The sequence below is a fragment of the Capricornis sumatraensis genome, chromosome 5 (genome assembly GCF_032405125.1).
Source record: "Capricornis sumatraensis isolate serow.1 chromosome 5, serow.2, whole genome shotgun sequence".
NCBI classification, from domain to species: Eukaryota; Metazoa; Chordata; class Mammalia; order Artiodactyla; family Bovidae; genus Capricornis; species Capricornis sumatraensis.
This window is the reverse complement of record NC_091073.1, coordinates 75,715,465-75,859,643: the sequence shown is the minus strand read 5'-3', so window position 1 is coordinate 75,859,643 and position 144,179 is coordinate 75,715,465. Positions and strand designations below refer to the sequence as shown.

The 144,179-nt window shown below is 41.7% G+C and overlaps 1 protein-coding gene and 1 non-coding gene across 5 annotated transcripts; both read right to left on the bottom strand.

Annotated features, from left to right (window-relative positions):
* Positions 1-23,661: 23,661 nt before the first annotated feature.
* On the bottom strand, positions 23,662-119,521 carry OSBPL3 (oxysterol binding protein like 3). 4 transcript variants are annotated; one of them, XM_068972624.1, is made up of 22 exons: positions 119,429-119,521; positions 98,767-98,883; positions 98,557-98,610; positions 96,631-96,744; positions 93,308-93,475; positions 92,610-92,733; positions 91,182-91,285; positions 90,885-90,977; positions 89,676-89,832; positions 77,243-77,373; positions 73,973-74,080; positions 66,390-66,524; positions 63,442-63,535; positions 59,038-59,285; positions 55,008-55,145; positions 44,822-44,885; positions 41,029-41,107; positions 39,325-39,469; positions 36,160-36,304; positions 32,123-32,249; positions 30,342-30,464; positions 23,662-23,806 (listed from the first exon to the last, which is right to left on the bottom strand). In XM_068972624.1, exons 1-22 carry the CDS (start codon positions 119,519-119,521, stop codon positions 23,710-23,712), a joined length of 2,658 nt encoding a protein of 885 aa, XP_068828725.1. In that variant the 3' UTR covers positions 23,662-23,709. The 4 variants fall into 4 exon arrangements, with proteins under 4 accessions (XP_068828725.1, XP_068828727.1, XP_068828728.1 ...); XM_068972626.1 differs by lacking the exon at positions 73,973-74,080; XM_068972627.1 differs by lacking the exon at positions 90,885-90,977.
* LOC138080495 (U6atac minor spliceosomal RNA) lies at positions 98,381-98,506 on the bottom strand. Its single transcript, XR_011144959.1, has one exon. It is a non-coding gene; the product is annotated as a U6atac minor spliceosomal RNA (small nuclear RNA).
* Positions 119,522-144,179: the final 24,658 nt, after the last annotated feature.

The following is a 144,179-nucleotide window of genomic DNA, read 5'->3' as shown; positions in this document are numbered from 1 at the left end:
AAGAGAAGGGGGTGCCAGAGGATGAGATGGTTAGATAGCATCACTGACTCAATGTACATGAGTTTGAGCAGACTCAAGCCTGGCATGCTTGAGTTCATGGGGTTGCAAAAAGTTGGACCTGACTTAGCAACTGAACAGCAATTAGAATTCATGGTGGACACATTAATAATGCCTTTCTTTATCTGGAGTGTGAAACAGGCCCCTTGGTGCAGTAGAAAAGGTTTAAATAGGATGGCATTCTTTTCTGACCCCCACTGGCTGTGTGAGCACAGGCAGGTTACCTGTCTGGGCCTCTGTTTCATCTCTACAGCTGAGCTTCTTCCTAAAGGACTTAGATCTGCAAGGACCACCCTATCCCCAGCTGCTCCTGTGGTGGCCTCTGGCTTATCTTCAGGTCTCAGCTTCAACTTCACTTTCTCCTGGCAGCATTCCCCAACCCACAGATTTAATAAGGTCTCTCTTAGTCTCCTATCTTCCTTCATAATAATTTTCTCAATTCTAATTAATTAGTCGATTGTATAACTATCTAATGTCTGTTTTTCCTGCTGGGGTGCAAGCTCTGTAAGAAGGAAAGTTGTGGCTGTCTTTGTTGCTGCCTCCTGAGCACTTCTCACAATGTCTAGCACAGAGTAGGCACTCCAGAAGTATCTTTCAGATGCACAGATGAATAAATGAACAGTCAAGTGGTTATGAATTAGAGATTAAGTAATTGGCACAGTGCCTGGCATATATTTGGTGCCTAGTAAATGATAGCTGTTGAGTTCATGGACATAATTTTCGTCAGATTGCTAGTAGTTTCCATGACTAACTTGGTTTAATGTCTTTGCAAAGGTTATTGGGATTTTAAGAATGAGTTTCATATAGTCCAGTAATTTTTCAGAAATCCAATTACTAGAACTTAGAGAAAAGATTGTATGTGTATGATGATGATGATGATGATTCCCTGGAGAAGGGAATGGCAACCCACTCCAGTATTCTTGTCCAGAGAATCCCATGGACAGAAGAACCTGGCAGGCTACAGTCCATGCATTTATGCATCTTCAGTCGCTTTAGTTGTGTCTGACTCTTTGCAACCCCATAGACTGTAGCCCACCAGGATCCTTGGGCTTCCCTGGTGGCTCAGAAGAATCCACCTTCTGTGTGAGAAACCTGGGTTTGATCTCTGGGTTGGGAAGATCCTCTGGAGGAAGGCATGGCAACCCACTCCAGTATTCTTGCCTGGAGAATAACCATGGACAGAGGAGCCTGATGGGCTGCAGTCTATGGGGTGGCAAAGAGTCAGACATGACTGAGCAACCAAGCACAGCACAGGCTCCTCAGTCCATGGGATTCTTCCAGCAAGAATACTGGGATTGGTTGACATGCCCTCTTTGAGGGGATCTTCCCAACCCAGGGATTGACCCCGCATCTCCAGCATCTCCTGCATTGTAGGTGGATTCTTTACCCCTGAGCTACTGGGAAGCGTGGACTGAGATCCATGGGGTCACAAAAAATTCAACAGAACTGAGCATGCACATACATTTGTTCTTTGGGTTTTTTTTTTCTTGGCCAGTTGCCTCTCCTTCTATGTGCTAATGTCTCCTTTACCTATAAAAGAGACCATTCAATGAGACTAGATGAAGAATCTAATTGCTTGGAACTTGGGTTATTTCAAACAATGAAACACTCAATAGCTTTTAAGGACTTGTTGGGATGGGGAGAGGCAGAGCTAACAGGTGCTGGTTAGGTCATGGGATTACATTTTCAAGGAATGCCACACTCTTGACCTGAACTGCCTTCCTGGTCTGAGAGGCTGTAGGTACAGATGGTATACAAGTCTGCACTCAGCAACAGCATATGCTTTTCTTTCACCCAGCTTCACTCCTTAAGAATCTGTCCTTGGTCTCCTAGAAACTCATCAGTGATAAAAATTTTTTTCATTCTACAGGTATACCTGGGAGATACTGTAAGTTTAGTTCCAGATCACATAATAAAGTAAATATTGCAATAAAGCTAGTGACACAAGCTTGTTTCCCAACTTGCATAAAAGTTGTATTTATACTACACTGTAGTATATTAAGTCTTCAATAGCACATCTAAAAAATGTACATAAGTTAATTTAAAAGTTGCTAACCACCATCTAACCTTCAAGGAGTCCTAATCTTTTTTGGTGGTGGAGGGTCCTGGCTTAATGGCTGCTGACTGACCAGGATAGTGGTTGCTAAAGGCTGGGGCAATTATAACAATTTCTTAAAATAGGATAACAATTATGTTAGCTGAATTTACTCTTCCTTTCATGAACAGTTTCTCTGTAGTATGCAGTGCTGCCTGATGGCATTTTACCTACAGTAGAACTTTTCTTCGCAATTGGAGTCAGTCCTTTTCAAACTCTGCCACTGTTTTATAACCTACGTTTATGCACTATTCTAAATTCTTTGTTGTTATTTCAACAACAGTCACAGTATTTTCACAGGCATAAATTCCTTCTTAAGAGACCACCATTGTTTTGTTTTTTTCTGCTCGTGCATAAGAGCTTCTCTTCTGTTTGAGCTGTATCACAAGATTTCAGCAATTCACCATCTCCAGGTTCCAGTTATGATTCTATTCAATAGTTCTCACGCTATTTCCATCATATCTGCAGTTACTTCTTCCACTGAAGTCTTCAACCTCTAAAAGTTATCCATGAGGTTTGCAATTAACGTCTTCCAAACAATGGCACCCCACTCCAGTACTCTTGCCTGGAGAATCTCAGGGATGGCAGGAGCCTGGTGGGCTGCCGTCTATGGGTTCACACAGAGTCGGATACGACTGAAGCGACTTAGCAGCAGCAGCAGCAAACTCTTGTTAATGTTGATATTTTGGCTTCTCCCATGAATCAAAAATGTTCTTAAATGGCACCTAGAATGATACATTCTTTCCATGGGGTTTCAATTTACTTTGCCCCAAATCAGAGGAATTATTACCTATTGCAGCTATAGCCTTATAAGATGTATTTATTTTTATTATTTTAAGATACAGCCCCTTCTTTACAAGTCTTTATTGAATTTGTTACATTGCTTCTGTTTTATGGTTTTTTTCTTTTTTTGGCCACGAGGCATGTGGGATCTTAGCTTGCCAACCAGGGATCAAACCCCACCACCTGCACTGGAAAGTGTAGCTTTCCAGGGAAGCCCTGAAATGTACTTCTTAATAAGACTCTAAAGTTGAAAACATTCCTTGATCCATGGGCTACAGAATGGATGTTGTGTTAGCCAGGCATGAAAACAATATTAATCAGAGCTCTTGGATGACCAGGTGTATTGTCAATAGGCAGTAATATTTTGAAAGGGGTCTTTTTTTCCTGAGCAATTGGTCTCCATACTAGGCTGAAAATATTCAGTAAACCATGTTGTAAACAGATGTGCTGTAATCCATGCTTTGTTGTTTCATTTACAGAGCACAGGCAGAGTAGATTGAGCATGACTCTTAACTGCCCTAGGACTTTTGAAATAATAAATGAGTACAGGCTTCAGCTTAAAGTCAGCAGCTACATGATCCTCGAATATGAGCATCAACCTATCCTTTGAAGATTTGAAGCCAGGTACTGACTTTTCCTCTCCACCTATGAAAGTACTAGATGATATCTTCCTCCAATAGAAGGCATTTTTATCTACATTGAAGACCTGTTGAGTGTAGCCACCTTCATTAATTACCTTAAGTAAATAAATAAGTGTTAGTCGCTCAGTCGTGCCTGACTCTTTGCGACCCTGTGGACGGTTCCCCACCAGGCTCCTCTGTCCATGAGATTTTCCAGGCAAGAATACTGGAGTGGGTTGCCATTTCCTTCTCCAGGGGATCTTCCCAGCCCAGGGATCAAACCCAGGTCTCCTGTACTGCAGGCAGATTCTTTACCGACCGAACTACAAGGGAAGCCCTAATTACCTTAGATCGTCTAAATAATCTGCTGCAATTCTACATCAGCTCTTGCTGCTTCGCCTTGCTCGTTTATGTTATGGAGATGGCTTTTTTCCCCTTAAACTTCATAAACATCCTCTGCTATCTTCAACCTTTTATTCTGCTGCTTTCTCACCTCTTTCAATCTTCATAGAATTGAAGAGAGCTAGGACCTTGCTCTGGACTAGGCTTTGGCTTATGGGAATGTTGTGGCTGCTCTGATCTATCCGGAGCACCAAAACTTTCTTTATATCAGCATAAGGCTGTTCTACTTAATATTCATGCATTCACTGGAGTTGCAGTTTTAATTTCCTCCAAGTTTTCCTTTGCATTCACAACTTGTTGTTTGGTGCAAGAGGCCTACTTTCAGCTTGTCTTGACTTTCAACATGCCTTCCTCACTAAACTTCATGATTTTTAGATTTTAATATAAAGTGAGAGACATGTGACTCTTTCACTTAAACACTTAGAGGCCATTGTAGAGTAATTAGCTGGCCTAATTTCACTGCAAGGAGATCCAACCAGTCCATTCTAAAGGAAATAGTCCTGAATATTCACTGAAAAGACTGATGCTGAAGCTGAAACTCCAGTACTTTGGCCATCTGATGCGAAGAACTGACATTTGAAAAGACCCTGATGCTGGGAAAGGCTGAAGGTGGGAGGAGAAGGGGACAATAGAGGATGAGATGGTTAGATGGCATCACCAACTCAATGGACAAGAGTTTGAGTAAAGTCCAGGAGTTGATGATGGACAGGGAGGCCTGGAGTGCTGTAGTCCATGGGTTCGTAGAATCGGACATGACTGAGTGACTAAACTGAACTGAATTTCAATATTGTTGTGTCTCAAGGAAAAGGGAGATCTAAGGAGAGGGAGAGAGATAAGGAAATGGTTAGTTGGTGGAGCAGTCAAAATACATTTATCAAGTTTACCATCTTATGTGGGTGCAATTTGTGGCACCCCAAAATTATAATAGTAACGGCAAAGATCACTGATCACAGATGAGCATAACAAATACAATCATGAAAAAATTTGAAATGCTGTCAGAATTACCAAAATGTAACACAGAGACACAAAGTGAACAAATCTGGTTGGAACAATGGTGTCAGTAGACCTGCTGGAGGCAGGGTTGCCACAAACCTTCAGTTTGTAAATAGCACAGTATCTGTGAAGTGCAGCAAAGCAAAACACAACACAGCGAGGTGTGCCTGTATTTTTTTCTTAAACTCAATTCCATTCAGGCACTTATATGCTCTTGGGTATAAACAAATTTAGCATTTAGTCTTAGCTGCTGCTTAAATCATTTTGGCTATAATTCTATTTTATGATTTAGACATCTCAAGTTTTATAGCCAGTACCTGAAGCACAATGAAAAAAAATGAAGTTGGATAGCTTAAGATAAAGTGCCATTATTATTCTTTCATATTTTAGGGCAAATCATAAATCCACAGATCTGTGGCCTTCATTTTAATCTAGTTTATGACTAATTCATTTTGATTGTTCATAGTTGATGGCAATGCATATTGTTCTTCCATTTGCTGATTTGGCATCGGTTCTTATTTTCATGTTTTATGGAGAGTCTTAGCTTTAGTTATATTATGCAGATCTAAAGAATTTTTAAGACCAGTTAACAGTCATAATTATGTTGTCATTTATCAACATAGCTCCCTCTCTTGCCCACCTTTATAAGAGCCCGTGTCTTCTAAAATAGTGATGGCAAGGTCCCTTGGGTTTTGCAGAGATAGAGATTAGCATATACATAGGTGAAAATATCCCTTGAAAGAAACTCTTTCTGGAAGCAAGCATTCTCCATCCCTTTGTCAGCTATGGAAAGCTCTGTGGGTATCTACTTCCTGGAGTACCAGAAGGCTCAGATGCCATAACCACATCAACTTCTCTTGTTCCCAGTACACAACCACATCCTTGCTCTTTTTCGTGGCTTCTGATCCTGTTTTTGTCTTTAACTCCTCCCTGTTTATATAGATGTGTGTCCCTCGGATCCACAAATCCTTTGGAAAGTGTGTGGGGTCCAGGTTATAAAAAAAAGTACCCCACTTTCTTTCAGTTCAGTCGCTCAGTCGTGTCCGACTCTGTGCGACCCCATGAATCGCAGCACGCGATTCCCTGTCCATCACCAACTCCCAGAGTTCACTCAGACTCACGTCCATCGAGTCAGTGATGGCATCCAGCCATCTCATCCTCTGTCGTCCCCTTCTCCTCCTGCCCCCAATCCCTCCCAGCATCAGAGTCTTTTCCAATGAGTTAACTCTTTGCATGAGGTGGCCAAAGTACTAGAGTTTCAGATTTAGCATCAGTCCTTCCAATGAACACCCAGGACAGATCTCCTTTAGAATGGACTGGTTGGATCTCCTTGCAGTCCAAGGGACTCTCAAGAGTTTTCTCCAACACCACAGTTCAAAAGCCTTAATTCTTCGGTGCTCAGCTTTCTTCACAGTCCAACTTTCACATCCATACATGACCACTGGAAAAACCATAGCCTTGACTAGATGGACCTTTGTTGGCAAAGTAATGTCTCTGCTTTTGAATATGCTATCTAGTTTGGTCATAACTTTCCTTTCAAGGAGTAAGCGTCTTTTAAAATCTGTCTTTCTGAGATACTCTTGTCTGGTATTAGTCTGAGTTATGAGGGACTGACAGGCCCTGCTCATCCTCCATCTCCTCCATAACTCCTCCATCTCTCCATGCTATTTCTTGGTGGCAGCACTCATTTGTACTTAAAACAAACAGGTCATGGTTACCTGCTTGACATTAAAAAACAACAACAACAATGTGTATCTCCCCCTGAGTCCTCAAACTAGAATCAGGACTACCCCCAAAGATTTCAACCATTTCCCAGGACTTAAATGTTTTGCTCACTTCTATCTTTAAGACCCCAGGTCTGCAAACTCACTAGGCTCATCTAGTCTATCCTCCCTTTAGAGGTGATACAGCTATGGAATCCACCCTCTACTTCTCATTTATACAAATACCACCCACACAAGGCATATGTATGCGGAAGATGTTCCTGAATGCTTGGGGAAACAGAAAGTATAGGAAAGCAAAGCAAGCAACTAAAATCTATGTAATAGGTGGTCCATCTCTGTGGTTTTTCTTCTGCCAAGCGACACTCTTAGAGTGTCATTTTTCACCCACAGTGTTTTAACAAATCAGTTTTCTCAGTGAAGACAGTTCCTTTCCTAAGTGGAATTCCAATACTAGGTTTTATGGTGGTTTTTTCTCATGCTGTTACAAAATATGACATGGATACAATGTCTTTATAACTCTATTGTAAGTCTAAGAAGGCAAAGACCTCCTTTCAGATTTCTTGATAACTCAAGAGAAGGAAGGAGGATGAATGTGGACCATCTGTTGTGTGTCAGGTTGAGAAGAAATAATTTGCCTAAAAACCACATTGTTAAAAAAAGAAAAAAAAAAAAACACCACATTGTTTAGATTGCGAAATCAACACAAATTTGTGAAATGACTAGAATTCCCTGATATTTCAAACTCGCAAAGCTCCTAGGGACTCTTTGACGTTGCTGCCTCTACTTGCTGCCTACCTGCTCCAGCCTGTCTCTAGCAATCTTTGCTAAGGATGCATGGTGGTAAGGGGGAGTGGCCATGGTGGTCACTGTGATTAACTTCATGTGACTAAGACAGTGTGCATGATGGTGGTACTTCCGAGAAAAGTGATGTCTCAAAAATGGAAAGGCTTAAGTCAGACTAATGAGCCATGAGTCAGTTGCTGAGTTTACTTGTTGCTTAACTTTTTGTTATCAAAGATATCAAAAATCTATACCAAAGAAAATAGAGTAATATAATAAACTTCGCTGTATCTATCATCCAGCTTCAATAATTATCAACTATGGGCCATCCTGTTTCATCTATATCCACTCCTTCCTCCACAACCACTACCATTTTATTTTAAAGCTAATCATAGGGGTTTTTTTCTTTTTTTTCAGGCTCCCTGGTGGCTTAGCTGGTAAAGAATCTGCCTGCAATGTGGGAGACCTGGGTTCAGTCCCTGGGTCGGGAAGGGAATGGCTACCCACTCCAATATTCTGGCCAGGAGAATTCTACAGACTGTATAGTCCATGCAGTCGCAAAGAGTTGGACCTAGGTGAGCAACTCTCACTCACTTTCAATCACGGGTTTTATTTTATAACCAGGTCTTCGCCATCTCACTAGGATTTGCTTTTATTTCAGTTAAAATTTAAACATAAATAAGTCACTTAATTGAAACCTTTTAGAGCCAATATTAACTGCTACTACACAAATGTACCTGATGAGATGCCTCACTTTATCTTTTCTCAGGTCGCTATTCTCACCTTCTGCCCCAAAGATAGTTTATTTTTCAAACCAATCTGATGCAAATCATGTCCCTGTAGCTCTGAAAAGACCAGAGATTCATTTATGTGTATAATACAGAAATGTATATAATAGAAATAAGGCTTAAAAATTTAAGATTATATGCCAAAATATTAGCATGAATTTTGGGGGGGTGGTATGAAATCAGGAAAGTTCCATTTTATTCTTCCCTTTTAGTTTATAATTACTTACATTTTTCTATTGGTAAAAGTATTGGTTAAATGTATTACTTTTATAATTAAAAAATGAACATAAACATCCACCATGAATAGAAATTAAAAAAAAAAAACTTTTCTGGAAAATAACACAGTTGGCTTCCCTACACAAGTTGAACTCTTCAGGATAAATGGGAAAATGAAAAAAAATTTTTTTTAACTAATCAGCAAAATTTGGACCCCCTGAAAGTGCCCGCATAGTCAGGACTTCAAACTGTGGTCTTGCCTATCAGCTGAACAAAACCCATACCCATGGCCTGACCCAGGCTTTTAGGGTTGCTTCAGGGAGCAGAAAGCAGTATAGGAAAAGGAGCTAGGAACTGAATTACTGAAAGTCTGGTGTCAGATGGCTCTTAGGGACAGAAGGTAGGATATTTGAAACTAAGGCTCTCCTGGAAAAAACAGACACAGAGAGAGTCACTGACTCTTGGTGGGGCCATTGTTGCAGGTGACTTCCTGAAGAAGCAAGGCCATATTTTGCCAATGAGCCTGAAGGCCTCTGCTTCCAAGAAACTCCCCCTCCCTCTCCTGCACCTTCCCCTCTCTGCCCGCTCTAGAGGAGCTCTAGACCTCGGCATCAGACGTTAGGCTGAGCAAGAGCAAAACCATGGTCAACAAGGTTCTTTAGACCAAATGTGTCTGTATGAATTAGAAGACAGGATAGGGTGATGCAAACCAAGAAAATGGTTTGGGTTTTTTTTCTGGTTGGTTTTTTCTAACAAGAATTTAAGTAGATGGTCCAGAGTTGGTGTAGAAGTTTGACTGTGTGGGGTGACTAACCATCCAGTTTGTCTAGGATTGGTCCTTGGTTTGTGGAATTTCCAATGCTAAAACCCAAACTATCCTGGGCAAACTAAGACAAACTGGTGACTCTAAGTGTTGGGTCCCAGTGTCCATAGATCTTGCTGGTTTGCCAGACATGCTATTTCTGTCTGGAGGTGTAAGGAAGCTGCTCCTGTTTTCATCCTTCTTTCCATGTGTAGCCAACAGGAAGGGAGACCAGGAGGGGGATGACGTGTACCTTTCATTCTAAAGGCACATCCCAGAAACTGCACAAAACACTTCTACTTACAGTATTTGAATCAGAATATAGTCACTTGGCCATACCTAGCAGGAGTCTGGGAAGTGTCATTAGCTGGGTAAACACACATCCGGTCAAAACTTCTATGATTTTGGAATAACAGGAGAATTAGTATAGGCAGGACATCTGGCAAGCTGCCCTAGTACTGAACAGATAACACTTCATGATGCTCCCTGCTCTCCACAATTGCTTTCTACATGGTTCTTACTGCATAAATTGGCACATTGTACCATGTGACCATCCACCCAGGGCACCACCAGGTAGAATCAGGCTGGACCTAGGACCCAAGTGCAGTCAACTTATAGTGTTGTCAGCAATCGATGAGGCTGAGACCAAGCTGAATCCTAGCTCTAACCTGGTCCCTCTCCTGATATGACTGGGCTGTGACCCTTTTCTAGAAAAATTGAAATGCAGATATATTAAGTTGTCTGTTGCAGAAGCTGAAAGATATCCAGAGAAAAATCAGGCAGCAGAAACTATGAGCAAACAGAAGCCATGAGAGAGAAAAGGTCACCCAATAACAAAGTTGTTGGTAACTGCAGAGTGGCAGAGGTAGCAACAGAGAGGGGCACAGGAGGAGGATTAACCTGTCCCTGTGCAGGAAAAGATTATCAACAGAAGTAGGTGGGATTCCGAATCATCTTCTAGTTGCATAAATATATCTCAGTTTGTACAGGCTCAGCAGTAAGGCTGCTGCAATGTTCCCTGTGACACCTAATTTCAGTTCCCAGGTTAGGGGAGTGATTAAGTATGGAATTGGCCAGTAAGTTTGTTTGGGTTTTTCCACAGAACATGAACAAACTTTTTGGCCAAACCTCTAGTATGTTGTGTCTGAGTGTCTGTGTCAGTGGGGTGCCATTAGTGTACATTCAGCTGGAAAAAAAAAAAAACCCTAAAATAACCTCACAAATAAGGACATTTGTCATCTCATATGTTAAGGTGTACACAAGTAGAGAGGTTTCAGGGTGGCCAACTCAGCGACACAGTGATGTCATCTATAGGGCAGACTGCCTTTTCTCACTGCCATCCTCAGCCCCCTGGTATTGGCCTCAGACTTGCCTCTTCCTGGTTTCAGGTTGACTACAGAAACAATTCACACAGCTAGTCAGGGATGGAGAGGAAATGACCCTCTCTTTAGTCCCTTTGTGAGACTGGAAGACATGTCTCAAGCTGCCAGAAGATTTTTTTCCCCCGTCTCATCATCCCAAGCCCATTCCTAAGTCAGTCATTGGGAAGAGGAGGACCTGGCACATAGGGTTAGTCTGACAGAGACACTACGGCCAGGGACAGGGCTTGGTTTCCCTTCAAATACAAGGTTGTCCATATCCGAACAGAATCAAAGTGCTCCTTATCAGCAGGAAGGAGGACAAAATAGCAGGTTTGGAAAGTATACTATAGTGTCCACTACAAGATGCTATGAGGTCAGCTGGCTCTTCTCTGGCTGACCTCCAAGGGTACCTCTCACATTTAAGGCCTCAGTGTTACAGATTAAAAACTGTATTAGAAAACAAAATTAGAATTTTGCCACCTGACACATTCTGGGGTGTTAAGTACTTAGTTGCTCAGTCGTGTCTGACTTTTTGTGACCCCATGGACTATAGCCCGCTAGGCTCCTCTGTCCATGAAATTTCCCAGATAAGAATACTGAAATGGGTTGCCATTTTCTTCTCCAGGGAAATCTTCCCAACCCAGGGATGAAACCTGGGTCTCCTGCATTGTAGGTAGATTCTTTACCATCTGAGCCACCAGGGAAACCCCTGGGGTATTGATTCACCTTAATCAAAAGGTCAGTTTACAAATCAGGAAATCAGTTGATTGATTTGTAGTCCAAAATGCACAAATCTCTCTCTCATGGCTGGGAAGCTCATGCTTATCACCCAGCACATAGCAGTTAAATAGCCAAATTAATATCCCCAAAGTTTCTTGGTTGTACATAACATCAAAGAAACGATACAGATGGTTTTGTGTCTTTCTCTGTCTTTGCCACCCAATTTTGGGCTTCTTTTCCATTACACATGACATTCTCCTTGCCTGGAATAGCTTTGCTGCGTTTCTCTACCTAAAAATGCCCATTCAAACCAAGTCCAACGTCACCTGCATGATAAATATTCACTGTAACTTATTTCCTTTCTCACTGTAGTAAAATTCTTAGTCATCATTATCTCCCTAATGGATGGCACTGCAGTTCAGTTCAGTCACTCAGTCGTGTCTGACTCCTTGCGACCCCATGGACTCCAGCACGCCAGGCCTCCTTGTCCATCACCAACTGCCAGAGTTGACTCAGACTCACAATTCTCAGACTTTGTACATGTAAGAATCACCAAATCAAAATAAGACTTTGTTATTAAAAAAATCATATTTTCTATTGACAGAGGAATGGATAGGAAGATGTGGTACATATATATATTTAATAGAATATTTACTCAACCATAAAAAAGAATGAAATAATGACATTTGCAGCAACATGGATGGTGCCAGAGATTATCATACTAAGTGAAGTTAAAGACAAATATCATATGATATTACTCATATCTAATTTTTAAAATGATACACATGAACTTATTTATGAAACAGAAATAGACTCATAGATTAAAAAAAACCTTATGGTTACCAAAGGGGAAATGTGGTGGGGTGTGGAGAATAAATTAGGAGCTTGGTGTTAGCATGTACACAGTACCATATATACCAACAGGAACCCAGTGTATAGCATAGGGAAGTATACTCAATATTCTGTAATAACCTATGTGGGTAAAGAATCTGAAAATGAATGAATATATGTATAACAGAATCACTTTGCCATATACCTGAAACTATCGACATTATAAATCAACTATACTCCAATAAAATTTTAAAACAAATACAGAGAAAGAAAAAAAGTTTAACAAAAAATCGTATTCTCAGGGAGTGTGATTCAGTAGGTCATGGATGGGGGAAGGAATCTGCATGTTAATATGCACCTCAGCAGGGGATTTAGGCCACGTTTGGGGAAGCATTGGCCTAGGCCATGATCTTTGCGATTATCGTTCTGGTGATGGGAAATGGCTATGTTCCAGGAAGAAGGCCTCTTCCTCAACTGCAGTGAATGGGCAGTAACAAAAATCTTCCTCTTCCAAGGAAATCAGCAAAGTGCCCATGACTTTCTGCTCTAGTCAGTATGTATATCGAAAGGTCCTGGACTGAGAGTTAGGGGTGTAGAACCCAGCTCTAGAACCCAGCTCCAGGCACTTTCTAAAAGGTAGAGATGCCTAAGCTGAGGTTTGAAAGGGAGAAGGTGAGTTTGGTAGATGTGGTGGGAGAGATCCTTCTCAAAGAGGGATAGATTGTGCAAAGCTTGGGAATCTGAGAATATAGGCAATTCAATAAAACAGGGGAGAGGAATGCATGAGGGGAAGTGAAGCACAGAGTAGTCCTGGGCCAGTACACATATTATTCATTTACAGCACCATATAAAATAGTAAAAACAACTTATTGAGCCCTCATTCTCCATCAGTCACTATAATTTATATATATTATGTACAGCATACTACTGTGTTCCTTACACTATTCGGTCGCAGGTTTAAATATCCTCTTAAAGACTGTATGCTCTTAAAAGACCTTCATGCTCTTAAAAATTAGAGAGAACCCGAGAGCTTTTATTTATGTAGGTTATATATATATCTATTGATATTTACAGTATTAGTAGTTCAAACTTAGAAACTGAGAAATATTAATTCTGAAAACTATGGATAATATACCATTATATGTTAACATAAAAACATACTTTTAAATACAACCAGAATCTCTAGCACAAAAAATATTAGAGGGAAGAATAGCATTGTTTTATATTTTTCCAGATATCCTGACTGTCTGGCTTAAAAGAAGACAGCTGACTTCTCATCTGCTTCTGCATTAACCTTGCACATTCACATGTCATATAGCCTCTGGAAAATCCCTCTGTACATTCAAGAGGGAAAGTGGAAAGGGAAGATAGTGTCTTAAGGGGATTATGAAAATATTTTAGCCCTTGTGCACCTTGAATGGGTACTGAGAGGTTGCAGGGGCGCCAGATCACTTTCTGGGAACTGCTGTTTTAGAGGCTGAGAACACTTGAATCATGGCTTTTTCAAGTCTGAGACTGCGACTGTAAGCAAGCTCCTCAGCCTAGGTCTCCATTTCCTCCTTAGTGACATGGGGACACTTAGGGAACCTTAAGGGTGGTGATTGGCCTGGTGTAAGCCATCAGTAAATGGTGGCAGCAGGTGATCCTTGTAACACCCCTTGGGGGTGAGCTCCAGGGCAGAACAGAGGAAACAGGAGAGCCAGGGGACAAACCCAAGTCTCTGACTTCAAAGGCTGGACTTGTGACCACTGTGTTACACACATGCCATGTTGAGATGTTCTGAGCAAAGATGTACTTTAAAGAGATTAATGTTGTGACCAGACCTTAGGAAAACCACTCTGGTTGTGGCTTAGAGGATGGGGAGGTGGCGCTGGGACTGCAGACAGGGGCTCCATTAGGCCAGGCAGGAACCATCAAGTTTCCTTTGGGCCATGCTGTATCAGTTTGACCTCTGGGAGGGCTGGCCAGAGACAGTGCTGTCAGTAAGGAAGAGGAACTTCTCAGGTGGTGGACTGGGTAGGACTCAGGCCCATGAATGTGGGCGTGAGGGAGGTGGAGGAGTCTTAAATCTCCCTGGTATTTCTCACTTGAGCAATGCTATCAAAAATGTGTGACCACATATTCAGAGTATCGTCAACCAGGGAAGCCTTGGTGTCCAGGACCAGTCACTTTGGCATGGAGCACCAATGTGGCTGATGATAGTTTCCAGCTCTTCCAGAGGTCAGACTGATACAGTGTGGCCCAAAGTCCCCACCATAACCCCATTTTACCACAAACTATTTAGCATGGTCCAAAGTCCCAGGGATATTCCAAGGGCTTAGAGGGTATCTCACAAGAGATGGTTGAGGTCCAGTCTTTTGTCAAATGTACAGGGTGTCAACAACTCAAGCCTGATGCATTACCCTTTACCGCACTTGTATCCAGCTGCCTACTTAAAAGGACTCTCGAAAAAAGTTACCACCTAATTTTTTCATCAGAGCACCCAAATCTGCTCTGCTCATAGTCTTCCTTATCTCAGTTCACAGAAACTTCATCCTTCTAGTGGCTCAGGCCACAGACCTTGGAGTCATCCTTGACTTCTTTCCTCCCACATCCCAAACTTAACTCTGGCCAATCCTGTTGATTCCATCTTCAGAGCATTTCGTTTCTTTCTGCTTCCCTCCCCCTCCACTACTTTCACCCTGGTCCAAACCTTCACTATTTCTCTCTGAATGAGCCCAACAACCTCCAAACTGGCTCCTGTGTTCACCTATGGCCCCTGCAATCTCCACCACGCAGCCAGATGACCCTTTAAAATTATAAGTCAAATCGTATCATTCCTCTTCTCAAAACCCTTTATTGACTTTTAATCCCACTTGGCAGAAAACAAAATCTTCTGACCCCAAGTACCTCCCTGCCCTAATTTGGATTTGCATCCTCTCCCCAACTCACACTGCTCCACCTGCACTGGCTTCCTTCCTCTCACCAGACACATCCCTGCTTTAGACTTGTATTTGCACTGAAATATTCATCTTCCTTCTTGACTCTTTTTGAGTATTTTCCTCCATAGCACTTTTACATCCGTCACACCACTCATCTGCCTGTTTATGAGCTCAGTGTCTCCACCTCCAGCCACCACTCTCTGCCCCCACCAGACTGACTCTATGCTCCACAAGAACAGAAAACTTAATTTTCAAAATCTCTCCTGTATTCCCTGTATTGTTGACTGGATGAATGTGTAGGCAAAGGACCATATCAATAGACTTTGTAGCCCATTATTCACTCTTGGATTATTTTGATTCTACAAAAGTTTGACGATTCAGAATCTGACAGTTTTCTAAATAAGCAATGTAATTCTTCCACGTGGCCAAATACTTTCCATTTTTAGGATAAAATAGAAAAGAGTAATTTAGGGCAGATTCTCCAATGTGTAGGTAAGTTCCATGGGGGCAGGGGTTATGTCAGGCATGTGTTTGGTGCTCGTGAATATTTATTGATTGACCAAGAACATTCCTACCTATTCTTAAGATCACTATCTGGCAGCACAGAGAGAAATTTAGTAATAATTTGTCCATTTGACGTTGGGGCCATGTGAGATTTGTGGATAAGTGACCTACTCAAGTTTTACCATTAACTAGAATTAAGTTCCCAAGTCTCATCCCAGAGTTCTTTTCCTGTTCAACGAGCTCCCTATGTCAGCTTCAAAGACCTTTGGGACTAAAATTAGAGAATAATGACTTGGAAGGGAAAAGGGTGTTGGGATCTCCCTGTTTCCCTCTTTCTGTAGCAAGAGGAGCTGGATTTTGAAACATGCCAGACAGGCACTCATATCCCCTCACTGCTATTAAGAAGTTGGGAGAGTTTGGTCAAATTGCTTAACTTCTGGTTCTCAATAAACACTTCCATTAAATGCGGATTGCCTAAATAGGGCTGTGGTAATGCTTCCATTGGAGAAGGCAATGGCACCCCACTCCAGTACTCTTGCCTGGAAAATCCCATGGACTGAGGAGGAGCCTGGTGGGCTGCAGTCCATGGGGTTGCTAAGAGTCAGACACGACTGAGCGACTTCCCTTTCACTTTTCACTTTCATGCATTGGAGAAGGAAATGGTAACCCACTCCAGTGTTCTTGCCTGGAGAATCCCAGGGACGGGGGAGCCTGGTGGGCTGCTGTCTATGGGGTCGCACAGAGTCGGACACGACTGAAGCGACTTAGCAGCAGCAGCTGCAGCAGCAGCAATGCTTCCATAGTGAGTCTGCAAAACTGCAACACTATAACTCAGAAGTCAGAAAAATTAATTCTTTCACCTTGTGGGTAACTGATGTGGTCTTCCTCATGAGCCCCTCACCTATTGGTTAGCAAGAAAAACAAGGTTTAATTTTGTTTAGTCTAGATAGATACAGAATCTCAGTAGGAGATGATGAAAAAGATTCTGGAGATGGAGAATGGTGATGGTCACACAACAGCGTGAATGCACTTAATGCCACTGACTTTTACACTTAAAAATGTACAAACTTTGAGCTGTAACTACTGGAAGTGTAATATCTAACATGACTAGAGCCAGCTCTGCTGTACGGTAAACTTGCAAGTTTTTGAGAGAGTAGATCCCAAGAGTTATCTATCATAAGGAAAAAAACATTTTTTTTTTTTTTGGTCTTTTTTTGTACCTATATGAGAAGATGGATGCCAACTAAACTTATGGTAATGATCATGTCACAAGATATGTAAGTCAAGCCATTATGCTCTATACCTTAAACTTACAAGGTGCCACACATCTAACAAAGCTCAATAAAACTGGGGGAAAATGGTGAAAATGTTAAAACATTATGTATCAATATGTGTGTGTGCACGTGTGCTGGTCACTCAGCCGTGTCTGACCCTCTGTGACTCCATGAACTGTAGCCAGCCAGGTTTCTCTGTCCACAGGATTCTCCAGGCGAAAATACAGGGATGGGGCACCATTCCCTTCTCCAGGGGATCTTACCGACCCAGGGATTGAACCCAGGTCTCCCGCATTTCAACTGGATTCTTTATCATCTGAACCACCAGGGAAGCCCACGTATCAGTATATTTTACCACAGTAAAAAATTACGGAAAGAAATTAGTCTGATAATTTGGATAGTCTTTTCTGGCAATTCTCAGTCACTTCTGGAAAGATGGTGAAACTCTCAGGTTTCCCAGGCTTGGCCTCCCTTTTCTTCACTAAACTGTGTTTGGATATATGGCGAGGGGGACATGGAGGCTTATGTGGAAATCCTCTGGGGGGATTTCCTTGGCCCGCTCGGGCGCCTAAGCACGGCCTGCCACCTTCCAACCCTTGTCCCATGGCTCCAGGCTGAGGAAACACCACGTACTGTGACACCTCAAAAATTTCACTGTGACGCTGGTTGGGGAGCGGCGCTGCAGTTTAGCTGGCAGGGAGAGCAGCCGTGAGTCACTCGCGGTGCCTCATCCCCCTGCCCGTGACTTCCGGGCCACCAAGCCCACTCCTTCCTTCACCGGCTCTGAGGTCCGCCCTCCTCTCCATCCACCGCACCACTCCCCTCATTTGGGCGTCTTCTTACCACACCCGGGGGCGTGCTTAAACTCTGTGATTAATCACTGACCACTGGCCTCCCAGCAGACTGGAAGCTTCTCAAGGAGGAAGGCTGTGTATTACCAGTGTCTGGGGCCATTCCTGGATTAGAAAATGTTTTTCAGAGAAAACATCCATCTCAGTGGCTGCCCGCTCCCTGTCTGCAGGCCTTTGTTATAGTACCTGGGAGGTGTCAGGGCCCCTACCTTTACACCCCAAAGACAGTACAAAAGGAGTGCATGAAATGCTGTGAAAAGAAACACACAGTTCTTACCAACGTGCCATTTTCTAAGTCCTGGAACAGTCATGACATTAGAAAGTGATGTTCCTGCTTTGTGGTGAGCAAATGCTGGTCAACAGACTATGTGAGGTCTGAACCCTCAGAGGAAGAGGAAGAAAAAGAGAAAGAGTGTGTGTGTGTGTGTGTGTGTGTGTGTAAAGTTCCCAACATAGAAGCCAATTAAAGAAATCACTGCTTTAGCTGACACGTCTTTCCCAGGTTGCTGTTTAAACTATGGCATTTAATAAAGAAGAGAGGCTGCCCTTAACTCATTTTAAGTGTGACAACAACAATAATATCATGGAGAACCAGTTTTTAAAAAGCACAGTTAATCATAATTCATCATTGGAAGATAACTGGGAGCCACAACAAATTATATTTTTTAAAAAAAGAAAGGCTCCAAAGCCTACTTACTTACTGAAAATTCCTCCAAAATCTCATATGAGAAGATGGCGGTAAACATAAGGTCCAGGTGCTTGTTTTTTGTTGGTCCAGGGCCACCTCCCGTCCTGGGCCTGAGCACTGCACTCTGGGGCTCCCTGTCCTGTTGGGTTCAGCCACCAGGGAGAACGGCGGCCGAAGACCAAGGTTGGGAGGGTTCTTCCCGACTCTCAGCTGGATTTTCTGGCAGAGACAGAATGCCCCTCCACTACAGCTCCCCCTCTCCTCAGAGCTCCAACTTCTGCAGGGGCGGCTACAACTCTCCAATGTTGCTAATATGCTTTAATCCTGCAGTCGGACACGACTGAGCGACTGCACTTTCTCTTTTCACTTTCATGCATTGAAGGAAATGGCAACCCACTCCAGTGTTCTTGCCTGGAGAATCCCAGGGATGGGAGAGCCTGGTGGGCTGCCGTCTATGGGGTCGCACAGAGTCGGACACGACTGAAGCGACTTAGCAGCAGCAGCAGCAGCAGCAAACCCTTCATTAAAATCTCCTGAGCTACAGAATTGGCTTCTCTTTCCTGAAGGAACGCCAACTAATTAGCCTGTAATAAGAAACTCCTGACTGGCACCAGCTAGGGCCCTGATGTCCTGATTTGCCCGTCACTGAAGGAAATGGCAACCCACTCCAGTATTCTTGCCTGGAGAATCCCAGGGACAGGGGAGCCTGGTGGGCTGCTGTCCATTGGGTCGCACAGAGTCAGACACGACTGAAGCGACTTAGCAGCAGCAGCAGTAGCAGATGGACATTAATTATGTTAATGCAGATATTTCATCAGTTCTACTAGATAATACAGCTGAGTTCATAAACTAAAGGCCAAGAACTTGTACCTTCAAATTTCATTGCCTTCTTCAAGTTGAAAACTTAGGACGCTTTCATGTCTACTCCAACAATGGCCAATGTTAAAATAGTCTAAAGCTGCCTTTTAAGATTTCCTTTAGTGTTGTTATTTGGAATAATGTTGATCCTTCTTTAATGGCAGGTTTGATACAGATCAACAGGCAAATGCCATATACATATATGAAAGTTAGCAATAATTTCATGATGCTTAGATGCAAATGTCACTTACTGTCCTCAAAATGTATTTGACAGCTTATTTTTCCTTTAAGCCAGGATCCAATCAAGGTTCACGAGTGGCTTCTGGTTGTCTCTTTAGTGTTTTGGGGGAGGCAAAGACTTTATGTGTGTAACTCTGCGATCCAGTGTATGTGTGACACGGTAAACGTGAACTAAATCAAATGGAACTTCAGGGAAAGCTAAGTGTTCAGGGTATTGCAGAGGACACAACTTGGGTGTAGGAGGGGATGAGTCAGCCATTCATCAGGGCCATTAAACTAGTGTGGGTAGTCAGCATTTTCCTTTTTCATGTTAGGACACACAAAAAATAATATTTCCATAACATGCTGGGTTGAACAGAGGGGGCTTCTTGGGGGCTGTCTGGAGCTCCAGCTGCCCCCCTCAGGTTCTTGTCCCAGTGGTGGGGGACCTACATTTGCAGTATATCTTGGAAATGTTCAGACCAAAAATATGGCAACTTTTGCCAAAGTTTCCAGGCTTCTTTGGGTCCTGGGGTATTTGTTTATTTCCAACCCCATCACTTTAGTGAATCTTGTGTGTTTCTCCCTCAAGAGTCTCAGCAAGAGTCTTGCTCTGTCCCATCAGCAGCCACATATGCCCATTAACCTGGAAACACAACGACAGGGGCAGCCTTTTTCCATGTTATTTATTCAGTCAACTAGCTACACGTGGGGGAAAAGCAAATTAGTCCAAGCTTTTGGGGGAGGCCTGGGTGGATGGGTGGAAGGCTGGAATTTTAAACAGAAAATAATCTTATAAACAGTTAGATGAAAGATTTATAAAATCCATTAAAAAAAATAGTATCCTCTGAGGGTAAGAGACAAAGATAAAATCATCACAAATAAATTAACAACCTCTGATCACTGCATTCCTCAAAACCAAAGTTCCTGAAAATGGTTTGCATTTCAGACTGCTGCAATTTGCAGATACTTATATGGTCTATATTTCCAAAAAAGAAAAATGGAGACAAACACCAAGCAACAGATTAATACAATGTAGGGAAAATTGAGCACATGAAAATAGCTATCATTTGGTAGCAAAAATAGAGTTATGCCAATGTTAATATCAAAATTAAAGACATTTAAATAAATTATGTCAATACAACTGCTTATTGCTCCTATTCATAACTAAAAGGTCTGAGGAAATTCTATGATAGCTGGAAGGCATAATATAACTTACAGAATAAGTATTAGACCTATAACAAGGCTCAACAACCAAACAGAACCTTTATCATTTTTCTTTTAGTGTTGCCATTATTAATGGTAGGACAAGGTCACTCATCATAAATCTGGAAAACACAGGACAGTGCTTGAAGCCCAAGTCAATGATTTACTGGAAGTAATTAAAAATAGTATGTGAGAAAAGCAGCAGCCCAAATGAAGTAAATATTTTTTTAATAAATGGTTTGTCTATTTTATTCTCCCATAGAATCCATAGGAAGCACATGAGGCCGTGGGGGCTGTCTGGGCATTCTGTGGGGATAATGACAGTTGTCCTAAGGTGAACTCCGTCTGTTTAGTTAATACCAGAACCAGCCTGGCTTCTAGGAGGTGAATGGCATGGAGAAAGAATCTGCATTGAGACTTTGATTATTACATTTGACTCCAGGAAATACCATCATAGGCTTTGGGACCTGGGGAGGGAGTGATCTGCCTGGCTACACAGGAGACTGTGGCCCTTTCCTGAAAAGCATCTCTTGCAGCTTGGGACGACCAGCAGCACCACATTACCTGCGGTGTAATGTGGGAAACTGGACTGCACACGGTCCCGTTTCCAAGAACAGCTGTGTGGTTCACCATACATTTGGGATGGGACGACCAGGAATAAAACAGAGGTTATAATGAGTACCTTCAGTGATGAAGTGACTGGCATTATGTAATTGGGAGATTCAAAATCCAAAGAGTCAGTTCTGTCTCAGTTCTCAAAACAATGCCATGTTTCTGCTTCCTTCATCTTAAGAATATAAAATGTTTGAGATACAAACTAGTTTGAGAAGGTGCTTTTGAGAGTAGAGACTGAAGGAAAAAAGAAGCTGTTTCCCCCTCAAGAGAATTTGAGGATTATAATAGGATGTATCACCAAGCCATTTAAATGTCAGAAAAACCCTTTATAGAGGTGGGTACTAATAGGTTTTAAAATTGGCATACATATTCAAATTCATCCACACTCCCACCTCAAATGACTACAAAGGTGATGTTTGGTCTCTTGATCCTTGTGATTATAAAATGAAACATAAGATCAATAGAAATAGCAACTGGGACAATTAAAGACTTGCCAAAGACCTCAAGACAAAGCTACATCCATTCAGGCTGCAAGTTTTGTTCTTGTTTTGAGCCACCCTCTGCCACAGTCAGTATTACCCAAGTTCTACATTTACCTACACACTGTGAAAATGAGATTTGTACCCTTAAAATCCACAGGCTTCTTCTTCCTGTCTGTGAGCAGAATGCAGATAAAAGCTTGAAAAGAAAAGAACAAAGCCCATACCAAAGAATTTGATCATTTTCATTAGAAATGGAAATGATATTCTCACTGTATTCATCTTGACGTCCTGATAAAATGGAATGGATGAAAGCAATATTTAATGAATCACATATTATTTTAAAATGCTAGTCACTTGCAGATTCCACAAGGCTACCGATCCACTTTAACTCTATTTTGAAAATGGAACACTCTCTAACTAGTTGTGTCACACTGAAAAACAGTGCATCCTTTTTTTGTTACTTATTTGATTTTTCACTCATAGCATTCTTTGATGTTATTTAAATATATAAAAATGTTTTCTGGAGAAATTTTTTTTTTTACCACATCATTTTACTTGATATCCCATAGGATTGTTATGGACTTTAGAGGAAAATGCTTAAAACTCAAGCTTTGGTTTTAAAGTAATATGGGCAGAAATTGGAACTGCTTTGATCACAGAATTCAACTAGTGCACATATTCTATTATTGTAATCAGCACTAACACATTTAAAAAGGCAAAGTTTCTCCTTTTGGTAGTTATAATCTGTATCATTCAAGACTGCTGCAAAACTCACAAATGAGTGATATGAGTTAAGAAGAAAGTGTAGGAAGGGGATAAGAAGACATTTAAAGCTTTATCAGAACACAGCACAAAGGAAGAACTCAATTCTCTACATTTTTCTATAAGGCAGATGGTCAAAATTTTTAATACAAGATCTAATATACATTGCTTATTAAGAGGTAGAAAATACCAAAACAGTATTTAAGGAAAATGTGTTGAGTTACTTAAAGCAATCAGCTACTTTATTAAACTTCTGGAAAGTCAAACTGCCATGTGGAATGCCCTGTGTATTTTAACACTAAATTGGGTCATTCCACACTCAACAGAGATGTGGGCAAATAGTGGGGGAGGCTGGGGTAGAGTAGGAAGAGAAAACAGTTTTTTTTAACTTGCAATGAATTTAACTCTAAGGAGAAATTTCCTACTGTCTGCCTGGGAATTCATTATGATATTTAATAAATAGGGATTTCTCAGATTATCAGCACTTTCTCTGTATGATTTTGCACACAGGCAATGAAACTTTAGGGAGGGATGACTTCAAATGTTTCCCTCTTCGAGAAGGTACCACACCCATCTTATACAAAAACATATCTTACTAATCTTATACCATTCTCTCCAGTCACTGAAATGCAAATACGACTATTCTTCAGACTCCAGCACCAGCAGAATTGTTCTGTGTGAGCAATTTGAAAGCTGTCTGAGGCAAAAAGATACCTGAGCTACCAAAATAAACCTGGGTAGCTTATGCATGGGTGAGTAACCCTAGGTATTCTTTTTTCTTAATGCACCTGGGAGAGATGGATTTTCTTTACAACCTAATTTTATAAGGCATAAATTTAATTAGAATTTTCCTAACCTTTGGAAAATTAAAGTTTCTTTTTTAACCCACACATTAACATTCAATCTTTTATTTTTATTAAATAGTTTATATACAAAAAGAAATATCAAGGTGTTCTACATTCATATAAACAATCATGATAACATTTGAAATTGTAAAGAAACCTACTGAAGAAAATATATACTTAAATACTTACAACGCTAAGCTAAGAAACACAAGTGATCATTTTAGATAAGATTGTTTAAATATACAGACACAAGATGGTGGCTTCAGAAAGCAAATGTGGGAGAAGCACAAAGATGTCTTGCTCTTTCCTCTTTCACCACAAGACAGGATGGTCCAGTTTGGAAAAACCAAAATCTTTCCTAAGTTCCAAATAGGTGCCGTTGCTCACCCAAGAGTCATCAATGGATTTCCTGTGGAAATGAAAGAATTTCTTGAAGGCTCCTGCCGAGATTGTCAGAGTCTCTATTTCCCTTTTCAGTTCCTCTCTGCCCCGCCCAGCCCTCCACCCCTCCCCCGCTGCTGCCCGTCCAGATCATCATTTGCATCTGCACACCCTGCCCCTATGGCACAGAACTGGACTGTTCAGCTACTTCTGACTTCGGCTTCTTGAACTTAGGGGCTGTGAGAAATGGTATTTCTGAGACAAATGGGTGAGGGAAGAGTCTGTGGTACAGAAAATATGGCTGGGATGACAGTTACCACCTTGAGTATGACTATGTAAATGCTGCAAATTAATCAGGTTGTTCAAATCAAGTAATAAATTAACAGTGAAAAGGAAAGGAATTGGAAATCATCACAGTCTAGAGTTAACAGCCTTGGTTCACTATTTGACTAGATGTTCAGTTCAGTTCAATTGCTCAGTCATGTCCGACCTTTTGCAACTGCAAAAGGACTGCAGCATGCCAGGCCTCCCTGTCCATCACCAACTCCCAGAGCTTGCTCAAACTCATGTCCATAGAGTCAATGATGCCATCCAACCATCTCATCCTCTGTCGTTCCCTTCTCCTCCTGCCTTCAATCCTTGCCCAACATCAGCGTCTCTTCTAATAAGGTAGTTCTTCACATCAGGTGGCCAGAGTATTGGAGTTTCAGCCTCAACATCAGTCCTTCCAAAGAATGTTCAGGACTGATCTCCTTTCAGATGGACTGGTTGGATCTCCTTGCAGTCCAAGGGACTCTCAACAGTCTTCTCCAACACCACGGTTCAAAAGCATCAACTCTTCTGCACTCAGCTTTCTTTATAGTCCAACTCACATCCATACATGACCACTGGAAAAACCATAGCCTCGACTAGACGGACCTTTGTTGACAAAATAATGTCTCTGCCTTTTAATATTCTGTCTAGGTTGGTCATAACTTTTCTTCCAAGGAGTAAGTGTCTTTTAATTTCATGGCTGCAATCACCATCTGCAGTGATTTTGAAGCCCAGAAAAATAAAGTCAGCCACTGTTTCCCCATCTATTTGCCATGAAGTGATGGGACCAGATGCCATGATCTTCGTTTTCTGAATGTTGAGCTTTAAGCCAACTTTTTCACTCTCCTCTTTCACTTTCATCAAGAAGCACTTTAGTTCTTCTTTACTTTCTGCCATAAGGGTGGTGTCATCTGCATTTCTGAGGATATCGATATTTCTCCCAGTAATCTTGATTCCAGCTTGTGCTTCATCCAGACCAGCATTTCTCATGATGTACTCTGCATATAAGTTAAATAAGCAGGGTGACAATAGACAGCCTTGACGTACTCCTTTCTCGATTTGGAACCAGTCTGTTGTTCCATGTCCAGTTCTAACTGTTGCTTCCTGACCTGCATACAGATTTCTCAAGAGGCAGGTCAGGTGGTCTGGTATTCCCATCTCTTTAAGAACTTTCTACAGTTTATTGTGATCCACACAGTTAAAGGCTTTGATATAGTCAACAAAGCAGAAGTAGATGTTTTTCTGGAATTCTCTTGCTTTTTCCATGATCCAATGGATGTTGGCGTTTTGATCTCTGGTTCCTCTGCCTTTTCTAAATCTAGCTTGAGCATCTGGAAGTTCTTGGTTCACATACTGCTAAAGTCTGGCTTGGAGAATTTTGAGAATTACTTTGCTAGTTATGAAATGAATACAATTGTACAAATGCACTAGTTTGAACGTTCTTTGGCATTGCCTTTCTTTGGGATTGGAGTGAAAACTGACCTTTTCCAGTCCTGTGGCCACTGCTGAGTTTTCCACATTGGCTAACATATTGAGTGCAGCACTTTCACAGCATCATCTTTTAGGATTTGAAATAGTTCAACTGGAATTCTATCACCTCCGCTAGTTTTGTTCGTAGTGATGCTTTCTAAGGTCCATTTGACTTCTCATTCCAGGATATCTGGCTCTAAGCGAGTGATCACTCCTTCATGGTTATCTGAGTCATGAAGATCTTTTTTTGTATAGGTCTTCTGAGTATTGTTGCACCTCTTAATATATTCTGCTTCTGTTAGGTCCATATTGTTTTTGTCCTTTATTGGGCCCATCTTTGCATGAAATGTTCCCTTGGTGTCTCTAATTTTATTGAAGAGATTTCTAGTCTTTCCCATTCTACTGTTTTCTTTGCACTGATTTCTTTTATTTCTTTGCCCTGACCACTAGGGAAGTCTCTCTTATCTCTTCTTGCTATTCTTTGGAACTCTGCATTCAGATGGATATATATTTCCTTTTCTCCTTTGCCTTTTGACTCTTTTTTTTCCTCAGATATTTGTAAGGCCTCCTCAGACAACCATTTTGCCTTTTTTTGTATTTCTTTTTCTTGGGGATGGTCCTGATCACTGCCTCCTGTACAATGTCACAAACCTCTGCCCACAGTTCTTTAGACACTCTCTCAAATCTAATTCCTTTGACTCTATTTGTCACTTTCACTGTATAATCATATAATACCAGATATTACATAGACCCAAATTCAAAAGGTTCAAAAGAGTGGAGAGCTGAATTTTCCCACCCTACTCCCAGTCTCCTGGTTCTCCTCAGAGACAATAAACTTAGCAGCTTCACTCCTCCAGAGAAATTCCATGTGGGTGAGCTTCCGTGCATGCACATGCGTGCTCCACTCCTTTCCTTTTTTTCATACAGTGGTAGCCCTGGACGGTGTCCTACCCCTGAAGTTTTTGCATAACATATACACTTGTAATCCTTTTCCATTGTCAAAATAAGGTCAGCAAACTATAGCTTAATAGCCAAATCCAGCAGTTGGCTTATCTTTGCAATTCCATTTAATCGGAACATACCATGCCTGTTCATTCAAGTATTGACTATTGCTGCTTTTGCATTGCACAGCAGGGTTGAGTCATCACCTGCTCACACCCTGCAAAGTTAATATTCACCATTTGTCTTCTGCAGGGAAAGTTTGGTTTCTCTGGCAAAAAGGAATTCCTCATTTCCTTTTTAAACAGTTGCATGATGTTCCATTGTGGGGATGGACCACAATTTAACAGGTACTTGACTGGTGGACACTGTGTTGTCAACCTCTAGCTATTATAAACAAAACATATGTTATTTTGTATGTGTGGGAGATTTATTGTATTAAAAATTCCTGTAAATTAAAACATCTGGGTTAAAGAGTATGTGCGCTTGTAATGTTGTCACATGTTTTAGAAAAAGTGAGGAGTGCATATTTATCCACATTCTTAGGAACACAGTTTCTGTTGTTTTTTTTTAAATTTTGTATTGGGGTATAGCCAATTAACAATGTTGTGATAGTTTCAGGTGGACAGCTAATGGACTCAGGTGACTGAGTCCATTATACACCTATAATCGATTATAGGTGTATAATGGAGCCATATACATCTATCCATTTTCTCTCAAACTCCCCTCCCATCCCATCCAGGCTGCCACAAAACATTGAGCAGAGTTCCCTGTGTTATACAGTAGGTCCTTATTGGTTACCCATTTTAAATATATGTCGATCCCAAACCCCCTAACTATCTCTTTCCCCCAGTCTTATCCCGGCAACCATAAGAGGAACATGGATTTTTATCACAATTGTTTCCCTATTCCAATCAAGGGATGTGTTTAAAATTAGTCAATCTGCATATCAGATATTTTTCTTTGAAACAAAGATGACTAATGCTGCCAGAGCTGTAGTTTCCACTTAGAATTTCCACTGATACTTTGGTGACTCAGTGTCAACAGAAACTTCTAAGTCCCCATACCCCTCCTCTCTGTCATTTCTGCCTGCTTCTAACTGGAACAGTTCCAGGACTGCTACTGCTGAACAATTCCCACCTTTTCTCACATTTTCACCTGCCACATCCAATACTCTGATAATTTTATAGACAATCAAAAAGAAAAAAAGCTGCCACTGTGTTTGGTCCTTCTCTGTTCCAGACAGAATTCTTACATGGTTGAAGCGACAGCCTAGGTAGCATATTATATTTTGCATTTAAATGTTAGTTCATTTCCCATAGAGCTCCATAGACTGCATGAAGATTTTTCAGGTTTTCATATCAGGTCAAGTTGATCAATCTCCTTACCTAGTTCTTGAGACAGTTTGGTTACCCATAATATTTAATGATCTTAAAAATGCTGTAACAAACCTCTTTAACAAATATTAGTAAAATCAATTGCTCAGTCTGTTAAGTCTATCCATTTACCTATCCATTGCCTTTCTGAAAAAAATAAGGAAACTTGAGCCGGCCCGCAGCCGCCTGCGCTTAGGGAGCCGGCCCGCAGCCGCCCGCGCTTAGGGAGCCGGCCCGCAGCCGCCCGCGCTTAGGGAGCCGGCCCGCAGCCGCCCGCGCTTAGGGAGCCGGCCCGCAGCCGCCCGCGCTTAGGGAGCCGGCCCGCAGCCGCCCGCGCTTAGGGAGCCGGCCCGCAGCCGCCTGCATTTAGGGAGCTGGCCCGCAGCCGCCTTCACTTCATGGGAAATAGATGGGGTAACAGTAGAAACAGCGTCAGACTTTATTTTTGGGGGGCTCCAAAATCACTGCAGATGGTGACTACAGCCATGAAATTAAAAAACGCTTACTCCTTGGAAGAAAAGTTATGACCAACCTAGATAGTATATTCAAAAGCAGAGACATTACTTTACCGACTAAGGTCCGTCTAGTCAAGGCTATGGTTTTTCCTGTGGTCATGTATGGATGTGAGAGTTGGACTGTGAAGAAGGCTGAGTGCCGAAGAATTGATGCATTTGAACTGTGGTGTTGGAGAAGACTCTTGAGGGTCCCTTGGACTTCAAGGAGATCCAACCAGTCCATTCTGAAGGAGATCAACCCTGGGATTTCTTTGGAAGGAATGAGGCTAAAGCTGAAGCTCCAGTACTTCGGCCACCTCATGCGAAGAATTGACTCATTGGAGAAGACTCTGATGCTGGGAGGGATTGGGGGCAGGAGGAGAAGGGGACGACCCAGGATGAGATGGCTGGATGGCATCACAGACTCGATGGACGTGAGTTTGAGTGAACTCCGGGAGATGGTGATAAACAGGGAGGACTGGCATGCTGCGATTCATGGGGTTGCAAAGAGTCGGACACGACTGAGCGACTGAACTGAACTGATTCATTACATGTTTAAACTCTACTATCCTGATCTTCAATCACTCATATCCTTAGTGTGTGATCAAAATCCACACCAACTTGAGGGAAAAGAGCATTATATTGGGGGGATAAAACATAACTTGTTGCTATTTTCCGGTTTTGGAAATATATTATTTTATTGCTGCAGCTGATAGATTAGTTGCTAAATCCTAACAGTGTTTCTGTTGCCCATTAGAAAATCATAACAACAAAAAATTCCTGTGAACAACAACAAAATCAAGACTGAAATGAAAAATGAAAATGAAACCAAGACTGGGGGTAATAGGCAGGGCAGAAATGGCTGCTTTGCTATATGTGCTTGTTTTAATGTTGATATTTAAATAAATTAAAAAATCAAAAAACCCCAGAACCATATTGAGCCCTAGCCTGTAGTCAAGAGAGCCAGACTCCTGTCTGGGACAGTCCACTGGGTCCTTCCACAGATCACCTCAGTCCCCTGGTCCTTCACCTCTTCTCAGTTAAAATAAAAAAAGAGGTGAAGGGTGGATGATCTTGGATGTCCCTTCTAAACTTTCAGCCTGTTTTTAATAAGAGCCTTCTAGCCAGTTATTTTTAAAATGATAGTAAATGTTCCAAATCTAAGCCCTAGGATATTGGAACTTCTGCAGTTCAAGAATTAGTTCTTAGAATTTCTAGTTTGATGATGACTAATTATCTCCATCACTGTATAGAATATACTTATAACAAAGTGAAAGTCGCTCAGTCGTGTCTGAGTCTTTGCGACCCCAAGGATTATACAGTCCATGGAATTCTCTAGGTCAGAAGAATTCTCTAGGTCGAGTGGAGAGCTGTTCCTTCTCCAGGGCATCTTTCCAACCCAGGGGTCGAACCCAGATCTCCCGCATTGCAGGCGGATTCTTTACCAACTGAGCCACAAGGGAAGCCCACGAATACTGGAGTGGGTAGCCTATCCTTTCTCCAGGGGATCTTCCCAACCCAGGAGATTGAACTGAGGTCTCCTGCATTGCAGTGGATTCTTTACCAACTGAGCTATCAGGGAAGCCCTATACTCATGAGAGGGGATGCAGAGAAACCAATCTTAGACCCAGTCTGAACAAACTTGCCTGGTATTGGGAGCTGGGTTTGGTTGGTCTCTTTGCTTCTCCCATAAACTCTTACTGAGCACCTCTCTGCAAAGTCCTGTGGGAGGTGCTGAGAGGCATAGGGAAAGAGCAAGGGATGCAAAAAAAGCAGGACGACTGAGGGTGGAGGCAGTGTCCACACAAAGACCGGCCCTTGCAAAGGAGAGACGTCACCACTGTGAAACAGGGAAAGTGCTGAGAACACTCTCATGGGGAGGGGATACCCCATCCACTCTCCTCAGTCTAGAAGCAAGAAGTGTCGCCAGTACCTGCCATCAGTAACCCATAGGAGCCCACCACTCACACACCTGAAAAACCTCGGCTGGTGTTCCACCTTATTTTCTTCTAAGACCCGCCGCCTTTCTCTCTGCAGCTGTTCAATCCTCTGCTTTTGTATTTCAGCTTCTTCTACGTTCCCTTCTTCTAGAAACCTGAGACATTAAGGGAAAAGATGAAGGAATACAAATGCCAAGGAAATGGAACCATCATTACTACCAGAACTGCACATGGGCAGACCAGATATTCAGAATACCCTCCTATAAAATAAGATGCCTCCCAACCCTTAAACATCACTTGGAAGTAGTGAGGGATGGCATTGTATTATGAACTGGTGATACAGACATGGTTCAAAAAATTATATCTATAAAAAGGAATTTGGGGCAAAATCTCCCTCTCATTCCTGTCTTCAATTCTGTTTCCTTCCTACCCCACCCACCATGGGTAACCCACCATGACTAGTTTCTTGTGCATCCTTCCAGAGATTTCTTATTCATATATAAACAAACATTAACATATATTTTCACCTCCCTTTTAGAATATAAATGGAAGCAGGCTACACATACTGTACATACTTTCTGGGTTTGGTTTCTTTTTTCTTGCATTGTTTTACTTAACAATATATCTTGGAGCTCTTTCTTGGTAGTACATAGATCTCTTCATTTTTTAATAGATATATAATATTCAGTTATGTGGATATACCTGAATTTATTTAAACAGTTCTCCATTGATAGATATTTGAGGTGGTCTCAATCTTTTTTACGTTATAATTAATGCTGCAGTGAAGGACTATGTACAATTGCCATTTTGCACATATGTTAGTTTATCTATAAGGAGATGATTCTAGAATTGGAATTGCTGGGTAAAGAGGTGAGTTTGCAATATGTCTATTACTAACTGCCCTTTCCAGGGATTCTAGCAATTTACATTCCCACCAGCAGTGGTACTGGAATGCCTCTTCCCTGTACCCTCAAGAGTGCATCAAACCTTTGAGTCTTTGCCATCTGATGGGTAAAGAAATGGTATAACGGCAAGGTTTTTAAATTTTTGCATTTCTCTGAGCAAGAATGAGCATCATTTCGTTTTATAGTTAGGAGATATCTGCACTTCCTAGTTTGTAAAGTGTTCATTTTCCTATGTCTATTTTTTTTCCCCCCAAATGGATTGATCTTGATTTCTAGAACCAAATCATGAAGTAAACTGCTCAGTCATAAATCTGTTGATTCTGGGTATACATTTTATTTATTTTACCATGAAGAAGGGTGCTGGGTTTTTTAAAAATAAAGTGAAATGTTATCTTTTTTCCCCTTGGTTTTGAGTCTTAAAGAGATAGGCCTTAGGGGAGACATTATGCTTTCCAGTTTACAGAATTGGAAACTGAGACTGAGAAAGGTTAAAAGCCTTAGCATATGTCATACAGCTTGTCAGCCTCAAACCTAGGATCAGAAGTTAGATTTCAATGCACCAAAATAGTTTGAATTCAAGGGCCAAGGAAGTGAATGCTTTTATTCTTTCAAGTACAGAGTAAGTGTATTTTTTATTACTATATGTAATAAAACTCTTTAAAAAAAACTTTTTAAAAATGTATTTCAATAGAAATGGGAATCTACTGGTGAATAAAGGTCATGCCACACACTGCTCTAAGCTGGGCTCTGCTCCTTCCACAAGGTTGCTTACAGTCCCCCTAGACTTCTACTCTTGACGACAGAATCTCTCTCTTTTAGGCTCCATCGGTGGCCCAGAAGATGTTACTAAGCCTTTTTATAAAGAGTTTCACACCTCTGGAGGATAAAGACCTGAAAAATATCCTTACCTTTGATCTGGCCTGAATCGAGTGTCGGTAGGTGGTAATAAAGACTTTAACAATGGATCCATTTCATTTAATTCTAGTGCAAACTGTGTGAAGCCGTAATATTGCTCATAGCCTTTTGGCATGGGATCTAAAAGAAAGAGAGATTGTTCATCTCTAACTTGAATTGCATTCACATCACATCTTAATTCTTTCACCTTTTTCATCTCAGACCTGCTACAATTTTTCTCTCTCAGCTCTAAACTCTTCCATTTCTGTTAAAACATTCTGGCTTACAAAGAGGTTCTGAATTTTCCTCTATAAATTTTCTTTTCTGTAAGTTTCCTTCTGCCTACAAGGCTAAGGCCTTCTTTGTGCAATCCAAATTTGTTAAATATCAAAATGTTTCTATAGAATTTTAAGTTATAAAAAAATTTGTTACAAAAATAAGCATGCTGCAAAGAACTCCAGGTCCATTTTTACTAACAAGACTCTTACTCTAGATAATCCATGTTTCATTTAAGAGAGGTCAAATTCTTCGGAAACTGTCTAGTACCTGGAATAGTGTTGGATCCACAGCAAGAGGTCAATAAATGTTATACTTTACTTTCATCTCTGCTCCTCCTTTCCTCAATGCGGGGCCTCTCCAAATCTTACATATTTTAATTTTAAATCATCTCAGGAGAAGCCAGGAATAGACATGGGATTACACCAGCAGAAACACTGTCAGCTGGAACCAAAGGGGACAGAGAAAATGGGACTAAATGAAGCAAGGCTGTTGGACTATTGTTATTTTACAGATGGAACCAGAGAGCTGCCCAGCTGCAAACATGCACCACCTTCAAGCAAAGGGAGGAATGACTCTGAAGGTGATTCAGAGACATTAGGCTGCCCCTCCCTCCACAGGCCCAGACTACACAGGCCCAGGGCACAAGGCTGCTTCCGCTTCTCAAAGGGCTGGGCCACTATGCAGCTTCAACATGCCCAGCTGCCACTACCCAGAACCCTGGGGGTCTTGGGAGCTGGGCACTGTCCCAGTGCGCCCAGAGGGTGGGGCTTCAAGCCAAAGAGGAGGTTCCCCAGTATTAAGACCTAATGGCATTTGCCCTGCTAGGTCTTGGACTAACTTAAAACCCATCATCCCTTTCTTCTTTCTTCTATGCCCCTTTGGAATGGGAATGTCTATCCTATGCTCATCCTGTCACTGTATTTTGGAAGCATATTTTGGTTTCACAGGTTCATAGCTGGAGAGGATGAATCACACCTCCAATCTCACCCATGCCTGATTTAGATGATATTTAAATGAGCCTCTAGAGTTGATGCAGGAATGAGTTAAAATTTTGGGGGCTGTTGAGGTGGAAAACATACATTTTGCACCTAAGAAGGATATGATTTTGGGGGCCAGAATGTTAGACTTGATGTTTACATTCTCTCAAAATTCGTATGTTAAAGTGCCACCTCCAACATGGCTATATTTGGAAATGAGATCTCTAAGAAACTGATGAAGGTAAAATGAGGTCAGATGGGTGGGCCCTCACCTGCAGTCAAGCCACAAGACTCTGATCAGAGCCCAAATTTGCCTGTACCCAGCCTTCAGAACTGTGAGAAAATGAATTTCCACTGTTTAAACCACCCAGTCTGTGGTGTTTTGTTATAGCAGCCAAAGCAGATTAATGCAGTCATGCTGCCCTAATTTTAATTCCAGCTAAGAATCAAGCTAAATATACCTAAATTTATGTCTTGGATAAATCAAATATAGACTAATCAAATAAAGTCTACTCCGAGCCTTAGCTCTAGTTATCCACACATACAAATGCTTTCCGTGAACTTTTCTGCAGATCCATTTTTTGAGGCTTCAGAAGTCCATTTTGTCTAATTCTAGTTCTCTGGATCCTAAGCATAAAAATAATAGCAAAGCTTCCTACTGTGCCTTAAAAAACCCATCCTAGTCTCCAGAGTGGAGACAGTGGGTTTGTTTTCTTGCAGACAGGCCAGGGATGCTCACAACCATAAACAGAGACATAAAGTCAATAAATAACAAGAATACCAGCTCACACAGTGTTCTTTTGTCAAGGTACTGCTTTAACACCTGAACCAGGTGGTAACTCTCATCTGTAATACATTCTTTAAGCAAAGGAGAATGAATGTTTCACTCATAAAATGTCATGTGTGCCTCTGAACCTTTGAAGCCAGGGAGGTGGCGAGTGGTGCCAATTCATTCTAGCTTCATGGCAATCTCTCTAACGGTGGAAGGTGTGGATACTACCCATTGAAAGAGACATTGTTGGCTGCCCACTCTACAGTCATCTCTTTTTCTTGCTAATGGCTAACTCATCTGTTCAGGTGTCCTTGTGCCCTTTCTAGGGGATTAATCTAAGGTCATCGGAATCTCTCCTGCTGACCCAGTTGCACAGGATCAGTTAAGGGATGAATCTGGTTCCATTTCAGGTTGACAAGTTATAAACATACATTTGGGGACTTCCCTGGTGGCACAGCGGATAAGAATCCGCCTGCCAATGCAGGGCCTGATCCCGGAAGATCCCACCTGCCTCGGAGCAACTAAGCCCGTGCTCCACAACTACTGAGACTGTGCTCTAGAGCCGACGGGCTGCGACTGCTGAAGCCTGCGGGCCCTAGAACCCATGCTCTGCAACAAGGGAAGCCGCCATGATGAGGAGCTGGCCCACCACAATGAACAGTCCCCGCTTGCCACGACTAGAGCAAGCCCACGCAAAGCAGCGAAGACCCAGTGCAGCCAAAAATGAATAACATAATAAATAAATAAATAATTTTTAAAAAAGAGCAGAGCCTTGCGGGAAACTCTGAATCCAGAAGAGTAAGATGGAGTAACAAGGACCACATCTGGCCTCCCACGTAAACCACCACCAACAGAAAGGAGACATACAAAGTAGAAAGATACATTTGCTGGGGGATACTAGGAAATTCTTCATTCCTGAGAAGAAAAGAGTCACTGCAGAAGAAAGCTCTTCCATCCTGACTTCTCTGCTAACATGAGAACATGATATTGAGCTGAAACAATCATATCGCATCCAGGAGAAGAAATATCACCGCCATATAGGGAGTGGCAGGTGGTGTTATTGGTAAAGAACTCACCTGCCAATGCAGGAGACGTAAGAGATGCAGGTTCAATCCCTGGGTTGGGAAGATACCCTGGAGAAGGGCATGGCAACCCACTCCAGTATTCTTGCCTGGAGAATCCCATGGACAGAGGAGCCTGATGGGCTATGGTCCATAGGGTCGTAGAGTCAGATACGACTGAATCGGCTTAGCATGCACAATGTGTTCTCAATGACCTACGTTCTTGAGACAGGTAAGTTGCCTATGTAACAAGCCTGGGGCCACCCCCTCCACACTTGTTAAGTAATAGTACATATCCTAATGGTTTAAGCCACTATTAGAATGGCTTTCCTTTTTAGATTTTCTTTTTATTTTGATCAGCCTAAAGCATCTTTAGGGTACTCTCTAAGAGCAATGGTTCTAGAGTATAACCATGCCTCGGGAAGATATTTATCAGATGAAAAGATGGGTAAACTCTTAAAATGTTTTAGGGGACGTGTTATGAAGTTTTGGCTTCCTTACCCTTTCTCCCCCCATTTGCTTAATGCACTTAGCATCTTTCTAGAATTATCGGAGAGATTAGAGTGGCTTATGGTATTGGGAAAATCTAGGGGACCCCCTAACTCTTGTAGGTCACTCTGCTTTTCCAGTAAGGTTTCCCTATCTCTAGAATGACTTCTTGAACTTCACTAATATTATTTTTTGTGTGCCTGGTATAGGCCCGGGAATGATGTGCGACCATGGATAAGCAATGGCTTTGTTCTGGGATTAAGAACCCAGGACTTGACCAGCCCAACAGAGGTACTGTTGATAAGCATGAGGATGAGTCTGAGATATAACTAGGTGAATGACAGAAGAGCCAGTAGCTCTCGCATAGTTCAAAGAGAGGCTGGATATATTAAACGGACGCTGACGTTCACCCGCAGCGGGGTTCTTCTGGCCACGCCCTCCCTTTGCTCCGCCTGGCGAACCCAGATACTAACTTGCTCTCCAGATGCAAGCGGATGAGGAGGAGCCGCCGCAGTAGATGCTCTCGTGCCATTTCCCAAAGAGCCGATGTACTGCTTTTCCACTCTGGTCAAACACTGTACCTTCAATCTCATGGGCGTTAGTGCTCCAGTATTTCGCCTAGGATTAAAAGGAGAGTCATCTGTTAGTGTTTGGGGGTCAATTTATTATGAACGTTAAGAGAAAAAAGGAAGAGGAAAGAAACCCGCAAGAATGATTCTATGCTGCATATGGTTTCTTGGTTCTGGCTTTTTTAAAACCATACTTTTAATTATTTAATAAAAATTAGAAGCTAGTAAGCTAGCCCTTTATTTATAGTTTGTAACTCAGCCGTCAACATTCGTGTAAGACATAATTGTCTATCTACTTTCATATCATGCACTGCAGGAAGGAAGGGCTCATCCACCAGGTGGGGGTTGACCCTTAAGCCCCCTCCGGAACAGCTGTTCCCTGCCTGTCACTGTGGCTTTATTGCAATTAAAAAGAAATGTAACTCATATAACTTATTCTCTCAAGGAACTAGACAATCCTTTGTAAACAACCAATTTTTTTTTTACCAAGTTTGTAAACCAATCAACTTTCGGTTTCTACTATTAATTTTTTTTTTTCCCCCAAACCAGACCTGCTCATCTAACTTATAGGGAACCTTATGCAATCCACATTCCCACTGAGTTGGTCCTGGACTGGGAACAGCTCAGCTAGGCTCAGCCTTGTGGATTTTACATATACAGTACCACACTGCAGTCAGCAGAGGGAGCGCTAAGTCCCTAGAGTTGAGTTTTTCAATTTGCCTTGCCTGCCCTAAAAATCTGCAAAAGACCAGAAGTCATTACTCCGTAAATCAAAAAATTCTACTACTATTTTCAGCCAAAACAGAATCCATATTTGGAAACCAATAAAATAGAGTGAAATTTCCAGGCCATATCTGATGGGCTGGCTTCCCCATTCCAAGTCCAAAGTAGAAATGGGAGGAAGGGCAGAGTATAGCAGTACCTCAAAGATTAATCAGAAATGTAACAGTGAGTTCTCTAGTCAGGTAAAAAGGAAAGCAAACACTGTCCAGACTTTTAAGTTTATTCTAAAACAGGAGTCATATTTTCTCTGTAGAGATATTTGTCAGTAAGTTCAATTTCTTACTAGGAAGCCACAGAAAGGGGCAGTCATGCCCCACACATAACTGCTGCTTTCAAATTCTTTTTCAACATCAGAGGCACATCCAGTGTTCTAATTCTTTTCATCTCTCATAGCTATGAAAATACGTTCCCTGGTCCTCAGTAGATGAATACCACATGGATGGTATAAACGGGAGTGAAGGACATTTCTTTGGGGAAATTTCTGAGAGCAGGGTTACTTGCACCTGGATCAATCAATCAATCAATCTACTATCTGTCAGTCTCCCAGGTATATATATCCCTTACTCAAGCTTCCTTTGCTTCTGTTTGGAAAGACCTTAGATGAAGCTTTTAAGGCAGGGTCATCTTTGCATGCTGCGTTGCTTCAGTCATGTCCAACTCTTTTCAACTCCATGGACTATAGCTTGCCAGGCTCCTCTGTCCATGGGATTCTCCAGGCAAGAATACTGGAATGGGTTGCCACGTCCTCCTCCAGGGGATCTTCCCAACCCAGGGATCAAACCTGCATCTGTTACATCTCCTCCATTCGCAGGCTGATTCTTTACCACCAGCGCCAGCTTATTTTATGCCAAATCACTACTAATTCTATCTACAACCCAGTTTGACCTACAGATTAATAATAAAGCTTCCAAGCCATCTCTCCATAATGCCCCTCAGTTGCTACAGGTGGTACAGAGAGGTACTGTGCAAAATTCCACAGTTAGAACCTAATCTCTTGGCTTATGATTTTGACCTTAATTAGATGCAAATACTCCTTGAGGAGGGTAATCCTTTAAGGCCACTTGGTATATGTGAGATTTTTACAGGCAAGAGGGAATTTCAGGAGGGAGAGAAGGTGGGGAAACGGACTCAAATCAAGGCAGATGGAAAGTTGGATAGGTAAGCAGATGATTCTAGGCTCTTTGCCTGAGGAAAAGCTGTTCATTTATCCTTGAATGTGCACGAGACTGCTGTGTGCTAGGCAAAACTGCCAGGCCATTGGCCACAGCAGTGGGCAAGACAGATCCGGCTTCTGCTTTGCTGGAGTCAGGAATAGCAAGGAGGGTGTGGGGAGCAGAAAATAAGCAAGTAAAGCAACAGCGAGCAAGCTACCTGCAGGTGTTAATAAACACTCTGAAGAAAACAGGATATGAAAGAGGGTGACTAACAAGGCTGATGGAAGGATCTAGAGAAAGGATCCCAAGCAGAAGGAAATGGAGAGAGAGAAAGAAGGACAGTGCAGCTAGAGGACGGTGAGGAAGGAAGGGGATGAGGGGTGGCAGGAGTCGAGGTGGGAGAGGAAAGGGGTGTGTGTGTGTGAGTGTGTGTGTGAGTGTGTGTGATGGGGGTGGGGAATGCAGACTCTACTAGGTCTCATGGGCCATTGTAAGGATGTAAGTGTTTGTTCTGAAAAAGATGGGACTTGTCAGAGGATTTTGGTCAAATATGATGTGACTTTCACTTTTTAAACTGTGCTAAAACATACATAATATTTACTGTTTCAACCATTTTTAAATGTAAAATTGAGTGGCACTATGTACATTCAAAGTTGCATAATGATTGCCTTATATATCTCCAGAACTTTTCATTTCCCAAACAGAAACTCTGTGCCCATTAAATAATGACTCCCTATTCCTTCCTCTTCACAGTCCCTGGAAATCACCGTCCTACTTTCTGTCTTTATGAATCTGGCTGCTGCTCCAGGTATCTCATATAAATGGAATCATTTTTATCCTTTTGTGTCTGGCTTATTTCACTTAGCATAATGCCTTCCAGGCTCATCCATACTGTATCATGATGACTTGTTTCAACAGGGTCCCTCTGGCAGACTCACTGGAGAGAGACCATAGAGGGGTAAAGGAAGGAAGGAGGCTAGGAGGGACTGTGACCCTGGTCCAAGTGAGACAGGTAAGGCTGAGACCAGGGGGCCCTGGCACAAAAGTGAAGGTGAAAAGTTCCCCAAGACACCCTGTGCCCTGAGGCCCAGTTCTGCCAAGGCCTGTCTGGGGCCACAGGCACCGAGGTTACCTTTATAAAGTTCACTTTGCAGTGGCAGGAATCGTCATTCAGGTTCTTGATGACAATCTCTCCATAGTGCTCGATCCACCTCTGCCCACTTAAGATGTTGTGGATGCAAGAGGTCACTTTGTTCCACTCAAAATGATCTCCAAAACTAAAGGAAGAGAAAGGGAAAGTTACAGCTCCCAGAGGAGTCAGCAGCAAAAGCAAACAAGCATTTCAAAAACAAGTCCTGTGATGAATTTCTTATTCCTTCATTTACAGACCTAACACCAAGAAAGCCATGCTAGGTGGTCTTAAGAGCCTTTACTCTCCTCCCCATGGGTGCCTCGGGGGTGGCAGCAGTCAGATCCTGGAACTGCAGAGGCTCCACTGGAAGTGGGGGGCCTCCTGAAACAACCCACTCCGTCCTTTGACAGAGGAAGAAACTGAACCAGAGGAGGTGTGTCTAAAATCATCAAACTATGAAAGGAGAGTAACAAGTGGAGGGTGGAGAGGTTGTCCACAGTGTGCCCCATCTACACACACACACACACACACACACACACACACACACATGCATATGTACACACAGGCAGACACATGCACTATATATTTATGTATATACATGTGTGGGTACATATATGTAGGCACATATGTATACAGGAAAGACTTTGATCTATTGTAGTTTTTACAGGCTGAAGGTTTGGGGCAATCCTGTGTAGAGCAAGACTATTGGCATTTTTCCAACAGCATTTCCTCACTTCATGTCTCTGAAGTATATAAAAAGTAACTTTCATAAGCAATAGGAAGCCCCAAAATTCATATTGTAATATTTACTTTATTGCATGGTCTAAAACCATATCTGCAATGTCTCTGAGATGTGCCTGTACACACACACACATATATATATTTTATTTATTTATTTTTTAAATATATTTTATATATAAATCTTAAGATACAAATATCTTAAATCTTTTACAATGAGAAAGTATTCCAGGTATGACTTACAGAATGAAATAATAATTATGAGGATAATGATATTAAGACCCAAACCAAACACTTCATGGCACATACTATGTGCCGAGTATTATTATTTTTAATTAATTTATTTTAATTGGAGGCTAATTACTTTAGAACATTGTCGTGGTTTTTCCCATACATTGACATGAATGTGACTATTTTAAGTGTTATTTCAAGTGCTTTCCATATCTGTTTAATCATCACAACAGTCTTATGAAGTAGATGGTTTATTATCCCTATTTCACAGATGAGGGAACTGGTGATCAGAAAGGTTAAGTACCTGCCCAAGGATTTGCAATTAGTAAGTAGCAGTGTGAGCATATGAGTTCCAGCACCAGAGACCATAACCATTACCACTTTGCTTTATGAATAAGTATCAATCATCCCTGAAAGATCAAAGTCATGGCTTTCTTTAAAAAAAGTTTTGACAGTGAGGCACGACAACAATGTTAAAGAAAACTTATCATTCCTAATTGTGTTAGAAAGTAGAAATGAAACTTCTAAAAACTCTATTCAGGGAACTTTGGTGTCCAGGAAGCATTTCCATTAGAGAGAATGAAAATGTGAGACTGTCCAAATGAGGAACATTTGAAGCCACTGTCAAACGTAGAAAAACACACACTCTCAGCACCACGGGGGACAGTGGGCATCCTGTTTCCAAACCCTGGCCCTAAATTCTATAAAGTTCCTAACCACAGAAGGGGAACTTACACTGGCAGAGTCACATGGGTTGTGCCAATGGGAACGATTTCCATGGATTTGCCCCAGAATTTGTTTTTCCATCTCACATCTGAAATGAAATAATACTGAATATTACATATTTAGCGGGAGAGCTAGGTAGATCAAAGGTTTCTTAGGCTGGATAAATGATTAATCACAATATAGGATAGTCTCTTCACAATAAAATTTATCATTATTCAATATAAACAGCAAATGAGTACCTGGAACAGAATTAGAGAAACCCTAAAACTACAAAGTATATCACTGCCCCCCAACCCCCTGGAAGAACTCCCAGCATGAAAGGCATATAGAAGTAAGGCCCCCATGAGAGGCTATCATTGAATAAGTGGAAATAAGGTGAAATGGAACCAGAGAAGAAGGAATGAGCACCATGCTTGGGGAAGGCATCAGAAGAGGCTTGTCTGAAAGGGCCACTTAAATTGGGCTTGGAAGAGTAAGTAGGAGTTCACCTGGCAGAGAAAAGGCAGTTTAAGGCAGAAGACATGAGCGATGTGAGAGAACAGGGTGTGGTTCTGCTCTATGCGTCTCAGGTTGTTTAGAGAGAAGAGCAGAAACGCAGCTTGAGTACAACAAACAGCAGGCTTGATAAGCTTGGCTAAGAATCTGATTTGGGTGCACTGGGGGAAACAAGGTGTTTGTTCAGACAGAGAATTGATGTGATTAGATACAGACTTTGCCAAGGTAATTGGCAGCAATGTGGAAAATGGAACAAAAGCAGGTGAGATGAGAAGCAGGTGATCTGTATTTACTCAAAGGATCAATGAGGATGAAGTGAACCAAGACAGTAGTAGTGGATGCAAGGGAAGAGAGTGGTCCCAGAACCATTAAGGAAACAAAAATAGAACTTGGTGACATTATTAGATGCAGGCTGTGACAGACAGGGAGAATCTGTGGATGATTTCAGATTTCTACAGCAGGCACGAGCGGTGGTGCCATCAGGGAAACAGGGAATAGAAAAAGAAGAGCAGGGACAGATGATCCCTCTGGCTGCCAGGTGACAATACACAGACCATGGGGGAGCAAAGGTGAATGCATGGAGGCCAGCAGCGGGGCAAGGCCTGGTCTAGGAGAGAGATGGGCTGGGACCAGGAAGGCCCTGAGCACATCCTGCAGGATTCTATTTATAGGACATGTCCAGAACAGGCATACCTATAGGGACAGAAAGAAGATCAGTGCTCGCATAAGGATGCAAGAGGCTGACAGAAATTGGCAGGTAGGGGGACGGGGGCAGGAGGGTGTGGTGGTGGGGAGCCATTAGAAGGTGGGTACTGGCTGAAGAAGTTTCTTTTCGGAGTGCTGAAAATGTTCTAAAGTTCCTGTAGTGATGATTGTACAACTATGTGAATAAATTAAAAACCACTGACTTGTACCTTTAATTAGGTAAGTTGCACAGTATATATCTCGGCTTCCCTGGTGGTCCAGATGGCAAAGTGTCTGCCTGCAATGCAGGAGACCCAGGTTCGATCCCTGGGTGGGGAAGATCCCCTGGAGAAGGAAATGGCAACCCACTCCAGTATTCTTGCCTAGAGAATTCCATGGACATAGGAGCCTGGTAGGCTTTAGTCCATGGGATCACAAAGAGTCGGACATGACTGAGTGACTTCACTTCACATCACTTCACAGTATATATCTTAGCAAGTTGTTATCCCCCAAAACATAATTGGTTGTATAAAGCAAAGTACTAATAATGTATGACAGGGTTTATGACATATATACGTAAAATGTTTGTCCACAATAGGAAAGGTTGGGGAAGGGAAAATAGAAGTACACTTTTTAAAGTTTCTTTTGCTATAGGTTAAGTAGCAAAATATCACTTGAAAAGAGACTGTGATATGTTAAAGATATATGAACCCTAAAGCAACAACTAAAAAACGGAACAAAGACATATAGCTAATAAAGCAACAAAAAATACACAATGGAATCACATGTAACAATACAAAAGAAAGTTAAAAAAGAGAGAGAGAGAGAAAAGGGGAACAAAAAACTGATGCAACAGGCAGAAAACAAACAAGAGACCAGATCTAAACCCAACTATGTCGATGATCACAAGATCCCCTGGAGAAGAGCATGGCAAACCACTCCAGTATTCTTGCCTGGAGAATCCCATGGACAGAAGAGCCTAGCGGGTCATAGTCCATGGGGTCACAAAGAGTCGGACACGACTGAAGTGACCTAGCAGGCATGCATGCACATGTCAATAATCATAATAAGTGTAAGTGATCTAAAAAATCTAATTAAGAGGTAGAAAAATGTCAAAATGGATTTTTTTAAAAAAAGCAAGATTTGGACTTATGGAGAGGTGGAATTGCCCAGGAAGAAGCTAATGAGGAAGAAGAAAATGGAGCTGAAGAGAAAACTGTGATTGATTTAAGACCCCTCCCATTAAATAACATATAACTAAAGTAATAATGTGAGAGTTGGACTATGAAGAAAGCTGAGCACCGAAGAATTGATGCTTCTGAACTGTGGTGCTGGAGAAGACTGTTGAGAGTCCCTTGGACTGCAAGGAGATCCAACCAGTCCATCCTAAAGGAGATCAGTCCTGGGTGTTCTTTGGGAGGACTGATGTTAAAGCGGAAACTCCAATACTTTGGCCACCTCATGGGAAGAGCTGACTCATTGGAAAAGACCCTGATGCTGGGAAAGATTGAGGGCAGGAGGAGAAGGAGACAAGAGAGGATGAGATGGTTGGATGACATCACTGACTCGATGGACATGGGTTTGGGTGGACTCTGGGAGTTGGTGATGGACAGGGAGGCCTGGCATGCTGTGGTTCATGGGGTCGCAAAGAGTCGGACATGACTGAGCGACTGAACTGAACTGAAAGTAATAATAACAATATAGTCCTTACAAGGTCAATGACACTGCAATTAGGAGGTTAGAGACATTATGGGAAATTTTTCCAAAGTATTTTAATGAAAAAGAAGTCTCCAGTCAAGCTTTAATTCTAAATTTTAGTAGCAAAGATTCAAAAAGGAAACCATAGTAGTTGTAATCTAAACTAGCAATACTGCCTCCAGAGAGAGAAACTGGATGGCTAGGAACTGGGATGGGGGAGGGAAATTTTTCACAAAATACTCTTATCTTTTAAATTATAGATACATTAAAAAAAAAAAAAAGGCCATGTGGCAAATCAGGTGTTAACCAGCTAGAATAATCTTTTAAAAAACTGACATGTGCTCATGGTTCAAAACACTGGGATGCTCAAATTTTCTTTTTTATAGCACACTGACTATGGAATAAATAAGTTAACAAAATTAATTAATCCACTTAGGAAATATTAGCAGCAATATTTTGTCTTCAGAGCAACCATCCCTCCCAAATTAAAAGCATAATAAACTGAACATAGGAATAACCACCCCAAACTGAAAAAAAATTGGCAATGTAAAATGTCAGAGATAAAATTTAAAGTTTTCAAAAGCAAAAGAACCCTCTGCAGTCTAGAGTCTAATAACTGTAAATATTTAATGTCTCTTGAAATACACGAGGCATTTCAAATGGATGCAGAATAAGATACAGGGAAAAGTTACAGGAATAAACAACGGTGATGGGCCAGACAAAGACTGAGAATTTTTAAAGAAGGAGACAATCAAATTATCCTCCAGAAACTTTAATTATGAAGTCAACAAATGGCAGTTATTGTTCAATGATGAGAGGAAAGAACATCAAATGGTACAGATTGTTCCAGTGAGATCCAAGTCCAGGGCCCACTTAACATTTACAGTAAATGATAATGTTACACAAAATGATAGAGGCACATTACCTTGCCAGAAAACAAAATTTGCAGACTCAGCGTGACATGCAGAGATAGGTGGATGGTGGCTGACCTGATGGAAACAAAGGTGAAAAAAACACAAAAAATTAACTTTTGTGTCTCACAAAATCCTTTCTCCCTTGCACTGAGATGGAACACAATTGCAGTGTCTAAATGAATGGAAACTTGTTAAGTTTCCCTTCAACTAGTCTGTCCTCAAGAGGGAGCTCCTGACACAGTCAGCTCTGTCTTGTCAGGAAAGAACCTGTGAATGGAAGCCTCCAGAAGCCTGGGGAAAAAGCAGCCAAGTGGTGAGTGATGAGGGTGGAGATATGTTTTGAAAGATGTGGAAATAAAAGCAGAGACACAGGGCTGCCCACTTACAAATCAGCTAACCTGACATTAGCTTCCAAGGTCAAAATCAATGCTATTCTGAAAGTACCTGCAAATGTTTTAATTAAGACATCAAATAGTACATATTTTAAATGTTAAGTATTTCTAAGCAATACAAAAAAAACTCTGGTTCAGCAGATTTTAATCTGCTGAGCCCACTCAGTGAAACAATGCAAGGTATCTTTTTGAAAACTCTGCATCACAAATGTCCAGCTACTTTTTAGATCACTGACAAGAAGACCAATTAACGGCTGAGAAAAAGTTTTTGTTCATTTTTTGTTCATAAAAATATCTTGAGTAAATATGCAATTACATTACAGAAAAGAGAGTCCCCTGTAACAGGGACTGTAGATCATTTCCCTGCCTTTTGTCACTGGGGTCATTAACTTCTGTTTTGCACACTAATGAAGAAGCTAAAGAGAAAATGGCTCCTCAGTTAGATTTCTTCATTATCTCAGTAACATTCAAGGCACAGGAGCAGTACGTGTGCTGTTATCATGATAGTGCTATCATGCAATACTAGTAAATGAGTAATAAGCCTGGCATGCTTGCTTGGGATTGCAGAGTCGGACACAACTTAGCAACTGAACAGCTACAATAAAAGAGTAATGCTGCTGTGATGTTTCCAGAAATTTCTATGACATAGCTGGTTCTTGACTTCCCTGGGGGTTTAGGTGGTAAAGCGTCTGCCTACAGTGCAGGAGACCCAGGTTCAATCCCTGGATGGTAAGCTGGTTCTTAACAAACATTATCTTACATTTAAGACATTTACAGATGAGAAAACTGAAACCAGAAAGATTATCTAACAATAACATTTCCCAAACACACCGAGAGGAGTGGAAGTAAAACCCAGCATTTTTGGTTTACAAGTGGCTTTCAAAGTTTCAAAAAAAAAAAAAAAGTCCTTTAAGTAGACACACCCTGTTTTCAAACATATCAAGAACTCAGAATACTCAGGGGCCTGCTTGAGGTGAACAGGTGTGGCGGGAAGTTGGGGTGACCAATCTATAACCAGTGGCCTTGCTCTGAACCCTGGACTGCAGAGAGGAACATGTTTGAGAACCTCTTCTGTGGCCCTCTTCCAGGTGGAAAACAGCCGGGATAGGACGGGAGTGCAATGGTATCCACTTGGCTTGAAGAAAAGTAGGGACAAAGATGTCAACAGCATAGCTATCTTTCAGGTCTCAATGAACATATAAATCCCAGATCCACTATGAGGTGGGAGGTGCACACATGCTGTCCCTTGGAGGGTTTTAATTCTCACTGCCCTCTTGAGAATGTGACCTCCTCTCCATGCTTATGTGCATTTCACCTCAAACACTAAGAAACCTAACTTCTAAAATGCTTTGCTTCACTGTCTTTTCTTTCAACCCAACCCCCTGAAGATACATTATATCACACAAACTGCTCAATTCTTGCCTTCTCTTCTTTCCCCATTAGGAGAACAGTGGAGTTACTTTTTAAACCTTGGGATCATACAGAAGGGGGCTTCCCTGGTGGCTCAGTGGTAAAGAATTTGCTCGCCAATGCAGGAGACGCAGGTTCTGTCCCTGGACTGGGAAGATTCCCCTGGAGGAGGGCAACCCACTCCAGTATTCTTGCCTGGGGAATCCCATGGACAGAGAGGAGCTTGGCAGGCTACAGTCCATAGGGGTGCAAAGCGTCGGATATGATGTAGCAACTAAACAACAGCATCATATAAAACTAAACCAGGGCAAGACAATACTGACCCCTCACTTCTCCACTCCACTTGCCTCATCCACCCTGCAGTGGAGTGGACAGGAGCTATGGAATAGCCCTGTGCCCCATACCCTAGGCAGATTTTAAGTAGATTATTACAAAGCAGATCATAGTCATTCCCACAGAAATAATGCAGTAAAAAATGTGAAGATCACAGTCTTGGTCAAGAATTTGGCATTTTATAAGTCTGGCAAGTATAAGCATCACAGCAAAATACAACACATAAAAACTATAAACTCTTCTGTAATAATTTAAAATCCTATGAAACAAGGATATAAATATACTGTCCATATGAATTATAAAAGCAACTCTATCATATCATAAAGTATACATATGTCCCATAAAATGCAAAGTTGACCTTTTTAAAATAGTTGTGTCAGATTAATGAATCACTGCTTAGCAAAGTGCCTTTAGATGGAGTTGAAGGGCTGTTTTCTGAATGCATAAATCCCATCACTGACATATCAATGATTTGGTTTCTTTCTTTCTGGCTTAAAAACACCTTTGGGAGTGATTTATTTGATGTACATGACTTTTAAGAAGTTTACAAAGCTTTCCAGGGAAACTAAATTCATGCCTTATTTTTGTTTGATATGTTTCCTTCCTACAGGCATTTATTCATGAAACGTATCTGAAGCCTCTGCCATGTGCTGCATGAGTGTCAGGGAATGAGAGATTGCTCCTGGAGAACCCCAGATCTAGAAGCTAACTGTGCAATATCATCAATATCATCTACTGGCTGAGTGACCCTGAGGGTGTTTTTAAACCCTCTGGGCCTCCATTACTTCATCTGTAAAACAGGACTAGTACCACTGACTCTGCAAACTGAAAAAAGATAGCCCATGGAAAGTGCCAGGATCATCTGCTAGTACAGAGTCAGCAGAGATTATATTTTAATTTTTTGTCATGAGTGGTATTTCCACTTAGCTCTCATGGTAACCTTGTGTCTTCATTACCCTTATCTTATGAATTAGGAAACGGGTTTTTTCCCCAGTCAAGAGCCTGCCCAGTGCTACACAGTTCATCACTGACGAGGGCAGCCCTCTAAATTCATGAGGGCAGCCCTCTAAATTCATGAGGGCAGCACTCTAAATTCAGGTCTTCTGACTTCAAATCTAACACTGTTTCCTGAGATGCCCTAGCTGCTCCTTGATGGTTGCTCTCAAAGCTGGGCCCTGGCTCCTGCCCAAAGCCTCAGCACACTGTTAAGTTCCCATCATGGATATTTAGAAAAGGAACCTTCTGAGTCTGACCTTTCCAACACCTCTGAGTCTCATTTACTTCTTTGTAAAATGAGGTCTGAGAATCCCTCTGGCTTCAAGATACTATTATTCTAACATCTGTTTTCTTTGAATCTCAGTATCAGAGGCAGCAGCAGATGCCAGGCAATTGGAAAAGATTCTATTAAGGCTTTGATTAATTTAAAAACCCATGGTGAGGTGAAGTCTCTCAGTCATGTCCAACTCTTTGCAACCCCATGTACTGTAGCCTACCAGGCTCTTCCATCCATGGGATTTTCCAGGCAAGAGTACTGGAGTGTGTTGCCATTTCCTTCTCCAGAGGATTTTCCAGACCCAGGGATTGAACCCAGGTCTCCCAGATTGTAGGCAGATGCTTTACCATCTGAGCCACCAGGGAAGTCTAAAACCCATGAAAAGGGGGTAATTCCCAGTTAATCGTTTAATTTTTGTTGATGGTAATCTCTCTACTATCTACTGGAGTAAATAATAATGGGCACCATCTAACCTGTCTTTGCTAGTACAGGATTTAGCTGAGTTTCTCTTTTTATTACACCTTAACCCAGGCACAGAAAGGTATTAGATTTTGAGTTTGAGTCTGAACTGATTTAGCCTCAAAGCAAACACTGTTAACCTGCTGGCTAAACCCACTCTGGACTGTTATTAGTATCTCTCTCCATCACTTCCTCTCCCCCTTGATCAAATAGGAGCGACTTTTTACTGGTAAGGACCAAACGTTCAGGAAATTAGTATATATGGTTTTTTATTGTGCAAGTATTTATATGTATCTTTCTTTCTACAATCTCAAAGTCAATGAGTTTCTCTGGCAGTTAAGAATTCTTGTGATTTATTTGTATAGCTGAGGTCTTTCTTCACCATGACCTGATGATTTTTGATTTATGCTTTCAGAACGCACTTTATATAAGAGGTGGGTGGTAAGGAGACAAGAATATGAGTGTTTCAATATTTGTGTATTATGTAGGTTTTTCTTCTTCATATTGAGAAAAATAAAACCTTAAATACATCAGTCCTGCAGCTGTCCAGACCTGTAAAGAGTCCTCCTAGTCTGGACGCATCTCCCACCACGAAGGGATGCTTGTGGAAAAGAGAACAAGTGACCAGTCAAAAATCACCCAGGGAGGGGACCAAGGCATTCATCAAACATTTCCCGATTGTCTGTGATGTGTCAGGCACTGTCTTAGTCACTGTGGATACAATGAGAAACAAAAGAGACAAAAATCTTTACCCTCCTGGAATTTACATTTTAGTGCAGAAATGCAATGGGTGGGACAGATATAAGCACATAATTTGCCAGCGGTAACATGGGAAGGAGAATAAGCAAGAATGAAAATGGGAGATGGTGAGTGGGAATGCCATCCTGGACAGGGTGGTTGGGGCAGGACTCTGTGATGGAAATCCCTGAGGCTAAGAGAAGTAAGACAGCCAATCACATAGATAGCCAGGGGAAGTATGTCCAGGTCAGAGGACGCAGCCACCGCACAGGGCTGACAGATGCTCAGGATGTTTTAGGAGGAGCGAAAAGGTCAGTGTGGCTGAAGCTGAATGAGTCAAAAGTGGGAAGAGGCATGATATCTAGGGGTGCCATCTTAGAGGGCTCTGTGGGCCACAGCCAGAACTTGGGGTTTGATTCCAAGTGACCGCAGAAGTCATTAGAGACATCACTGGTTGCTGAGCGCAGAACTGGCTGTGGGAACAAGGGACCAGATAGTGAGTCAATTGCAACAAGCCCAGTCATTGATGCCGATGGCTTGGGCTTGGCGACCAGCACCAGTGGGGTGGCAGTGAAAACGGCTTTAGAAGGAAGACCCTGGGATTTGCTGATGAACAGGATGTGGATTATAAAAGAAAGCTACTAAGGAGGCGGCCACGAATATTGGTCTGATTTGGGGGGTGGGGAACAGTTGCCAATTATTTTCTCTTCCCCTGAGTTCAGAGTTAAGTACTTATTTGATAAACACACGGTTTCTTTAAAAAAGAAAAATACAGTAAGTAATAACCTAGAAATGCAGAAGCACTGGTTTGGTCACCTTACAGTTGATTTATTGCTTGTTTTACCTGAACAACTTTGAATTTACCCTGATAATGACTTTAAATAAGATGCCATTTTAATCAGAAGTAAATAACCCTGCCTACGAGTAGATAAAAGAACCACTCAGATGGGTGATGTGAGTGTGCACAGTGGGAAGTGATAGGTATGGTATTTTTAAAGTCCAGCCAAGAATGGTTTTTTTTCAGAATCTGACGAGTAATAGAAAAGGAAGAAGAGCTGTGTCTGTGAAGCAAAGGAAAAAAGACTCCATCTGAATCTCTTACAGTTTAGTAACTTTCAATAACTCTGCTCAGCTCTTCAATCAAAAATTCAACAGTCATGTCTGGATGTGTAAATCCTGAAAATGACTTGACCTGACAGCTGAAGTTCCTGGTAATCAGGAAAAGCCACATTCAGACAATAGCTTAACTGCATATCCTTTATGGACACCAAATTGTTTCCAAAGGTACAGAAAAAAGAAGCAAAGTGAACTGAAATGACTTTCCTGACCAGTCTAGTCCCTGATGAAACTCCACCCAGGCTGCCCGAGAACCAATGAGGAAGAACCTGCTGGCCGGACCCTTAGTCCCTGAGAAGGGAAAGGAAGTCCTTTCCTCCTGGATTCTCCCTTTTCTGGGCTTATTTAGAAAACCAAAGCTGAATCAGATTTCTTGGCAGAAAGGAAACCGCTCCCCTGAGAAGGTGGAACAGTCAGAGGTTAGCACATGTGACAGGAATGTTTATGACTGATTCCTGAATGTTCCTTGTTCACAAAGGCCACTGCCCAGCCCGCAGTGGGAGTTGACAACACACTCCTATGTGAGTTTGCAGGATGAAAGGTTTACTTGACAATGACAGGCAAATCTGACAGTCTGAACAGAGTACAAAAGGCTGTTTTCACATGGGCAACTGATGACTCTGGCAGCTCTGAGCACAGTCACTAAACTTACACAAGGCATACCAAAAAAAGGTCAGGGAGAGAGGATGCTGGAATAGACACAGAGGGTGTCAGCTGAGAACCACTGAAAGGCTCTGATGGGCCAGGCCTTGGTTTTCTCATCTGTAATTGATCCTTGCCTCACTGGCCACACAGGGTTATTGTGAAGATCAAACAAGATCCTGATCAAGTCTGAAAAGCATAAAGTACTTTGCAAGCACCATACTAGTTAATTGTTAGGAGGAAAATTTGAACAGCAAGTGCTTTCTCTCATTTCTGACTGCATGAGTCATTTTGATACTGCATTTTTGGGCCTTTTACATGAGAGACGATATAAAGAGGGCAAGCTTCCATGTAGCTGAACTCTGTGAAATAGCACTTACTTCAACTTCCTTAGCCACCGACAGCTCCAAACACTTCCCCATCCCCACCAAAACCACAAGCAAATGAAATCCCGGGGCTTGGAGGAAATGGATAAAAATCACTTTCCAAATCACCCAACTCTGTTGTCTAGAAAACTCAGTAGAAAAGCTGAGTGATCTGTTTTTTTCTAGGTCCTTTCACCTGGAGATATCTCCATCAGTGTCCTCCTTAGACTAGAGTTCCATCCCAAAATATTAATTCAGGGGTTCTGTTCAGTTTATTACATCAGTCATTCAGCACCTCTACTCATTGTAGAGAAGTACAAGAAAGCAAAGAAGCCCCCAAACTCTGAAAGCTGCAGTCCATCACCTACAGATACAGACACGGGTGGAGTCATGCTGTCTCCAAAACAGAGCGTCTTCTGGGCTAGAAGCAGAAGGAGCCAGACTGGCAGGTACCAGCATAAAACAGTATAAATGCTCGGGCACTCTCTTTAGATGTGTTAAATTAGAAAGCCTTCACACACAACAGTAGGCTGGTCAATGTAACCAACAAGGGCAAGAGAGGGAATAGAGGAGGCTGAATTGACATATTGCCTGCTGGCTGGGAAAGGAGGACCCTGGTCAAAACCCTTTCCACTCCTGGGGCAGCAGACAGCCTGGCACATTGAATTAATCAGTTATCTCTCCATCTCACTGTACACTTATGTGATGACCACAATTTTGTCTTCCTTAAGAAATCTGTCTATGGGAAAACATCCCTGGTCAGGCTGACCAAAGCCATCTGGTCCCCATGGCAAGTCTATTTTATATTCCAAAGGCATAGGGTAGTATTCTGATTTATAGATCAGTCTCTCATAAACTTAGCTAGTGTGATTCTGTCCCTGAGAGACTCATTCACACTCAGATGTATTAAAAGACTCAACTACCTATGCTATAAGGCTAAATTCCAGACAGATGAAGTGTCTCCCTCGTGATCAGAATGGTGGTATTCCCATGGCGAAGCCAGCTGTTAGGACTCCTGGCCGCCTCCTGGATGGCTTTCTGTCAGAGACTCAGCAGTGACATTATGCTACTTTCAAACCGTCTGAATCAGTAGAGTAGATATAGGATATATTACTTCAACAGTCTTCTAGCTGTTCATAACACTGGGTATTAAAAAGCATTTTAAAAGTTGCCTTGCCTCTCAGTATAAGAGCAATAATCAAGTACTGAATGTGCTTCACATCAGTTCAGTTCAGTCGCTCAGTTGTGTCTTGCTCTTTGCGACCCCATGAACCGCAGCACGCCAGGCCTCCCTGTCCATCGCCAACTCCCGGAGTCCATCCAAACCCATGTCCATCGAGTCAGCGATGTCATCCAACCATCTCATCCTCTGTCGTCCCCTTCTCCTCCTGCCCTCAATCTTTCCCAGCATCAGGGTCTTTCCAAATGAGTCAGCTCTTCGCATCAGGTGGCCAAAGTACTGGAGCCTCAGTTTCAGTGCGTTATTTCACTTATCCTTCCTGCAGCTTATGAACTAAGCATGATCATCCCTATTTCACAGATAAATAACTGAGGTTTAGAAAGTTTAAGTAGCTTATACAAGGCCACACAGTGGTGGGGTTAGGATGAAAATGGTCCATATCACTCCCAGCACGCCCTATGCTACTAACAATGACCAGATCTCTTTCTGATTTATTTCCCTGGGATCCATTTCATGGAACTAAAGACTAAGTTATGTAACTGTTTCCATCTCTGTGCACACACGTCCAGGGGCTCCCTTTTCTTTCTCCCTGCCACCACAGGGGAGCCACAGATCCCAAATCAGCCCTGCCCTGTCAGGGGCTCGTGGAATTGAAGCTCAGTTTTACACGAGCGTGTGTTACTACTCTTTTCTTCTGCCTATTCATCCTGTCTTGATTGTCTGCTGTAGTCTGGAGCTATTTTTGGCCTTTGTTTTTTTCACATGAGCGCATAGAATACCATGGTAACCAAATTATATTTTCATGTATTCGCATTCCATTTTAGGTTTAGTGTTTAAATAACCCAGCTGAATTTGAATCACATTATCTTACCCTTTAACTACTGATTTAAACCCCTACTGTTTGAATATCAGTGTTTAAATTCTTGTTTTAACTGCTAACCAGAAAACAATTGACAATGTGCTTTGGGATTGTTGACTAATCATTTTCATTTGAGTTTCAGAGAACGCTGCTCATAATTCACAGTTAAGACCAGCACCATTTTCATAAGACTCTCAGTCACACCACCCTCCCCTTCTTACTTCCATAATACCAGTCCACTTATAAAGAAGCCCACTTATAAAGAAGGCACCAAGATAATAGGAGGAAAATCATGTTTTAGCAACTCATCCTTTTATCCTCAGTTTTCTACAAATTGGGAGGGAACCAATGATGTTTCATGTTCCCAGGATAACATTTAGGGATAGACCTGTTGAGGTGCTGCCTTAACGCGATGGGAGAGAAGTGATCTTTATTTTCAGTGAAGTTGCACTCTATTTCAGCTAAACAATTCCTTATTGACAGATATTGTGAATGTCCCTAACATTCCACTACTGCAAGTTATGCTGTCATACATAGGTCAATAAGGATAGCAAACCCTCATGTAACAATTCCTACTTCAAGGATAAGTGCTCTAAACTTTGTAGAGAATAACTCATTTTATCATTGCAAAACCATCTGAGTCTGCACCATTATCCTCATCGCCACTTTAAAGAGGAAACTGAAGTACAGACAGGTTAAGGAACTTGCCCTGGGTTGCAAACCTAGTGAGAGAGAGAGCTGAGATTGGAATCTAGGCTGGCTGAGTCCAGAGATACAATTCTTGAATATTACCCACTGCTAACAGGTGGGAAGGGTCTTGTGGAACCTCAGGGAACTCGGGCTGTGTGAGCATAAGGCTTGTCCCTCTATTAGCTGAGAGGCAGATGTTCTTGTCTGCCTCTGGCCCATCACCCAGTGCAGTACCCCAGCGCCTAAAACAATGCTAGGCATGTGGTATAATCTTGAGAAGTATTTACGGATAGAATGAACAAATATATGAATGAATGATTTCTCTTAAATCAAAACCAAGAATAAAGCATTTATTTGGTGCTCCTGCTTCTGATGGCAGTGCTCCTGTTTTAGAATGGTGATGTCAGCGAGCTAGGCTGCACACTTTAAATCTCTTCACTTGCAGTTTGGGCAAATGCTTCGTGCTTTAAAAATTCCTCTCTGCTACACGTTTAAACAGAAACGACTGTGGTGATGCACACAGCCAAGCGAGCCCCAGCCTGGCTAGCACCTTTAAGCCCATGGGTGGTGGCAAGGTTTCACCAGAAGGAAACCGATCTCTCTCTGTATGTGTAGAAGCACTGTAATTATCTCTGTTACTGGGAAGCCAGTGACAGGTGGGAAATAAATATTCCAAAAGCATGCTTAATGGGAGACATGAGCAACTTCTCCCAACAAACAAAAAAAGGGTGTATACGTACCTGTTCTGAAAAAAACCGGAAGCCCTTGTCCTCACGAATACATTCATATGTTTCTCCAAGGACCGGGTTAAAAGGCTTACTCCCGGCACGGAAGTAGCTAGATGCATATGCGGACACGGCAAAGGCGGCCACGTACACCTAGGGGAAGGGCAAGAAGCTGGTTATTCCTCCATCACACAGAAATTTATTTTCACAAAGACATGAACAAAATATAGCTTCTCTTTCTCTCTTTCCTGTTTATTTCAAAAAAGGCAAAGATGTGTCCCTGGTTTAATGACACCCAAATGGACTTTGGTTTCAAGTTGTGGGTTTAAATAGTGTTCATTTTGGCCCCAGAGGCAAATGAATCAGATTGTCCCTTTGGTTTGATGCCTGCAGGTGGATAAAGGCTTTCAAGATGGTGAATCAGTCCCTCGAAATCTGCCACTATCTGACAATCCTGATGTTGTCCTAAGGCTCTGGAGGAGGAGAGGGACAAAGAGCATTAAAGCCAAACTTCCCTCAAGATTCAGGAGTACGTCACAGGGAAATCTGCTCAATACTCTGTAATAACCTAAATGGGCCAAGAACTTGAAAAAGAATCAATACATGTATTACGCGTATAACTGATTCACTTTGGGGTACACCTGAGACTGACACAACACTGTTAATCAACTATACTCCAAGATAAAAAAAAAAAAATTTAAGAATAAGCATCCTAAGTTTAACTATTTGCAATTTGGTATTGCAGAAACCAAAAAAATTCATCTGACCAAAGAAAATCTGTGCGAGTCATTTCCTGAGCCTGGGTAATGAGTCATAGGACAGAACACAGTAGCTTTCAAGAAGTTTTGTTTTTCTTGGAGGAAAAATGAGAACTCAAAAAGCAAAAGAAAGGACTTCCCTGGTGGCCCACTGGATAAGACTCCATGCTTCCAATGCATGGGTCGTGGGTTCAATCCCTGGTTGGGGGAACTAAGATCTGAAATGCCACGTGGCATGGTCAAAAAAAGATTTTTTTTAAAGGAAAATTATAGATGAATATGAAATGAAAAGAATCTTATTGGTCCTGGCTGTGAGGGTCTCAGTGTTTTGCAGAGCTCCCCTTTGAAGAGACACAGTAAAGGCCCACCTCATTTTACTGCGCTTTATTGCGCTTTGCAAAAACTGCGATGTTTATAAATTGAAAGTTTATGGCAACTTTGCAGCAAGTAAGTCTGTTGGTGCTATTTTTCCAACAGCATTTCCTCACTTCATGCCTTTGTGTCACATTTTGGCAATTCTCACGATATTTCAAATTTTTCCTTTAGCAGTGAAGCATTTTTAAAACTAAGCTATGTGAGTGAAAGTCGCTCAGTTGTGTCTGACTCTTTGCAACCTCATGGACTATAAAGTTCATGGAATTCTCCAGGCTAGAATACTGGAGTGGGTAGCCTTTTCCTTCTCCAAGGGATCTTCCCAACCCAGGGATCAAACCAGGGTCTCCCACACTGCAGGCAGATTCTTTACCAGCTGAGCCACCAGGGAAGTCCAAGAACATTGGAATGGACAGCCTATACCTTCTCCAGAGGATCTTCCCAATTTAAGAATCGAACCGGGGTCTCCTGCATGGGTTAAGAATTTGCCTGCAATGCAGGAGACCCCGGTTTGATTCCTGGGTCGGAAAGATCCCCTGGAGAGGGGATAGGCTACTCACTCCAGTATTCTGGCCTTGAGAATTCCGTGGACTGTATAGTCCATCGGGTTGCAAAAAGCTGGACACAACTGGGCAACTTTCACTTCACTTGATGTTAAAAATTAAGGTATATATATTGTTTTTTAGATACAAAGTTATTGCATACTTAACAGACTAAGTATAGTGTAAACATAAGTTTTATATGCACTGGGAAACCAAAAAACCTATGCAACTCACTTTATTGTGATACTTGCTTTATTGAAGCGGTCTGGAACCAAATACACAATATCTCTGAGGTGTGTCTGAATTCTTTTGGTCTTTTGAGAGGGAGGCGGGCAAAAAAAGTAAACCTAAGTAGCAATAGCAAATTTTCCTTTCTAATACTGAGTAATAATCTCAATATTTCCTCTTCTCTGCTTATTTCATAAAGTTTCTTATATTGGGGAAAAAAGCTGGGTATCTTTCATAAATGTTCACTAGTCATATAATTTTCAATGCCTTTTACAAGCTGGACCCACCTTACCACCTCATACTAGAGTGTAACACTCTAGAGTACCTGGAGAGCTTATTAAAATCAACTTGTGCTCAGTTCAGTCTGTTCTTGAAACCTGGGTATCTGTTCCTCTCTCTGCTTTCTCAGATGTCTGTTTTCTGATTAGCAGCAAGGTCACACGTCTATATGGAATGTTGAGTCAACCCTGAATCACCTTCACAATTTAATAGAACACATGTTGAAAAGAACCTGGAATCATTCATGATGCAGGAGGAGAAGGAAGGGAGGGAGCAGGCAAAACAAAGCATCTTCCTTGTGGGCTAGCGACATGAGAGAGAATCTCTGCAGGGGTAGAGTTGACCCTCATACTTGGAGCAGCAAACCTATTACATGGGCTAGGTTCCTCCCTAATGCTTTTCTGAACTTTCCTTTCTTAATGTATTGGTGCCTTTCCTCAAACTACTTCTCAAGGTCAAATGACTCCAATCAATCAGCTGACATCCTAAGGGTCTCTAAATCGCTACAAAAATGAAACACCTTTAAAAATGCTTTCATCTTCAAAGTCAACCATGCTCTTTAATGAAAAGCACTGTCCACAAATGATAACTTTTAACGCTTTCCTTGGAATCTATTTACCTCCCTTTGTTCATAGAAATTCTCTGGGGGAAGAGTAACAAAGAAGACAGAAAATAAACAGCTTGTTTTTCTCTGCTACTCCTATTATCATTAGTATCAAGATAGAAAATCTCTTGGATGGGCGAAGTCCCTGGAGACAGTATGGGATGAGATGGGATGTCTCTCTCAACCAGAAATTAAGATTTTCCCTTAATCCTCAAATTACTGAAGAAATTTAAGTTTTAACGAGAGTTTAAACTGCAGAATGTGCACAATTTAGAAAACAAAGGCATCCTCCACCAGTGAGAGGGTGATGTCTGGCTGGGTCCCTGGGGCTGGAGGTGAGCCCTCCGATTCAGCCAATCAGCAAATGCCCAGGGCTGAGATGCTGAATCCCACACTGATGTGCCAGCATCCCACACAATGAGCTTTCTGTTGAGCAGGTAACGTATCAGAAGGCAAAAAGAGGAAGAGGCACTCAGTTTTGAAGAGCAAATAGCCACAGTCACAGAAAGGGTTGAGTTGGCCACACTCTTATCACCAAGGTACCCCTGTCCTCTGTCCCCATAAGACAGGGGAAGGATGAGAAATTCTTGGAGACCACTTTATTGGAAGCCTCATTACCTGATTAGAACTGATACTAAGTAGAGAACAGAAGATTAATTTTTCTAGGATGATTTTTATCCTTTAACTTATTCTATAGAAGAAATGGGGAAGGGGAATCAACTATACTCTGATAAAAACTGATTTTAAAATAGTGGCAGGGGGAGAAGAATCTTTCTGATGTGAAAACCTCTTCTGTGACTGAATGATATTTTCTAAAAATTCAGGGGCTGACAGGACAATTTCAAAAATAAACCAAAACTTTCTCATGGGAAATTTACCCTGGACAACAAAACAAAAAAGAGCTCAAAAAATTAAATTCTTCCCACTCAGGGTAGTAAAAACAAACACTCAGACAGCCCTCAAGACATGTTTTCCAGCCAGGCAATATCAGAACAATCACATGGAAGGTTCTGGAGAAAGAGGAAGCCCAAAACCACAGAGCAGAACTATCCTCAGGCAGCAGCTGTTACAGGGAAGCTGCTCTCAATGGCCATTCCTGACCAGGTGACTGAAAACAGCCAGGCAGAGCTGGGAAGCGGAGGTGGCTGGGAAATGAGCCTCTCTGATGAGCAATCCAGGTGGAAAGCGGAGGGACAGGAGCCCTGCTGTGCCCGCAGCTCAGCTGCGAAGGCAGGCCAGTGAGTGGCAGGGTGCGTGCTCACCATCCTCTCCAGGGCGTTGGGCAGCTGGGCGGCCTTGTCCAGGAGCTCGCTGTACTCCAGCTCCTCGCAGAGCCTCTGCAGCGTGTTGAGGGGCTCATTGAGCTCCACCGGCATGGCCACCTTAGACAGGTCCTTCCCGATGTTGTTTCTCAGGATGTTCCACAAGCTGATGTTACTGGACTTGGGGCACGGCGCTGGCAAACACGTCCTTCTTTTGGACTTGGCCTCCCCACTATCGATCACTGGCCCTGAAAGGGAAATCAGCCTGGTTGCCTTATACAGATTTTCATTTTAATTTACTACTGAAAAGGAAAAAGAAATCCTCCTTACTGAGCAAGTACACAACGATACTGTTAATCTCAATTATCCAGATTATAACTGAAAGTCAGACAATAAAAAGAATCTTGAGCAGCTAAATGGAGCACCTGAAACTATAAACACTAAAACTCACGGACTTTCTTCGCAGGGAACTCTTCATGCTACTGCTCAAAAGCTAGTTCTTCAGAGTTTATATGCACTGAGGATAATACTGGAAACTGCTATGCCCAGAGTAGGTTACTTCTAATCTCCTTAACTCTGTTTAAAAGCACTTCAAGTTTGGATAAAATTTTTAAAAAATCTTTTAAAAGATAATTTCAAATTCTGATAAAACAATTGCGCATATTACAGGAAAATTATAAAGGAAATAAAAGTCATCTATTATCCCACCACCTAGAAATAGAAGCCATTTATATTGGAGTATCTTCATTTATTGTTTTCTCCATACAGTTCACAACGTTTGTAGAGTTTAATGCTTTGCTTAATCAGTTAAAATAAATATTTTCCTATGCTACCCAGAATTCTTCTAAAACAGTTTTAATGAATGTAAAACAATTCCATGCTATGAATAAGTCCTAATTTTTTTAATCATTCATCTACTGTTGGACTTCTAGATTTGTTTCAATGTTTTGTTATGATGAAAAAAAGTAATTAATGTACATATCCTTATATATTTGATTGCATCTGATTATTTTCTGGGGACATATAGAAGTGGGATTATTATGTCTAAGAACTCAAACATTTCTAGACATTTGATTCATGTGAGCCTTTGTGTGCTTAGTCGCTCAGTCGTGTCTGACTCTTGCGACTCATAGACTGCCAGGCTCCACTGTCCAGGAGATTCTCCAGGCAAGAATACTGGAGTGGGTTGCCATTTCCTTCTCCAGGGGATCTTCCCGACCCAGGAATCAAACCCAGGTCTCCTGCATTGCAGTCAGACTCTTTACCAACTGAGCTACAAGGAAAGCCCTCATGTGAGCATACTGCTCTTCAAAATTTCCCATTTATCAGCAAGCATGTACCAGTGTCCATGTTCTGAGGTCATTCTAGGCTTGTCAGCATTCATTTTGAATTCTTAAAAAATCATTAGGTGGACAGTGCTATCTCCTTGTTTTAACTTACATTAAAAAAATTCCTATTGTGACTTGGAACGTTTTCATGAATATTCTTTTCTGAATTGTCTGCTTTCCCAATCATATATTAAGACATAATCTTTTGTTTCTATATTTGCTTTACAATTTAATTGCCACTTGACATTTATCTTTAACATTTGGCCTACACAGCTTTTTAAATGAGTGAAACATTTATGTTTTAGATATTTACACCCATTAATTTTTTCATTTCTGATAACTTCCATTGCTTTATGCTCTGAAATTCTTTTTCCACCCCATCACAACCTATTTTAAAAAGAAACCTTTTGTATTATACCAACATATGAGAAAATGGTATTTTAAAGTCAACCACTCTGAATATTGAGGCTGCTTTGATGAACAGGAGAATATGAAAGTGAGGTCATACTTTGACGTCTCATGTTAATCTAAACATGCAATTAAATTCTGAATTTGTTTCAGTTGCTCAACATGGGCAAAAATCAAGTAAACAGCTGCTAACGATAAGAGTCTTTAAAAACTGTGTTCCCTGTAATCTCAAAATACTTTGTTTTAAAGAAAGATTACACTACTACTGGAGAAGACTCTTTGAGAGTCCCTTGGACAGCAAAAAGGTCAAACCATTCAATCCTAAAGGATATCAACCCTGAATATTCATTGGAAGGACTGATGCTGAAGCTCTAATAGTTTGACCACCTGACGCAAAGCACCTACTTATTGGAAAAGACCCTGAGTCTGGGAAAGATTGAGAGCAGGAGGAGAAGGAGGTGACAGAGGACGAGATGGTTAGATGGCATCAAAATCAACAGACATGAGTTTGAGAAAACCCTGGGAGATAGTGAAGGAAAGAGAAGCCTGGCATGCTGCAGTCCATTGGATTGCAAAGAGTCAAACACGACTTAGCAACTGAACAACAATACTACTACTAATAATAATGGCTAATACATGCCTAGCTTTTTACTCTGTGACAGTCTTTCAAGCACTTTACATATACTGTTTCACTCAAGCACTTTACATATATTGTTTCACTTATCCTTTGCAACAACCTCTTGAGATAAACAATATTATTAGCCCCATTTTACAGATGAAGAAAACTGAGGCACAGAGAACTTGAGAAAGTTGCCCTAGAACACATAACCAGTGAGTGGCAGAGCTGGGATTAACTGAGGAAATCCAGTTCCTAAATCTATATTCCTAACCATTGAACACCCACATAGCACCCAATGCAGTGACAGAACTGAATACGTGCATACTGATTTGGGCAGGTCGGGGAGGGGTATAAATTAATAGGAAACACTCTAAATACCTAGCTTTTACTAAGGATTCAAAGAAATTCTAGTGTGGTAATTTTTCAAGACCTGGATCCAATCCTATTTCCTTCTGTAGGAAATATGTGTCCTAAGATGCAAAGGTTATTTCTACATATAATCCTTTCAGTAGAGTACTGATATGTAGAGATCTAATCTTCCAATTATTGCCAAAGAAGAAAGTTGGGTTTGGCCCAGTGTTTGTTCAAGCTAAGAAAACACTGGTCAGTAATCTAGCAACATGGCTGTGGAAAAGAGAGAGGACTGGTCTTCACCTCTTACATGCTTTTCCTGGCTGGTGTCAACTCCGCACAGCTGTGGTCTTAGGTCCTTGGGCAAGTTCTCTGTTCTAACTTTGAGCTCTGAACCGTCTAATCCCTCGGTTCCCTTGGGATCCTCCCTACGGCCTCAAATAGAAGGAGACTTTGGTGTTTGTCTGTCTTCGTCATCTACAATGAGGGTTCCCATTTAGTGTGGGTGTTGTTTGCTAAGGAAATAACTGATGCTTTCTCATTTCTCTTTCAGTTCACCTTTTTGGTTTTTTTCTCTTTTTACAAAAAACAGCATATGAACTTGCTCCTATATGACTGGTCTTTACCTTTGAATCACTGGTTCTCAGACTTTTCCACCAAAGGGTTAATCTCTCCAGAAACAATTCAGGAATGACACAGAGCATAATGAGCTTCTGACTTCTAGCAGGTATGATGCTCGAAGGATGTTCTTCCAGAAGACAGTAAAATTACCTGTCTTTTTTGTAATCCTTCAAAGAGCAGGCTCTTTGGCATTCAGATCACAACTCATCATCATCATATTTAACATGCACTTACTGAGCTGGGAAACACTGAAACATCAAAACGGACCTGACATGGTCCTTGTCCTCCGTGTAGATATGAAAAGAGGTGGTGTTCTGGCATAGATAAGCCTTCAGACCCCAGGCACACTGAGTACCAAAACTGGGAGTATTTGATGCTACAGGACTCGTATAGAAGCCTGTTTTGTGGGCAGATTCTTCTTAAGGTAGGTCAGCTTCCTAAACAAGCTTTAGTCTCCTTACTCCTAAATCAGAGCTGTTTGGAGACAGCAGACACTCCAGGTACCCCATGGTTCCAACTCACACTTTCTGGGCATCATTTTCACTCTTGAAATTAACCAGATATAAAGGGACATCTTAGGGTACCTGAAGCCCTACCCCCAAGGACATAGCAGTTTGTTACTCTCAAATGAGTTATCTTAAAGAATCTGAAACTAAATTAGCACTCAGACCAGACCTTTTGCAATACAAGTCCGACAGCATGCCTAGACTATGAAAGCCACTAGATACCTGAAGGCAAAAAGTTATATTCTAATATGTTTGCAGAAAGTTTAACCACACAAGGAGCATCTGGTATATTAATTTTTGATATTCATATGATGATTCATATGCCCTTACTTTATAAAATAGAAATCTGCATGAGCAGACAAATTTATGTGAATGAATACATTTTTCACACGAGTCCCATGTTTCTACCTAGATTATAAAACCGTTGAGGGTGGCAACCACGTCTTAAGTTTCTGATGTAGAATTTGCTCCATTCTCTGTCTGCAGCGGGTACTCCATATATACTTATTAGTATTCTGCAAAGATCCAAACACTCAAATAATAGTTTGAGATCACATAATTTAAATCTTACCCAACGTTTGTCTCTCATTATCCAAGTCATTACTGAGATTGTCCAAGGAAAGGTTGTCACTTATGTCACTGACATATGAATCATCTTCAGAAATCTGTGGGGAAAAAGGAAATAATATACATTAGAGTAAACAAGCCAGATTTCATAAAACCTTTACTTCAAATAATCAAATATCTTTAACCATACATTATAAACCTATAGAAATAATTTTGGGTGCTGTTTTCATTAAGCCCCATATACCAGTCTGCCTAGGAGGTGCTGACAGAAAATATGTTATTAAAATTCTTACACATTCTTGATTCATTCTGACAAGGGCAACACAAGTAAATTCCAGATTTTAGTCATTATAAAAATTCTTATAATTCAGACTGCTTTTACAGAATTTGTTAGCATTTGAGTAGAATGAGTTACAATTTGTCTTTTAACTATGTGTGAATAGGAGGATCTTCTATGGATATGAATATATAAACAAAATTAGTACTTATAGTAGTTTTCCCCACTTTTTTTAGTTTAAACCACTAGGCCATTCAGGTATGACCTAAATCAAATCCCTTATGATTTGGAAGTGACAAACAGATTCAAGGGAAGAGGTTTGTAACACTGTACAGGAGGCAGTGACCAAAACCATCACAAAGAAAAAGAAATGCAAGAAGGGAAAATGTCAGAATGGTTTACAAATAGCTGAGAAAAGAAGAGAAGTGAAAAGCAAGGGAGAAAGACAAAGATATACCCAACTGAATGCAGAGTTCCAGAGAACAGCAAGGAGAGATAAGAAGGACTTCTTCAATAAACAATGCAAATAGAGGAAACCAGTAGAATCAGAAAAACTAGAGATCTCTTCAAGAAAACTGGAGGTATCAAAGGAGCATTTCATGCAAGGATGGACACGATAAAGAACAGAAATGGTAAGGACCGCACAGAGATTAAGAAGAGGTAGCAAGAATACACAGAACTATACAAAAGAGGTCTTAATGACTCAGATAACCATCATGGTGTGATCACTCACCTAGTGCCACACATCTTAGACTATGAAGTCAAGTGGGCCTTAAGAAGCATTACTACGAACAAAGCTAGTGGAGGTGATGGAATTCCAGCTGAACTATTCAAAATCCTAAAAGATGATGCTATTAGAGTGTCACACTCAATAGGTCAGCAAGTTTGGAAAACCCAGCAGTTTCCACAGGACTGGAAAAGGTCTGTCTTCACGCCAATTCCGAAGAAGGCAAGTGCTAAAGAATGTTCAAACTATCAGACACTTCCCATGCTGGTAAGGTTATGCTAAAAACCCTTTAAGCTAGCCTTCAGCAGTACTTGAACTGAGAAATTTCAGATATACAAGCTGCTTTAGAAAAGGCAGAGGAACCAGGAATCAAATTGCCAATATTTGTTAGATCACAGAGAAGGCAAAGGAATTCCAGAAAAACATCTACTTCTGTTTCATTGACTATGCAAAAGCTTTAGATTGTGTGGATCACAACAAACTGTGGAAAATTCTTAAAGAGACGGGAATACCAGACCATCTTACCTGTCTCCTGAGAAACCTGTATGTGGGTCAAGAAGCAACAAGAACCTTACGTGGAACAAATGACTGGTTCAAAATTGGGAAAAGAGTACATCAAGGCTGTATATTGTCACCTTGCTTATTTAACTTATATGCATAGTACATCAGTGCAAGATGCGGGGGTTAATGAGTTACAAGCTGAAATCAAGATTGTTGGGAGAAATTATCAATAAGTTCTAAAATGCAGATGATAAAGTGAAGAGGAACTAAAGAGCCTCTTGATGAGGGTGAAAGAAGACAGTGGAAAAACTGGCTTAAACCTCAACATTCAAAAATCTAAGATAATGGCATCTGGTTATATCACTTCATGGCAAACAGAAGGGGAAAAAGTGGAAACAGTGACAGATTTTCTCTTCTTGGACTCCAAAATCACTGTGGATGGTGACTGGAGCCATGAAATTAGAAGACACTTGCTTCTTGGAAGGAAAGCTACAACAAACCTAGACACTGTATTAAAAAGCAAACACACCACTTGGCCAACAAAGCTCTGTATAGTCAAAGCTATGGTCTTTCCAGGAGTCATGTATAGATGTGAAAGTTGGACAATAAACAAGGCTGAGCACCAAAGAACTGATGCTTTGGAATTGTGGTGCTTGAGAGCCCCTGGACTGCAAAGAGATCAAACCAGTCAATCTTTAGGGAAATAAACCCTGAATATTCATTGGAAGGACTGATGCTGAAGCTGAACTCCAATACTTTGGCCACCTGTTGCGAACAGCTGACTCATTGGAAAAGACCCTGATTCTGGGGAAGATTGAAGGCAAAACAAGAAGAGGGCAGCGGAGGATGAGATGGTTGGATAGCATCACCAAATCAATGGACATGAGCTTAGTCAAACTCTGAGAGATACTGAGGGATAGGGAGGCCTTGCTGCAGACCACGGAATCGCAAAAAGTTGGACACAACTTAGCAACTGGACAACAACAACAAATTAGTCCTCCTATACTGAAGAGCTAAAATGACCAGTACACTCACTCAAAATATAATTATAAATTAATTATAATAATACTTATATATTATAAATTACTATAGATCAAATTCAATACTGAAAAAATATATCAGGGGCTAACTTCTGGCCCTGTATTGCAAATAATACATTATCAAACAGCTTATAATCAAAATCATTAAACTACAATTGAAAAGAGGCATAACAAATCAAGTATCAATAACAGAAACCAGGGTGTGCCCAATACTTACTTTCACAACCTTTTCCCCCTAAGATTTTTTATCTTTTTATGACTTTTGTGGTGTAATTTATAAGAAGATCCTTAGAAAGTAATGATAAAAAGGGGCCACTGAGTTCAGTGTTTCCAAATTTTGGCTATTTCCCGAATGAGTAAAGCAGCAGGAGATATGGAGGGCAACTAACTGAAAACAGTGCTCATACCTCATTTTCTGAAGAGCTTGGAGACAACAGAACTTCCTGGGCATCAAAAAACTCTGAGAGAGAGTCAGTGATGGACAGTCTGCTCTCATTGGAAAGCTGATGGACCAGAGCCCGACTGTCATCTCTGGAGTTTTCCTATTGGAAACACAAAACCAAAAATGCACATATTTAGAAACAGTTTCAAGAAAAGCAAAATAAACAATTGATTTTTTACATGATGCACAAGGTCACAGGCCCAGGCTAACAAGCAGCTATAAGCAGAGGGCAGCTTCAGAGTTGAAGAGAGGCAAAGCTCACCAAAACACGGTGAGAAGTGAAGTTCTCCCCCCAAAGGGCCCCTTGTTTACAGGCACCATTACAGCTCAGACACACACAACAAACCTCAAAGCCAAAAAAAAAGACTGTTCAGGCCAGTTTTTATTCCACTTATCTGATTATAGACCAGGGGATCTTTGCAGAAACTAACGCCTGTGGCTGGCGACTTGTTACCGTAAGTGATATTGATATGTCCCCCGTTAATAACATTTAGGTAACAAAAGATGTATGAACACATCTCTGGTCAATAATGTGTTAAGAGGGGAAAAATTCCAGTGCTCTCTGAATCCTCTTATTCTCTACCACTGCAGGACGTTTCTTTTCATCCTAAAATTTCCTCTGAATTTGTACTAAATGCATGTCCTTGCATGGCTGGTTCAGACCAACACAGCTTTCTCCTGCCCCCATTCTCTCCCAGAGACCAGAGTGCTGCTTCTGAGGCATCCTTTGACAAATAAGCAGTGTGTTTCAGTCCAGAAGTGCCCCTGGTGGCAGATCATCCATTATACATGGATGAATGAGATAAATTCTCTTTGTGTCTTTCCAACCACACTGACTCTGTGGGGGAAGGAAGTCCCCAATCCCATTTATAAGCCTCTCCCTGAACAACAGGATAGAATATCAGCATTTTCTCCTCCTGCGTCACTGAGCCTGGACATTTCCTATGGGAAGTACCTAAATACTTTGGGAATATGTTTTCTATGCTATTTGCAAGTGAAAATTTAACTCAAGAAATTGAACAACTGCACTGTGCTGGTCATGGAGGGATACGATGATGAATAAAACAAGGTTTCTGGCCTGAGTGAGCCAGGGTGCACTCAACACAAAAGCGCTAAGGACATGGGCAGGAAGGAAAGACGAGTCTATGAAGGGGCTTTGGTTGGGGAGGGCCTCACAGAAGAGGTGAGGCCTGATACCTTGAGGAGGGAGAATGGATTGACGATGAGATGCTCTGATTCCTTTGAATCAGAGAAGATTGTTGTCTGAACATCCCAATAGCTCACATTTCTCACAGGGCTGATAAAGGAGCTGCTTCTACATCCTTATGTATCTGATAAAGGAGTCCCAGAATAACTTGGGAAAGAAATGTTAACATGTAATATATCTTTCCAGAAGTTTCATGAGAGCAGGACACACTCCTCAGTCTCCTAAGATGAGGGTGCTATGACCAGAGGGCCCCCAGCATTTGTTCATAATTGATAATATCAAGTGGGCAAGTGGTTGCTTAATGGAATGTTTACCTCAGGAACACATTTCAACATATATCCCTTTCTCTTTTAGCCGAGGCATTTATTGAAAGAGCCTGCCCATTTTAACATCCCTACAACCTTCCCTCCCAACAAAGACTTATATCACGTGAAGATCTATAAATAAGCATCACGGCTGCCCCCTTTAGAGTACAGGTCTCTCCGCAAAAGAGGAGACACAGTAATGAATAACTGAGCTCCCTTAACATTCACTGAAACAACAGAACTGCCCTCTGCCACCTAAGACTCTAATGATTTATTTACTTGTTCTCATTAATTTATTAACAGTCACTCTGGCTCTTTCTGTATCTCCTTCCTCCTAGGCTGATGGGTCAGAAGGATTTCTTGGCTGGATCAACACTGAAAATAGCACAGCTGGCCCTGGCCCTTTCTGCTGTTCCGTTACTCCAGCACCTTCCTGTTGATACCCACCTAAAACGCACAGGACTGCGGGGGGCCCTGCCTGCAAAGCCCAGTACCTCGTGGATTAAAATACTGACCTAGCCAGTGTAACGCCCGCATATCCCCTTAAGCTGGGGAGGCCTGAGTGGTTATCTATTTTTACATCACAAAAAGAGAAATAAACAGAGAAAAGAGAAGGAAAGGAACACATAATTCCACCACACTAAATCAACCACTATAGGCATTTTGATAAATTTCTCTCCAATCCTTTTAATACATATATCTTTGTTGTGAAATAATTGTCATCTATCTAATGTTATAAACTTCTCCAAACTACACTGCACCAGAACTTTTACAATTAACATTTTTTTGGATGTTAAAGGTAGTATGTGTTTAAAACAGCAAATACCGAAAGATGTAAATAAATATCACTTAAAATTCATCACCCGGGGACTTCCTTCGTGGTCCTGTGGTTAAATTCCTACACTTTCAATGCAAGGAACATGAGTTCAATCCCTGGTTGTGGAATTAAGGTTGCATAAGCCACATGGTGTATGTAACCAAAAATAAATTTAAAAAAAATTTTAAATTGATCACCCAGATGTGGCCCCTATTTAGCCAATCAGTGTACTTTCTGTATTAAAATATTTGTGTATAGATTGTTTTTAAGTTTGAAAACCTGGGGTCACACTGTACATAGTCTTCCAGGTTCCTCTGTCTCTGGAATTCTCCAGGCAAGAATATTGGAATGGGTAGCCCTTCCTGCCCTGCAGAAAGATTCTTTATCATCTGAACCACCAAGATGATGAACAGGTTTGCAGATGTGTCTTTGCTTGTATGTCATTAGTTCTTAGAATCAGTTCTCAGAGTAGAATTATTAAAAATGTTTAAGGCAAAATGTATATTACCTAATTATATTAAGAAAGAAACACTCTATTTTCTTTATATCTATATAGCCACCGAATACTATAACTTAGAAAAATGTTGTTTTATTCTTACTGCTTTAATTTGTATTTTTTTGTTAAGAATCAGGTTGAATAGATTTTTTTCTTTAAAAAAATAAACAAACTAGCTTTATATGTATAAATGAATCACTGGGCTGTATACCTAGAACTAACAAGATATTGTAAATCAACTGTGTGTGTGTGTGTGTGTATGTATACTCAGTCCTAGTCCAACTCTTTGCAACCCTATGAACTGTAGCCACCAGGCTCCTCTGTTCATGAGATTTTCCAGGCAAAAATATTGGAGTGGGTTGCCATTTCCTCCTCTAAGGAATTTTCCCAACCCAGGGCTCAAACCCACGCCTCTTGCAGCTCCTGCATTGGCAGGCAGATTCTTTTCCCCTAGTACCACCTGGGAAGCCTGTAAATCAATTATGTGCATGTCGTTGTTCAGTTGCCCAGTCATGTCTGGCTGTTTGTGACCCCATGGACTGCTGCACGCCAGACCTCCCTGTCCCTCATCATCTGCCAGAGTTTGCACAAGTTGATGTCCACTCTGTGTGGTAAATCACTAAATCAACTGTGCACTTAGTTGCTCAGTCATGTCCGACTCTTTGCCACCCCATGGACTGTAACCCACCAGTCTCCTCTGTCCATGGGGATTCTCTAGGCAAGAATACTGGAGTGGGTTGCCAACATACAGGGCATCTTCCCAACCCAGGGATCGAACCCAGGTCTCCCACACTGCAAGCAGATTCTTTACTGACTAAGCCATCAGGGAAGCCCAAATCAACTAAAATTCAATTAAGAAACAACAACAACAACAACTAGCAGTAGAGTTGTTTAACGCTGGAGGAGGTTAGGTCAGGATACACAGGACCTCCCTCTGCATTTCTTTGCACCTTCCAGTGAACTGATAAATATCACAAAAAAAAAAAAAATTTTTTTAATTTTCCTTTTGGTATTTTTTGTGAATAAGGTCATTGTTGAGGACTTAAATTACCTGCTCTTACCTGTTAATTATTTACATATGAAACTCATTTCCACCTATTTAGTATTATCTAAGTCTGTCATTTTTCACTGAAAACATTTGTTCCTAGTCTATTATTTGACTAATTTTTTCACACACACTTCTTTTCCTTAAAAAAAAAAAAAAATCCAAATCTTATCAACATGTCTTTTGTAATTTTTTCAGTTGCTCCCACATTTAGGACATCCTCCCTACTCCAGCGATTTGATAAACATTTAAATCAATATTTTTCAGTTTGAATTTAACTCTGATTCACTAGTGATTTATTTTAGAGTGCAATGGAAAGATTTAAATTGCTTTCAAGCTGTGTCAGCCTACTTATTGAAAAATTCATCTCTTTCCTATTGATTTTTGAGCCTTTTCTATCATAAATTTATTTCATTCTTTTTTTATATAAAATGGTGCTATGCCTGAAATAGTTATTCTGTCCCACTCTTACCCCATCACCACCATATTTTCACTACTGGAGCTTTACCATGTGTTTTACTTGGGGGCGTGGCCTGTCTTTCCTCGCCACGCAGCAGTATGGTGCTGCTAAGGAGACAAGTGCTTGGGACACAATAGAACTGGACTTAAATCCCAGCTCTACCCTTTATTCGCTGTGTACCCTGGAAGAAGTCATTTAACCTCTCTGGGCTTTAGTTTCCCTGTTTCTAAAATGAAACTACCATCACCTGTCTCATAGAGTCATGATTAAGATTTTATGAGATAATGCGTTCAAGTGCATGTGGAATACAGGAAACAGGTGGTTGAAAGAACCGCGTTTCCTCTTGTTTTACATTTTTCTTTCAAGTTCTTGCTTATTTGGTCTCTTAAATAGACTTTAGATATAGTAGGTTATTATCCCCAAAGTCACTTGGCCTTTCATTTGGAATTTAAAAGAATATAAAATAACCCAAGAACTCATAACCTGGCAATAGTAAATGTTCACATTCAGAAATTTAAAATAGAAGTACTTGAAAGGATATGAGAGTAATTTTTGACAGGAGGGGAGAGTTTAGAATCCAAGCAGATTTTAGAACACCAAAGATGAATAATTTGTGCAGCGAAAAGGTAACAAAAGGGAAGCAAAGAAAGAAAGAGGGCCTAAAAACAGAGTACCCTGGGCTGACCCCACCGTGGGGACTGTCATTCCCATAGTGTTTGAGAAGCTACCCAAGAAAAGGACACTGGAGTCTGGCTTTCGGGCTTTGGGCAGCTACTTCTACGCATTCTCTTATTTCCTGAAGGCAACAGTGGCTTTTCCTTTACTGGGCAAGTCAGCCTGAGTCACTCTGTGAAAAGCAGGATAAAACATGGACCACAGAAAATCACTGAAAGAGAACTAGATCAATGAGACAACTGCACCATCAATTCAAGACTCCAGAAGGTCATTGTGGAAGGCATGAGTCTGCGGATGTTATGGCTCCTCCTCAAAGGCAACGAAGAGTGTTCAGCCTTTGGATATGTTACTTGTGAGATCAACTTAAAAACATGCATTTAAAAAGACCTTTGATTCTGGTTTCCTTTCCCAAATGCAAACAGCCCCAGGTGTATACATGGAATATAAATTAATAAAGCCATAAATTAAGGGTCAACTTGCCAATTATCTCTTTAACAGCTTGTTAAATAAATTAATGTAATTAGGTTATAATATGCTACTAAGATCATGGCATCCAATCCCATCACTTCATGGCAAATAGATGGGGAAACAGTGGACACATTGGCTGACTTTATTTTTTTGGGCTCCAAAATCACTGCAGATGATGATTGCAGCCATGAAATTAAAAGACACTTACTCCTTGGAAGGAAACTTATGACCAACTTAGATAGCATATTAAAAAGCAGAGACATTACTTTGTCCGCAAAGGTCCGTCTAGTCAAGGCTATGGTTTTTCCAGTGGTCATGTATGGATGTGAGAGTTGGACTATAAAGAAAGCTGAGTGCCGAAGAATTGATGCTTTTAACTGTGGTGTTGGAGAAGACTCTTGAGAGTCCCTTAGACTGCAAGGAGATCCAACCTGTCCATCCTAAAGGAGATCAGTCCTGGGTGTTCATTGGAAGGACTGATGTTGAAGCTGAAACTCCAATACTTTGGCCACCTCATGCGAAGAGTTGACTCATTTGAAAAGACCCTGATGCTGGGAGGGATTGGGGGCAGGAGGAGAGAGGATGACAGAGGATGAGATGGTTGGATGGCATCACTGACTCAAAGGACATGGGTTTGGGTAGATTCCAGCAGTTGGTAATGAACAGGGAGGCCTGGCGTGCTGCGGTTCATGGGGTCACAAAGAGTTGGACACGACTGAGCGACTGAACTGAACTGAACTGATGCTGCCTGGAAACAGGCACCAACCACCAGAGTGCCATGGTGTTCGGCAGCAAGCCACCTTCAGTGACAGTCAGCCACCATCACTGAGCCCTGCTTCAGCCAATCCACAGATTTATTCAGAAGAGAACCTAACTGGTGAGCATGTTTCTTTGCCCAGGCCTGAAATGAAGGCCCCTGCAGATAACATTTCAGTGCTCTGTCCTGCCGGGGACTCAATTTAGGCCTGGGCTAAAAAGTGATTGAAAAGATCTCTTGGGGGCAGTGAAGATGTAGAGGAATTTCATGGTCAATCACTGGTGTGTATCTCAGAAGATTTGTAACTCAGAAGTAATAAGAAGCCTGCCAGCCCTGAGGAGAGAGGGTACCACCCTCATGAGAAGGGGTTCCCATTAGGTCAGGGCATAGCCTGTGCTTCACATGGAGGTAGATGTCTGAGCTTCTTGGTCTGATTGATTCCAGCATCTTATCTGCCCATCACCCAACTCAACAACATTGCAAGAAGTAAAGGTACTGTGTCAGGGTTTGTTTTCTTTGAGAACAGAAAAAGGAGGAAGATGTATTAAACATAGAAACTCCTTTAAAAAATTTACAACCCTTGTATCTGAACTTCCTTATTTTTTATGGGCTCAGTCTAATCCACATGTTGATGAAAAATTTAGCACAACTGAGGCAGGCATATAAGAGATGGCTAAAAACTATTTTGACTTTCACTACCCTTTTGTACTAATTTTTTTTTCAAGTCATCCACTTGGATTTTTCTGAACTTTCTCATTTTAAGCATATTCAAAGAATATTTTGGATAAACATCCCGAGTCTTGAGAAAACATATTTTTAACATACTATAAACTGACCAAGACACTTCAATTGTAGTATTTCCCCCCACCAAAGGGTACAGCTGTATTTAAAAAAAAAAAAAAAAACCACAGGAAATGGAGAAGGAAGCAGTCATAAAGAAAGCAGAGAGAGATTCTCAGAGGGGGCGCTAGGATTCTATCGTAGGAGAAAGTGAGGCTTATTCAGAAGTAACAGGAGAAAATAAATATTTGTCTCTTAGTCCCCACTCCAGGGGGACTCCCACTCCCACCCCTATCAAGAGAAAAGGGTGACCCTGAGGAGGATAACGGGGTAAAGAAATAGAAAGGGAAGAAACATCCTGGGGGAAAAAGCAGTTTAGAAATGCAGTTGGCAGCATACGTTCAAGGAGGCCTTGGGAACTGCAGCCGTCATGGTGAGGGGAGCACCCTCCCAGGGCAGCAGGAAGGCTTCAAGGAGAGACAGATGGCACTGCGTGGGAGCAGGGCGGGCGACATTACCGGAGGAGAACCTTACCCACCTCTGCCAGACCGTCACCCGACTTGGCAGCAGCAGGGAGGTCGAGGAGCAGAGACTCGGCATGGATTCTGCATAAGCGTTCTTTAAGATCAGTGTTTTGTGCTAGGGCCTGGAACACGTTAAAAATAGTGGGGCTCTGTTAATCAATGGACGTTTCCAAAAGCACAGCGGTAAGCCCAGTGGGGAGGAGCCCTCAGGGGGGCACCTCCTGGACTTCTTCCTTGAACGTTATCCAACAGGATACTGGTGCTTGGCAGATACAAGCTATCAAACACTGGGAATGCAGCCCCTTCTCGACTCTCATTTCCAGGGACGAAAGTAAGGGTTAGTAAGGCTTTCCTTTAGTGGGGAAGGAAATCACACACACCTATAAGCCCTCATTGTTCTTGGTTTTTGGCCCCTCCTCCTCCTCAGCTGCCTTCAGTCTCTTTGAACAGCTCCCCCAAAGATTCCAAGCTCCTTTCTCATCTGTAATAAAAACGCTGCTCTCACCTCCATGTGACTGGCTATATTTTAATGTTCTGTCACACTGGTTGAATAGGGTCTTAGAAAGTATGCTGAGAAGTAAGATTTTGCAGAGGATTAATTTTACTGTTTTACAACATAGGTATTGATTGTTTTATGTTCATTCTTCAATTCTAAGATCGTCTATTTAAAAAAAAATAAGAGAGAGAGCTCACTTACCTGGAAAGGGGCTAAGCACCAGGGCCCTGGGAAGGGGTTGTGAGTTCTTGTGAGCCCACCTGGACCTCTTTTACTTTTTCTCCCTGGGCAGGTCTGAGTCCCCTGCCCATCCTCCCAATTAGGAAGGTAAAGAAAGGTGTTTTCCTTCATGCTGGTTTCCCCTGTGCTTCATGACCAGCGTTCTTCAAATGATCTGCCTTTGAAAGGGACAACTTCACCTGATTGTCTCCTACCCACTCCCACAATCAGTATCCCAGGTGCATCCCAGGTGCCTGCACACAGATCCATCCTGTCCGTCTGTCTTCCTGACTTTCTTCTGAGAAGCTCAGAGCCTTTTCCCATCCATCAGGGCCCATAGGATACACCTATGAGAGCACAGAAGGATGTTCATATCTCACCCACTGCCTGGATCTCAAAAAAGAGTTTTGGCTTTATTTTTTAGTATCCACAGTTGGAATGAATTATTTGGAAATTCTGAAGGGTCATTTAGGAAACACTGAGTAAATGTGCCTTAAAGTACACAACTACATTTAAAAACCTCTATGGAGCACTCGCTTTGGCCAATATATTGCTGGCATCTTACACAGTGGCTAGAATCTCCAGATAGCCTGAAAAACATGCTATGTTAGTAACTTCTCTTTCCTTTGTGAGCCACACACAGGAAAAAAAAACAAAACACAAAGGTTGTACATTCAACACAGATTCATTCTGATAGCCCTGAGATAACTCTCAAATTTTTATTTTTAAAAAACAACCCTTGAATCTAACCAGGAATCCAAGACAAAAAAGAAGTAAATGATCATTCCATTTTATCTCAACTTTCTAATGACTGTGGCCAGGGACACCATGGCCAAGTGAGTCTCATGGCCTCTACCAGGACAGCAAATTAACAAAATGAAGCTGGACCTCACACAGGAGGAGGGCAGGGATGAGGAAGACCACAGTGAAAGGGACGTTGGGAAGCCCGTCAGCGGTACCTTCTAAATGCACTAAAAGCCAACCTGCTTGGAACAATAAGAAATGCTTTCCCTCCTGCCCTGGCAACCAGTAATCTGTTTATTATCTCTGTATGTTTGCTTTTCCAGAATAGCATATGAATGGATCATTACACAGTCTTTTCAGGCTGGCTTATTCCAGTGAGCAATATCCATTTATGATTCACCCGTATCTTACATGGCTTGAGAGCTCATTTCTTTTTATTGATGAATAATATTCCATTGGGTGGCTGGGCCACAAAGAAATTACACAAATGAATAAAGAAATGCTTTTTACCACTAAAAAATAAACTTAAAAAAAAAGTAAAGAACCACCCTGCTTCTCTCAAACCAAAGTAGCAGACTGTGTGTGACTGACTGTCCATTACAGTCCAAAAGGGGATGTTTCTACCTCTCAGCTGACAACATTAAGACTCTAAACATGGAGTCAATCCATGTTATTTTCTATTTCTTTCAAAGATGACATACTGGGAATGTTCAACTGAGTGAATATAGCTTTAAGTACCTTACAATGACAGTATGTATCAATGTTAATGTATTAACAATTAACATTATACCAAAAGCATCACTTTACTTCTCTCGGTAACATGATGAGTAGAAAGCATAAGTGGGTATTTTCTAGTTCTCTCATTGCTTGAGTTAGCTTCTGGAAACAAGACCCTAAAATTCATCTCCCCTACCTGACCCTACATAGAAAGGTCAGTATCACTTCAGAAGGTAATTGTGTATGCACACACTCTCTCTTTTCATAGTAAGGATTCTACATAGAAGTAAAGCATAGAAGCAAATAAGTATGTTCTTTTAAAAGTTCTCCAGCTTTTGAAAGATTTAGAGTGAACAATCAGATACTGTCAGCTATTCAAAATAGAATACTAGGACACTGCACTTCAGTGGAGCCCAGTTCTGAGGAATAAAACTGCAACCAATGGGGAAGAAAGGAGAGAGCGTGAATGACAGGCTGGCTCACTGAAAAACATGTGAGGCAGTGATTTTTCTGTTTATTAAGAAGGCACAGTGATTGCCTACTCCTTATGACTCATCTCTTTGTGCCCACGGCAGGGGGGGAGAAGGTGGGAGCTAAATGTTTGTACTATCAAATCAAATCACTTGCCTGTCTTTGAAAGAGATAGGCTGTAAATAGGTAAACCGGATTAACCCTGGGCGGTAGAGAAGAGTGTGAATTCAAAGTTTCACTCTGCTGCCTGTATCTATCAATTTGGAAAATCAGTCAAAGCTTGTGAAATCTTAGGTATGGAAATCTGCAAACCATCAGACTTCGTAAGCATTAACAAACAAATGTCTGTAAGACAAACACGTAACAAAAGCTTTACAAAAACAGAAAACTCAAGATAAATAGGAGGAAACCAAACAGAGTATCTAACGCTCAATGAAATATTTGCTACTAAGATTTGGAGTAGGCTCAGCTTTGGTGTTTAGAATAGGCAGAGCTGATGAAAGGTTAGAATATAATTTGGATAATGTATTTGGTTTTCTCATGAATTTTCAACACAACCATGGCGATGGAAAACATAAAAAGTTCACGAGCCCAGACACACTGTCAGGCATTGCTGTGACTCAGAGATGTAACTTACGGATGACAGGGCATGCTTCAGACCAAGGACCTGGGCAGAGGGGGAGGCAGAAACATCTTGCTCCATCAGTTGCTTCAGCTTCTCTCTCTCCGTTGATATGGTATTAAAAGCTGACCTTAAAGTGAAGTAGACTATAAAGATATAATCATTATAAAAAAGAATAGAGGAAGAGGCATAATTAAAAGCAAGAAACAGAGAATTCTTATAAAAGAATTTAGAAAAGTAACAATCATGAATATTTCCCATTCAGCAAATGTACCCTACTGTGACTTTAAAAAATATATCGGAGAAATGTACAACACCAAACGTGAACCCTAATGTAAACCATGGGCTTATGGTGATAATGATGTTTCAGTGCAGGTTTACTGATGCTCAAGAAATGGGCCGCTCTGGTGGGATGTTGATAGTGGACAAGGTTGTGCATGTGTGTATGGGGGAGTGGGTATGGGAACACCAAACTTCTTGCTCAGTTTGCTGTGAACCTAAAACTACTCTAGAAAATACGATCTATTAAAATTTTGAAAATTACACACATTTGTCAATCCCAAAGTCCCTATCCACTATAAAATTCCATTATGACCTGTTACCAATATATTTTGACACTTGAAAGGACTATACTTTTCAATTATCAACATTTAGTTTTGTTTGTATCCCTAATGACTGGACATGTCTGCAAACACAACTTATTGGGATGTCAGAAGGAATATGGTAACAAGGCAGAGGAGAAACTAGACAGCACCTTAATTTGCGGTCCAAAATTAATCACTAGTGACAGTCAGATAGACTTTGTGTACCTTGGGACTTTCTGTGAAAGTCACACCCCGTATTAACAGTAATTTGCAGGGTCTTGTTTTCAGAAGCGAAAAAGACACACTATTATTTTTGTTGAACACCAGCCAAGGATAGGCCATCTGAATCTGATCATGAGGAAACATCAGACAACCCTAGAGTGAGGACCATTCTATTTTTAAAAATTGGCCTGTATTCTTCAAAAGTGTCATTTCATCAAAGAAAAGACAGACTCAGGAACTGTTCCCAATTAAAGAAGCCTAAAGAGGTGTGACAGTTAAATGCAATCTGTGACTACAGACTAGATTCTGTACTGAAGGGGAAAGGGATATTGCTATAATTGACATTTGAATATGGAAGGCAGAATAGGAAAAAGTACTATTTTGATGCTAAATTTCCTGAGTTTCATAACTAAACTGTGGTTAAGGAACAGAATATCCTTATTCTTATGAAATATACATGATAGTATAAATGTATAAAAAGAGACGACGTATGAATCCTATTTTCACATGGATCAAAAAAATAAACAAACGCACACATATCTGCAAGTGTATGCACGTATGTGTATGTTTGTGTTTGTGTGTGTGTGCGTGTGTGTGTAGAAAGAGATAAATGTGGCACAATATTAAAAATGGTGAACTTGGGTAAAGATACCTGAGTTTTTAAATTATTCTTGCACCTTGTCTGTAAGTTTGAGATTATTTCCCAAAAGGTGTTAACTACTCTCTTCCTTATTAGTCTTTTCACCTGCCTGACCCAGAATTCCCTGCCTCTCAACCTGGCAGTCAGCACTTGGTTCACCTGAGTGAGCGTTTAGGTCCAATGAGAGCTCAGTGTCATTAGGCACTAAGATGCCTGAACTAAAGTTTTAAAAACTGTTCTCAGGTACAGTAAAAAATACATCAAGTTTTTATCATATAATGTACAAGTTACCTCCAAGGAATAACGCAACTGTCATCTGAATTATTGATCATGGAAATCACATTTGAATATTATCTTTCCAATCTCCTTTATTCCATACTGTTTTAGAAAGGCAGGAAGAGGGAAGAGGCTGATATATACTTCTTCTCTAATGGCCTGGCATACTACTGAATTCCCCAGGGGCTGCATTTTTAGAGGCACTGCTATTTAGGAGTGGCCAATTCAGTATCACAGAAATTAAACATGCATGACTGACTTGCTCCCTTCACTCCACAGCCATGCAGACAAGTGAACCTCTCTCAGTAGGCCATCCCTGAACTTATCTGAGGTTGTGGTGTTCACCCAGACTCAGAACTTCTTCACAAAATCACAGGACAAATAAGGAATTTACTTAAATGCAAACATATTATTAATATGATGCTTCTGGTGACCAAAGATGGGGTCAATAGGTACTGATTTTTCTAACAGTGTCTATGGAACAAGTTTAAATCTCTGATTTAAACAATTCCATGGAGCAAAATAATGGCCAGCACAATAGAGCCACCAATAGTGTGGGCGCCAGCAACAGCACTGGGTTCTTCCCAGTTCCAACACTTATTCACTGTAAGACTTCAGACAAGGATATGATGCACCTGAACCCCAGTTTCCTCCCTTGTAAATAGGGACAATAATTGCATTTACTTCATAAGATCATTATGGGGATTAAGTAAGCTAAAGCACTGAACCTAAAGCATCAGATATAATACATAATAAATGCTATTGAAATAATAATAGTGATGGTAATAAAAGAAACATACACAGATGAAAGTGATGATGATTGCAGTCTTTTGAAGTAAGGGCAGCAGTTTTTAGATATCTGAGTCTCTTGCTGGGACATAATTTATAAATAAATGCACACAGGGTATAAGTTCTATGAATGAGAGACTGACTAGAATCGGTTGAGCATTAGGAGCAGCGGAAGCTCTTAGCCGGCGAGCAACCAGCCCAGCAGCTAACTTACAAACTGCACGTTGGGTTCTATTAGATGGGCATCCCATCCCTGGCAACCCCACAGGATCCCCACGACCATCTGAGTGGGTCCTTGGGGAAACATCTCTTCACTGTTATTTCTTGGTAAGTTTCCTTAGTTTATTATCATAATTCTTTTCATAAAACATTATACTGGTTTCAGTATACAACATAATGATTTAATATTTGTATACATTTCTAAATGATCAACAGAATTGTTAACATCTATCACTTTACATAAGTACAAAAAAAAATTTTTTTTCACCATCATGTTTATTGGATAGACGTGGCACTCAGCTGGTTGCCACTTTAACAAATCAATTTCTCTGGCTTTCAGATGGCCTGCATAAAGCAAGGTATTCAACCAAGCTAGAAGATTGGGACTTCCCTGGTGGCTCAGATGGTAAAGAATCTGCCTGCAATGCAGGAGACCCAGGTTAAATCCCTGGGTGGGAAGATCCCCTGGAGAAGGGAATGACTACCCACTCCAGTATTCTTGCCTGCAGAATCCCATGGACAGATGAGCCTGGTGGGCTACACTCCGTGGGGTTGCAGAATCAGACATGATTGAGTGACTTTCACTTACTTACAGAAGGTTACTATTAAAAATTTTAAATCAGAATATACACTTTGGCTCAAAATGTACAGCTGACAAGACTGTTAAGGGCATAAGACAAGTAGAAAATAACTCACAAAGTCACTATATTTAAAGTATTAAGTGCTTTCTAAACCATCTGAAAAGGGGCCGCAGGGGACCAAACCAGGCACTAAATTTCTTAAATGACTGTTTAGACCCACTCAGAGGACAATAAAATAGTCCTTTACAGCAGTCTAATGATCCAGCACACACAGAGCAACGGATAGAGGCTGATCATGGGAGACCATATTTACATTAATTACTAATGACATAGGATCCCAGAGGTCAGAAATATCTTCTGTGGCAGAAGTGTTAATTTCTAACATGATACTATAGAAAAATCAAGAGTTAAAAAAAATAGATCTAATGAGTGGATCACATCCATGGGTATCTGATCATAAACAAAGCCATATATAAAGTTTTAGATACTCAGAGCTACAAAGAACCTCAAAGATCACTAAGGCCCCCTGCTGCATAGAAGGACCTCTCACCTCTAAACCTTCTTGCCAAATAGCCTTTGGACTCATGTTTGGAGCATCTGCTGTCCCCTAAAGCCATCCACTTTTTTGTTTTTAGACTCTTCTTGTGTTAAGAAAGTCCATCCTTTTTCTAAGTTAATGTTCACCTCAGTGTCTCTTTGGCAAACAGAATTAGTTCCTCTTTCACGGAGTGTCTGAATATCGAAAGGAATTATGATACCTCTTTTCCAGACTGTCTTTAGCCATTTTCTCAAACACTCTCTCTGTACTAAGAGAGTGGGACATAGGCTGAGCTTTGGACAGATTAGAGCACCATAAGCACCATATGATCGTCACGTCCGATGCTTTGCAACCCTATGGACTTCAGCCCACCAGGCTCCTCTGTCCATGGAATTCTGCAGGCAAGAATACCGGAGTGGGTGGCCATGCCTTCCACCAGGGGTTCTTCCCAACCCAGGGATCGAACCCAGGTCTCCTGCATTGCAGGCGGATTCTTTACCATCCAAGCCACCAGGGAAGACCCTTATGATTGCTCTCTTTCCCATTTCCACGGGCTTCCATGCGGTTCTTTTATTGACTTGGACAGTGAGAGCAGAGCTGGCATGTTTGGATGGTGAAAGGTGGTGTTAAAGGACCCCTATACTCCTAATTGCCCGTGCTCTATTTAATATGCTCCAGTTTCTCTACACTAGAAAAGAAAATGCTCTCGAAGAAGACAGTTATGAATACCATGGACATGGCTCTATGGAAGCAGTGTGGTACAAGGGAAAGATATTGTGCAATGGAAGAAAGGTGAACTGAAATCCTACCACTTATCACATAGTTGTTATTTAGAGTTTGGACAAATCCTTGGTTTCCACATCTGTGTGTGTAGATAATGCCCGTATCTCAAAAGGGCTTTCAGGAAAATGAGAAAACACATTATTATATAGCACCCAACCTACGGTAGGACTCCTTCTTTTTCTTTCTTTTTTAAAGAAAACTACATTTTGGTGAATTCTTCTTTGTTTTTCTTTTGGCTGCATCATGTAGCATGTGGGAGATGTTAACATCTAAAATATCTAAGATGATCTCATCTGTAATCTTGTTGCTCTTAATTCTCAAACTACACAGGACATCCATAGTTTTAAAACACTTCCGAGTCCATATTCTACACAAATGGTTCTTTCATTTAGTTATATTAGGTAATTTGATTACTTATTTGCTGATAATTTACAAGACTGCAGTTGCTTGGCAGATTTTTATGCTAAATTCTAAATTATGCTTGATAAGTGACCTGGCTTCGTGCATATTTTTTAGCTTTTAATCTTTGAAAATTATATCATTTTGACATATTTGGCTTTTAGTCAATGCTTCCATAAGCTCAAAGCAGTTAACAAATGACCTCTCAATGAAAACTCAACACAGGAAAAGAATTCAGGAACAAAAGAACAGCAAATAATCTAACAGAGTTTCATTTTGTTCTACTTTTAGCCTTTATATTTGTAAATGAAGATTTCTCTCATTGCAAACACCTTTCACAGGTTGCAAGAGACATATTTTAAAAATCTCATTTTTTTTCCTTGCCAAAGCAGAATGTGATTACCTTCTTCTGTTTGGAGCACCCTGATCCCAGTCCTATACTAGTTTTTACTTTCCCATCCTAAATCTGCTCACCATTTCTGCTTCTGCTGCTAGTAGAAAACTTTTTCATAAAATCCCATTGTAACAATAAGCAATAATAGTAAGAATAATTTCCATTCAGTGAAAAACAATTATTCATAGAAGACAATTATAGAATTTTTGAGAGCCCGAAGAGTCAGGAGGACTATTTCAGGACATTTAACAAATGAGGCAACTGAGACCCAGAGAGGTTAATCAGTGAGGTGAAAGTCCCACAGCTAGTCAGTAACAGAGGTGGCTTAGTCTAATACAAGTTTTCTGACTTAGCTGGTATAGAGGGTTAGCTCCAAAGAGGCTTACTATTTGCATTGTTTGCTGATGTAGGTCTCCCAGGAAGTTTAGTTCCAGACTGGCAATAGCTGATAGCAGTTTGGGGAGGAGGGAGAATTTCCATAATAACATTGAAAATCTTTAAACCATTAAGTTAAACAAAGCTGACAGATTTCCCTGCTGCAGGACTTATCAGAGTCTTTAATATTTACTGTTTCTGGTGTAAATGCAAAGCAGATTATAGTCAGCAATGTTTTGCAAATATTTTAAACCATGGAATTTTGTTTTTTAAAGTGTTTTAAGGGCAATGTGTTCCATGATATACATTTTGGTATATGTAAAATTCCAAGGACAGAGAAGCCTGGTGGGCTACAGTCCATGGAATCACAAAGAGTCAGACACAACTGAGTGCGTATGCACACACACATACACACACACAAGCTAATATTTGTAAGGCAAATTATTTACACTTTTAGATTTTAGTACATTTTGTTCTCTGTTTGCTTGTGTGTGTGTGAACATAGACACAAAGCCAGACACATCAACCAGTGACACACCATAAAATCAAACTTATAGTCTACAATATACTACAAACACTTTTTAGGATGGGTGTATATTGATTTTCTACCACCTGATCCAACTTCTATGAAACAGGTAGAATTCAGATGTATTTAACATGTTGAAGAAAAAGTAGGTAATACAGACTATTTACAACACCAGTGGAATTCTTGCCTTGAGTTCAGCTCTTTTGAAATCACAGTCAATAGATTAGTGATAGAATTTAAAAAGTACAATAAAAATTGTCAGTAACAAAACCAGGCTTACAAAGGAAGAAAGGTCAAGATGCTTCAAAAGTATGAATGGAAGTGAGAAAGAAAGCAAGGTCACAGGACATAGAGGGAACCTGAGAACTGTCTTTATTTTCTGAGGCCTCTGAGTTACAACCTGTGTAAATGTAACTCCCTGAGATCTTCCAGTCTGGGCAAGAACACTAAAACCACAGGAATGAAACCACACTTGCTGGGCTGCTTGTAGAATTTGCTGTCTGCAAGGCTGGGGGGCTCAGGTTGAAGTTCAAAAGGTGCTTCTGGACCTTTTCTCGGAACAGAAATAGTGCAGCCAGCTGGTTTTCACAAAGCCCGAAAGACAGAGCAGCTGGCTGATGCCCATGACCTTACATGAGGTCGGGCCCATGGGTTGGAGGATGGGACCAGTGTATCCAGTCAGTATAGCAACCGCTGTCCTGCTGAGGAAACAGCTTCTTCAAGGTAGGTAAAATTAAGCTAGTTCTCTTCTGCAGGGAGGCATTATCTTCTCATTTTTAAAAGGACAGCTCATATTAGTAAAAAGTAATGGCATTGTGTATACAAATTCCCTCCCACACAACCTAAAATGAAACAACCTGATTATAAGGAGTCCAGAGAACAAACAGTGGGATGTATGAAGATCTTTAAAGGGGTTGGGGCAGGTTATTCTTCCCATTTTATAGATAAATCGTACAACTGCACCGCAAAACATGGACAAAGTTCTAATGGTCACATGGACAAGAGTTTGAGGCGGGAATTTGTAAAGAGCATAAAATGGTTTCCTCATAACCAACACATTTTAGATTTAGAAGGTAAGGAAAGAGGGAAAGGAATCAGCGATATAAAGGGAGGAAAATTCTGGGCGATAAGAGGAAACAGGAAATGTCTTCTCTTATTTCAAGCACTGTCCTCCAATTTAATTAATTTTTAACTCATTTTCTCCTTTAAAAAATGATAATACATGAAAAAATTTTTAAAAAGCAGAAAGAAGATAATACAAAGAATGCTCAAACTACTGCACAATTGCACTCATCTCACACGCTAGTAAAGTAATGCTCAAAATTCTCCAATTCCAAAATTCTCCACAGTTCACAATACATGAACTGTGAACTTCCAGATGTTCAAGCTGGTTTTAAAAAAGGCAGAGGAACCAGAGATCAAATTACCAACATCTGCTAGATCGAAAAACCAAGAGAGTTCCAGAAAAACATCTATTTCTGCTTCACTGACTATGCCAAAGCCTTTGACTGTGTGGATCACAATAAACTGTGGAAAATTCTGAAAGAGATGGGAATACCAGACCACCTGACCTGCCTCGTGAGAAACCTATACGCAGGTCAGGAAGCAATAGTTAGAGCTGGACATGGAACAACAGCTGGTTCCAAATAGGAAAAGGAGTACATCAAGGCTGTATATTGTCACCCTGCTTATTTAACTGATATGCAGAGTACATCATGAGAAATGCTGGGCTGGAAGAAGCACAAGCTGGAATCGAGATTGCCGGGAGAAATATCAATAACCTCAGATATGCAGATGACACCACCCTTATGGCAGAAAGTGAAGAGGAACTAAAAGGCCTCTTGATGAAAGTAAAAGGAGAGTGAAAAAGTTGGCTTAAAGTTCAACATTCAGAAAACTGTCATGGCATCTGATCCCATCACTTCATGGCAGATAGATGGGGAAACAGTGGAAACAGTGTCAGACTTTATTTTGGGGGGCTCCAAAATCACTGCAGATGGTGACTGCAGCCATGAAATTAAAAGACGCTTACTCCTTGGAAGAAAAGTTATGATCAACCCAAATAGCATATTCAAAAGCAGAGACATTAGTTTGCCAACAAAGGTCCATCTAGTCAAGGCTATGGTTTTCCCTGTGGTCGTGTATGGATGTGAGAGTTGGACTGTGAAAAAAGCTTAGCACCAAAGAATTGATGCTTTTGAACTGTGGTGTTGGAGAAGACTCTTGAGAGTCCCTTGGACTGCAAGGAGATCCAACCAGTCCATCCTAAAGGACATCAGTTCTGGGTGTTCTTTGGAAAGACTGATGCTAAAGCTGAAACTCCAATACTTTGGCCACCTCATGTGAAGAGTTGATTCATTGGAAAAGACTCTGATGCTGGGAGGGATTGGGGGCAGGAGGAGATGGCCACCTGACCTGCCTCTTGAGAAACCTATATGCAGGTCAGGAAGCAACAGTTAGAACTGGACATGGAACATCACCGACTCGATGGACATGAGTCTAAGTGAACTCTGGGAGTTGGTGAAGGACAGGGAGGCTTGGCGTGCTGCAATTCATGGGGTCGCAAAGAGTTGGACACGACTGAGCAACTGAACTAAACTGAGTCTCCATCACTAAAACACTGGTATATATCCTTCTAGATTTTTTAATATGCCTATATATATATCAGATTAATATATTTTCCCCAAAAAACAGGATCATGCCTTGTATCTTTTGCTACTGCAGTCCATGGGGTCACAAAGAGTCAGACACAGCTGAGTGACTGAACTGTGTGTATCTTCCAATACCTATAAAAATAACCCTGGCTAATTCTATCTGTAAGGGCACTGGGACAGCAGGTGAGAAGCACAGACTCTGGGGTCAGGCAAGTTAGGATTCAAGTCTGTTTGGCTACTTTCTACCCTGGAACCCTCACAAAGTTCTTTGGCTTCTCTAAGTCTCAGATTTCTTATCTGCACTGATAAGAGGTTACAGTCATACCTACTCCATGGTATGAATTCAAGAAACACTGCATGTTAAGTTTTTATTAGCAAACACCTGGCATGACACTATGTGTTCAACGTAAGGTAGATGATATTATTATTAATGTAACTGTTAAGTATTCCATTATATGATTACACTGCAGTTTAAAAATCTAATCTCTTTATTGTCAGGCATTTAGGTTATTTCCAATTAAAAAAAAAAAACAAAACTTTCTATTCTGAAATTTCACAGTAAGTTGCAACAACAGTACAGAGAAGCCCTGGGTGCCCTACCTCCAGTTTCCCACAGTGGTAACATCTTACATAACTTTGGTACTACATTTAAGCCATGAAATGAACGTTGGTATAACCTATGGCTCTGATTCTGATTTCACAAGTTTGACAGGCTCTTGCTTGTAAATATGGGTATAAGTATCAGGCAATGCAATTACATCATATGTGTAGATTCACGAACTCGCCACCAAAATAAGGATAGAGAGTTTTCCATCGCCACCAAGATTCCTCTTACTACCAGCCTTCGTAATCATACTTTCCCTCTTTTTCTCTTCCTTGTCCCTGACTCCTGTAACCACCAGTCACTTTTCCATTTCTACACATGGATCAATTCAACAGTGTTAATAAGTGTAAGCACACACTATGACACCTTTTGAGATTGGCGATTTTAGGTCAGCATGTTGTGCTTGAGAACCCGTCCAGAGTGGCCTGTATCCACAGTTGATTCCTTTTTATTGCTGAGTAGTGATGAATAGTGTTCTGTTGTATGGATATAGCACCTTTGGTTTAACCATTCATCTGCTGAAGGATATTTGGGTTGTTTCAGTCTTTTGCTAATACATCTGCTGTGAACATTTATGTATAGGATTTTGTGTGGACTTTAGTCTACATTTCTTTGGGATAAATGCCTAGGAATGTGAACATTGGGTTGTATTTGAAGTGCATGTTGGTTTTATAGAAAACTGCCAAACTATTCTCCAGAGTGGCTGTATCATCTTGCATTGTCACTAGCAATATATGAGAGATCCAGTTTCTCTGTATCCTCATCAGCTGTCTGTACTTTTTTAAAATTTTAGCTATTCTAATGGTGCATAATAATGTCTCATCATGGTTTGGATTTGCATTTTCCTAATGATATTGAAGGGCTTCCCTGATGGCTCAGTGGTAAAGAGTCTGTCAAATGCAAGAGACATGGGTTCAATCCCTGGGTAGGGAAGATCCCCTGAAGAAGGAAATGGCAACCTGCTCTAGTATTCTTGCCTGGGAAATCCCATGGACAGAGAAATCTGGTGGGCTACAGTCCATGGGGTCACAAAAAAGTTGGACACTACTTAGCGACTAAACAACAAATGATATTGAAAAATCTAATTTTTGATATGAACAATGCTACAATGGACATCTTCAGATAATTTTAATTTAATTTAATTTATGTATTTTTGGCTGTGCTTGGTCTTCATTGCTATGTGGGCTTTTCTGTCTTTGCGATGAGCAAGGGCTGCCCTTCACTGCAGTGCACAGGCTGCTCACGGGAGTGGCTTCTCTTGTTGCAGAGCACACGCTCAAGGGCGCTCCGGCTTCAGTTGTTGCAGCACGGGGGCTCAACAGTTGCAGTTCCTGGGCTCTAGAGCACAGGCTCGATAGTTGTGGTGTGTGGGCTTAGCCGCACTGCGGCATATGAGATCTTCTCAGACTAGGGATCAAACCTGGGTCTCCTGCATTGCCAGGTGGATTCTTTACCACTGAGCCACCATGCGAGCACATGTCTTTGGATAACTTTTAAGTTAATTCCTGTGAATGAATTCTTGAAAGTAGAACTGCTGAACAGATAGATTTTCTTTAAAAGTTGAAACATGATGTCACATGGCCCTCCAGAAAAGTACCAATTTACATTCTCATCACTCTCATATAAACTGCTCAGCCTTTAAATTATTCCTAAGGCTCTCACCTTCTTCCGTACAAGTTAAAGAGAGACTTTTGCCAATGCACTCCCTATTACCAATAAAATAAACAAAAAATAAAAATTAGATTGCCTGAAATCCTAACTGGACATGGAACAACAGACTGGTTCCAAATACGAAAAGGAGTACGTCAAGGCTGTATACTGTCACCTTGCTTATTTAACTTCTATGCAGAGTACATCATGAGAAACACTGGGCTGGAAGAAGCACAAGCTGGAATCGAGATTGCCGGGAGAAATATCAATAACCTCAGATATGCAGATGACACCACCCTTATGGCAGAAAGTGAAGAGGAACTAAAAAGCCTCTTGATAAAAGTGAAAGAGGAGAGTGAAAAAGTTGGCTTAAAGCTCAACATTCAGAAAACTAAGGTCATGGCATCTGGTCCCATTACTTCATGGCAAATAGATGGGGAAACAGTGGAAACAGTGTCAGACTTTATTTTTGGGGGCTCCAAAATCACTACAGATGGTGACTGCAGCCATGAAATTAAAAGATGATTACTCCTTGAAAGGAAAGTTATGACCAACCTAGGAAACATATTTAAAAGCAGAGACATTAGTTTGCCAACAAAGGTCAGTCTAGTCAAGGCTATGGTTTTTCCAGTGGTCATGTATGGATGTGAGAGTTGGACTATGAATAAAGCTGAGCGCCGAAGAATTAATGCTTCTGAACTGTGGTGCTGGAGAAGACTCTTTGAGAGTCCCCTGGACTGCAAGGAGAGCCAACCAGTCCATTCGGGAGTATGGAGATCTCCATAAAGGAGATCAGTCCTGGGTATTCTTTGGAAGGACTGATGCTAAAGCTGAAACTCCAATACTTTGGCCACCTCATGCGAAGAGTTGACTCATTGGAAAAGACTCTGATGCTGGGAGGGATTGGGGGCAGGAGGAGAAGGGGACGACAGAGGATGAGATGGCTGGATGGCATCACTGACTCAATGGACATGAGTTTGGGTGAACTCCAGGAGTTGGTGATGGACAGGGAGGCCTGGCATGCTGCAATTCATGGGGTTGCAAAGAGTCGATACGACTGAGCAACTGAACTGAACTGAAATCCTAATAGAGCAGAAAATGAACCAACTAAGAGTCCCTTCTCCAAGGACTTTCCCACATTCAGACAAGCACATAATACTTTCATCAAACACACTGGAAGAAAGAAACACAAAAAAGAAAGAAAACTCATTTACCTTTATGGGCAATATGACACAGATCCTCTTGCATTTTAGAAAACTCTGATGAGGTTTCAGAGCCATCAGAATAATTTTTCTCTTCTCCAAAATCTAGTGTAGACAAATTAGGATTGGAGGAATGCAGTCTTATTGGGCCAGAAAAAGGCTTAGGTACCTGAAGTGACACCAAAGGGGGATATTACTTTTTAGATGTGAGTTGCTTAGACTATTCACTTGTTTCTAAGATTGGAAAGTAGAGAAAAAGAACATTCTACAGAACATTTTTTTTTATTGAGTGATAACTTTTAATAGGAAAACACTTGCCATGGCAACTTCCACTGGCTTCTTATGAAATACAATTGAGTGAGAAATCACATTTTTAACTGGAGATGATCATAACTTTAAAGCTATAGGTTTAAAATGACAGCTAAAGTGGCCAGGCTCGTTCTCATTTATATTCAATTCCTTCCTCCTTGCAATAATCACCCAGGATGTAGGTTGCTAATATTCATAGTTAATGGAGTAGGTTTAAAAATGTTTTCTTTATTACCACCTGGTGCTTCTACAAAACAAATCACTTTCTCAGATGTTTTGAACACAAATCTCTCTTTGCTTTGAAAGTATTTCAATTCAATCCATAAAGTGCTTTAAACCAGAGTTACATAAGAGTATAACAGTTTCTGTAAGTTCCTGATTTATTTTGACCCTAATAATGCTGAAATTTAATATATAATGACTGAGCTGCAAATCTTGGCTTAGCTGTGCATTGGAAAAGTCAGCAGTTAGTGTTATGCAGTGAACTTCTGATGGAAGGTGGGAAGGTTGGAGAGAAGAGACAGCCTATACAATGTCCTGCTCCCGAAGACTCCGGCCAGTGGGCTCGGAGGGATGGTGAGTCCACTGAGCCACAGAAAAGGTGGGACAGAGCACACAAGCACAGCAGCCAGAAATCAAGGTGCACACCCCAGTGGGGAAGAGAGCAGGCAGGCTAAGCCGTAAAGAAGGGAAAACCGAAACCCTAGAAATGACTGCAGTCGCTCCAACTGCATCCCATTTTTCCCTTACTCAATATGCATGACATGCTTATTTTAGTATTCAGAAAACCCAAGTGACTGAATTCCTGTCTCTGCACAGGGTATCTGAGAGTAACTACAACATAGTCACTTTTCTATGGACCCCAGCTTGTGTCCCTGAGGAAACCAGCCTGGAGGGGGAAGCAAGGGTTACCTGCAGCATTCCTTTAGTGTCTTTGCCAAGAGCTCTGGACCGCCACCTCCTGTGTGATCTTTTTTCCTTTTTGGGACTTTCAAAAGCTCCACCCTTTGTTTTAAAACAGGAAAGAGAGCACAGACAGTAAGATGCACCAAACCAACAGGGAAAGACACACACCAGAGTGACCAACTCTATCCCCTTGAATTTGGCTGAAGCAACCAGCCAGAAAAACTTCCCTGTTAGTGAAAGCCTGGGAGGAGAGAAGAAAGCCTAAGAGTGCCAGCAGGCAAACAGAAATGGGCTCTGGCTGACCTGGATGGCATTGATAGCTGGTGCCGAATATGTCCGATGCAGGATGTCCATACTTTGCAGGAGCTGGCTCATCTCCAGCAGGTAGGAGTGACAGTGTGCCAGGTCTGCAGGGGGAAACAAGAGGAGAAATAGGAGCCACTTGTCTTGCGTTCAACCTTCACTGTACTAGTGCCAGCCATTTTTCTCATTTATCTATATTTGCTTTTACATATGTAAAGCTGGGAAATTTTACTTCCGTTTTTATAGGAGAGGCAGTAGACTTGTGGTTAAGGGCATAGATCTAGAGAACCAGGCCGCCTCAGTCTGAATGTACTTAATGAACTGAACCGTGGCCAAATTACCCTTCTCTGGGTCTCAGTTTCCTCACAGGTTTGTCTGGTGGCACTAGTGCCAAAGGATCCACCTGCCAATGCAGGAGATGGGGGTTCAATACTTGGGTGGGGAAGACCCCTTGGAGTAGGAAATGGCAACTCACTCTGCTATTTTTGCCTGAAAAATCCCACAGACTGGCAGGCTACAGTCCATGAGGCGATCATGATATTCTGAGCTCACAGGACACTGGAGTCAAATAAGTTGATAAAGGCAGAGTACTTTTATTGCTCATATTTATTGAGAGCACAACATTCTATGGCCCCAGATGTGATCCTATCTGCATTCAACAGAGAAAAATGCAATTTTCAGGCATCTTTCTCTGATAGTGGTTCTTAATCGTGGCTACGTTTTAAAAATCAACTGGTGAGGTTCTTAAAATAACCTATGTCAAAGTCTCATCCCTGGTCAATTAAATTAGAATACTCCCAACCTCACTGGTGACTTCTTTTTTAGTTCCATAGGTGATTCTTAACCAAGGTTGAGAACACTGAGCTTCCGTATATCAAGAGTGGCTCCTTACCAGAATCAGTTTGGAAATTGTGAAAAACTAGTGATGCCAGGGCCCCACCCTGCACTAATTTAAAGGGATTCTCTGGGAGAGGGGCCTGAGCATGGGTATCCTGGCATTTTAAAAGCTCTCTTGCAATTCTAATGTGCAGCCAGGGTAGAGAACACCTGTTTGGTGAGGAATCTCCATTTGATTCACCCACTCACCTCTGGACAGTGATTTGTAAGTTCTTGGATGTGCATCAGAATCATTTTTGGCACTTAAACCCTGGATTCTGTGATTTAGCAGTCTATGTGGAAATTGGCCATTGCTGCTTAAAGAACAGAAAAGGAAACCTACTCACACACAAACCCAAGGGAAGACATAAAACTCTAAAAGAGAGTGTCTTTTGTTTATCATGAGTGCAGATCTTCATAAGCAAAATCTGACAGGGAACATAGACCAGTCTAGAGGGAGAATATAAATTCACCTGGAGTATAAACGAAATCAGGAAAATCTAAGAGCAGAGGTTTTCGACGGAAAGAAGCAGAGGATTTGAGTCACTCTACCTTTGGAGCATTTTTCCATGTCCTCTGAAGACTGTAACCATAATGGAACTCGAGTCTCACCACCACAAGAAAATGATAAATTGCTTCCGGTTTGAAACGAATTCTGCTTTGATACACTGCTACGCTGTTCCACAGATGACAAAAGCACATTATAAATGAAAACAGAGCCTGGTGGGAACACTTTAGGGGAAAGGATAACAAAGTGGGCCAGTTGCTAATGGAAGCCGTCTGCCCATAATAAGGAAGAAGCTTCTAGCAAAGCACTCCATCAGAGACCCTGAGAGCTCCAGCTGTCACCCATGTGGCCACACCGTGTTACAGGCCCCTGAATTCTCCTCCTGCCAATGATAACCATATGAAAAGATGACACAAATGTTGGGAAAGACTGTGTGGTTCTGTATAAATGTATCTCCTGCAGTTTACAGCCAGAAAGCAAACTAAAGTCAAAGTGATCAAGGGAGGGTTAGGATGTTAAACCCCTCTGTACATGCTCTTCTTCAGTTATGATTGCTGCATTAATAGATGCTCCTCTGGCCCTGGCTCTGACTGAGGGGACACCCAGACAAATAAAATCCTAGATCAAACTCATTCTGCTCCTCCCTGTAAACCTCTTCTTCCTCAGACACTGTCCCCAAGAGCAGACTCCCCGCCACAAAGCCACCTAACTTCCCTTAGATTCATGATGGGGAAATCATTACCTTCCTACTTGAAACGGTGTCCATGACCCCAGGACCAGAGTCTGTGACTGCAGATCCTGGGAAAAAATGATTAACTTCGTGCGGAAACATGGCGATTTCATTCTGACGGTACATTCTGTGGTGGCGGAGTTTGGATACCCACTCATCAAAGACGTCTTCTGACTTTACCTAGATTGTGTGGGGTCGAAAGGACACGAGAGTATCACTCATCTAAGAAACAGTTAGTCATCCCATTGAGGTCATTCCTGGCACCTCTTCACGCTGACACATGTACAAGTGTGGAAGTACCGATGTGTTTACTTCGTTACATTCGTCTAGTCTATGGAACAAGTCTATGGAGTAGGAGATGGAAAGCAAGAATAGTCTTCATAAACTCCATATTTAAGCATTCTATGAAAGAGCCAACTGTTATGCTATTATGATGTCTTACGTTAAGCCACAAACGAGTTGAAATTTATATTTATCCATCTCTTACAAGAAGAAAAAAGAATTAGAAAAAAGGATATTTATCCATCCCTTAAAGCAGTTCCAAGTTCTCCTGTCCCCATTTCTCATATCCCCACTGAAAACATTACACCATTTTTTATTAATAAAAAACCTCTTTTCTAATTCAGACTTTTCAGATCAATCTTCTCTGAACTGGAGAGAATGAATAAATTCTTCTTGAAATATTTAACCTTGTTCATCTTCTCTGATAACGAAATGCTACTGAGGAATAGATGTTAATCAATGTGAAGGTTATTTACAAGAACATTTCTCCCACTCTTAGAAAACAAAAATGGGATAAAGTATTATCAGTGATTTCCAGGATTTTTCAAACACACAAACACAAACTTTTAGCCATTCTCTCCATGATTGACTATCAATGTATAATTTCTATGAAGAGTAATGTTTGTATGTAGTAACTCATTATAAAAAACATCAAATGTGCATAAAAGTACTAAAAAGAATATATGAAGCACCTATGCACCATAAATATCTCTTAATAGTCAATACTTCTATGTATGTATGATGGTGCATTAATACTTTCAAAATGAAAAGTGATAGACATCTATATATGAGAAAACAGAGACTCATGAAAAGGCAATATAAATGACTCTAAAAGAATACTCAGTAGGTTAACTTCCAAGAAGAAAAATCCAGGTCAATTCAGTTAAAATCTTTACTAAAGCTGTTAATGAGAGCAAGGATGTGGAAATAAATGTCAGCAACATCCTTCATTTAGGAAGTGTTTGGTTGACATCTATATTTGTTGTGTTGGTTAGAAATACACACAAGACTTGAAACCCCACCAGGTTCTACTGGACATGCCATTTACAGGTAGAAGCAACACAGACTCACATCTATTTGTCTCCTTTAAATTATGTTCTTGAAATGTACTTCATTTCCCAGACCTTGCTACTGGGCATTTTATAGGAATCCTGTGTCATTCTTTGTACTAGTCTACTATCAGAGGGCATTAAAAATCAGTGCCCAGAGCATTCCTCTTGACCCATTTTTTAACTGGGTTAAATGAGGCAGAAGAACAAAAGCGCTTTCTTCTACGTTAGCCCCTTAGGTAGTCACAGGACTGCGAGTGCACAGCTACATAACTCTCTGCTGCCCAGACCCCCTTCTGTGATAAAGGGAGAGACTGGGACTGGATGGCTCACATTAGAAACTGTCCGACTCTGAGACCATCAGCCAGGACATCAGATGAGTCCACACACCCGCTCTCACAGGCATAACTGATGGTCAGAGTGGACAGGAAACACAAACAGAACTGGAAGTGAATCAACACAGAGAAATATTAACCAGCGTTTATCACGATATTAGCATTTGATGTATGTCGAGGCATTCTAGTTCTTTAAAAATTAGGAATTAATCATTGCTTTTACTTTGTTAACTAGAATAGAGAAATTATTTGAGAGGAGGTTTACCACTGAAGTGGTAAACCTTCAAAGATTTTTAAAAAAATCTTTTTTAAAAAAAGATTACAGGTCTCTCTCTCCTTTGATTCACATTAGTTATTCTTAGTCAAGGGTATTGTGACCAGCCCAGGGGATGTTTGATGACATCTGTAGACATACGGGGGTTGTGATAATTAGAAGAGGGCTGTTACTGACATCTACTGGGGGTAGGCCAGGGTATCCTACAATGCACAAGACAGGCCCCCATGGCAAAGAAGTTTCCAGCCCACCCTCCAGATGTGCTGAAGGTGAGAAACCCTGCTCTAAACAATTATTACACCCATAAGCACAGGGGCTTAGGCTTAAAAAACAGTATAGATTTGACTGTCCTGGGCAGTCCCTCAACTACATGTATGTGCTAAACATGTATTTGCCGAAGTACCACAGACATGTCATGGGGAGGACAGGGATACACTAAGATGTGAAGATCTCAATCTCATGCTTTTATTTTCCTAACTCTCAGCCCCCATTCCCAATATTCCAAGTAATTTGTCCAAGTAAGAAAGGACTCCTACGTTTTCTCAATTAATTTCTAATCCTCGGGTAGCATCTAATAATTATATATAAATAAATGAACCTATTGAGCTTACAGTGGGTCAGGAATTACATCAAGTTTTCTACATTCAGCTCCACAAGATGAGCAAAGTAGTTCCCATTGTGGGGACGGGAAGTGGTGAGAAAACTAAGACTTTCAGAGATTCAATAATTTGTCAAAGGCTGAGAGCAAGTAAGTAGTCAGGTGCTTAAGATCTGAACCAGATCTGGATCTCCAAAGCTCTTGCTTCATGATTTTAATTATCTATACAATCTGCAGCAGAAGGGGCAGAAGAATGGAGTGAAACACTCCATTTCAGAGACACTATTTAGAGACCCATCCTTTAGGGGAAAATTTTTTAACATCACTGTGGTATGAGAATTTTAATCCCTGTAAAGTTAGTTGACGTTGTAAGCCAGAGCTTCACAGACTAAAGATCATATTATATTTCAGGAAACATATTTTATTCTATGGCAAATGGCTCTTCACTAAAGATGGTACTGCCTGGGAGTAGAGTGCGTTTATATTTGAAAACATGAAGTTTTTTTTTGGTTACTGATGTCACAGTCACAATGGAGGCCAGATATGAGGGAGAAGAGACAAGGATGTTGAATTTATTTTATTGAGTCCCAGTGTGAGAGACTCTCCTGCACAATGAAGAACTGTCCCATCCAGATAGCAATAGCATCCTTAGAAATACTTTCCTAACGAAGATCTTCTACACATTGGCTGGATGTTCTGAAATTCACAAGGCATCACCAACGGTACTGTAAGTGACGATTCCTTTGCGACATGAAGGATCTGTGGAAAGGGAGACAGCGCCTGGGCAGCAGTCTCACCTTCAGATGGTAAATGTGCTCCTCGGTATCCAGGTCTATGCACTTGGATGACTTCTTCACAGACATCACCGAGAGCCCGACGTCGATGCAGCCATGCAGCTTCTCTCTCTCTATCTGCAGGGGCACGCAGGGGCCCCCAGGAGAACCACAGTATTAAAAACCACCGGAACATCCTTGACACTCCTTTCCCTCTCCCTCCCCTTCCACACCCGCTGATAGTAAACACAACTGCCACACTTCTCCAGCACTTAGTGTGAGCCAGCGCTGAGCTGAGTGCTGTGTATGCATCATCCTGCTTAACCTAAAGGGAAGACCGGATTGCAGAGGATTAAGTAACAAGCAGAAGGTGAGGAAAGCGGAAAGTGAGCCCTGTGGACTGACTCCCACAGCAGTGACTTCACCTGTGAATGGCACTGCTTCCTGCAGGATTTCTGGGGTCTAAATTCATTTGGAAGTGATTTTAGAAGAGGAGTAACTTTGTTTTCTACCTCTGTGACTCTATTTCTGTTTTGTATTAGTTTCATCTGTACTCATTTTTTAGATTCCACATATAAGCAATATCATATGATCATGATATTTGTCTTTGTCCATCTGACTTACTTCACTCAGTACGACCATCTCTAGGTCCACTCATTGGCTGCAGATGGCATTATTCCTTTCTTTTTCATGGCTGAGTAATATGGTTACAAGGGGGAAGTGTGGGGGGATGGGAAATTGGGAGGTTGGGACTGACATATACACTATATATAAATAACTAGAAAGAACCTACTGTACAGCCAGGGAACTCAGTACTCTGTAATGACCTATGTGGGAATGGAATCTAAAACAGTATGGGTGCATGTTGAACTGATTCACTGTGCTGTGCAGCAGAAACACGGCATTATAAATCGACTATACTCCAATAAGAAGTAATTAAACAAAAGATTTTTAAAGCTGAGTAAAACATAAAAATTAAAAGAGGAGTAAGGAAGCTAAGACAGGCCACTGTGGGTCAGGCACTATGGCACATTTCTGCAGGTACCCCTACAGGGTGAGCACCGTGAAAGAGGAAGGCAGGAGGAGAGAAGAGCTGGGTGAGAGAGGGACTCTCGTGCAGGTAGGACCAGCAGTTATCCTGAGCCCCGTTGGGCCATTTGCCTGGTGTCCACACACACGGGAATCTCCTGTCACCTTCACCAAGGACTTTCCCCACTAAACCCCTCAGTCCCCATAATAGTGGGAGGACACGTCCTGTGTTTTGTTCCTGTTACCTCATTGGGAAGAGATCTGTCCCCACTCAGAGAACCCCATAGTGCAACCCTAAGACCAGAACCCAGAGCTGGATGCCCAGTAGAGTATTGAGAGGGGCCCTCACGCCTCCACTTGGTGGGTGAACTGAGCCCACGCAGAACCTAGAGAGGAGACAGAAGGGAACAGGCACCTCTGTTCCCTGAGAGAGAAACACCACCCCCCTCATGGTTTCCAGCGAGGGAAATGCAGTCCCAAATGTACAGTCTCATCCTACAACCACCGTGTGCATGCTCAGCCGCTCAGCTGGGTCTGACTCTCTGCAGCCCCATGGACTGTAGCCCTCCAGGCTTCTCTGTCCATGAGGATTCTCCAGGCAAGAATGCTGGAATGAGCTGCCATTTCCTCCTCCAGGGATCTTCCTGACAGGGATAGAACCTGGGTCTCCGGCACTGCGGGCAGATTCTTTACCGATTGAGCCACTATATTGTTGTGCAGTTGCCCAGTCGCATCCGACTCTTTGCGACACCAGTGGTTAGATGCCATGAAGTAGGTGGCAATGCCTTAATCATATGCATGTTGTCGGGCTCAAGAGCCTCTTCCATCCTCATCAAGGGGAGTGCTAATCTTGTCTCCTTTCATACAACATGACTAGCCCTGGAGAATTCTTCAATAGCATGCTGGATTAAGACCACTTACGTCAGTTTGGTTCTTGGCATATTTCAAGATTCCTTTGTCCAGATAGAAGAATCTCTGTGGGGAACAAAGTAGAATTCATTAAAATATTCTATTTAAATGTCCTTCTCTTGGTCTCCTTGCTTGGCCTCAAATTAACTGTACATGCCTAAGAACAGAGCCTGAGTAGGGAATGTAGGTGCAAACAAAGGTGAGTCCCAAGCCAGTTCTTACCTTATGCCAGCCTTTCAAGGGCCATTTTCTCTTTTTCAGCAAAAATCCTTTCTGTATTGGTGGCTCTTGGGTGTAATTCATCTCTCCCCTCAGTCCTTCCACCACTTCCCAGCTGTCCTGTTCCAATGAAAGAGTTCGGGCTCAATGACTATCTTTAAATGAGTATCAGGCTCAATATATACATATATATCCAATAGAAACATTAAGAAGCACTTGATCCCATTTGTAAATCCATCCAAGATGATGAGATTGGCTGGGTGTGCTGGGGAAAAGAAATCCAGGCTTAATTTATGTACAGTTCTTAGACTTTATAGATTTAATGCTACAACTTAGTGGCATCAAATTTGTCTGTTTTTCAGGAGCTCTCTCTCAGAAAGGAATGTCTCTTCCTCTTCTGGTGCTTGAACCTTGATAACCACAGCTAAAGGTAAGGATTTTGCTATAAATTCTATTTTTGTTCCCTTGGCATCATCAGTTATTTTCACTCACTACTAGACTTCAGTCTAAATTTGAACCCAAAGCTATAGACATCAAGATGAAAACTGGGCAGGAGGGATGGGGTGGCTGAGAAAATTGGCCCCAAAGCGTGAGACTGCGTCGTGTTGGTAAACATGACGAGTTGTTTGAAATAATGATTTGGGCACACTATCCCCTAATTCTAGGTATTTAAATTGTTGGAAATCTAGAAGCATCAAAAAGGTGGTTCTGCAACACATATCTGCATCCTCTTTTCCCAGAAATTTTGTTTTCTCTTCTTTTGTTTAAAAAACTTGGGGTGGGGGCAGTGTGGAGGAGGGTGCAGTTATTGCTCTACTAAGCTGTTTGCAATTTGGGGGACAAATAGTTATTATAATAAATCTGTCACTGTCAGCTGTTTAGGTTATTTCAACTAATTGGCTAAAAAATAATTTTAAAAGGAATACTAAAGAAAAACACTAAAAGTTCTAAAAAGTTATTTTCAAATGCTTGAAAATGCACATATTCATTGCAAAATTATCCCAAGGTAGACCAAAATTGGCAACACTTCAGTGGTTTTTAAATTTTTTATTGTTATTATCTTTTGTTGAGATATACATGATATGCACAAATCTTAAGACCACAATTTGAAGAATTTATAAACCTATCCCTACCATCCAGATCAGAGAGAAAACATTTCCAACACAGGATATTTTAATTTTGACAAACATGCCTTTCCCCTCCTCAGGTTTACTGAGCTATTACTGACCTATAATATATGAAGCTTTAAGATGTACAATAAGGTGATTTGATACACTTCTATTCCCTCACATAATTACTGTTTGTGTGTGTGTGTGTGGTGATAACATTTAAGATCTACTCTCTTTCAAGTATATGGTACTGTTAATTATAGTCACCAAGCTATACATTGGCTCCTCAGAGCATATTCATCTTATGGCTGGGAATTTGTACCATTAACCAATATCTCCCCATTCCCTCCGCCCTCCACCCCATCCTGACAGCCACCATTCTACTCTCTCCTTCTATGAGCTCCACATCTTTAGATTCTGAATATAAGTGAAAACATGCAGTATTTGTCTTTCTCTGATTTATTTCCCTTAGCATAATGCCCTCAAGCTCCATTCATGTTGTCATGAAAGGCAGGCCTTTTTAATGGCTGAATAACATCCCATTATATGTGTATGTATGTACATATATGGAATATATGGATGCTTACATTTCCATGGGATACATATACATCTCACATTTTCTTTATCCACTCACTCATCCAGTGAGCACTTAGACTGTTTCCATGCCATGTCTATTGTAAATAATGCTGCAATAAAAACTGGGGCACAGATAGCTCTTCAAGAGACAAACGTGTCATCTGGCCAAATTTCATGCTGAATAACTTGCTCTTAGTCAAATCTCCAGCCCACAGGAAAGTGGTACAGACAGAGGCCAGAGGGATTGAGAGGTGGACCTTAATAACCTGGGAGCAGAAGCAATTGGACCCAAGTCCTAGGAGAAAGACGGGGAGGGCATGGAACCACAGGCAGTCCTGGGTGCTCCGGCTCAGTTTCTGTGTTGTCCTCAAGTTCAGTACACGAAAAACCCCCGGTGGCCAGAACACTTTCCTACTTTAGTGGCTGAACTCCCTTTGTATAACCGTCCCCAAAGATCTGCCTTATGTCTGATTGCATTTTACTATGAATAAGGCTTAAAGCTACACCCCAGAATTTTGAAACATAGCATTGGTATTCCAGTATCTGGAGTTGTAAAAGTTGAATTCTTCAACGGAAAAGGCAAAACTTAGACTCAACTCTTAAATTAGTGGACTTTTTCAGAAAGGTAGCAATTTCAAATGAGATTCTTTATAGCAATTATTACTAATTATTTCAAGTCACTTAAATTTTTAAAAAGTCATTCATACTTACATTCAGACAATCAATAGAGGAGAATGCATAATATTAAGTAATGAGAAGCCACACACACACAAATATTCTGCTCACATTTATTTCAGCTCAAAAATCCAGTCCTCAAAAAGTGTCTTGCCTGTCAAGATTTTAATAAATCTTCAAAATCATCAAGTTAAAAATTTAACCTCTTCTAGGAAGCCTCTTCAGAAGAAAGTACTATTTCATCCCTAGAAACTCCACAAGTATTTCATCTTACCTTTCGCCTACTTATGATAGTATATGCAAGGTTTTATCGTCCCTAGATGGATAATAGACTCTTTGAGGGTGTGAAGTGTCTAGTTTAGTTTTTACTTCCTCATATGCCTAATCTGCTGTCCAGTGAATACTATGCATCTGATTGACAAACGGATAAACCTGGTCCTGGAATAAGGCTACAAACAGATTAATGTTGTTGGAATATCATTCACTGGCTCGCATCTGAAGTGTACCAACAAAGGTCTGTAGAGTCAAATCTGTGATTTTTCCAGTAGTCATGTATGGATGTGAGAGTTGGACCATAAAGAAGGCTGAGCACTGATGAAAATTGATGCTTTTGATCTGTGGTATTGGAGAAGACTCTTGAGAGTCCCTTGGACTGCGAGGAGATCAAACCCGTCAATCCTAAAGGAAATCAATCCTGAATATTCATCGGAAGGACTGATGATGAAGGAGCTGAAGTTCCAATACTTGGCCACCTGATGCAAAGAGCTGACTCATTAGAAAAGGCCATGATGCTGGGAAAGATTGAAGGCAGGATGAGAAGGGGATGACAGAGGACGAGATGGTTGAATGGCATCACTGACTCAACGGACATGAGTTTGACCAAGCTCTGGGAGAGAGTGAAGGACAGGAAGCCTGGCATGCTGCACTCCATGGGGCTGCAAAGAGTCAGACACGACTGAGCAACCAAACAGCAACAATACCTCTGGGCCAAATGACTCTTTACAAGTCAAATACAGCACAATCACACTTGAGAAGGAAACTTGAGAAAGAAGGTGTCATTGTTAAAGGAAACCTAAGGCTCAAAATTCTCTGAAAAGTACTCCAAAGAAATTAAGCTCCTTTGCTTTGCTTAAGACTCCCAGGCAGCACGCAGAATGCTAATACCGAGATGTGCCAGACCACCATGCACATTTGCTCAAGACATTCAATCGTGCAAAATGTGAATGCCGAGAGGGATTAGATGCTACTTCATACTTCACAAAACTGGAAAAGAAAAGAAACGGAATGAGATCATGCTTGTTTAAAAGAGAACAAGGATTAAATTTCAAAAAATGTTTCAAGGATCCATGTTAGAACTAGATTTCTCCTGAACTGAGACACAGTATACATCTAACAATGAGCATGTGTGGAGGGCAGGGGATCAGATTTGGTTTGTTGACGCTTGAGTAAGCCAGACAGGGTTCATATTTATTACTACGAAACATCATCTTTTTCCCCTCACTTCATCTTCTATCTGGGCTCAGGACATGAAACTCTTACCAGGCTGGAAGAGGCAGATCTAAAGAATTTAGGAAAGTGAAGGCTCTCCTTGACGGAGGGAGACAGCACTGCAGCCAGCACCTTTTCTGGCTCAACCTCCCAATCCTCCCCCTTCCGCTTCCTTATCTCTCACCATCCTGAAGTCATGAGGCTGAAATCTGACAGCCAGCATCCAGCCAGCGGTTCTCAGTAGAGGCAGTACTGTTCCCTTAGGCTGTGAAACCTTGGGGGCATTTTTAATTGTCAAAGTGATGGGGTGGGGGTGGAGTCTCTAGCAACTGATGGCTGGGGACCTGGGATGTTAGATGTCCTGAAATGCCTCAGTCTTGCACAATAAAACAAGTTGTCCCAACATCTGCAAGAGTTTCCAAAGTGCACAGTGACATTTTCATAGGTGAAACCTGTTTATAGTTGCCAAAGTATTTTTGCATGCTTTTTAGCACACTCTGAATTCTTGGGAATGCAACTACTAAGTAACAGATAAGATTGTACTTTCTCCTGTTTGGGACTTTACCAACAGTCACCCACCCTTTTGCAGAATCACTGACATCAGTGACAGTCGTGTCGCTTGTGTTTTATGAGTTATTAGTGCATCTCTGGGACGGGGGAGCCTGATGGGCTGCCGTCTATGGGGTCGCACAGAGTCGGACACGACTGAAGTGACTCAGCAGCAATGCATCTCTATGGGTCTGTATTAGCAGCTGTCACGCCATGTACAGGGATACCTGACTACTCCATCACATCTTCTAGTGTAGCCATGTCTGGGCTTTTACACATTGTAATGTACACCTTAACATTTAACCACTTTCTCTGAAGTTGCCTTTATTTATAACAAAGCACTTTGTTAACATTTTCAAAATTATGTGTGCAAATACATTAGGTGAAAAATCAGTTTCACTTGAGTGTTAAAGGTTCATTGAAACATTGGTCACAAAAGGGGACATTCGTATGATGGGGTTAAAGATCACTGCTGATCTTGACACCAATTCTGTGAGAAGGAATGCCAGGCCAGGGAACAATGTAGTAAAATCACTTTGAAACTATAAGGGCTTGATCATTTTTACAAGTCAGTCCTTTTGGTTTCATCTTCAAAGTGTATATCTTTCATGTCCCTTTCCCAGTTTCTACATTACCACACACCACTCCATCAAACCTCACTTTCTAAGACTCCCAACTTCTATGATACCCCATCAGGTCCTATCCTCCATGCAATGAAAAAATGAATACAACATATCTGTCATTTTCACTTCTGTGGCTTACTCGTATTATTCCAGCCTCCCAGAATCTTCTCATGCTCTTTTCCACCCATACAAAAGCTTCAAGATTTTAGCTCAGTGTCTATCTCTTTCCATGAAATTCCTAAATTACCCAAACTACATCAATCATGTATTACTGTAAATTATAGCAGTGTTGCTGTCCATGGGTTCCCCTGATAACTCAGCTGGTAAAGAATCCGCCTGCAATGCAGGAGACCGCGGTTCAATTCCTGGGTGGGGAAGATCCCCTGGAGAAGGGATAAGCTACCCACTCCAGTATTCTTGGGCTTCCCTGGTGGCTCAGCTGGTAAAGAATCTGCCAGCAATGCGGGAGTCCTGGTTCTATCCCTGGGTTGGGAAGATTCCCTGGAGAAAGGAAAGGCTACCCACTCCAGTATTCTGGCCTGGAGAATTCCATGGACTGTATAGTCTATGGGGTCACAAAGAGTAGGACACGACTGAGCGACTTTCACTCACTTTCCCAAACACAGTTTTCTCCGTTATTAACGTCTTATATTGGTGTGGCACACTTTTTATAAGTAGATGAACTACATCATTATTAACGAAAGTTCATAGTTTATACTAGGGAGTCACTCTTTGTGGCATACAGTTCTAAGAGTTCTGTCAAACACATAATGTTCATACGATTATATCCACCATTACAATAACAAAATAGTTTCACTTCCCTAAAAGTCCACTTCCCTTAACTTTCATCTCCTCTCTTAACCTTCCTTGGAAACCAGTATTTATTGAATGTGGAAACCAAGGAAGAGAGAATTAGGTAACTTCCCCAGTGTTGTAGAGTCAATGGACTGCAAAAACTATATTTTCAATCATTCTGCTCCATATTGTTGCACACTGTACATTCTACTGTAATTTAAATATGCATATTCTAATAATTAATTAGGAGTAAATGCCATGGGGCGGCAGCTGGGGAGGGAGTGGGGTTGGAGTGGGGGAAAGTGAAAGTGAAGTCGCTCAGTTGTGTCCGACTCTTTGCTACCCTGTGGACCGAAGCCTACCAGGCTCCTCTGTCCATGGGATTTTCCAGGCAAGAGTACTGGAGTGAGTCGCCATTTCCTTCTCCAGGGCATCTTCCTGACCCAGGGATCGAACCCGGGTCCCCGGCATTATAGGCAGACGCTTTTATTGTCTGAGCCACTAGGGAAGTGGTGGCTAAATTCAAGATCCAAAGGCATCTGAAAGAGTTATAAAGCCCTGCCCTATGGGTAGAGACAAGCGGGGCTGGGATCCTCAGCAGAGCTGCCATGTCACCCATCCTGCGTCCTCCTGAATGGAGTGGGAAATCAGCCTGTGGGATTTAACGCTGTCAAGGCTTTGCTCAATCCCTTGCTTGTATCTGGAATGCCTGCCCCACCTGCTTCTCAGCCCGATGCTTTCTCACTTAGCCCCATACCACCTCCTCCTAGGGACAGAAACTGTCTCCCTTCTCAGCACTTGCACTTGTCTGTCTCCCTGGCTAGAATGTGAATACCATGAGGACCGAAACTGGGGCTTATTTCTTACAGTCTCACTACCTGTGACACAGAGGCCCTAAATAAATATCTGCTAAACCAATGAGTGTGAGGAGCAAGGGGCCATAAAAAGGGCCCCCACACAGAGCCCTGGGGGTCAGGGACTTTAATAACATGAACCGGATGGGAGTGAATTGGAGCCCAGGACAGAAAAAGCAGAGATAGCATATTGAAAAGCAGAGACATTACTTCGCCAACAAAGGTCCATCTAGTCAAGGCTATGGTTTTTCCAGTGGTTGTGTATGGATGTGAGAACTGGACTGTGAAGAAGGCTGAGCGCCGAAGAATTGATGCTTCTGAACTGTGGTGTTGGAGAAGACTCTTGAGAGTCCCTTGGACTGCAAGGAGATCCAACCAGTCCATTCTGAAGGAGATCAACCCTGGGATTTCTTTGAAAGGAATGATGCTAAAGCTGAAACTCCAATACTTTGGCCACCTCATGCGAAGAGTTGACTCATTAGAAAAGACTCTGATGCTGGGAGGGATTGGGGGCAGGAGGAGAAGGGGATGACAGAGGATGAGATGGCTGGATGGCATCACCGACTCGATGGATGTGTGAGTGAACTCCGGGAGTTGCTGATGGACAGGGAGGCCTGGTGTGCTGTGATTCATGGGGTCGCAAAGAGTCGGACATGACTGAGCGACTGAACTGAACTGAACTGAAAGGCTCCAGGAGGTAGGGTGTGGCTTCTCCCATGCCTCACGCCCTCTGTGACCCAGAAAGAGGCTGCACACCTTGAGCTGAGTGCCCTGAGATGAATGGCGCAGGTGGACCCATGCCCCCAGGGATCACAGCCCTGCTGACTTAGCCACTGCAGCTGGGCTGATGTCCTGCCCTCGGGTTGTTGGGCTTAGAGCTCCCTGTGACTATCAGGTGGAGAGAGAAACAGGACAGGCTGGGGGAAGCAGCTTCTTAAGGTCTTTGCTTAAGTTTAACTGAAGTCAGTCTGGCACTGTCATCTGGCATTAAATTCAATCTGTTATACTGAACATCTGAAAGTACCAAATATAGAAAGCTGCTTTGTGGTGGGAAAGGCAGCTAAGCGTTTATTCATGCTCATTAGCTGGCAAAGTTCATTTCCATACTGCTGAGTACACAGACTGAAAGCGTTTCCCTCTAGCACAGCTGTTTTCACAGCGCATACATCCTCTGCACCTTTCAAATGCTGGCTTCTCAGTCACTGCCCTTGCAGTGATGTCAGAAATAGAAAACCATTGACAATCTTCATTCTTCCTGCAGCTGAAGAGTGTTGTGGAGGGAAGTTTTGTGGTTGCCTCAATCTGGCGTGACTGGAAAGTGGGTTGTTTTGATTATTTAGTCTGTTAATCAGGTTTTTAAAATCACAAGGCAATCCCCAGTCTTAAACCATGTGGCACATACTTTAACATGACTTGAAAGGCATGAGTAATCTTCTAAAGCCTCAGGATCATATATTTTATGACTGTACTATGAACACCTGGAAATCCTTGGCAATAGATTTGCAGTTAATATAGTAAGAGCTTCAACTGACGTCAGACCAATTCTGGACTTGTATTTCTATCACTGAGACTTGGAGTTGTTGTTGCTTCTTGTCACTAATCTCAACTAAGATTTTTCGAACACCAACAGGCCTGATGGAGTAATTAAAAGAACAGAGTTGGGAGGTCAGGTGGGGGTATGTGATCTAATGCAGTGCTCCTCAACTATAGCGAGTATACCAATCACCGAAGACCTTGTCGAAACATAAGAGTTGAGGTTTGTAGAGCTGGATTGAGGCCTGACCTTCTGCACCTGCACAGGTGAGGCTGTTGTTGCCGCTGTTGCATGACAGGTCCACTCTCATACTCTAGACCAGCACACTTACACAGTGCTGTATGTCAATTACGTCTCATTAAAATTAAAGGGAAAAATGCTCCATGGTAGATATTAATATGTTAACCAAACCAATGAAGCAAGTACAGTAATTAACATTAATAATGTTACTATTTATTATCTGTCAGGAAGTGTGCTAAACCACCGTATGTGCATTACTGCGCTTAATCTTTGCACAATCTTGCGAGGTTGGATTTATTCATTTCCAACTTGAAGAATTGAGATTTGACTCGATAGGCTCTGAGTATAAAACCAGGACCTATGGTAAGAATGATAAGGCCCTGGATTCCAGCTCTGCATAAAGGATGACTGTCTGATTATCTCATAGTTAATGCTATGAAAAATAATGGAAACAAGGACTATGAAAGAGTAAATTCCTCAGTCACTGGGGTGTTTCGTCAAAGGCTGGCAGAGGTGCTACCGAGGGACTTGATCACACACAGAGCTTCTCTGCTCAAGATCCATTCTGGACAAGATGACCTACAAGTGTATTAGAGTTCATCCGAAGCCATTGCCTCCCCTAAACTCAGCACTACTTTCTTCACAAGCAGAGTCTGTCTCTGACAGCGCATTCCAGCACTTAGCACCCATGTGTGTTGACCAAGATGACAGGACAACTCTGTCCACCCACGGGACTCAAGTCTCTGCTGAGTTTTTTCCAGGGAGTACAGTAATGATTTGTTATTCCCTATAGAGTCATGAAATATTTCTTTTTAAACCCCAGAGTTTAAAGGAGAAATGTGGAAGTTATCTACCTGGGTCTCATTTTAGAGACGAGGAATCTAAGAGAAATGATCCTCTCAGGACCACGAAAATGAGTAAAGGACTTCTGACGACCAGAACTCAGCCCACTGACTCTGACTCATTACCTTTCCTCTACCCCTTCTGAGGAATGAGCTTGTTTGCACAGTCGCAGTCAGCCTAGTGTAGGAGATGCTGCGGGAGCTCACCAGGAGGACACGTGATACCAGGGAAAATCTCTAAGGGGACTCTTCTGTGAGTGGGGCTGGACCAGAGGCACAAAGGTGGGAAGACTTCTACATGGTTTTATTTGAAATACCTCCTAGAACTGTTCAATATTTTATCTTTAAATTATTTTTAAAAATCATACTTTTTTGGACTTAGCAAAGAGATCTCCACTTTGATGTCTGAGCCCTGGAGAGAAACACGGACATTTTGTATTCAGATAGAACACTTCTGTAATCTAAAGACAGGGTAACCACGCTCCTTCAGAAAACTCACTCCATTGCTGGATGGCACTAGCTGATAACTGTGTTTTCTTTTCCAGCTCACCCAAAGCTATTTTTTCAGAGCTAATTGAAATTAATCAAAGTAGAAGTACATTCTGACTAATTAATGCATACATGATTTAAAAATCTTAGGAGAAGGTGCCATATGTTTAGCACAAGAAACATCCTTGTCCTTGATCCAAATCATTAGTGACTTTCTTTCATTGTTCTGTATAAACAACTGACTCTCATCATGAGAACCTGGCGTCAGGTTAAGATCCTGGAGAGCCTTATGAATCAAAGAAGGAACGGCATTTTTGTTAAGTAGGTTATATTCTACTTACAACTGAGCTTCTTTTTAACAGGGGAGTCTCAAAGGTCTAAGGTTAGCACCATGCAAAAATGTGAAACCAAGTGCTAGCCTCCAAAAAGTTAATAGACATTAAAAATGAAGAAACACCACAAGGTCGAAGCCTTGTAAATGCCAAATGGGAGACACATATAAACCCGCTACAGATTCCTGTTCCCAGGCAGGCATGATCTCATGTGGGGCTGGATCCACCTGAGTGGAATGACTTGAGCTGGAACATGAAGAAACATTGATAAAGAGTGAGAAGCAGGGTTTCTGAGGCTACCCTGACAAAGTACCACAACCTGGGTGTCTTAAAAACAACAGAAATTTGTCCTCTCACAGTTCTGGAGGCTGGAAGTCCAAAATTAAGGTGTTAGCAGGGCTATGCTCCCTCCAGAGGCTCTGTGGAGAATGTGTGTCTTAACGTGAGCAACTGCGACCAAACGGCACAGACTGCGAGGCGAGCCCAGGTCAAGGGGCTAGCAGATTCGGCTCCTGCGAGAACCCGCTCCCTGTCCTGGAGACAGCTGCCTTCTTGCTGTCTGCTCCCATGGCAAGAGGCTCTGTGTCGCTCCTTTCTCATAATGGTATTAATCCCAGCGTGAAGGCACCACCCTCATCCAAGCCTAATTACCCCCCACTTGAAAATGCCGTCATGTTGAGGGTTAGGGCTTCAACATATGAACTGGGGGCAGGGGAGTGGGGGGAGACACAGATACAAACACTGTAAGAGTGTTTCCTGGCTCTTCCAGGCTCCAGGAGAATCAGAATTTTTTGACTGGTAGCCCCATCACTCCAATCTCTGCCTCCATCTTCTTACACCTGCCCCTACATGCCTATCTTTTCTCTGTGTGTTTCCTATGAGGACGCTGGTCATTGAATTTGGGTCATTAAGCCAGGATGCTCATCTCAAGATTCTTAAGTTATGTCTTTTATGAAATAAGATAACACTGACAGGTTCCAAGGACTAGGATGTAGATATATCTTTGGGGGAAGAGGGAGAGACCATTTAGCCTATTACTCAGGGCAAGAGGGACCACTCTGCTAGAGACTGCCAGGAAAGTGACTCATCTGGGGTGAGAATAGAGAGGTGATTTTGGTTGTGGTGGGAGCTTAGGTAAGGTGTAGAGGGAGATAAGCTGGACTCGATGGTCGGGCCAGGGTATGTGGGACCATAGAGAGATATGAGATTATTCCAAGGAAATCTCCTATCTTGCCTCTGTCCCATTTATTACATGCTTACTTCTGGACCTTTAGTATTTTAATAGCATCACAGACTCAGACTTTCCCCTCTCTAGGGGAAAAAAAAAAACGGTTGAGTCAGTTTGTGTCACATTTGCCTCTATAGCTCTCAGAGATAAGTCCAGTAACTGCAAAACTAGTAAGCTGTGCTCTCAGCAAAAGCATCTGAGGCAGGTTCTGCCTTCCTGTAACTTGCACTATGACCAGGGCCAGTTGTGAATAAACACATCGATTCTCTTAAGGTTCCCCTTGTGGTTTCTACCAAACTCGTGGTTCTAAAACCCACCAAAATACATTTGCTCTGCTACTCTAGAATTACAGATCAGTTTGCATGGTTCAGCAACCTCCAGAAGTGTTTGAATATGCAGTTTGGTTTCTTGTGCTCTTCAATGTGTGGAAGGCAGCTACCTGGCATAGGCAGGCATGCAAAGTGACAAGGAAATCCTGATTATTTAAATACATCATTTTAGCCAAAGTTTTCATTTCTTCCTATATCAAATGTTTGCTTTAACTTTACAAGACTTAGGGTAGAAATATAGAGAACTGAGTCTTGTATCTTTGCCTTTCCTATTTTCAGTGCATAATGTCACAACTATGGGTATGACCAAAGCCTAGGCTGTAAGGAAAAGTAAAATGCTCAGAAGGTGGGAAGGGGGGGGGGGGGGATTCCAAAAAACTAAGATGGAACTGTATAGGTAATTATTTTTCTCTGTTGGAACCACCAGAAAAATAACAGCTCTAGACAAACAGACCTGGAGGATCCTTTTGATTGCTTCCCACATCCGTGTTATTCTTGCCACTGCATGTACAGAGGTTTTGGCTTCTGGAGGTTTGTTTAAACAACAATCATTTGTACACAGGACACAAGGAACTGGAGTTAACTTCTAAAGAAGCCTTGCAGCATCAAAACAAACCCAGTGTTCTTCAAATATATAGTTGATTGACCCTCTACCACTTATTAGCTGTGTAACTCTAAATCAGCAGTTAATTGGGCCATACTTTCTCTCTGAAGTGTAGAAAAATACAAACCTCATTGGATTGTTTTGAGATTCCAAAGGAGAGTAGGAAAGGATGTTGTGAGCTTGAATGATGCTATCAGTTGCTTATTAACTTCTAGAGTCCCTGGCTGATTTTTCTTCTCAGAGCAGCCTAGACAGAAGCCAGACTGCCTTGTAGCTCAAGGATGAGACAGGGAAGCAGTTGCTGCGGCAGTACTGCTTGAGGGCTCCTGGAACTCCTGCTTCTGGAACGTGAATCTGTATCAAACACTTACATAGCACTTACTATGCGCAGACTCTCTTCTAACTTAAACAACTGGCACAGCCTTAAAAGAAACCTAGATACAGAGGGGTCAAGGACCTTGCCCAAGGTCAAACAGCTTACAAACAGTCCATGATTTAAACTCAGGCTATTTGCTCTCAAGCAACTTCATGCTCTTTGCCTTTTATTTTCTGTGACCATCACAGAACAGTGTGATGCAATCATGCCACTCCCAAGCCACTCTTCCTTGAGGAGTCTTTCTCGTGGTATTTATTCAGTCTATACTTATAAAAGACAGCAGGTAAATTTCAGCATCTAAAGACAATACAAATTAAAAGAAACAAATGGGACTACATATTTTCAGTACCCAGATAGCTGAAATTACAAACACCTAAACATTATAGCTTTAATTCACTCTTCTTGGCAAATTCTCTCCCATTCAACTCCTATAGTTTTAAGGGTTCTGGCACCAAGCCCAGCCAGTATGGGCTCCCTGGAGTGCAGCATAATCTAAGAGCTTGCAGAAATAAACCCTCATCAGGTGACCCTGGGAGAGCTCAAAGTTCCACTTCAGATTACCCCAGGGACAAGAGGGCAACAAGAATAAATTGCATAATTGTATGGAGATTTATGTAGCAATAGACCTCTCCATTTCAAATCTCCTGCAATAATGAGTGAAGCACTTGTTAAATTATTTTGGAAGGATACATTTCCTGATTTCTTACACAGCAAATGCTACAACGCATTAAAAAAAAAAATAACGGAAGCTACGTTGTCTCTATAATTCACAGTCTTCCCAATCAGAGCGATCTCACATTTGTAGTGGTCTGTTCAGCTGTTCTGTCTTTAGTAGCTTCACATCCCCTGCTCATGGTCTTTTAATAATAGGTTCTCAATGGATAATGAAGAAATAAAACTTAGGACATATAGAACTCTTTCAAAAAGGACCAAAAAAATTATAATAATAAAGGAGAAAGAGAGAGAAAAAAACCCTATTCATTCAACTCTAGCACAATCTGGCTTCTGAAATGTGTTACTTTGAAAGTTCTAGGGAGGAAATGTAAGGGGGCAGTGGGAAAAAGACAAGAGGAAATTACTCATGTTTTACAAGTTTCAAAATAGCAATTCTCTCTCCCACATAGACATCTCTTAATATATGTACAGAGCTTTGTGAATTGCAGTCTTTCTACCTAGTAACCACAGGCTTATTTAATCCACCCTTATCAAATGTCTAGCATGTGCTAGCTTAGGTACTTCGTATTTATTATTTCACTTAGATCTCAAAAGGAAGCAAAATTACCTATATATCACAGCTGAAAAAAATCAAGGCTCAGAAGTTTTCTATTACATGACAAGGTCATCCAGCTAGCAAAGAGCAGAGCCAATGTGAACACAAGTCAGTTTCAACAAAGACAGTCTTCTGTTCCATACTTTCCAATAGAGCAGGTTGTTCGGAGAAAACATTTAGAGATTTCATCACTTGCCATAAAAAAAGAAAAACTCAACACAGAGATCTTTGTTCATTTTCTGAAATCTTTGTTTAGATGTCTGTCACTGGAAGGAGGGAGCTTGGGAACGTGTAATTTTTTGCTCCTGTTCCCCACGTGTCCCTGGCCATACATTCCAATCTGCCCTTGAGACAGGGCTATTTGCTGCTGGTGTTCAGTAAATTCAGCCCAATAATTTGGAGTTGCTATGTACAAAGCCCTGTGCTGGTGCCATGAGAGCTCAAAAGATGTGTAAATAAGACCCAGGACTCAAAGAACCATATACTCATTCAACCAGTGAATTAACCAAAGGAGAGGAGAGAACAGGACTGTGTTAAGCATGGCATTAGCCAAACCGAAGGTTCTCAAACAGAACATTTGTAAAGGCTTCTCTCAACTCCTGTCTGTAGGCCTGACAGAACTGGGGTACCCTTTTTCTCTGTTCCTCTTTTCTCATGAACAGACTTGAACCAGCCTTTCACACCCCCCACTCCAAGGAAACCTCCTGGCCATGTCACCAATGACCTGCATCATCAACGGTCATTCTCAGCTTCACTTTGACCTATCAAACAGCCACATTAAAGTATTGCAATTCACATAAATTGCATGTATGTTGGCAATTATGTACAGTGAGCATATAGTATTAATTTTCTAAAAATTATTTTCAAAGAGATAAAGCAATAAATGATTTAAGAAAAATCACAAAATTCTAAAAAGCAGAGCAGTTTCACATGAATCAGTCTAGCTAAAGGGGAGAGCTGAGCCAAAGTCTGGGATGAGAAGAACAGTGACGCAAAGACTGACTTTGAACACTACAAGGAATGGGGTATGAAGACAACAGTCAGAAGGGACCAACAATCTATTCTTCGTATAAACTGAGTTCCTTTAGTTGGGGATTTCCTGCAAGAATAGATTCCTACTGAGTTAAGATGCTATATCTGAAAGACGGTCTACTTCAAAGAGATCCACTTCTTATGCAGAGTATCAGGGTCCTTAAAACCAGAGTATTTCAGTTCTGGGTCTGTAATTGGCCAAAGTGAAGGGAGTTCATTAATAATTGTTTCTAAAATTTACAGACGCTCTTTCTCCAGTGAGTTTCACTGGCTTTTAGCCAGTGAAAATACTAAATATTCTCTTTCATCCCTATAGAGGAAATGGGATGTGAGTTTTGTCTCCATTTAATAGATGGGAGAACTGAGGTGAACCTCACTTGCCAGAAGTTCCTCCAATGGCAGAATATAAAGACTGTAGCAGTCACCTCTTGACTTCAACCTGCTAATATCATTAAGGGGTGAAAATGTGGCACTCACGCTACCGTTCACCCTGCCTGTGCCCACAGCCATAGCTGAAAATAGGACATTCTCTCCCACTGAACCCAGACTCAACCGCAGAATACTTCTCAACACAATGCTCTAAGTAGCAACTACCGATAGCTAGGTGCTGGCATGGGGAAAAGTGAAAAACACACACCCATGCAAGAACAAGGCCGAGCAAAACAGAATGGAGTCAGAATTTAATTCCTGTTTTCTCTTGTTTTGCTAAGTCGCGTCAGTCGTGTCTGACTCTGTGCAACCCCATAGACGGCAGCCCACCAGGCTCCCCCGTCCCTGGGATTCTCCAGACAAGAACACTGGAGTGGGTTGCCATTTCCTTCTCCAATGCATGAAAGTGAAAAGTGAAAGTAAAGTCGCTCAGTTGTGTCCGACCCTCAGAGACCCCATGGACTGCAGCCTACCAGGCTCCTCCGTCCATGGGATTTTCCAGGCAAGAGTACTGGAGTGGGGTGCCAATGCCTTCTCCCTTTCTCTTGTTTTAGGTACAGGTTATGCCAGATGTTCAATATATCAAATATAGCTCATATATTTTAAATTCTGTTACATTATTCTCTAAAAGTACTTTGTTAATGTGTATAAAATAAGATACATTTTAAAAGTACACATTCATATACACATTGTATACTTCCATGGACTTCTCCACAATACTACAGAGGTAAGGGTAGGTACATGTATGATAGCTGCAAAAGTTTCTGGGACACAAAGTAGAACTCTTCACTATGAAATTTTAGGTTTTCTACAAATAGGAATGAAATTCAAAGTAATGTCAACTATAATAAAAATAAATGTTAATATGAATTCAGCACCTACTATGACTCTAACCCTAGATTAAATGCTTTAGTTCTAATCCTCACAATAATCTTATGAGAAAAGAATGATTTTTCTAATTTCATTGATGAGAAAACTGAAGTTTTAGAGAATCTAAGGTTGCAGAAACAAATATCAAGTGGAACCAAGATTGGAGAGTTCAAGTTCTAATCACTAGGCATAACTTCCTAAAATTATCTTGATAAAATTATATTTATGGACTGTTCCCACTGACAAAACGAGGCATTCTGTATATGAAATTTGAAGAGTCCTAGTATTCAAGTTGAAAGATCACAGAACTCTTTGCTTGGGTTTTTAAGGCTGTAAGTTGTAAACTACATCTTAGATTCAATTTGTAGAAGTGAAAAAACACAGATCACATTTAACACCCAGATCTCATCATTTTATCCTTTAAGGAAGCAAACTCCTCTAACAGATATTTAGAAAGGAGAGTATCCACACATAAATGAGGGCTCCTTGAGATTTTATGTGAGGGGGTTCTTGGAGAGGAAAAACAAGTTCAAGTTCAGTTCAAGAAACAAGGACAAGGGCAAATTCAGTGGGAGGAACTGAGAGAGAGCCAGGTGGCTGGCATATAGAGACCTAATGTCACCTGGTGATGGTGGTGAGAATTTATATGAAAATGAATCTAGAAGACCACGTCTTTCAGCCAAGGTTGTACTGAAAGTTTATACATTTAATGCCGCTTCCCTGTCACCATATGAGCTCCAAACATGAAAAATATACAAAGATATAAAAATGTAGGGTTTTTTCCCTTTGGTATGTCTGTGTGATTTAAAAAAAAAAAAGAAAGAAAGATTAATTATCTCATGGATAAGACACAAAATAGAAATGCAAAGAATACTGCAGACAGATGTGTCCAGGAGTTCTATTCCTGTGCGCTCATAAAGCTAAAAATATCCCCAGAAAAAGGCTGAGACCTGAGCTAGCTTACTGCTGGAAATCAGAGAATGTGGAGGGGGAAGCCGTACACCATGATGAAAGACTTTACAATCTGCCTATCCAGGGAGATGGCAGGAGGCAGACAGCCTCAGCACCCAGATCTGACCATGCTGCATGCTGGCCTGGTGGTGGTTCTTAGATAGTCATAGTTGCTGTGAACAGAAGTCCCAGCTAGAAACAGAAGATTTCACTCTGGACTGGGGTCATCAGAGATAGGAAGTAGGTAACAGGAAATTCTGAGCTAGGGCAGGATGAGTACAGAGAGAGGGATGGGGGAAAGCAAGTGCAAAATCACACCCTAAACTGTAATTCCAAAGCACATGAGAAACACTAGCATTAATGCAGATGGCCAGTAAATTTAACATCTGACTTATCTCCTCCAGATGGAATTAACAGAACCTAGAAATGACTTTAATCTGGAGCTTTAAAAACAAGTAGGTTGTTACACAGATTATTTTCATTGGCTGTATTTTAAAATTCCTCAAATAAAATTTCTTATTATATCTAAATCTTCAAGTTTTAAATGTTGAACTTGAACTATGGAGAGATTGGAAACACAGCGTGATCATTATATTTAGCATCTGAAAGACCCCTGGATAAGGCTGTGTTCCCTAAGAGTCATGAAGTAAGAACTTCCATGGTCCCTGCATTTCTGCAGCATGTTCAGAGACTAAAAGACCATCGTGGGATGGTGTGTGATGGAGAAATGGACATGAATTGCCAAGGTGGACAACACAGAGGGAAAAGCTGAGCCAATCCTATAACAGAACATTTATTTTGACCGAAGGATGGAAAAATGGACATAATAAGAAAAGATCCCTAAAAAATAAACATAGCTTTATAACTAGATTCTGGAGAAGGAAATGGCGGCCTCCTCCAGTATTCTTGCCTGGAGAATCCAATGGACAGAGGAGCCTGGCAGGCTACAGTCCATGGGGTCACAAGAGTCGAACACAACTTAGCAACCACACCACCACCACCACCACAACTAGATCCAGGTTAAAGCTGGAATGCTTTGCCGTGCTACATGCTCAGCTGCTTCAGTCATGTCTGACTCTTTGCAACCTCATGGACTGTAGCCTGGAAGCCTCCTCAGTCCGTGGGATTTTTTTTCAGGCAAGAATACTGGAGTGGGTTGCCACTCCCTCCTCCAGGGGGTCTTCTTGACCCAGGAATTGAACCTGTGTCTCCTGGTTGCAGGTGGATTCTTTACCGCTGAGCCACCAGGGAAGACCCAGAGTTGGAATAAACTTATTAAAGTCTCCATCTTCTCTGCCACAGAACAAAAGTAAGTATTGATATTTATAAAGCAAAATTACATGCACATTAAATTGAGAGATCCTAAATATAAATGATGATCATTTGATGAATGAATGGCTGAATGATCAACCCATTCTAAGTCAGAAAAAACGGTGAGGCATCACGCATATTCTTCTTACTCTTTATGTTGGAACTCAAAAACAAAAGCTCTGTGAAAAACCAAATCAATCAGTTTCCAGTAACACATCAAAAACATGTTTCTGTGGCATCCAGTCCTAGAATTTCATTTCCCTGCTCCAACTGCTATGCTGTTATATATAAGCACTGGCTGCTTGAATGAATCACATGCTATCCCTTTATCCAAGGAGGACACAGGAATAGATGCTACTAAGTGCAAAACACTGGGGGAAAATAATACACTTTGCTTTAATCCCAACCAGATTTGTGGCTGACGGAAAGAAATGCTCCCATGCAAAGCTGACAAACAGGGTGAGATTAGCCACCCTCATGAAACTAGAATTCCTAGGGAGCCATGATGTATTCAGGAGGAGGGCATGGCAACCCACTCCAGTAATCTTGCCTGGAGAATCCCATGGACAGAGGAGCCTGGAGGGCCACAGTCCATGGGGTCACAAAGAGTTGGACACAACTGAGCAACTAAGCATAGCACAGCGCAGCACAGCACATGATGCATCAGACAAGGAATAATTATCATCATTTGTTTTTAACCCCAGAAGGAGGTGATGACAGTAATGGGTGAAAAAATTATTCTTCCTAACCTCTCAGGGGAGATCTTGGAGAACTCCCCAGATACCCCTATGGTAAAATCTCATTTGTCTGGAATTATAGATTCTAATGCTACAAAGCAGTATTGAGAGGTGACAAGCTCCCTATCTGAGGCAGTTTTGGAATGGAAAGACCCGTGATGACGTGTCATAAATGTGTGGATGTGCCAGAGCTGGGTGGTTGCTGGATTGTTGCTTCCAAATCTGGAATCAAAGACTCAGGGTCAATTTAGGTCAGTGCGTCCCATGGAGGAAAGGCAAGGCCAGCACAGACTACAGACGTTGAAAAGGCTCTGAGACCACTTTGGCTGTTAAACCTGCAGCTTTTGGACAGCTCACTCTCTACTTAACTGAAGGTGAAAGAATTATAATGATTAATGTGCATTTACTGTCATGGATCTAAAACCAGCAAATTCTGCCAACAGGGATTTTTTAAGAAAGGAAACCAAGGAACAACATATAATTAGCTGACAGTTTTTTAGGAGTTAATTATTCAATCCTTTGTTTCACTTCTTCCTACTTAATTCCTTTTGACCACTTCTCTATTGACTTGCTTCCCTTGCCCATTAGAGAAGTGAAGCAGGTGAGACTCTAAGTTATAAGGGGGCATTCTGTGGTTGGAAGCAGTCATAAAAAGTTTGGTAAAGGGAAGGAAAGGAGGGCAGGAGGATATTATAATTACTGGAAAAGTGATTGTTTGCTTTTTTGTTTTGGTTAGCGGGGTATAAAGGAAAGTGTGGGCTCTGAAGTCAAACAGAATGAGCTTTGGTTTCTTGTTTCTGCCACTTAATACACAATCTGTGTGTCCTCAGGCAGAATAACTTCATTGGTCTGACTCAGCTTCCTTACAGAGAAAACAGGAATATCAATATCTGTGTTGGAAGACAGTGGCAACAATTGAATAAAATAATGCAAAGAGCCAAATACAAATTTTCCCATCCAGCAGACTCTCAAGCTACATTATGAAAATTATCTAAAATTTACTCCTCTCAGATAACTGCTGCTGCTGCTGCTAAGTCGCTTCAGTCGCGTCCGACTTTGTGCGACCCCATAGACAGCAGCCCACCAGGCTCCCCCGTCCCTGGGATTCTTCAGGCAAGAACACTGGAGTGGGTTGCCATTTCCTTCTCCAATGCATGAAAGTGAAAAGTGAAAGTGAAGTTGCTCAGTCGTGTCCAACTCTTTAGCGACCCCATGGACTGCAGCCCACCAGGCTCCTCCGTCCGTGGGCTTTTCCAGGCAAGAGTGCTGGAGTGGGGTGCCATCGCCTTCTCCGATAACTAAAACATGACTAAAAGCAAATGTTCCCAAAATGAGAAGTAGGAGTTCCCAAGTAAATGTACACACTTTAATCTGCAAACTTCTTGATTTAAATTTGCTCTTGAAATTTCCATTAAACTTTACCTGTCGACTTCCTTGCTTGGAAGAGCAGCTGCTTGTGCTCCTTGAAGGTGAGACCAATTTTTGGGATACCGCAAGGCTCTTCTCATCACTCATCTTGAATGGCGTGTCACTTGGCCTCAGTGTAGTCAGAATGCCATCAGAAGACAGTCGAGCAGGGAGTATAGATATGGAAGTCCCACACAGGCAGGTGGCTCAGCTTTTATCCAATATGTTTTAAAACCATTTTGGATGCCCTAGAGAAAATCCCTAAAACCAAAATAAAAGAATTAGCAAAAAAGTCCCAGGCATCAGACATCATCTATAATTAGCCACTGAATGTCTGAAAGTTGTTTATCCACACTACAGATTACAGAGCCATGATGGTTAGTCATATCAGGGGCTGGAAAGGAAAAGATGCTTTATACCTATCTCTTATTGAAAATTATGGTGGTGGTTTTTCATATATGTGGTTTTTCATGTAGCTTTGCAATATGACAGGCTAAAGAACACTAGTAGAAAATCTGAGTCCAGACACACAGAAAATCTGTACCATAAAAAACATCCCAAACCACAGTGAGATACCACTTCACACCCATGATGATAGATATAATCAAAAACCTGAAAAATAACAAGTGTTGGAAGAAACTGAAACCTCCAGGTATTCCTTCTAGAAATTCAAAATGGTGCAGCTGTAATTGACAACAGTCTGGCAGATTTTTAGAAGTTAAACATAGAATTATCCTATGATTCAGCACTTACACTCCTAGGTATATACCAAAAGAATTGAAAAAAGTATTTTAACAAAAATTTGCACAAGAAGGTTCACAGCAACGCTATTTACTCCCAATAGCCAAAGGTAGAAATAACCCAAATGTCCATCGACTGATGAACGAATAAATTACATACTGTAAGTGATAGGGGTCTGGATGTTTGTGCCTCCCCCCAACCCCACCATCCAAATTCATATGTTGAAATCCTAATGCCCAACGAGACTGTATTAGAAGGTAGGGGTTTGGGGAGGTGTTAGGTCCTGAGGGAAGAGCCCTCATGAGTGGAATTACTGCCCTTATGAAAGAGACCCCAGAAGTCCCCAGCCCCTTCTACCATGTGAGGCTACCATGATAAGCCTGCCACCCAAAGAGGGTACTCTGACCATACTGACATCTTCATCTTAGACTTCCAGCCTCTAGTCCTGTGAGGAATAAATTTTTATTGCTTATATGCCATCCAGTCTGCAACATTTTGTTAGAACAGCCCAAACAGACTAAAACAGTATATTCACACAATGGAATTATTTATTCAGGAATTAAAAGGAATGAAGTACTGACACATGCTATAACGTAAATGAGCCCTAAAAACATTATGCTAAATGAAACAGCCGGACATAAAAAACCCCCACATAGTACATGTTTCTATTTATATGAAACACCCAAAGCAGGCAAATCCATAGAGACAGAAAGCCAATTAGTGGTTGTCAGGGGCTGGGGGATTTGAGGAATAGAGTTCAGCTACAGGGTTTCCTTTAATGGTGATTAAAATGTTCTGGAACTAGTATATTGTGAAAGTACTAAATGTCACTGAATTATATACTTGAAAATGGTTAAAAAGTTAATTTTATGTTATGTATATTTTACAACAATTTTTTAAAATCCCTTTCTGTTTTTTTGAGGGGATGTGGTTGGGGAATTTGTTCTACCAAAGGTTTCTGGAGACATCTTCTAAAAAAAACTACAACATGGTATAACAAAAACCATGGGGAAAGCAGAATTTTCCATATCATCTATTAGCATATTAGTAAGGGCTTCCCTGGTAGCTCAGCTGGTAAAGAATTCACCTGCAATGCAGGAGACCCCAGTTTGATTCCTGGACAGAGGAGCCTGGTGGGCACAACTGAGCAACCAAGCACAAAACTAAAACAATGGTCATTTGGTGAGTCCATACTACTTACTGCCAAGCACTTTAGTATGGGTTCCCCATACAGTGTCTCATTTCATCAAAGTCTGATGGGAAAAAGCCAAGTTTCTAAGACGTTAGGTCACTTGACCAATCACACAGCTGGCAAGTGACTGAATCCAGGCTAGATGCCGGACCTATAACCTTGGTGCTGGAAATGAGCATGCCTGAGTAGCCAGGGCTGGTGAGAACAGCTACTGCCCCATCTCTGGGACCTAAGAGAACTGAGGAGCTAAGCTAGGAAGACTCAGGAGGGAGCGCATCAGAAGCCAGCTCTGAAGAGGCAACGCTCCATCTTTTCCACAGCACCGATCTCCAAGATGGTGGTATCTCTGGTGGGGAAGGGGATGGACCAGGACAGACGCAGAGACCCCTTTATGAAACCAAGTCCCCTGAAACTGAGTTCCATGCTGAACTGGTGATTAATCTCCCTATCCAAAACTTTATTCCCTCTCTTGTTTCACAACTGTTCCTCCTCAGGATTGAAGAGTATCAAAGTAAAAGGCAGGAGCCTGTGGAGCCTTCCCAGGACAGACCAAGTTTCTGAGACTGTTACGTCACCTGACCAATCCCCATCCCCATGGCCTCCGCCTGCCTCTTGTTTATAGGAAAGCTTTCGTTTCCTAGGTCTCCCGGGAGTCTCAAAAGGCTGGCTCAAGAGTTAATGATCAGGAAATGTGATGATGTAGGAACAAAGAATGGCTTTGGGGCCAGGAAACTGGTAACGATTTAGACCATAAACCAGCAGAGCCACTGAACTCCCAGTTCCATGAAAGACATAAAGGTTTGACTCAGACCTGCTTTTGCTGAAATCAGACCCCACCAGATGAAAACTGCTGACCACAAGCATGGAGACCCCCAGCTGGGTTGAAACTAGAAGTGATGCTCGAAACTTCATGCCATCATGATGCCAATCAGTATGAGGACTGTGCACAAGCTGATCACACACCCCGCAGCCCCCTCACTCTCACTGTCTTTAAAACCTTTGTCTCCCAACTGGCAACTTGGAGATGGTCTTAGGACATTAGTCCACCATCTTCCCAGGTTGCTGGCCTCCTGAATAAAGCAATTTTTCCTTTTCCACCAACTCTTGTCTCTTGAGTACCAGCCTTCTGAGCAGGGAGCAGTTGAACCTGGGTTTGGTCAGCCTCATTTGGTTACATTTATAAGTGGTTGGCTGTGCTGCCCCCAGCCAACCCTTCAGCTCTCTAGAGGGCCTTTATCCACAGCCCTGAGTTAAGGATGACTAACATGTTTAGGTTTTGCCTTCAGACTTTTATTTAACACACTAAGTGCAAAAAAATTCTACAACTTTCCCAAGCACATTAACAATAATTGAAATTTTTTAATATATAATTCATTTGGTTCTTAGTAAATTATAAAGAATTATATAGCTGTCCAGGAATAAGCTAGTTAAATATTATATCAAACTTCTGGTTAATTGTTAAATACTCAAGTCTACTAATCCTTTCACTAATACTTCTAAAATAATGCATATGCCAAGGTCATAAAATAAAACCAAGACAACAACAACAAAAAAAACATCAAAATCTCAGAAAATAAAATAAAGGTAGCTGTAAGTCATAGAACTCAATTCCCATGTTGCTTTTATAGATCTTCCCTACAAATCTATGTATTCATCATATATCAAATCCAACAATAAATAAGACTAAAAACAAACCAACCAACACCAGCCTCCTGGGAAGTTAGCTTTACTTACGGGGCATGACTAATTGTACCTAAAGTTAGAAGCAAATGCAGCCCAGTTAAAAATTACAAGAGAGGCTGTTAAGATATATCAATAGTGTGTTTAAAAGCAGTGTTGGCTGTTGCTATTTAAGAAAGAAAGAAAGAGAAAAACCTGATGGGAACCCCAAATGATGAAATGTCTGTTGGGGGGGGGGGGCAGCCATTACTATGACAACCAGTTTCACAGTGGAGAAATGCCAACAAAGGGATTCCACTTTTGTGTGGTTTTTTTTGTTTTGTTTTGTTCTGTTTCAAGGCTGAGATTCTAACAGTGAGAGCACGGGACAAAGTGAAGTGTGACATGTGCAGAGGGACAGAAAAGAGCACTTAGTCCATAAAATAAGAGTCACAATTCTGAAACTGTGCCAAATCAGAAACACCATAATCCTGTCCTAGGGTAGAGGCATCTGATTAAAAGAGTCATCTCTATCTTTTAACCCTGTCAAATTTCACCTTGCAGGCAACAGCTACTAAGGCCAGAGCTGTGAGTAAGCTAAATCCTATACTCACTGAAATTGGAACTTTGAGTAAAGACCTCCGAAGGCATCATCTGCTGCAGCCCCCACCCCTGCCTCCTCCTCCTCCTCTTCTGGGTAAAATAAAAGGTGGGAATCCACAACCCTGCCCAGATCCACCCCTGGGTGAGTTTGAGATGATGTCTAAGGAAATAAATGTTTCATCCCCCAGCCCCTTCCTATCTAACCTCATCAGAAACTCAGTCAAAATTACTAAGGGCAACTTAAAGGTCAAAAGAAGTCAAATTCTGGGGAAAGGATATGCTTAAATCAGGGCAGAATAAAGAATGAAGGCAGTAGAAGCCCCAGACTAAGGTACCAGAGGAGTAAGCTGGTTGCATGGAATGAGGCAGCTATTGCCTCCAACTTATGGAGGCTGGCCTGGGTTTGGCCCGGGCAGCGGGGAGGGCGCAGAGGTGGGTCACCAAAGGAAAGACCTCGATGAGAGTCCTTACACAGAGGACCTTGACAAAGGGGAGTCACATGAAAGTCTGGTGTCATTTACTCCAACTAGCTAAGTAAAAGGGCAAAGAGAAAGCCCTGTAGGGAAACAGACACTGGCCAGCGGCCAGGCCACAGATCCAGTGGTGTAAGTCTTGAAGAGGCAGGTACACATGAAAAACACTGGTGCTTTCAATCCCCCCATAGACAACCTCTAACTCAAGAAGAGTATTGGTTTGAACAAAATACAAGAGTTTCCTTGCTCATAGACTGAGAACAACCTGTATTTCCCCCTTATTATTCACTGAGTCAACTTACATACAGTAAAGTGAACAAATCTTAAGTGCACAGACAACCCTGAGAGCTTACATTTTATATTTGCAAATACTGACATAACCACCACCTGGATCAAGAAACAGAGCATATGCAGCCTCCCCACAAGGTTTCTGCACCCTCTGGCCCTTGATCTGCCTGGTGAGGAGCTGGTTCTTCTGCTCCTGCAGGTACCTGTCAGCATACCCCAGGGACAGACAGCTGGGACCTCCCAAGCTTGCTAGAACAGGAAATATGACGGCTCTTGTGCCTTCTGGCTAATGCAAGTGTTTGCTGTGCAACAGAAGTCACTCTGAGACTCATTCTCATTTCAACAAATCACCTAGTAGCCAAATCCAATAGAGATAAGAAGCTCAGTGCATTTACATCGATTCAAAAATGCTTCTCTTGGGCCTCTGAGATGAGCTTGGGTCCTCTCTCACCACTGCCACCCATCTGGACAAACAGCAGGGTCAGGTCCAAGAGAAAATGGAGCTCTGGTTACAAGCCCACTGGGCATAACAGGTGCAAACATATGCCGTCCAGAGGCTCAATTAGGGAAGAGAGAACTCCTATTTCTACCAAGAAAGGGGAAGAATAAAAGACCAAAGCACTGTCGAGCAATTTGGCAACAAAGGCTATTTTAAGACCTATTTTAGAAATTTTCACTAAGAAAAGAATGTACAGTTTGGGAAAAGACACAAAGAGAGATTCACATCAAGACCTATGCACCTTCATGAAAAGATGCTCAATATCACTAATTATTAGAGACACGTAAATCAAAACTAAAATGAGGCATCACCTCACAACTGTCAGAATGGCTATCATCAAAAAGAACACAAATAACAAAAGTCAGTAAGGATGTGGAGAAAAGGGAACCTTCATGCACTGCTTGTGGGAATGTAAGTTGGTACATGCTAAGTTGCTTCAGTCATGTCCAACTCTTTGCAACCGTATGGTCTGTAGCCTGCCAGTTTGGTGCAGCCATTATGGAAAACAGTATGGCGGTTCCTAAGAAAACTAAAAAATAAAATTACCATATAATCCAGCAATCCCACTCCTGGGCATATATCTACACAAAAACATAATTTTAAAAGATACATGTACCCCTATGTTCATAGCAGCATTATTCACAATAGCAAGACATGGAAATAACCTAAATGTCCACCGAAAGATGAATGAGTAAAGAAGATGACATACACAAAAGAATACTACTCATCCACAATAGAATGAGATAATGCCATTTGCAGCAACGAGGATGCAACTAGAGATTATCATACTAAGTGAAGTCAGAAAGAAAAAGACAAATACCACGTATCACTTATATGTGGAATCTAAAATATGGCACAAATGATCTTCTTGTTCAGTCACTCAGTCGTGTCCAACTCTTTGCGACCCCATGGTCTGCAGCACGCCAGGCTTCCCTGTCCTTCACCATCTCCCAGAGCCTGCTCAAACTCATGTCCATTGAACCTACCTGTGAAACACAAACACTCACAGACATACAGAACAGAGTTGTGGTTGCCGAGGGGATGGAGGAGAGACTGACTGGGAGTTTGGGGTTTGCAGATGCAAACTACTATGTTCAGAATGGATGGGAGCTATATTCAATATCCTGGGATAAACCATAGTGAAAAGAATGTAAAAAAGAATGTATATATGTGTATAACTGAGTCAATTTGCTGTACAGCAGAAATTAACACAACATTGTAAATCAACTATGTGTGTATGTGTGTTCAGTCATGTCTGACTCTTTGCAACCCCATGGACGATAGCCCCCCAGGCTTCTCTATCTGTGGGATTTCCCAGGCAAGGAAACTGGAGTAGGCTGCTATTTTGCACCCCAGGAGGTCTTCCTGACCCAGGGCACAAACCCGCATCTCGTGCGTCTCTTGGATTGACAGGCAGTTTCTTTATCACTGCGTCACCCGGAAAGCACTTCAGTTAAAAAAAAATTTTTTTAAGACTTATGTGCCTTGAAAGGAGCTAGACTTGGGTTTAAATTGGTGCTCCCTTATTACAAACTCTGTTCACCTTGATCAATGTATTAACGTCTCTGATCTTCAGGGTTTCTTTATGCAGGAAATGGGGAACTGTGAGGATTAAATGAGAAAATGAGGATAAAGAGCCTGCCCTGAATGCAATAGACACTTAACAGAAGCTAGTTTCACATCCTCCTTACTTGACTTCCTGGAAGCGGCATATGCACCAAGGAGACAATCCTATGCTCCTCTCGCAACCAAAAACAAATAAGTATTCTACAGAATGTTGAAACGTTTCTGTCTTTCAATATATTAACATTTCCCCAAATCTGTAACACAAGTGTGAACAGATTTTTTAACTGTCAAAGCAGCATGCTTACTTTGAGACAAGCCATACATGCAGAAAGATTAAAGCCACATAGTTCATCACTACTGGCTGACCCCAAAAGCAGCTAACTGGTAGATCTGGAATGGCAGCATATAACAGCCATTTATTGATCTATTAGACCTGAGGGTCTGCACTCACACATTTGGTTATGTTTTGCTTGAAAAACACCGGGTTTGCTTCCAGCCTTGGAAACAACTCCTATGAAGACCAGATGGCATACAGTTTCAGTTAATTTAAAATTCCCCAGTAAGATATGCCAACTAAAGAAGGTCCTTTACCACCCAGTTCGAGGATTAGCTACCGCAGTCATTGACCTTCAACATACCGTGAAAGGATTTCCGGGTGGAATCAGGAATGAGGCACTTTGTGCTCTGGGAAAACTGGCAGAACAGGCCTTTAGATAGCTAGATATTTTCAGAAGAAATTTTATGCAGGCAGTTTCTTGCATCTTTCCATACTTAGAAAAGTATTAAAACCATTAACTAAGATATTTGTTCCTCATGACTGGCAGCAACCCCCTGCCAAGATGTGTGCCTGATTGCATGTACCCCTTCTCCAAGATCACATACCTACTGAGCTATTCTCCCAACTTCTTCGAAGCAGTCTTCAGGGCGATCTGAGAGGCTGTCTCTCAAGCTACAGCCCTCAGTAAGCCCCCAAGTAAAACTAGAACTCACAGCTTTCATGTTCTATGTTTGTATTTCAGTTGACAAATATATGGATAAATTATGTACTGAATGGAATGTCCATTTCTGGTCTTCTTTGGTAAAAGAAAATTATTCAAATCCTGGATATGCATCTTTTTGGAAATGATACCTTCTGAAACATCTTGATTCCCCAAAATGTTACATGATCAAAAGTAGGACTTTCATTATTTGACTGTAAGCTCCAAAATGATCAGAGCTTTCCAGAAGCTAGTTCTAACCACAATGCCCTTGGACAGCTGGCCCTGGCTTTCTGTGTGCAATGCTGGCCAATCTGCGTTAACTATCTGGACTCTGGATGGCTGGACTGATTCAGGGACGCTGACATCTGACTGTCCCTGGGGGATGAGTCCTGCAGCTCAGAGGCAAAGGAGTTGCCACACCCTCTACCCTAATGGCAGACAGCCCCTCCACAAACCTTCTGTCCTTGTATTTTCTCTATCCTAGACCTGCCGGGAGGACAGCGGTCTAGAGGTCTAAAGATTCAAATGCTTACTTTGTCACATTAAAACAGAATATCCATTTCCACCCCCTCCCAATCCATGAAAAGCACATTATCTGCCCTTTGTGTTCCACTTCTTCAGAGAGGAACATGTTATTGCGCAGGTCTCAATCCAGCAACAGAAATGCATGGGAACACAGATTTGAAGTGTGGTAGCTTCCATGAGACAAAAACCTTGACAGGGACACCAGGTTTAAGTTTTGTTCAAACCATTTATCTTCCACCATTGAATAAAAAGAATGAAAAGCCTCAAAATACTAGTCAGTCGCTACACAGAATCCTGGAACCCAACAGTGAATTCTAGCCCACCTTTTCACGCAAAGCAAGAATTCTCTCAGTAACATTGCTAGATCATTTCTTCTTGACCATTTCCCATAACAGAAACAGGGCACCCCATGTTACTTTTTGTTAAAAATGCCTTTTCACTTAGAGTTGAACTTTGTCTCACTAGGACACATGGGTCCTCCATCTGCACTCCATCACTAAAGACAAGATGAACCACTTCTATCACCATAACATGCATTGGAACTACCATCACTTCCACTCCCCACCCAGCAAATCTTTTCTTCCCCAAACCAGTCATGTTCGCATCAGCCACTTCTTACTGATCTTCATAATCACAGATATCCAACTCTGATTACACTTCAATTTGTCTGTGCTTCCCTGAAAATGATTCCCAGAGGTAAAGACAACTTCCAGGCATGGTCTGCTGAGAGCAGGACAGAAGGAAACAATCACCTCCCTTGCCTTATACACACCACAACTGTTAATACTGCCTCACTTTATCCCAGCTGGGGATGCCCACCCTCTTCCTAGCACACACTGTCCTTTCAGTTCTCTAGGACTGTGATGTGATAGGAACTGTGGAGAAGCTGGCCTGCCTTCTTTCTGAGCGGGATTCCTTACTTCCTTTAGCTGAAATTCAGGACTTGATGGTTCTTTATTATGATTAATTACCCCATATTAGTTTTATCTCATCATCCCAGCCTATCAAGATATTTCTGGGCAGCAACTGTCATTCTGTGTGTTTGGCCAACTTTTCCTTTGTTGTGCCATTCAGAGATTGCACAGGTGTGTGAATTCTGTCCTCACCCAAGTAAATCATACAGGAGATTTAATAAGAAGAGTGTCAAGGGCACTGAGGTTTTCTCCATAGCTTGATGTTACTTTGTTCATTAATTAACGTTTTGGGGACCAACTCTGCCAACCCACTGCAAATCCCCATAACTGTAGAGTCATGTCTCATTTCTCAAAATGCCCAGATCTATCTACCTTCTTCAAAAGATTTTGAAGAAATCTTGGATCGTTGTTTAAAAGCCAGATTTTGGAAGCTCCAAAACCTTCTTTTATTATCCAAAGCCTGTGGGTTTTCAAAAATTGAGCTCAGATCAGGAGCATCAACATTACCTGGGAGCTTGTGAGAAATGCAAATTCACAGGCCCCATCACAGACCTGCAGATTTGGGAACTGAGGGTGGGGCTGAGTCATCTGTTTTCAGCAAGTTCTCCAGGAGATTCTGACACACAGGTATAAGGATCACTGCTGTAGTTGAATACTGCATCTCTGGCATAGAACCTTAGGACATCCAGTATACTTTCATCAGGAGATTGGAGGAGACCCTGAGCTCTTTTCCGAGGAAGATTCTGTCCTGTTTCTTAGCTTCTCCTTTAAGCCAAGGACAGAAAAAGCCAGGTATATGTGTTTCCTGTCCCCGCTCCCATGCTTAAAACACTCCCATCATGGTGAGTTTTCTCCAACAGATCTCCAAAAACCTGGAAGACAGTTGGCTGGAAAAATCCTATCCTGCCAAGGTCCACATGGGTACAGTGGGACAGGCAGAGGTCTGTGAATCCCTTTGTCCTGATCAGGAGCCTGAATTTCACAAGACAATCACCGTGGTCTGGTCACAAGAGTCACCACCCACAGACTTATCCTTCTCAACACAAAGCATCTAACCCTCCAGGCTCTTGCCAAACATTATGACCTTGAACACTGTACTGTCTAGACTTTATAGGCAATGAATCTCAACTCTGACTGCATATTAGAATTACGTAGGGAACTTTCTAAAATGCTGATGGCCAGGCCCAGATCTATCATATTGCAACCTGGGGTGGGGGTCAGGCTTTTATATTCTAAAACCTCCACAAGTGATTCTGATATGGAAAAAGGGTTGAGGGCCACCAGCAAATAATCCAGAAATATAATTTGTACACCAGCTCAAGCCAGATCATCAAATGGATGAGCTGATGGAACTGTACTATTCTGATCTGTAAAGAATTGCCTTCCCTGCACTATCCTCTAAACTTAAGCCTCTGACCTACAATGAAAGAGATCATATCTGTGAAAACAAAGAGCTAAGCTAACAACCCACCCAAGGATACCGGGAAATTCTATAGAGTAGTATAACAATTAAGACTAGAAGCTCTGGGGCTTCCCTGCTGGCTCAGTGGTAAAGAATCCATCTGCCAATGCAAGAGACCCAGGTTCGATCCCTGGTCCAGAGAGATTCCACATACCGAGGAGCAACTAGGCCCTTGTGCCATAGCTATTGAGCCTGTGCCCTGGAGCCCAGGGATCGCAACTACTGAAGCCACATACCCTAGAGCCCACTCTCTGCAATAAAAGAAGCCACTGAAATGCAAAGCCTGCGCACCACAGCCACCGAGTAGCCCCCACTTACCTCAACCAGAGAGAAGCCAGAGCAGCAAGGAAGACCCCGCACAGCCCCAAACGAACAAACAGATAAATAAAATTAGGGCGAAAAAGACTACAACTTCTGCATTCAAACTGCCTGGGTTCAAATCCAGTCTTCGTAGGTAGCTTTAGGCAAGCCTCTCAAATCCTGCGTTTCATTTGACAGTTGGAAATAAAGCATTGCCCCGAAAGGGATGTTGGGGTGATTCGATGAGTTAGTCCATATAAAAGCACAGAAAAGGTAAGGGGGCAGTCATCTCTGGATGAGTTACTACAGGATGTTGTGGTCACTGTTGTGACAACACCACGGTGGCTGCTTTTCTCTTTCCATGAGAAAAATAAAAAGGATATATACAAATATCTATATTCCTAGCACCCCAAATTAATAGGTCTCCATCCTTATTTGCATAAACATATCTATCATTTTTCTTTTAAAAATTGTGCATAATAAATACTATCATACCATACATTTCTTTCTGCAGCTGGTGTATTTTCACTCAAAATTATCACACACATACACATACGGTGGGCTTCCCTGGTGGCTCAGATGGTAAAGAATCTGCCTGCGATGCAGGAGACGGGGGTTCAATCCCTGGGTTGGGAAGATCCCCTGTAAAAGGGAATGGCCGAGCCCCTGCTGGTCACATGTCTCTCCCAGTTAGGCAGCCGTCGGCGCGCTCTGCTGCTCCCACCCTTAGCCCACAGCCTGGCAGACACACCTGGATTTATCATTGGAACAGGAGGCCTACCGCTTACTTCACGAGCAAACTCATCATTCCCTTATGCCGATACCTGTGCTGACGCCCCTGATTCTGATTAAGACAACCACCCTCTCCTGGTTCAACCCCAACTTTCTCTCCCCGATCCCCCAATTCTGCAGATTCTAGCTGTGCCAAGACCCTCACCTCCTCACCCCAAAACTTGTTTTCCATTCTTTCATCCCTATAACCACCAATCCATTTTAGACCCCCATTACGGGGGTCTCCACTTTTTCTTTTCCAACACTTCGGTCTACCTCATGTTTTCCTGCCCCAGTTCATCTTTCCAGAAAGATTCCAGTGTCTCTTCTCTACACCAAATTCCCACTGGTCACTGAACTTGGTTAAAAATCCTAAGCCCTTCACAAGGCAGTGAAATTTATGTGACTTCAGACTCTGGTTCTATCTACCACCTACTCTGTGTTACTAAACTACTGAGTTGTTTTCTCATCTGAAAAAAGGGCCAAATAATCATACTAGGTCTTTCTGAAGACTGTCTGAAATAATACATGTCATGCACTAAGCACAGTACTTGGCAGACATCACTCAGTTATATTTTAGTTGTATTAACCAAACCTCAACTATAAAATCTCACACCTGCATACCTAACATCGTATACTCTCCTGCAGTTACAACACTCTGCCTTGGTTCTTAGGCTAGTTCTTCTCTGCAAAGCATACTTCTAATCTGATGTCTCTCTTCCATCTATGGACATTCTCCCCACCCTCCAAAGGGCACTGCAAGCATCATCTGCTCCGTGAAACCTTTTCCGAAAGCACCCCCACCCTGGTTTTGTTTCTCTTTTGAACTCCTACCTTACTTTTGTGCCTTCAAGTATGTCATAAGTTGCCCACATTTTGAGATTACTCTTTGCAACCTGACCACTAGATGTTAGATCTACATCACGATCAAGGACTGAATTTTACTCATCTTTACATTCTGGGGGAAAGCAACTTAAAGATGAGCGGCCATGACAATCAAGCTAGACTGAATATCCTTCCTTAATCTTAGTTAAGAGGGAAAAAGTCCTCTGTGTAAGCATATTGATCTGTTTCCAAGGAACCACTCTCCTTCCCTCTTCACTAGACTTATTTGGGATTACATATATATTTCAGAACATTTTAGCTATCCCTTTCTTTGTGAAGTCTCTTTACCATTTTCTTTGGCCACAGGAGAGATTATTTCTTTCTTTGAACTGTTTGAAATGTTTGTAGCGTACAGAGCTCTGCCCAAAGCAGGCTTCTTTGGGGATTTCATCTCCTGGTTCCTGTCACTTTATATCACTGGCCAATTCTGTTTATAGGTCAGAAAGAAATCCAAAGATATTCTTCCTTGCATTATTTTCTCAGGCTTCTTAAAAATTAGATTACCAGAACAAGTCAAGAGTTTATAAGAAGTTAGCAGAATAAAACTTCCAGTGGGTTTTACCAACATGTTTGGCATCCCCTCTAGAGTTGGGCTTCCCTGGTGGCTCAAATGATAAAGAATCTGCCTACAATGCAGGAGACCCAGGTTCGATACCTGGGTTGGAAGATACCCTGGAGAAGGGAATTGCAACTCAATCCAGTATTCTTGCCTGGAGAATTCCATGGACAGAGCAGCCTGGTGGGCTACAGTCCATGGAGCCACAAAGAGTTGGACATGACTGAGTGACTAACACTAAGAGTAATAATCTGTGAGGAGAAAGCACCATCCATAACCTGTCTGGCAATCCATAATATTGACCCCACTCCAAAAAACTTTCTGTGGTTTCTCTATTCCCATTGCCCTCACCTAGAAATCTACCTTTAGGGCCTGGATTTCCACAGGCCTGCTTCTTAAAGCAAAATATTCCCTTCCAAAATCCTATCTTCCTCATTAGAAACATCCTAACCTTCCTGGTGAGACAAATTAGATGATCAAATCAAGGCCCCAACTTTTAATGTTCACTTTGCTTAGTCCTGGTGGCTTAGACGGTAAAGCGTCTGTCTACAATGCGGGAGACCTGGGTTTGACCCCTGGGTTGGGAAGATCCCCTGGAGAAGGAAATGGCAATCCACTCCAGTACTATTGCTTGGAAAATCCCATGGACAGAGGAGCCTGGTAGGCTGCAGTCCATGGGGTCGCAAAGAGTCAGACACGACTGAGCGACTTCACTTTCACTTTTGCTTAGTCCTCAGAGGCTGCATCCTGGCAAACAGCTAAAGGTATGACAACCACCCTGCTTTCTGGTGTTCTTTTAGCGAATTACTGAAGTTCTCTTCCTTGGCCACTGGTCTTCCCTTTGCTATGCCTACTGTTCTCTACTCAGTCAGATTTCAATCCTTTTTTTCTTCCCATTAAATTTCAGTTGAACTCTCTTGATCAGGTTAGCAAATCTCTTACCAAACACACACACTGATCCTCACAGATGCCAAAATCTTTCCCGGCATACCAGACTTTGTTTATCAACACTATCTGTGTGACAGCTACTTGCACACTTTCTGCATCCTTTTCCAGCTCGTGGTCTATCCTCCTCAAAATGTAGGAATACCACACACCCCGATGCAAACCTTCTGCTTTCTACCATGACTTCAAGGCATCAAGGATACATATGTGGTTTCTTTGGACAGTGTAATGTATTTTCTTAGAACCCTTTTTCTTTTGTATTGGAGTATAGCCAATTAACATTGTTGAGATGGTTTCAGGTGCAGAGCACAGGGACTCGGTCATACATATACATGTATCCATTCTCCCCCAAACTCCCCTCCCATCCAGGATGCCACATAACATTGAGCAGAGTTCCCTGTGATATACAGTAGGTTCTTGTTGATTATTCATTTTAAAATATACCAGTTTGTACCTGTACAGGTTACATTTCTTTTATCCAAAGAAATGAACAGGGTGATAGTTTGTAGATCGGAAATTTTGGCAGGTTATCATGCATGCAAGCAGAGATAAGAAAGCCTTCCTCAGTGATCAGTGCAAAGAAATAGAGGAAAACAATAGAATGGGGAAGATTAGAGATCTCTTCAAGAAAATCAGAGATACCAAGGAACATTTCATGCAAAGATGGGCCCAATAAAGGACAGAAATAGTATGGACCTAACAGAAGCAGAAGATATTAAGAAGAGGTGACAAGAATACCCAGAACTGTACAAAAAAGATCTTCATGTTCCAGATAATCACAATGATGTGATCACTCACCTAGAGCCAGACATTCTGGAATTTGAAGTCAAGTAGTCCTTAGGAAGCATCACTATGAACAAAGCTAGTAGAGGTGATGGAATTCCATTGGAGCCATTTCAAATCCTGAAAGATGATGCTGTGAAAGTGCTGCATTCAATAGGTCAGCAATTTTGGAAAACTCCGCAGTGGCCACAGGACTGGAAAAGGTCAGTTTTCATGCCAATCCCAAAGAAAGGCAATGCCAAAGAATGCTCAAACTACCACACAATTGCACTCATCTCACATGCTAGTAAAGTAATGCTCAAAATTCTCCAAGCCAGGCTTCAGCAATATGTGAACTGTGAACTCCCTGACATTCAAGCTGGTTTTAGAAAAGGCAGAGGAACCAGAGATCAAATTGCCAACATCTGTTGGATCATTGAAAAAGCAAGAGAGTTCCAGAACAAACACCTACTTCTGCTTTATTGACTACACCAAAGCCTTTGACTGTGTGGATGACAATAAACTATGGAAAATTCTTCAAGATATGGGAATACCAGACCACCTGACCTGCCTCTTGAGAAATCTGTATGCAGGTCAGGAAGCAACAGTTAGAACTGGACATGGAACAACTGACTGGTTCCAAATAGGGAAAGGGGTACACCAAGGCTATATATTGTCACCCTGCTTATTTACCTTATATGCAGAGTACACCATGAGAAATGCTGGGCTGGAAGAAGCACAAGCTGGAATCAAGATTGCTGGGAGAAATATCAATAACCTCAGATATGCAGATGACACTATCCCTATGGCAGAAAGTGAAGAACTAAAGAGCCTCCTGATGAAAGTGAAAGAGGAGAGTGAAAAAGTTGGCTTAAAGCTCAGCATTCAGAAAACTAAGATCATGGCATCTGGTCCCATCACTTCATGGCAAATAGATGGGGAAACAGTGGAAACAGTGACAGACTTTATTTTTTGGAGCTCCAAAATCACTGCACATGGTGATTGCAGCCATGAAATTAAAAGACGCTTGCTCCTTGGAAGAAAAGTTATGACCAACCTAGACAGGATATTAAAAAGCAGAGACATCATTTGCCAACAAAGGTCTGTCTAATCAAGGCTATGGTTTTTCCAGTAGTCATGTATGGTTGTGAGAGTTGGACTATAAAGAAAGCTGAGCACCGAAGAACTGATGCTTTTGAACTGTGGTGTTGGAGAAGATGCTTGAGAATCCCCTGGACTGCAAGGAGATCCAACCTGTCCATCCTAAAGAAAATCAGTCCTGAATACTCATTGGAAGGACTGAAGCTGAAGGTCCAATACTTTGGCCACCTGATGTGAAGAACTGACTAATTTGAAAAGACCCTGATGCTGGGAAAGATTGATGGCAGGAGAAGAAGGGGACGACAGAGGATGAGATGGTTGGATGGCATCACCGACTCGACGGACATGTGTCTGGGTAAACTCCAGGAGTTGACTGATGGACAGGGAGGCCTGGCATGCCGCAGTCCGTGGGGTCGCACAGAGTCGGACACGACTGAGCAACTGAACTGATAATGCATGCCTTAGCTTATTGTTCACCAATATCCATTTTACTTCTTTTAATCACAGAACTCTCTGGCTTAGCTGGGCACAAGCTCATCTAATCAGAAGCTACATTTCTAGCTTTCCTTGCAGCTTGGTGGCCACCAGAGAGATATGAGTAGAAGCTATGTTAAAAAAGAGCATACCCCTCAACCTTTCCGTGTTCCTGAGGGTTGAGAGATGGTGACAACTAGACTCAGAATTGAAAGCCATTATTTGAGGATGGCAATGTCATTGTACCAGCCTAGGAATAACCATACCCGGACAGTCACAAGAGAGAGAAATAAACTTCAATCTTGTTTTTTGGGGGTCTCTCAGTTACAGAGGTTTAGTGCAAACAATACAAGCTCTAAGAAGGTAGCATGGCTTACAATCAGGAATCTTGGGTCACCTTTGTACCCCTCAACAGAACGTTGCCAACCATATCTACGATGGCCAGCTTCCTGGTCCCAGAAACAGGAACCCCTGAAACACTGGCAGTAAGAATCCCTACTGTTTGACAAAGCAGGAAAGCCACTGTTTCCAAGTTCCCAAAGTATATTATCTTCTCCTAAAGCAACCCCATATTCTTCAGTAGGCCTTGGGATAGAGATGAATCCTCAGATCACTTCACCTTCTCCAGCAGGACAGCCCCCTGCATGTTGCATTTACCCCCAAACAGTCCTCAGAGCCACCCCAGAACTGAAGACTTAATGTTCTGGGTGGAGAGGGGTGAGTCCACGGGACATATGACCATCCCTCCACTCTTGAATGAGAAAATCAGAAACAGGCTATTTCCTTCTCTTTCTGCTATTTGGCTACCCTGACTTGCCCTTCTCTGTCTCTAGAGGAAGAAACACTGATGGATAAAGATGGGCTAGTAAAGGAAACTACCGTGAAAGACAAGAGGCTGACTAAGAACAGCCAAACTGATGAAAATTCAACTTAATATCTATAAAGTGCCTACCTAGACAGTATATTAAAAAGCAGAGACCTTTGCCGACAAAGGTCCATAGAGTCAAAGCTACGGTTTTTCCAATAATCATCTATAGATGTGAGGGTTGGACCATAAAGAAGGCTATATGTCAAAGAATTGATGGCTTCCAATTGTGCTGTTGGAGAAGACTTTTGAGAGACCCTCAGACAGCAAGAACATCAAACCAAACAATCCTAAAGGAAATCAATCCTGAATACTCATTGGAAGGACTGATGCTGAAGCTGAAATTCCAATACTTGGGCCACCTGACAAAGAGCCAACTCATTGGAAAAAACCTTGATGCTGGGCAAGATTGAGGGCAGGAGAAAAAGGGGATGACAGAAGATAAGATGGATGGCATCACTGACACAATAGACAGGAGTTTGAGTAAGCTTCGGGAGATAGTAAAGGACAGGGAAGCCTGCTGTGCTGCAGTTCATGGGGTCGCAAAGAGTCGGACTGAGCGACTGAACACCACCAGAAAGTGTCCATAGCTCTGCTAACCCCAAACAATGGAAAAAAGTGACCTGAAGCTTAATCCAAAGAGGGACCCACCCTGGCCAAGGAGATAACGTATCTGTAGATGAAATGAGTGAGAACACAGTTCAGGGTGGGCTATCTAGGAGGTTTTGTGGACATTCACAGGGAAGAGTTCAGAGAAGCTGATGTTATGAGCTATTAAAGAGGTGTCCCGAGGGGAGCCTTAGAGATGTGGACTGGACATGACTAGGTAGAGAGGAATGTGGGGGATAGGGAGGCCACCTCCCGCAGGATTTCCCACGCCTGGCTGCCTGGCAGGATCACCCTGAGGAGCATCTACAGACTACCAAAGTCTGGCCCCACTCCATACCAACTCATCCAGAGGCTCTGGGATGAGGCCCAGGCAAGCTCCCCAGGTGACTGTGATGCAATGTGTGGGATGAGAACCACTCCCTGATCCTGCATCCAGAAATGATAGAAAGATTTACTCCACAGAACTGCCTTCTTTTATCTTAGCATTTCATTTCATTTCAGTATCTAATGCCAGACCAACGTCTATTGCATCTCATTTGTACCAAATTAAAATACAGAGCAGGATGTGACTTAGCAGTTTAAAGGGTAAGAAGAGAGAGCGCCTCCAAAGAACTTAAATTAACATCTTGTGGTTTGAATTTTATCAGTGGGTGTTGTGAACCTCTCTTAACTGACAACTGCTGGCGGAAGTAGGGTAGATTTTAACAACTGGCAACCACAGACAGCATTTCATTACTGATCTAAAAAGACTATCAGTTGAGTCACTAAAAAATGTGAATGTGAAATTTTTAAACTTCTATCACTCATAAAAATCTAGTAAAGTCTGTTCAGCAATGTAAACATTAAGCTAACAATGACTAATACTCCATCAATGTTACCTGAATACTCTCAAATAACAAGAAACAAAATACCTAGTGGTTGTGGTTAAGGTATCAGATGTACACACTTCAAGTTGTCTGTCCCCCTAACTAAAAATAACCCAAGGACTGAGATGCTAAGCTTCAAACAAATTCTATAAAAGGTATTTCCCAAGATATTATGTATACATTTGGGGAGAATTGCTGGGGCAATAGTAAACAATCTCTTGTAAGAGGCCCAAAAGAAAAGTCACTAATTTAGCAAATGTAGGTGGGGAGGAAAAAGGATATAGAGAGGTTTCCTCTTCTAGGGGATAGACTACTGCAAGAAAATAAGCATGAGACACTTCTAAACCAGCACAACCTGAAAAACAGTTGTAAGGAGAAACAGAATGAAAAGGCAGAGAAAACAGGTTTTTAAAAAATCGAGGTGGTTATTGGCAGAGTAAAGCTAAAAAGGCGAGAGAAAAGTGAAGCACCTCTGCCACGAATGTTAACCGTGAAGGTTGTTTTCTTCCTCCAGGAGAGTGTGTTTATCAGAAGCAATTTGAAGACTGTGTCTAACTCTAGCTTTTTGTAACTAGTACTACACTCAACAGGTGGCAGGTTATTTGTTAATCAGATTGATGCTCAACACTGAAAAAAAAACAAAACAACTCAATTTAAAAATGGGCAGGAGATCTGGGCAGACATTCTAAAGTAGCCATGCAGATGGCTAACAAGCACATGAAAAAATGCTCAACATCATTAATCAGAGAAATGCAAATCAAAACTACAGTGGCATCATCTCACACCTGTTAGAATAGCTATCATCAAAAAGAACACAAATAAGAAACGTTGGCGAGGATGTGGAGAAAAGGGAACCTTCATGCAGCTGGTGCTAGGAATGTAAATTGGTGCAGCCACTGTGGAAAACAGCATGGAGGTTTCTCAAAAAACTAACTACAGAACCACCGCATGACCCAGCTATTCCACCCCGGGTATATATCCAAACAAAGCAAAACAAGAACACTAATTCAAAAAGATACATGCACCCCAATGCTCACAGCAGCATAACTTACAGTTACCAAGATATGGAAGCAACCTAAGTATCTATCTACAGATGAACTGATGAAGAGGTGATATATATATACATATACACGCAACAGAATACTACTCGGCTACAAAAAAAGAATGAAATTTTGCCATTTGCAACAACATGGATGGACTTGGAGGGTATTATGCCAAATGAAACAAGTCAGACAGAGAAAGATAAATACTGAGTGGCATCATTTATATGTAGACTCTAAAAAAGAAAACCAATGAATATAAGAAAAAATAAATAGATTCGCAAATATAGAGAACTAGTGCTTACCAGTGAGGAGAGGGAAGAAGAGAGAGGAATGATAGGGGTAGGATATTAAGAGGTATAAACTACCATGTGCAAAATAAATAAGCTACAAGGATAAAATGCACAATAGAGAATATGGCCAACATTTTATAATAACTATAAAAGAAGCATAACCTTTAAAACTATATTGTACACCTGAAACAAATAATATTGCACAGCAACTACACCTCAATAAATTAATATAAAAGCACATAAAACCAAAACTTGTGTCCCCTTCCCCTTGCTTCTAGAAGATTTTATCTCAGAGATAGGCAAAGAAATATGCTAAAGCATCCATTTATCACACTGAAAAAAATTCTGTAGAAAGGTGGATCCTAATTGTTTAGGAGTTTGCATCTAGTGACAATGTAAAGAAAGAGTAATAATAGAAAGTACAAATAAGAAAATCTAAGTCAGAAGTGAGATGTAAAGTATCAAAACTCCAGCTGGATTCCATCTGGTTAATTTTTGAAATAATTTTCAGCAACCAGGACCCTGCTCTTCACTTGATTCTTCTACGTTGCGCATTCACTGTAGATAGCATTTGAACCAGGGGTTTAGCACACTGAAGGTGTTTCAACACATCGTTTTGCATATAGACAGCATCTATCAAAGAAGTCCCAGTACTGTGCAAATGGAAACTCCCCCACCTCACACCCAAAGGCAGAACAGCCCCAGCGCTGAACAATGACAATCATACCTCCTGAAAATGAGACGAGCCCCAGACCTCAAGGCTTATCAATGGCTTAAAAGGAGCTGATGCCGACTCTGAATCCTCATTACTGAGTGAGGAAGATGTGTTTTTTAAAGACAATGGCACCAAGCTGTATCTCATCCCAAACCTTGTCTTACAAAATAACACTAACATTTCTCTATCTATTGGTAGGGTCTGTTTCCTTCTCTTGAACCTGAGTAGGCTTGTGACCATAGCTGAAGCAATGCTTTCTGACTTCCAAGGCTCTGTTAGAAATGATAATATAGCTTTCGCTTGATGCTCTCTCTCTGTCAGGATTCTCACCCTTCAACTTAGCCATCACAATGGAAGGACAGTAATATGGAGAGAACAGATGCAGGGGCTCATCTGGAAAAGCTGAGACCATCCCATCAGCTGAGAGCATCAACGCCCAGACATGCGAATGAGCAAGCCTTCAAACATCAACCTTCGTGCAGTCCCAGAGGACACTGAGTAGAGCAGAGTCCAGCAGTTCCCACAGAGTCCTGTTTTAATTGCAGATTTGAGGGCTAAGTAAATGTCATTATCTTAGCCCACCAAGTTTTAAGGCCATTTGTTATACAGCATTAGGTAATTGAAACACTAGGCAGAAACTCTTGGCCCATCTTCAGGCTAGTCAGGTGGGAAGCATGAGAACACAGGGTCAGAAAGACCAAGTTCAATCAGCAGAAATGACCAATAGGCTCTGCCTACCAGAGCATCCCACTCCTGTCACGTAGGTCAGATTTGGAAGAGGGCTCCTTGGTCAGCAAACCCAGACCTCACTCAGAAAGTCACTTATGCAAAGCATACGATAGAGTTTATGGGCCAATTAGCTGATTCAGGTAGGTATCTGTCTGATATTGAGGAAGAGACCACAAATGGAACACTGAAAATCCCATTTGTAAATGGCCACAAACCCTTTCAGAACCCTTTAAATATACCTTTTAACACAGACCACAAAATCCCCACTTATCACTTGGCATTTCTCTTCAATAGCTTAAGAAGTGGCTGGGAGCAAGGTTTCAACTGGCAACTGAGCCACAAAGAAATTATCTAAGGCCGGGATAAACATCAATAACCTCAGATATGCAGATGACACCACCCTTATGGCAGAAAGTGAAGAGGAACTAAAAAGCCTCTTGATGAAAGTGAAAGTGGAGAGTGAAAAAGTTGGCCTAAAGCTCAACATTCAGAAAACAAAGATCATGGCATCCGGTCCCATCACTTCATGGGAAACAGATGGGGAAACAGTGGAAACAGTGTCAGACTTTATTTTTGGGGGCTCCAGAATCACTGCAGATGGTGACTGCAGTCATGAAATTAAAAGACACTTACTCCTTGGAAGAAAAGTTATGACCAACCTAGATATCATATTCAAAAACAGAGACATTACTTTGCTGACTAAGGCCCGTCTAGTCAAGGCTATGGTTTTTCCTGTGGTCATGTATGGATGTGAGAGTAGGACTGTGAAGAGGGCTGAGCGCCGAAGAATTGATGCTTTTGAACTGTGGTGTTGGAGAAGACTCTTGAGAGTCCCTTGGACTGCAAGGAGATCCAACCAGTCCATTCTGAAGGAGATCGGCCCTGGGATTTCTTTGGAAGGAATGATGCTGAAGCTGAAACTCCAGTACTTTGGCCACCTCATGCGAAGAGTTGACTCATTGGAAAAGACTCTGATGCTGGAAGGGATTGGGGGCAGGAGGAGAAGGGGACGACCCAGGATGAGATGGCTGGATGGCATCACAGACTCGATGGACGTGAGTCTGAGTGAACTCCGGGAGTTGGTGATGGACAGGGAGGCATGGCGGGCTGCGATTCATGGGGTCGCAAAGAGTCGGACACGACTGAGTGACTGAACTAAACTGAAGGCCACAGGGTCAGTCGTGGGTACAAGTAGGACAGAACCCAGGACTGTACATCAAGAACATCCATTCAGAAGGGGAAGAGAGAATTAAAGTACAAGTCCTAAGTACTTAAATATTTCTAAAGAGCAGTTTTATTGTTAAAGAGTCAAAATCTCCAGCACCATGGTCCTTTGGAAAGGACACTGACGAAATCTTGGACCTTGGCCAGAGTCTGGTTGATTCTGTGGTGCAAAGATCTAGTCTCAGTCATACACAGGATTCCCTGGACGCTATCTGGTGCCCAGAAACCAGAGGATGCCAGCAAGGCAGTAAAAAGAACCGAGTTTCATCACCTGAGTTGGAGCAGAAGAATGACTGAAAGCAGTGGGAGGGAGGGAGAAAAGACAGGAGAGCATTCGTTAAGGTGGTAATGAACACTGAATGATTGTGAAATAGAAGCTCAGCATCTGAACCAGAGCCAGCCAACAGAGCTTGGGGGGCTGTCCGACATCACAGCCTCTAGTTAAATGTGGGTACTGAATTAAGTGCAACTAAGAAACTCAATTTTAAATCTTAATTAACAAAAAATAAATAAATAAATAAATAAATCTTAATTAACTAAATAATTTAAATTTCCATAGCCATATGTGGCTGGTAGCTGCCATGTCAGACCAATACACCTTTAGACCACACCATTCTAAACCTCTTTTTTCTCCCTCCTTTCCCTTAGCACAAAGTGAGAATACCTTGGGATATTTCTGCCTCCCGAAACCTTCCAGGTGTATTCTCACTCCAACCAACTCTGAAAAAATCAATGGCTGGTAGACAGCTGAGTCATCCTAGGCCTGGTGTCCAACACTTAAATGTATTAAGTCATCTGGGAAATTTTCTTCCCCACTCCTTCCATTGTTTGGAGACAATGAATTAAAGAATGAAAGAGGCTATTAGTTTTCTACATGAGGTCAGCAGGGATTTTTAAGTAATAAGCCCAGCTGCAACTTCCAGGTACTTCAAACTGTGTCAGTACAGATTAGTTCCACACAGCTTCCATGGAAAACCATTAGGAGCATTACAAAAAGATGTGTGAAGTTCATGTGTCTTTTAGGAAGAGCTTATAATGGCAGTTCAGTTTAAAGATAAGAGTCTGTGACAAGGCAAAAGATCATGTCAAAACAGAAGAAAAAAGAATTATCAGTTCAAACAATTATCAGATGCCAGTTTGTTTGGCATCTGATATTTACCATTGTCTACTATCTTCAGATGAAAAAAAAGAAAACCTCCATCGCAGGCCAGCAAAGTACTTTTTTCACAGAGTGAGGAGGGAGAGGGGAAGCCTTTTAAGAGGATTCCACACAATTTTGCAAAGTGCTAGAAACAGCTCCACAGAGCTGCCCAGTAGTAATCTTTTGGCCTGGGGGAAAACTGTTTCTTTAGCGAGGAAATGAGAAATTCACTAAGAAAACAGGTAATTTCCCAACATTCAAAAGTTCCCATTAATCAATATTCGATTATCAACTCAAACTTATTGCCCAATATAATTCTACCATTTCAGGCAAACAGATATTCTTGAAAGTTCCCCATTAAAACAGGCATTCTCATAAATCACTCATGTGTGGTAAGTTGCTTCAGTCGTGTGACTCTTTGCAAGCCTATGGACTGTAGTCCCATCAAGATTCCCTGTCCATGGGATTCTCCATACAATGAGTATAGCCTCTGTAGGAGACAATTAAGCAATAGAAAAGTTGTCTTTCAAAAATAAAGGCAATATGGAACAATTCCCAAAGATAAAACAACTTAGGAAATAGGGCTTC

Coding starts and splice junctions, on each gene's coding strand:
- OSBPL3 (XM_068972624.1), bottom strand. CDS start 119,521: ATGAGTGATGAGAAGAGCCTTGCGGTATCCCAAAAATTGGTCTCACCT. Junction 39,470..41,028: donor ACCCATGTGACTCTGCCAGT/GTAAGTTCCCCT, acceptor CTCTTCCTTTAG/TTTTGGAGATCATTTTGAGT. Junction 30,465..32,122: donor CGATTCAGGCCAGATCAAAG/GTAAGGATATTT, acceptor TTAATGTCTCAG/GTTTCTAGAAGAAGGGAACG.